This window comes from Gadus macrocephalus, chromosome 19 (genome assembly GCF_031168955.1).
Source record: "Gadus macrocephalus chromosome 19, ASM3116895v1".
NCBI classification, from domain to species: Eukaryota; Metazoa; Chordata; class Actinopteri; order Gadiformes; family Gadidae; genus Gadus; species Gadus macrocephalus.
The window spans coordinates 3,266,112-3,407,319 of NC_082400.1; the positions used below are offsets into that span (position 1 = coordinate 3,266,112).

The following is a 141,208-nucleotide window of genomic DNA, read 5'->3' on the forward strand; positions in this document are numbered from 1 at the left end:
TGGTCTGGGGCCTTAGTGGATCACTGGTCTGGGGCCTCACTGGGTTGGTGTTGCACGAAAAACCATGGATAAAACCAACGAGGCGACACAAGTAGATTTTAAAGTTTCCTTTGGTAATTAACAAAATCTCAAATTATGTCAGTGTACTAAACTACAGTAATGATGTGATGTTCGAATATTTTGGGCTAGCTTATTTTTAAATGTGCAACGGCAGCAAAGGACGCCGTAGCAAGCATGTTGGCCTCAAGACTGACAGCAGCAGATCTTGATAGATACATATTATGACATTGAATTATGTATTATTGTCATTATTATAACTGGTGTTATAAGTGGTACCAGGAGCCCGTGGCCAGCATCTTGGAGTCAGGGCTGAACTGACAGTAGGAGATCGGACGGTCGTCTCCGATCTGAGAGCAGAAGTTGTTCAGATTCTAGAAAGAGAAAACCAGGATGAGACAAAGAAATGCTGTTGTCAAGATGTTATGGCTACCGTTGCCACGGCATAGTCATGATAACCATGTTGTATTCCCATGGTAACTTCGACGTCGTGGCAACAGTGTTGACAAAAGGGGTGTACCTGCAGGTTCTTGTGGAGCTCCTGCTGGCGGATGGTACGGGCGGATTCAGATACTTCCTTCTGGATCCGGGCCTCGTCCAACCTCTTTACAGCTCTACCAGGGGAAGAGATACAGTCACCAACAGAGAGAGACAGGCCTCAGCCAACGTCTTTACAGCTCTACCAGGGGAAGATACAGTCACCAACAGAGAGACAGGCCTCAGCCAACCTCTTTACAGCTCTACCAGGGGTAGAGATACAGTCACCAACAGAGAGACAGGCCTCAGTCAACATCTTTACAGCTCTACCAGGGGAAGAGATACAGTCACCAACAGAGAGAGACATGCCTCAGCCAACCTCTTTACAGCTCTACCAGGGGTAGAGATACAGTCACCAACAGAGAGCAGTGTTTCCCATACGTAGACCAATGTGAGGCGCAGCGCCACAGAAACACTGAGCGCCACAAATTTTTATACGCTATTTTGAAATATAAATATCGTTCCATTCAATCATCTCTGCATACCGATACCGATATTTTTTCATCAGCCTTAGCCGATAACCGATAACGATTTTCTTAGAGCCGATAGTTGGAGCCGATAATACCCTGAAAATCCAGAGTTCTCGCGAGAGCACAATTTGAATTTGCTCAGCGAGTCACTCTGGGAACGAGCAATATACTCGTGTCTATTCTGGGCCTCCCGTGGCCCAGAACATTAATCAATCACATCGATGTACCAATATAGGCGGGCCAAAAGCGTTGCTGTTTTACCGACCGGATACGGCAAGAGTCTTATCTATTGGTTAGCTCCACTGATCTGGATATGTACCCCCTTGTATTCTGCGTGCTTGGTGCGGCCCCTCGAGTTGGGCCATTTTCATTACTCGTTGCCAGATCCTACAGTTCTCTAGATGTGGGTCTGGATTTCCAGGCTAAGCCTCCCTCAATTAACATCATAAAAATGATACAATGTTGATAACACATGTTACAATGTCTCAATTTAAAAAAAAATGAACATTTATTGAAGTCTGTAAATCATGATAATCAAATAAAAAAATAATAATTATAATTTGGCCGATAATATCGGCCGTCGATCACTACTTACATGCATACATATACTTTCATGAATTCACACATCATCCTATATGTACACCTTTACCTATACCACATCTGTATCTTATCCAACCTACAGTGATTTCCTTCAGTTTTAGATATTGTCGTGGTTGGGAGCCATTGTATCAAAATGAGTTGACCATTTTCTCAATTTATTTGTGAATTTGTCCATACATAGGTTTAAGGAGAAAGTCAGCCTTTCCATGCGATACATTTCTTCTACAATGCCAATCCATTCCCCTTTTGTCGGGGGTTCTTTGTTGAGCCACCTTCTCGTAATGGCTTTTTTACTAGCTGCCAACATTATTTTAATCAGATACTTATAGCTAGAATTAATTGTGGACGAGATATTCCCAAGAGATATTGTGCGAAAGTCATGCTTGGTCTCGAAGCCCATTATAATGTTCATTTTTCGTACTATTTCCAACCAGTAGAGATAGTTGAGCAGTCCCAGAATATGTGGAAATGGGTCGCCTGGATGTTTCTACACTCCCGCCAGCAGCGCCCATACTCTGGCAAACCCCTCTGAAATTGCTTTATTCTCGGAGTGACAAAAAATCGAATCATATTTTTCCACACAAATTCCCTCCACTGGCCTGAGCTCGAAGCGCTCTGATGGGTTTCACAAATGTTCAGCCAATCCACTTCTGAAATGGTTCATTTCGATTCTTTCTCCCATTTTGATTTAATATAAAGCATGGAAGTTTCGTCATGTGACTGTAAACATGAATAAATTCTAGCGATAAGTTTTCTGTTGAGTTTAGATTTATATGCATCAATCAAGATGGTAATAGGTCCGTGTTGCAATCTTCTGTTGTTTTTATATTACTGTTAAAGTGAGATCTAACCTGAAGATATCTGAAGAAGTCTTACTTTTCTAGATGGTACCGATCATTAAGTCTTTGAATTTAAGTCAACCAGTACACCAACATCCGAAATGAGACAGTATGTTGTAATGCCTTTAAAAGGACCAGTTTTAATATCTCCCGTTCATGTGGGCAGGGCTACAATCTTTATCGTGTGCAACCAATCTTAGCATTTTGATATGATTTTCCAATTTTAATTTACGACACAAACCAGATGTTTAAGGGTGCTTTTGTCCAGCAATTTAGATTTTCTTTAACAGATGAGTATAAGTTTCTGTCTCCAAGTAATGTCTGGAGGGTAATATCCGATTGACTCAGATCTCGATTTTTCCATTTAGCGCTGTAAAATGGGTTGCACCAATAAATTAAATATCTCAATAGAGCTGACTTGTAATAGTGCTCCATGTTCGGCAGAGATAGTCCCCCCCTTGTCTTTGGGTAATTGCAATGTATTATATCTAACTCTAGGTTTTAGGCCTTTCCAAATAAATACAGAAAACATTCTTCAGAACTTGATAAATTGTTTTGAAGGTACTTCTACTCGCAGGGCCGGCGCTCGGCATAGGCGACTGCCTAGGGCGGCAAATGCGTTGGGGGCGGCAAATGCGTTGGGGGCGCCCTCTGGTGGCGCCCTTAATTAGTCAATTAAAATATACGAAACAAACGGAGAAGGGAGGGGGCGTGGGGGAAATCGCCAGGGCGCCCCGAAACCGTCACCGCAGTATGCAGTACAAGGCAACAAGCCTCATCCAACCACTTCACTCTACCAGAGTGAGAGAGTCACATGTTTAGGGCTTCCTTTATAAGCTGTGCTAGCTGGGACGCACCTGGGTAGGGAGAACTTGGCCAACCAGAGACGAGCTTCTTTGAGGGAGGCGGGGCCTTCGTGGTACCAAGTCTCCTGGCGCTGGAAAACAAATGTTATAGATACATTTAAAAAAACATATACACTATAATGGTAAAATATATATCAGTGGTACGCAGAGGAATTTCAGAAAAAACAACAACATAATATCACAGTACTAGTACGAATGGAAATACATTAACCATGCGATCATCGAAATAGGCTTTAAAATAAGTTCTGCCTTTCCAGTAATATTTTTGTTTCAATGTCAGTCTGCTTCTTATGCGGGTTGTAGCGCGCGGCAACCTCCACAATTACAGGTTAAACTGACGGCAAGATATAAGCGCTAAAATTATGAGTGCGGACAAGAGAAGAATAATTCAAGCAGATCTGTAAAAAGCTGTGACATTGAACCAAGCACAGGTAGTATGTGATGATGTTCTCAGAAATGAATCCATGAAACCATCGCATCTCGAACGACATCTTTTAACCGAATACGCAGTGCTTAAAGAAAAACGATATACTTTTCCAATGACGTGTCGGATTGAAGCAGTCAAAGTCCACGATTCAATAGTCAGGAACACCATTGCACAACGTGTCTCGCTCGGACAACAGTTCCACTGAACCACTGTGTATAGAATACCAAGTATTTTAAGCCAAGTAAAGCGCTCTAACCTCAACAGTCTATGGTGAGGTGAAACGGTCAAATCCAAAATGGAGGCCCCACTGTCAGCGCGCACGTTGGTGAGACAATAGATGACATCATTTAGATATTATTTTCAATTAAATATGTAAGTTCACTGATACGTTTTTGTCCCGGCAGTGGGCATGATCCATGGTGTTGGAAGGGGGATCTAATTCTTGCATTTTGTTGTGCATAATTGCAGCCCTGTGACTGCATGAGGAAAGTAGAATTAGAGCACTCAAATGTTGCTCTAGGCTACCTGAAAAGTTAAATCAGAGATAAAAATGTAACACACACACACACACACACACACACACACCTCATCTTGGGGGCGTGGTCGAGAGCTCTCCGCATCCTTTTTGGACTTGCTGAGGGCGTCGCCCCCGACAACTGAAAGAACAGCCCTCAGCCTAGAAACATACAGAGAGACAGTTATAGAGATTTACAGAGAGACAGTTATAGAGACATACAGAGAGACAGTTATAGAGACATACAGAGAGACAGTTATAGAGACATACAGAGAGACAGTTATAGAGACATACAGAGATACAGTTATAGAGATATACAGAGAGAAAGTTATAGAGATATACAGAGAGACAGTTATAGAGACAGTTATAGAGACATACAGAGAGACAGTTATAGAGACAGTTATAGAGACATACAGAGAGACAGTTATAGAGACATACAGAGAGACAGTTATAGAGATATACAGAGAGACAGTTATAGAAACATACAGAGAGACAGTTATAGAGATATACAGAGAGACAGTAATAGAGACATACAGAGAGACAGATATAGAAACATACAGAGAGACAGTTATAGAGATATACAGAGAGACAGTTATAGAGACATACAGAGAGACAGTTATAGAGACATACAGAGAGACAGTTATAGAGACATACAGAGAGACAGTTATAGAGACATACAGAGAGACAGTTATAGAGACATACAGAGAGACAGTTATAGAGACATACAGAGACAGTTATAGAGACATACAGAGAGACAGTTATAGAGACATACAGAGAGACAGTTATAGAGACATACAGAGAGACAGTTATAGAGACATACAGAGACAGTAATAGAGACATACAGAGAGACAGTTATAGAGATATACAGAGAGACAGTTATAGAGACATACAGAGAGACAGTTATAGAGACATACAGAGAGACAGTTATAGAGACATACAGAGAGACAGTTATAGAGACATACAGAGACAGTTATAGAGACATACAGAGAGACAGTTATAGAGACATACAGAGACAGTTATAGACATACAGAGAGACAGTTATAGAGACATACAGAGAGACAGTTATAGAGACATACAGAGAGACAGTTATAGAGACATACAGAGAGACAGTAATAGAGACATACAGAGAGACAGTTATAGAGATATACAGAGAGACAGTTATAGAGACATACAGAGACAGTTATAGAGATATACAGAGAGACAGTTATAGAGATATACAGAGAGACAGTTATAGAGATATACAGAGAGACAGTTATAGAGATGTACAGAGAGACAGTTATAGAGACGTACAGAGACAGTTACAGAGACGTACAGAGAGACAGTTATAGACATACAGAGACAGTTAGAGATATACAGAGAGACAGTTAGAGATATACAGAGAGACAGTTATAGAGATATACAGAGAGACAGTTATAGAGATATACAGAGAGACAGTTATAGAGATATACAGAGAGACAGTTATAGAGACATACAGAGAGACAGTTATAGAGATATACAGAGAGACAGTTATAGAGATATACAGAGAGACAGTTATAGAGATGTACAGAGAGACAGTTATAGTCAGTAAAAACTGCATTATATACAGTCTGTGCGTTACACTGGAGTGCCACTGGCCCCACTGTTTTCTACTGAGTAAATAGTGCATCCCACTAGCTCTACAGCAGGAGAAAACAGCACGGCCAGTGGCACTCCGGGGTAACGCACATCGACTGTATATAATACAGGTTAAACCGACTTAACAGATTGTATATAGACAGGTTAAACTGACTTAACAGACTGTATATAATACAGGTTAAACTGACTTAACAGACTGTATATAATACAGGTTAACACACTTAACATAGACTGTATATGATACAGGTTAACTCACTTAACATGGACTGTATGATACAGGTTAAACTTGGCTACTACCTACATGTTTTCAAGTCGCACATTTAACCGTCACATGTGACATGTTTGATGACTGACAATGACTGAGTTATCTACAGTCACTTAGGAGTTGTAGAGCCACATATTTGTTCATATGTGTTTAGTTAGAATCTGCGAACATTAAAAGATGCATGTGACGGTAGGATTCTACACCTTTGTACTGATTATGCAAACAAAATAAGCTAACCTCTCCCGGCGGTCGGCTGGCCCCTCCCCAAAGAGGGTGATTGGCTCGCCAAGCCTCCGCAGGCAACCTTTGACCTCGCTGTCATCAGTGGAGATGGCTAGGTGGCGCGCGCGACGGCGGCGCTCAAACTCCACCAACACATCGGACTGCCGCTCCCCACTCGGCCCGCTGGCACTGCGGTCCTCGATCTCCAGAAACTCCCCTAGGGAGAGGGAGCATCAAAGAGATACATTGTTATCATTAGCATACAGAGAGAAACAGCTAACATACACGGCTAGCAGCTAGCCCCTCGCTTTTAATGCAGTGGTCTACATGTGCCTGTAGCTCGCAGCTTTGGAGTGGCTTGTGAAAAACGTCAAACTTCAATTACAAATTGCTGATCCTACCATTGCGACTAACAGCTAGAGTCTAACGCAGAGGTCTCAAACCTCTGCCACCAGAAACATCTGTAGTAGCTCGTAAGTGGTTCAATCATCATATACAACATGATGATCACACATAGTGGTTGACACATAGTGGCTGACACATAGTTGCTAACATAGTGACTAACATAGTGGCTATCTAGCAGCTAACAGCTCGCCACCTGAAGAGATGTTGATGTTTCCAGCCTTGATGCCGGCCTTGATGGCAGCACTTCCTCCTTTAGTCCCGCCTCCAGCCTCTCGGCCCATCCGCTGTCTCTCCTGCCCCTCCAGGCTTCCGTAGAAGATCCGCGTGCGCTTGGCGGTGCGTGGAGCATCTTCATCGTCAGACATCTCGGCTGGCCAACAGGAACGCTAGAGGGGAACAACTCGTCACATTACTGACCAACGCTAGAGGAGAACAACTCGTCACATTACTGACCAACGCTAGAGGAGAACAACTCACCACATTACTGACCAACGCTAGAGAGCACTACTCATCACATTACTACAGAAAGTACTGTAGTGAGAGTCAAAAGGGTCAACCTAGAATGTAAGTCTTTTTAAGAAGTTCTGGATTGTTTCTTTAATTGAATAAGGATGGTATTTGACTTGAATGTAGTATATGTTAACCCCGAGTATACACCTCAGGACCTTTTATGAAATTCTTCTGTTACAGCTGTAAATCCTTTTAGATTGCAAATTACCCTTAGTGTCTGGTAAATTATTCACGGAAAAGTTTTGCATTAAGATACAAATTTAACAAATCAGAGATATGGGAATCAACAGCACACACACACACACACACACACACACACACACACACACACACACACACACACACACACACACACACACACACACACACACACACACACACACACACACACACACTTTAACTAACTATAACAGACTGAAATTCGTTTGGTTAGACCACATCTTGGCCCATTAAAATAATAAATAATTATTAAACTATCTCTTATTTCTATGATTCAGCACCTAAAGCTGTGCATTTCTTGAAATCTTTGTATCCACTAATTCTTGGACTTTTTGGGCAGAATATTCAATGTCGAATGCACTAATTTAAAGTCACTTTGCACGAAAGCGTCGGGTTAAGTAATGTAGGCAACAAATTGTACACAAGAACATATTATAAACAGTGGTGTAACAGTATATAAACAAGACATTCAGGGACATGAGGAACACATGGGTATGGTGGTATAAAATTGATAAACCAACAAATAGTTAAACTGACATGTGTGTCTGTATAAGGGTGTACTTATTCATTATATATAGTATTATAGTGAAAAACAGAGACAGTTTAACTTACCGAACAGATAGATTTATCGGACGGTACAGACGCGTTGTAACCCGGAAACTAAATTCTAAGTAGAATAGTAGTTTCCGTTTCCGGGTGTTCCACGTAAATAAATTAAATAAATTAAACAAATCGACCTTATAATGAATATAAAATGTTTATATTTCACTAGTATTGTTTGTTAAATATGTATCTTTATTTAACATTTTTAAATTAGACCCAGCCGCAAGCGACTAAAAAAACATTGCGACCGCTTACTCCCTCAAATGAAAATATAAATATGAAAGTCTTTAAGGTATATTCAATATGTCATATATTTTCAACAATCTCTATCACGTTAATTTGTTACAGTGCATATTTGATACCCGTGTTGTCGTCTAATACTGACGAGCGGAAGAGCGCCAGGCGGGAGAGGAAGAGGAAGAGGAGGACGGCGACGCCCCCGCTGCTGCACGACACATGCTAACAACATGCTAATGCACATCTGTGACCACCACTGAAAATACCTAAGTACTGTGCAAGTGTAAGTGATGTCATTTATTCCAAATAGATATTTAGAATTACAATATATATGACACAATCATATGTAAACAATAACTATATAGCATTATCCAGTGGTGAATTTCCTAGAGTAGCATCATACCGTAGTAGCATACTGTATTGACTCTGTGTACTCTATCGGCCTGCTAATGCTATCGTTCAGTGTTGTACATGCCAACATGCATTCAGCCATCTATGTACCGTGTGTGTGTGTGTGTGTGTGTGTGTGTGTGTGTGTGTGTGTGTGTGTGTGTGTGTGTGTGTGTGTGTGTGTGTGTGTGTGTGTGTGTGTGTGTGTGTGTGTGTATGTCTTCACAGAGACATTTTTTCGAATTGTATACATGTTTAGTATTGTTTGTGCCACTGCTGACTTGTATATTTAATTAAAACTTGTATTTTTTTAAGTTAAGCACACTCATCATCACAAAGAACCATAAAGAAGGGACAGGACCATGTTGCGTCGCAAGCCCACCCGCTTGGAGCTCAAGATGGATGACACAGAGGAGTTTGAGAGCATCAAGAAAGAGCTGGAGGTCTGTCTTCCCGTCTTGTCTGTCTGTCTGCCTGCCTAGATTGATGGATGGATATGGGTTCGATTCCTGTCATTTTATAGCCGCTCACCCATGTGTCCTCAATATCCAATGTCCAAGGATACATCAGTGTGTCCAACAAAGGAAGTGCTTTGGAAGTTTTCAGATGTCATTCTACCAATCTGAAGGTTATGATTGGTCCTGTTGAACTGCCAGGCAGCAACCTGCAAGAGTCAGTTAATCTCTGGCTACGCCTCCTTGAGTTCCTTGGAACTCCCTGTACTCTCTGCTCTCTCCCATCACACATGTCTTATTCTGCCTCCTATCTGCAGCTAAAAGTTCATTTCAATCTAAAATTTTATCCTCCCAATTTTATCCTCAAAGTTTTATTTCTATCTTCTCCTACCTCCTCAATCCCCCTTACTCCCTTCTACCAAGCTATTTGGTTTACAACTTAAAAAAATGTGATGTATGTTGCTAATTTCCCCGCCCCCCAGCTGTCACCAACTGTCCTACAGTCTTCCTCCTACTATACCTTCCTTTTCACCTCTCTCCCAAAGAGGTATGGTCGCTGGTTACCACCGCCAAACAACCTGCCCTCTGCATCCTATCCCCTGACCTTCTTCAGGCTTTCGGCCCGACCCTCTTCCTTTCTTTCCCATCTCATTCACTCTTTTGACTACTGGTTGCAAACGCTAAGGAGCAAGAGTGAACCCTTCTTTTAAAGAAACCCACACAATTACCAGCCTGTCTCTCCTCAACCACTTATTTCCAAAACACTTGAGCGTGCAGTCTTTTCCCAGCTATCTATACATATCTTCACCAGAATCAACCACACAACCCTCACCAGGGTGGATTCAAGGCAGGCAATTCAACTGAGACTGCCCTCCTGGACCTTCCAGCATTCTCTACACAGTGAACCACCAGATCCTCAACGCTCCAAAAACTTGGAATCGCAGGCTCTGCAATCTTTCAAATCCTACTTCACGGACCGCACTTTCTGGACAAACTGAAAGGAGTCTTAAAGGGGACATATTATACCCCCAGGTGTGAGTGTGATTAGTCCTTACAAGCCGTTTCGAAAATCTGCCCCATATGACATCATTAGTGGGCGTGTCCACCTAGATCTGTGCTGGATAGATCAGTCTACCAGCCAACCAAGTGGACTGAAGTAAACGTTGCTCATCTATCCAGCACAGATCTAGGTGGACACACCCACTAATGATGTCATATGTGGCAGATTTTCTAAACGACTTGTAAGGCTAATAATAATAATAATACATTTAATTTAGAGGCGCCTTTCAAGACACCCAAGGTCACCTTACAGAGCATATAGTCATCATTCAAAACTATGTAAAACAGACTAGGAATAAAAGGAAAACAGAGGTTAAACATGAAGAATAATAATAATTAATAACACTCAAAGACGCCTAAAGTGAAGGGGGGACCTCACTAACCACCACCAATATGTAGCACCCACTCACACCTGGTGGTAGAATATGTCCCCTTTAAAGTCTCACTACTGGGTTCAGGGTTGTGACCTTAGGGCAGCTAAAAAAACATCTAATCTGTTCAGATTGCATTTTGGCCCATGAGGTTACATTTTTATTGTTGATTGCACTCATTTTAAATTGCTGTGGAGGAAAACGTCTGCTAAATTAAGTGCAAGTTTAGCAGTTGTACACATATTTTAAGATGCATTATGGGTACTAAGATTTGTATGCAACATTTTTCACAGTACTAAAAAATATGGAACTATCCCGTTAACGACTTGTAACCGGCCTCATCTCTCAGAACAGGAAGCGTCAGCGTGAGGAGGTGTCCTGCCCCTCGGGGGGCGGGGCGTCAGACGGGGAGCCCCACCCCTTGCGGGCCGACGTCATCAATGAGCGAATAGGTTTCAAGCCGACGCCCAAGATGGCCGCACCGCCCACCTTCTTTGGGAACTTGTAGAAATAAGTGTACATTTTAGGCGTTGATTCTTTGCCAGCTATTTCTGTAAATATTTTTTCTAATAAAATGAACTTCAGAACGAAAAAATAAGTTTTTTATAAAAAGACATTTCAATCTTTATTTTTTGATAAACATTTACATACTCCACAATATTCAGTATTCTTCTAAATCTACATTTTACTTAAACTTTGCTCATACGAGATTTTCATCAACATCAACTACCATTTTATATTAAGAATTATTTTGTACAAAAAGAAAATACATTTTGACTTTTCTAAAGAACAGACATCTGATTTCATTTGTATAACTCAGTGACATTAGTAACCAGAAGCCAGAGTCCGCTGTTGAGTTAGAAAACAAACCAAACGCACCATTTATGTGTTATACTTCATGTTTTACTGGTTGCCTGAATCAGTTCCTGTTTTGACAATTAGCCACCCCTCTCCTTCACTTCAACAATACAACTCTAAATATATATATATGTATATATATATATATAGAGATATACTTAAACAACGGTGTGACACCCTGCTGCGTTTACTTTCTTCATATTTTCTTTAAGACACAATTTGCACATTTGTTAAATGTTATTTTTAATATTATTTAATATTAAGGCGATTTAGTGTTGCATCCTATAAGAAAATAAAGAAAAAAACAACTTGCTACGACTAAGGGATAAACGACAAACTACTATAAAAAAATGCTAGTAGTTTGGTATGGTGTGTGTTGGCAAAACACAGATTGCCATTTTCTGGCTAAATTTGACATCATGATTTGGCGCTAAAATTGGCAAATCATTTTAAGGTGTATATAGGTTTATTGTTATTCCTCAAACCTGTCGACAGCTTTAAATGTAAATGTACCTGCTCTGAAATCTCATTTAAAGGCCTGAATAAGATGTCAGAGCTCGATTACCTACATCGCAGCCAGTTTGTTCAATTACTAGCATGGCAAAGCTTCAGCATTTATAACATCAATATATATATGTGGATTTAAATGTTAGTGTGTTTAAAATGTTAATCAAATCATTCATCAATAGCACCCTGTGCTAACAGAGCAGGTGACTACTACTCCACTAGCCTCCACATGTTTAGTTCATGATTGTCCCTTCAAACTTAATGCTATAAATCATCAGCTGCCATGCTAATGCTAGCTGGCTACATTTGCTAGCTGATTGGTGTAAACAGACAGACAACCAATGTCCCCACTTCTCTTGATTGGCCAACTGTTAATGTAACCATATCAGGCTAACTAGCCTGCTATAACAGTTACCAGCTACATAGAAGTTGATTCTTGCTGAACCAGCTAACAAGTTCAACTACTTTCAGCTTGCTAGCCATAACAGGCCTACAGTAGTTTAAACTAGCTTGCTAGCATAACACACTATAGCTGCTGTGATGGTATTGCACAGGTAACTACTTTTATAATTTTAAAATCAGATGATTAAAAAGAAAATCAACAAAAAATTTAACAAAATAAAACTGCCCTAGCAGCTAGTAAAACCTCTAGTGACAGCTAGCTAGCGGTTATTGACCGCAAGCTGCTAGTTACAGCTAGTTAGCCGCTAGTGACAGCCAGGGGTTAGTGACAGTGCTCCGTGATGTCGACGACCACCGCTTTGCGCCAGCTGAACAGGAAGTAGCCGGCTCCCGCGCCGAGGGCCACGGCGATGCACAGGAAGCCATTGTAGGTCATGAAGATCAGCATGAGCAGGTAGGACACGCTGACCTGGAGCACGTGCAGCAGCGTCTGGACCAGGTGAGGCACACTCAGCATCCGCTGGCTGCCCCGGGGTGGGTGGGGGGGGGAACAGGGAGAAGGACACAGGGAACAGAGGCTTTGTGATTGGCTGAACATTGGAATAGGAGCATAGCAGCAAAGATGCTCTGATAAGAAGAGTCTTGGGTGTAGCTGCTAACTACAGCACTCATGTTCAAGCTACATTCACATGTTTGGCCCTGCTGTCCAATTCATCAGATAACCTTCATGATGGAGTCAAGGATCATTTAATAAACAAGTTAGAACAATTATTGGAGTTTAACTTGCATTTCAATGGAATTATAAATTCCATGGGACTTTCCTCCTTGAACTGAACTACGGTGAAATTCGGTCATCGACTTGTATGGACTTCCTGTAAACATGGACCTACCGGTAAGGCACAGACTTGTAAAACAGTCTTTTTTAATAAACTCCTGGTACCCTAACTAAGTGGTTGTTTTTTCGTTTTATGCCTAGGGATCCTAGTCATGCTACCGCAGATTTTTGGTGCTATTTTGAGCAATATTAGTGGTTAAAATGACGATTTGGAAGCGTTCCGCGCACTGCCCCTAGCCAATGCAATGTAAGCCATTTGGTTTTGCTCCGGGCAAATTCTATACTGTCTGGTTGATCAACCTAAAAAAGTGTCTGGAGGGCTTATTGGGGGTCAAGCAGCGAAGCTGCGAGACAACCATTGTTATCTACGTTTTCCTATTATTATCCTGCCATGGGAGTCTATGGCAGCCCATAGAACGCCTTGGTCAAAAGTTGTGAAATTTGGCACACTGATTCAGGGCTGTCCCATGATCCCTCACAGGGATTAGGGGTCGCTAGCTCAAGAGCTCGAGCGCAGATGCTCTTGGCACAGATGATCTACAAACCATGTTTCACAAAAGTTATCAAATAGATTTTTCTAATTCAAAACAGTTTGGCTGTGACAGCCAATCAAACTTGACGGCAAAGCTGCCAAACCGGAATTAAGCCCATTTCTCTGCAACTCTTAAACATATCATAGCCAAACTTGCCACACAGGAAGTACGACAATTTCTCAGCAGCCCTTTGACATATCATAACCAAACTTCATTCAAAGACCCATGCCAAAACCATTTCGCAGCCAATCAAGCTTGACAGCAAAGCCGCCAAACAGGAAGTAAGCGAATTTCTCAGCAACCCTGACATATCATAGCCAAACTTACTACATATACTCATGACATCATCCTGGGGACACCCAAACAATTTGGTGACATTTAACCTCAGGGGGACGTCAATCAGGATTTGAGATTTTGAAAGTCTCTGCAAGGCTTTCATGTGCATTTCATGCTTTCAAACTTGGCTCATATGCCACCTTAAAGACTGCTCGGAGGTTCGGAAGCTCTTGCGTGTCTTTACGTAAACCTTCCCTTCTCCGGAAATAAGAGTGTTCAGGAAACGCCCCTCAGAACTTCCTAGGCTATGACATTAAACCGGATAGACAGAGACTAGACTTCATAACAAAAACAAGTATGGATGCCCGCAGAGACCTTTTTGCCCTTCTTTAGTGAATGAATCAGTTATTAGAACTGCTTGTGATGATTGAACATGAGCAATAATTTATCAGGTGATGTTTATAATTGTACGCTATAATGTATCGTAATGTAAATGTTAGAATGGGTGTTAATTTGCCTCTTAGTGCTTGCTGCAAGTTCCCTTCAGTCTTTCAGTGAAATGGGCAGCCATTGTTGTGACGTGATCTCGGAGGATTCGGGTGGCTTTACTTTCACACGAAACTCAGAGCGAAAACTCTGACCCAACAGAGTGTTGAAAGCACTTTCCTCCAGGCTTAAGGTTCGAACCTCCCGGAAACTCAGATTGTCTTGAAGGCGGCAATAGTCTTTTGACTCTATCCTGATGATGCCCAAATAATTTGGATACATTTGACCTCTAGTGGGGCATTAAAACCAAAGCGAGTGGGAATATCTGTCTATTTTTATTTTTTTATGTGAATCTTGTTGAAAGTGCTGAAGGCCGTGTGTCTGACGTAAATCTATCTTGTTGCTTTGGCTACTCTGGTCAATTCTGCTTGCGTACGCGTCGTGTTACCTGGCAACGACATGCACGATCAACGCACCAAACGATCACAGAATACGTATGGCAGCCCTGATCCGTAGGCGGATGCATTGTTAGAAGCAGGTCTATTCGAACCCTTAGAAAGCAACTTCAATGTATTTTTTTATTGTGATAACCACATTTGCCAATAGCTTTCATTTTAAGTGAATTTACTGAGACGGTCATCATGTAACCTAACCAATTATGTCTCTCCACAAAAATTTGTTCATGGAGTCATATTCTGACCCCTCATTGCTGTTCGCAGCTATATTTTTATCTGTTTTCATGCCGAAAAATACCCTGGGTTAAACTTTCGCCGGAATTGCATTTACACAACCCAGGTTAATGTTGAATCTGTCTATGTCTAAATGTATACCAACCACAATGTTTGTTCAACTCCATCACTCTGGCGGGGGTACATGAGTTCCCAAACTGGGCAGTTGGCGATTCATTGACATCCAAATATGCACGTGTTTAGCAGCTCCCACAGAAGTCTTGGTTTGTCCAAAACAAATAGGTGCATCCCAACTGCCCTGTCTATGCCTCTTTCTCCAACAGAGCCCACTAAGGAATAAATCCACAGTTCCGATTCAGTGTTTACACGCTACTGCGCACCCTCCCGGACTTAGAGAGCCAAGATGGTGGCTTTTTCCCCTTAGAACCTCTCCCCTTCAATAGACGTTTCACAACCGAAGCTAGCCTCTGATCTCTGACCGGAGCCGGGCCCCCATACCGTGAGCCGGCTCTGCAACCGCCTCAGACCTCTGCTTAAATTGTCCTTTCTTTTCTTGAAGTTTGCCCAGGTGGAACTCTTGCGGGACTTGGATCTTAGTTCGCCTATATACCAAAATAATAGGCTGATACTAACTAGGTAACTTACACAATGCGCTGTTGGATAAAGTCTGACATCAGACTCGCTCCCCGACAGAGACTTATTAGCGTACTGGTGTGGTTTGTTTGTTTGTGGTGTATGCAAATATACATTAATATTTGTGCTTGGTATATCGTTTTTTTTCTGTGCATGATTAATAATTGAGCTACAGAACCAACTCAATTTCCGTGACCGTCCGTTAATTTGTGTTTATTTGAATGGGACATTTTCCAACGGCCCAAATGTACAGAAGGGTCTTGGACCCTTGTGAACGAATAATGTAATACTGAATTGTGGTGACCTAGCCATAGTGTGTTCCATCTTACCCGACAGTCTTGTGGGTCTCCACCAGCACCGTCCCCTCCCCTCCAGGGACCGGCATGGAGTTGTAGCGGACGTTGACCTGACTGCGCCGGAGCAACGCCTCGCGACCGATCTTCAGCCCCTCGTACAGCAGAGCCAATAAGAACACAACCACGCAGGCCCCCGCCATCGCTGATAGGAGGAGAGGGTAACAGAAATGTGATTACAAACTACAAATAAGAACGAATAAGGGGCCACAATAACATCCTTCTTTATTCAAAGTTGACTGCTTATTGTGGTTCATAAAAGGATTATTAAAGATGCATTGAGAATGACCTCCTGCTGAGTTGATGACCAATCCGGAGAAGAGGAGCTCCACGTTGGTGTATTCGAAGTTGAAGGTCATCGCCTAGGCAAACATAACAGTCAGTCAACCAGTCAGTCAGTACAACATCTACAACAAAGTCGCGCTTTCCTTTTAGTTGGGCGCTCCATTGACTGAATGCGAGCCGTCCTCGGACATGGGGTCCGGGGGCGTGTGCCTAATGTGGTACAGCACAGTGGGGCAACCAGCAATACGGGTCAACATTTACATCACTGTGATTCGATAACATAATAATAATAATAATGAACCTAATCAACTATGTTATTTCACCATCATATGGTGACCCATCTTCCCGGTGCTGTGGTCCATCTTGCTGTGGTCCATGGCGCTGTGGTCCATGGCGCTGTGGTCCATCCCACTGTGATCCATCGCCATGCTGCTGTGGTTCATTCCGCTGTGGTGTGCGTGGTCCATTGCATGGGGGAGGGGCTAGAGAGAAAGACACACCACCAGTATTCATTCAGTCATAATACACTCCTTATCCACTCATAACAAACTCCTTGTCTACTCATAAGAATCCTCATATCCTCATTACACTATAATCCATATATGACACTCCTCATCCACTGATAACACACTCCTCATCCATTCATAACACACCCACTTTTTTAATAATAACCCACTCACAGGGCCGTATTCACAGAGGATGTGTGGATATACCTGTTGTTCTTGTAGGGTTTAGGCATTGCTTGGTTTTCACAGGGTACTGGTCGATACCCATTGTCAGTTTATGGGATTCTTAACGCCTACGGCTCAGCCCCTGATTGCGCAAAAGTAAAAGTATGTGCAGACGGAATATCTCCCAAGTGAGCAGGACTCCAAAAAGTGGTAGAGAGAATACAGGTGGTAGAGAGCTATAAATACTTGGGTGTGTGCACATGAACAATAAACTGGACTGGAAGCAACAAACAGGGGCTGTCTATAAGAAGGGTCAGAGCAGACTCTACTTCTTGAGGAAGCTTAGGTCTTTTAATGTGTGTAGCAAAATGTTATGTATGTTTTATCAGTCTGTTGTGGCAAGTGCCCTTTTCTTTGCAGCCATCAGTTGGGGCAGCGGCATCAGGGCTTGTGACTCTAAAAAGCTTAACAAGCTGATTAGGAGGGCTGGCTATGTGCTGGGGACTGCTGTAGTGTCCCTGGAGGTGGTGATGGAGAGAAGGATGGTACAGGAATTGTTGAGTATTATGGACAATAACACGCATCCCTTGCACAATCTAGTGAACAAAATAGTGTTTTTAGTGGGAGGCTACGACAGCTAAGCTGCAGAAAGGACAGATTTAAGAATACTTTTTTACCTACTGCAATTGCACTTTATAATAACTCCCCTTTTTAGTAAGGACAGAAGAATATTCATTTAGACTTAAGCTTGAGCTGCTTATATATGCTCATATATATATGCATTTTTTTTTTTTTGCACCTGTTTATTGCACACCTGTATTTGTACACATTTTGTACTGTTTTTCTCTTTGAGTAACAGCTGCTTATACTTATGTACATGGACCATCAATTCCGCTTTTACTATCCTAGGCTAGGTATTGTGGGCTCATGATTTTTTTTTTGGTGGGATATGTATGTATACATGTGTTGTGTGTATGTATGCTGGCTGCTGGAACACCTAAATTTCTCTGTTGAGATGAATAAAGTATATCTTATCTTATCTCTGCGATGGACTTGTCAAAGGTTTGGTGCCAAAATGTCAATAGAGGGCACTATAACTGGTTTCAGTTAAACGATTGGCATGTGCACCCTAATAAATGACACTTTCGGAAACTTGGTGTACATGCCTTATTTTGAGTATTTTTCAAAATCCACTTTAAGTCAAGAAAGGAGGTCAACAGCGTAAATTACATTTGCCGTCTAAAGATATAGTGTCATTTACTCCTGTAAAATGTACATGTCCATGTAGTGTCGTTTTAAACCACACCCTTTTCTTCGTTGTTGGCTACTGGGGGCTTGATTTTTTTGTGCACAAATTCCCCTTCTCATCGGTATTGGTCCATAGATGGTACCTGCCATAGGATTTGATCCAACTCAACAATCCTCTGCCCCCTTACTTGCAGAACATCACAGGAAGCAAAGTAAGTTCCAAATACCAAGCAGCATCTCTACGTAGCCTACACACCAACAAGGCCGATCACAACATCTTCATAAACAATCCAGACACGCAGTAAAATCAGTTAGACTATTTATTCTATATACACATACAATACAATAATGGATACGTAGTATTGATACTTGCAGAGCATATCACTGGAGAGTGTTACGCTTAATTTATTCAATGCTTCTTTACGTTTAAACTTATAGAAAAGGTCAGAAAACGACGTAGTTCTACTCTTAACTAGTCCAAAAAGCTCTATTTATGCCGTTGTGTCTTTCTTAAAAGGAACACAATGGATTTCAGTCAGCTTATTATTACCAATAACTCTCATATAACGCTAACTAACCAAGAACCCTTATTAAATCAGCACACATTGATTTTCATGAGAAGAATCCTATTAATATATATTTCACTATTTTAAAAAATCTTTAAATCTGTATCAGATTGGCCGATAAAACATTAAAAAGATCGGGGATTTGGATCGGCCTGAAGAACCTGAATAGTGCATCTGCAATGTATTTTTTTGGCCCACCAAGATCCCTATTTTATTATTAAAACAAAACAAAAAAATCTGTAGTTATGCCTTATGCGTTATGTATGCACAGTCCATTTCAACTCAATGATCTGATATTGTATTGTTGTATGAAAGAATCTGAACCAACAATTAGATGTACAAGGACAAGGAGCGTTACAAACTCAAATGTAATCTGAATATCAAAAATAAGGAATGACATTCAAATGAGATTACAGAGGAAGAAGACCGCTCTACTGTGTTCATGATTTACTCATCATGGACACAAATATATTTGAATTTTAATTTGTATGCAATAAATGCACTTTATTCAAGTCACCCTCTCCTTGTGATCACTTTGTCTAAGTCTTTAGACACAGAGTGAACAATAATTTGAAATAAAATATAAATTGCAGAGCAGCTGCTGCATTATCTGACGCTACCAGAACGTAACAATATGCCATCCAGCATGCCTCGTCGGTTTATTGTTATTCTGGTGTGTATCACCAGGCCTGAAAACAAGTCTAGGGGAAACACTCTATTATTATTATTGTTATGATATTAAACTAACAGTGAATACAGCTGTTCCATATTATATTAAACTACAAGTGAAGTTGTGAACATACACCTGTAACATACTGTTATTATATAAAATAAAAGTGATTACACGCCTATAATAAGTTTTTTAACAGTTAGTGACACAGGAATGAGCTTTGAACTATAAGATAAGATAATATCCACCAGCTATATGAATGGTTGAATAATGTTCTAGTTTTGATACAAACCAGACATTGTCTTCTATTATTCTCTGGTTGCTATGGTAACACTACAAAAAGCCAGACACTACCTTTACATTTTGGTTTCCATTTTAAGTGCACTAATAGTATTTTAGTACCCTGGCCTTAATCTATTTTAGCGGCCCTCGGGGTCCATGAAATCACTTCCTGTCACTGTTGGTCAATGGCAGGCAGCATTTAATCCGTTCTGGTCTCACCAAGGGAAGGTCCACTGGCATTAGATTGGCCAGAACTTGATTAGAAATAAGGTCAGCTCCTCTCTTCTGACCAACAAGAGGAGAGGAGGATGAGATGAAGAGGATGAGAGGTGAAGAGAGGAGAGGAGGATGAGATGAGGAGGATAAGAGGGGGAGAGAGTTGAGGAGCTTCATGCCTTTTACAAGAGTAATCTATGATCCTACCAAATATATATACATACATATGCAACTATATATTACACACACATGCACTATAAACATATTGTTGAAGCAACAATCTATCTATCTATCTATCTATCTCATATATATATATATATATACACACACACACACACACACACACACACACACACACACCCGTTCAAAAGTTTGGGGTCACCCAGACAATTTCATGCAAACTTAATAAACTTTATTCAACAGTTTTCAGCTGTTATAACATAATTGCACAAGGGTCTTCTAATCATCAATTAGCCTTTGAACACGATTAGCTAAACAATGTACCATTAGAAGTAGCTGGTTGCTGAAATGGGCCTCTGCACACCTATGTAGATATTCCATAAAAAATCTGCAGTTTCCAGCTAGAATAGTAATTTACCATATTAACCATTTCTAGACTGCATTTCTGATTAATTCAATGTTAAAAAAGAATAAGGCCATTTCTAAGTGACCCCAAACTTTTGAACGGTGGTGTAAATTATACAGACAAACACACTTAACACAATACATAAATCCTGCATGATTTTAAAATGTGTATTTCTTAATAGAGACAAGAGGTTTGGACCATATCTCTATTTAAAGTCAAAGTCCTGCCAGAGATTTTAAGAAAGAGGAGCATATGTTCTTACCCTGATCAGAGAACCAAGAGACTGTCCAGAGATGAGAGGTATAAAGAGAGTGAGAGATAAAGGGCGGGAGGGGGGGAGGAGCTTATGGGAATAAAGCTGTTCTTTGAAGTTTGGAATCAACGTGTGACTGTTTTTCTGTGTGGGGGGGATTATACAAGAACAGAATGTGTTTTACACTTAATGCATAGTTACATACACCTTGTTACCTAGGCTAGGTCCTGCTCCATTCTGACATTGTAGTGTGTTGCTGTGATCCACAAAGACTTTCAAAAGTCAGCATTTATAGTTTTATTGTTTAGTCGGTACCATGGTAACTATGGGTGTAGTTGGTGGTGTATAGCAGGTTACTATGGGTGGAGGTGGTGGTGCATAGCAGGTTACTATGGGTGGAGGTGGTGGTGTATAGCAGGTAACTATGGGTGGAAGTGGTGGTGTATAGCAGGTTACTATGGGTGGAGGTGGTGGTGTAAAGCAGGTTACACCAGGTTAGGACGGAGATCCTACATTCTGGATTTAGTAGTGAAAAAGAAATATGTTGATCTTGGTTAGTACTACTTGAGTACACGCACTTTGAACTTAGATGTGGAGCTACCCCTGCTTACAAGCCACAAAAAGGCCATCCGATTTGCAGACTAAGATAAGATAGGGCTAGGTTATGGTACGCTAATGAGGCTATGGTAAACTACAGTGAGTAGATCGGAGGTCAGCGCTCCGCGGCTAGGCTAGGCTAACAGCTAAAAGGAGCAAGACGCTTACCTGGAAATAAAACCCGTGAATCAAGAGTTTGGCGATGAGAGAAGAATGAGGCAATTTGTCACGGCTGGTTTAGATTTCTCCTTGAATGATAACTTTGCAATGTTAAATGTAATAACTTTATTAGCAGATATCTTTCTGTTGTATAAGAGAGCGGACGAGAGGGGGTCTTGTGACGCCAGCACTCAAGCTGCAGGCAAGGCGGTCCTGGCCAATCAGCGCGTATGACCACGGAAGCCCCGCCCATGACGTCTCTGGCCCTGGAGGACGCCACGTCGCTGTTCACAAATCTATACATTATATATTATGCAATATAATTTACAAGATAATTTACAAGATCCCTATAGTGTGTCAGTCAGACATATCTTTATTATTATATGGTATTCAGCCCGTATCTACTCAACAAAGCCAGTCGATTGGCATGGCATGTCAGACTTCATGGCTACAGTGGCAATGCAAATTACTTTCTTAACTGCTCTCAGTCAGAGAGGTCCAAGAAGCTTGTAAGTTTGTGATTTATTTAAAATGGACTAGTAATTATATAGACAAGGATAATATAATTTTTATATAATTGTATATCATAGTTATATTTCCACGACAGTTGTTGATGACATGCACACATCAGAACAATCTGTGTTCTTCATTGGGCTTCTTGGAGAGCTGCGCATAAGCTTTTGATTTCATGAATGAAACTACCTTCAAATTATGTCCATACAGTCTTGTCACATAGTGTGATTGGTGTAATGCAAAATTATGCAAGCAAGTGATAACCGGTGATAAGATAAGACAGTGAAAACCGCGTGCTGCTGACCATCATGGTCAGAAAAATAGTGTTAAAGTCAAGTTTTTGTAGATTTTGTCACTAACGCCATTCGGCGATGACGTCACATTGGGGAGACGTGGTGGAAGGTAGCCTCAGCCATAAATAACATGTATGATGGCCCACAGCAGTATCATTTCGAACCTGTCAGACGTGAGAGGGCGAATGAGGAATTGCCAAGAACTGATGGCGGTCAAAGCCAATTAAATGCATGGTCAGAGGAGAATGAGTGCAGAGTTGCTATCATTTAGCAACGCAGCAACAAAACGAGCGCTGGAGCTAGTCAATGAACAGCAGTGCATACAATAACGACACATTTATTTATTTTTACTGTCAGTGAATAGCACCGAGTGAAAGTCAACGTTTTCTTTATACCTAGTGACAGCGATTATGTCGTAGCCTAAGTACCGGTAAACTTAGTCAGACGATCTAGAAATAGAAGGCATAATGCTAAGCCTATCGGACAATCAGTGCACTTGCAAATGAGTGCCTGCAAGTATAACCAATCGTGGTGTGACATTATTTAACCATCAATCTACCGCAAATACGACCAGACAGATGTACATTGAACACATAAAGCACACCGTCCAACCCGGTGGATGCTAACAGACAGCCCACAACAAGCCAAACATCACCACGGCGGGTGTGCTCTCTCCCTCACTCTCACACGCCCGTACACAATCACTCCAACTTATCCAACTCCAAGGCTAGGCTGCTTCCCTAAGACCACCACAACTAACCACAAGGCCTTCATAACCATGCAGTATGCCGAAGCCGAAAAGGACACACGCACAGTCGCACACCCTCATCTTATGCAAAACAATCAGTTTTTTATCATCAACATTCAGTCACTGCAAAGATTTAAAGTCTATCATCTTACCATAAGTAAGAATGGACCCAAAGTATGTGATTGATATACAGTCTGGTTCGGCTTTCGATTGCTATCCGTTTTTGAAGTTGTTGAAGTTGTTAAATCGTTAACTAACCATTTGTATGGAACAATCGGTTAAGGTAAGTTAAGTGCTTGAGTCTCGACACTTTAGAGAATGTCTAGCGCGCAACTTGAATAAGCCATGTGCGATATTACCCGGGCTCCAGCGCCACTTTCCTTACCAGGTGAAGCCTCAGGTAGCCTAGGACCATTCATACAGGAGCAAGCAAGAACGTTACCTTTTTCTGTCCTTGGGAAACGAAAAGACGGACAATCCGTTTCCACTGTAAGTGCAGTTTATCATTGCACATTTACGAGGCATTTCTTTTTTAAACTATCTTTATTTTCGAAAAATAGACAATGACAGATTAAATGATATTGAGCGGGATATTGACTGTATTATTTAAGGTGGTCATACCGTACCTACCATGCAGTGCTTAATTTGTAAAGTGGGAGGTCCCGGAACGCAGAGGGGGGGTGGATCCGGCGACTTAGTACGGGGGTAATGGAACAAAGAAAAATACACTGCCTACTAGGGTTGTGCCGATGAACGATGTCATCGTCCGTCGTGATGGCTGACTGACATCAGGATGGAGGGCCACCATCGTGATGGCATGCCCCCCCCCCCCCTTTCAGACGCACACTAATCCTAGTCTCTTATAGAGTTAACCTAAATACTTTGCTGGGATTGCTCTGTAAATTAAATTGAGAATATAACTGATGCATATGCATGCTATTTTAAATACGGCAGTCTTTTCCAGAGATGTGACGTGTTAGTCTTCCGCGATCTGATCGCATTTCTCGAGTCAGATTACGCAGTGCCATGTCGCCAAACTAGGACTGTGCGGCTGGAGAAAATGTACAGCGAAGCAGCAGCCTCCCTCCGTGAGATCCTGTCCTTAGCGGAGAATGTTGCCATCACCACGATGCTTGGAAAGCGTCGGTTACGGAGTCGTGCTTGACCGTGACTTTTTCAACGACTGGGTTGTGCAGAGTGCGATCCTGAAGACCCGCTCAATGCCAGAGAGGCACACTGTGGGAAATTTTAGTTTCCAACTATTTATTTAAAAACTAAAATATCTGTTTTAATGTGTGTATGTTCAATCAAATGTTTTTATATCTTAAACAAATTCCGTTGCAAAGAGGAGGCGCGGAGGTTCAATATCCTAATGAAAAAGAGTTAGTCGGCCAACGCTGGCACATTTTGCCAATTGTAAATTGACAAGAGAAATTGTAAACGTTCACAATCCTGCTCTGTGATATTTAATTTATCGTAATTTCTATTAACTTGTGCGTGGCGCACATGCATGTGTTCATGCATCGTTTTTTCCTCGCTGCTTGCTCCTCAGATGCGGCGAATTTCAAAACTGTCGGGCGTGGTAAATGTTGGCCCGCTCCTTTCAGTGCGTCAACAGATCTCCGACATTTTCAAATGACGTTAAATCTTAATAAACAACATGAAATTCTTAGGATTTGTTCTGTAAATTTATGTATGCATATTATTATTTTAACAAATTTTTATTTTTTATTTTTTATATGAGAGGTACCGGATCTGCCCAAATAAGTACCGGAACACAGGGAGGCCCAAATTAAGAGGTGCCGGATCTTGTTCCGGCAGGATCCGGCTCAAATTAACCACTACCATGTATATAACACATTGAACATTGAACACAAGAAATTGAAGAAATTCCATTTATGGCCATGTACTTTCACCATACCTTTTTTGACTAATGTACGGCCAACAATGTTTCTAATGTGAAGCTTCAGCTTGACGCTCCGTTTTCCCTTCGTCGCATACCTCATCCACTATCCACGATAATGACCACGACGTGATGTTTTTAAAGGGTTTACTTGTCCAACGCAAAATACAAAAAACAATCCTTTTCCACAATGAGGTTCTTATTAGAGGTACGAGAACGAGAGAGAAATTGAGAGAGGTTATCTAAAAAATAAAAGGGCCTGCAGGAAAATATAAATACAGTACGCAAAAATTGAGTTAACACGTTTCTGAATGCTTTTCAGCTTCAGATGCCGTCAAGAGGGGTCTCTGGTCGTAATCAGTCGCAAGTCCGTCCCTGACCAATCAGCGTTCATTAGCAGAATGCTAGCGTGTATGGCCAACAACGGCCCAAACTGTAAGAAATCGAAAGGACTTAAGTACTCACTCATTTGACTTTTGAACCATAATCTATATTGAACTTGCGGAATCTGCAATAAAATTTGCGATATTTCAACGACAAGCAGGTGAAAGAGGCATAATTAGCCGTTTAGCCCCATAGACTCCCAAGCGTCTACTTTGAAAAAATTAGAGTGAACCAGCGCATAACAGTGTTTTTGGCTAGTTTCAAGCAGTGGGGGGAAACATTAGGTTTTGATTAACTGGATGTAAAGGCGTCTCATTTTTTGGAAACGCGATCAATGCATGGTCTTAACAACATGGATAGTAGGGTCACAAGTTGATCTGGCTGCCTTTCGTATTTTCAAGAAGAATTTGTGAATTTTAATATACTACGGCGGATTTTTCCCAAGTGGGTCAACGGCACAATGGAATGGAATTGCGGTTTGTTATATTTTTTCCCCGCAATGGTATGAATTCGAATCCCGTAATGTATCATATTTTAAACATTAATTTTCCATTTATTTCGGCTTAGAACGGTTCTACGTGACAAGTTTCTTCCAATTACACTACAAAAACGAATGAGATTAGAATCTTTTTGACTTTTATTGAATAACAAATCAAAGAGGCATTCGCAAGGACAGCTACGTGTCTGGTCCCGATTTCGAACCTCTGGCGTAGCCACGACAACAAGCGAAGCATTCGGCTGAGGGTCACCAGTTAACCCGGTCACGACTTGAACTGAAACACCGGCTTGGCAGTATAAAAAGGAAGACTTACCGGTATGTTGGGCGGCGGTACCGAAGTGGGAATTTAACCCTTTGTGTACCGGACGAGGCGCTTTTTTTCCCGTTTCAACCTGAATATTGGTGGGGATATTTCATTCGTCATTTGACATTGGTGAGGACTGTACACGTCTTTAGGTCCCCATGCAAATCTACGCCCTTGGTTCCACCTCACCGTTCCTTTCCTGCGATAGCTCAATGTCTTTCAGGCGGGGGAAGCCCACTATCAAGGCAAATCAAATCAACAGTCCAGCCTCTTCAATTCAAAGGGGCTTTGATCAGCTACTCTTCAGTTGCCTCCATTAGCAATCATACTTTACTGATAGCTATTTTAAGGACTGTCAGGACCATTTACCTTTCTCCTGCAGGAGTGGCAGGTAATTTGGTATGGTGAGAATGGCACCGGACTGGTTGGTCTGTTGAGGATCTATTGTTCTGCAAATAAAAATGCCATTTAATACTAATCTAATCCCCCAAAGAGCTTCTGATCAACACCTCAATAACATTGAGAGTTAAGAGTGTGGTCTACAGTGGGAGACGGATCGAGCACTCTGGCAGGGAGGGGGATGAGAACATAATGAAAACCAAATGAACTGTTTATTAATCAATACATCCCTTTTAAAGATCCTCTATACAAAAAAATTGTGGTGGCATGACAGGCTTCCCCTGGACCTGAAGCAGATGAGTTGGAGTGAGGGCTTAAGTAATCAGGATCGCCTGAAAAATATCTGTCTGTAGACACTCGTCATCCAACCATTGCTTTTTGAATCTTTGTTTCATTGGTCACTTTTGTGATTGCTTCATTCAACAGGGCATATTGAGCTCATGTTCAAAGCCCTCTGTGTTCAAACAGTGTGAATTCCTTGATCTGTCTGGATGTTCTTCGCTGAGCACTATCTACAGATGAATCGTCTAAGCAGAATAGGCCCATTTTATAATCTTTGTTGCTAGCAAATGGGATCCAATAATGCTGACCCCGTTCGGAAACCATGTAGTTTTGACCAAAGAATAATAAAAAATATATATATATTTTGAAATTTCTACCACCCCCTAGTGGTAGAAATTTCAAAATTAAATATATATATATATTTTTTATTCCTATGGGCCCCCCTCTGCCTTGGCCCCCCCACAACTCTCCACCTTACACCCGCAGTCCGAAGGCCCTGCATGTAACGAAGCATCTGACGGACCGAAATGCGGAGAATTTCGATAACTTCAGTTTCAGAACAGTGCACAGCAATAGAGATCTTCCTCACAAAATTGTACCTGTACAAACTATACATTATATGAAAGCTGAGTATCCACTGACTCTAACAGTCCAAACCATATCAGTATTTGACTAAAACTCACGTTAACAAAATAAGAACACACTTCCCCTTTTCTTTTTACAACCAAAAATGATGGCTCACCTTTTTCTTTTTGAAGTTGTGTTTGATCGCATAAAACCACCATCCAGTGTCTGGGTCCCAATTTTTAAGTAAACATGCTGTTAACAATCAAGAGAGGGCTTCTGAGGAAATAGGTAAATGGCCTTCAGTGTTATCTGGTGGGCATATGGTGTATTTGCGGGGTTTAGGCTTGGTGTCATTCAATTATATGTGCCCTGACCTTTCAATAGAGGAGTGTCAAAGTGTCAAAATTGTACAATGGGTTCTCAAGATATCTAGCCTACCTATTTGTGTGTCATAGTAGGCCTACTATGAATATCACCAACTGATAATGCATGAGGTGGTATTCGGTATAAAATATTACATTTATTTCCGGTGGAAATTAGATCTTAGATCACTCTCAGTACTATACAGATTGAATATTTCACTTGCACAACCTCTTTCTTTTGGTAGCAAGATGACAGATTATAGCCCTTGCAGTCAGGGTGCACTCACACTAGGCCATCTGGCCGTGGCCGTTTTAGCACCTAACCGTGCTCAAATCTGCCAGTGTGAGTGTGGCCAGTCTGGCCAGGCCGGGCCAATTTGGCCACTTGGGAGAGGTGTGCTGCTACGCCACGGGCCGCTACGGTACAGATGCTAATGAGCCGACACGCGCACACGCACGGCTACGCAACCTGAGCTGGATGACGTAGAGTCAATGCGACGACCACGGACATAATAAAGGCGACGAGCCTTCTTTCCCATTAAACGGTAAACATCGCGTCAAGCGGTTCAACTGTTGGTGTGTTCTCTGTGTTGTTATCCATTGTTGTTATTAAAACTCTGACTGGCGGCAGACTTTATCATGGTCCATGCAGCGGACGCTTGGTGATGACGTGTTACGACGTAATGACGTATGTACAAGAACCTTCCGTGGCCAGGCCGCAGCTGCGACGGCCAACGGCCACGGCCAGATGGCCTAGTGTGAGTGCAGGCCAGAGAACAATGGGGCCATTTGAGCACGGTTAGGTGTGAAAACGGCCACACGGCCACGGCCAGATGGCCTAGTGTGAGTGCACCCTGGGCGATTTTCGGCATAGGCCACCTAGGCTATCGCCTAGGGCGGCAAATGTGTTGGGTGCGCCCTCTGGTGGCGCCCTTAATTAATTTGAATTAAACAAGCGAAATAAAACATGTTTATTAAACATATTCCCAAATGGAACAGACAAGAGGGGGGGGGGTTAAGTGTTAGTGCGGATTGAAACCCTTACAGAAGGTCGCAGGGTAATGCCATAACCCCTTCCCCATGATTGTGAAGCCCACTGAACCAGACCGAGAGACCATTTAAAGGGTCAGGAGACCTTTACAAGTGTTATGCGTTTCTGAGCTGATCAGAGTTTGACACTTTTTAGTCTACAATATTGAATTTTTTCAAAATATTCAGATTTTCTGAGATACTGAATTTTGGGTTTTCCTGCGCTGTAAGCCATAATCAAGATGAATACAAATATAGGCTTGAAATGTTTCAGTCTCCCTGAACGACGAGGTGCGAGCACTTTGAACTTGGGTTGTCGTAACTCTCCCCCTCAATGGATCTGGTGCTCCCATGTTGTATGGGTGAGTTGGGGAGGGAGGGGGTGCGGATTGGCTGTGCAGTAAACATCGACTGCTCTTTGTCTTACGCGGCCACAAATTATAAAAGATGCCGGCTCTCAGAGAAAACAGCTCGGTGGACACGGCCCCAACAAGTTTTTATTGTATGTATTTACATATTCATATTTCACAAACAAATAGATTTTAACTTAAACTAAATAAACTAAATACAATTTTGGGATAAAAAAAGAAAAATGAGTCATACTTATTCATGGATATTTTTGGGATTCATGAAAACATTATTAATGACTAACAGTCCACCAAAATTATAGCCTTGTGATTGAATCACAATTGACATTGAGGTGAATTATGTCAACACAGAGAACAACAGAAATAAAACATTTAACAAAGAATTTGACCATCATCTTCGGAAGAGGTAAAAATGAACGTGTTCTGAGAGCCGATCAGTATTGAAATACATTGTACTTGCAGATCGGTATTTATATCGGTGTACTTGCAGCAGATTGGTATTTAAATATGTTGTAAAGTAGAAACAAACTAAGCCAAACCCAAAGAAGAAGATGGACTTAATTAACGTCCGGGGAAATTAAGAGAGTTGTTAGACGTTTTGTTGGTGCGTGTTACTTCCCAACCAATCACAGGCTGCCAAGGGGTTGGCCGAAGCGGATTGGCTGGCCCGGTCTCAAGGAGAAGGAGAAGTCGGGCGGAGCTTCGAAGAGAAGGACCACGGTGGAGCCAAGGTTAAACTCTCCTAGAGGCTCCCCCTTCCTCAACGCCAAGCCTATCCCCGGCAGCTCCTCCTGGGAGGCGGCCAGCGGGCTGGAGGGGGAGGCGGCCAGTGGGCTGGAGGGGGAGGCGGCCAGCGGGCTGGAGGGGGAGGCAGCCAACGGGCTGGTGTAGCTGCGGTCGTTGTAGGAGCCGGTGGTGTAGCGAGGCGCGTTGGTCTGCAGCTCCTGAGACAGACAGACAGACAGACAGACAGACTTAATTACTCTAAACGCTATTACGTCCCAATGAGACATTGCTGCGGTAGCTACAAGTCTATAAATATCAAATATTAGTAAAATCTTCGCATGACAAAACCGTAGAGCTGCCGAGGCATAGCCGCCGTAGAGCAAAAGGCATCGGCCTCAGGATTCTGGCAGTGGTGACTAGTCTCCACATGCGGTCCTACACCATTCGGGCAGCAATTCATCGGCTGTACCTTTTTTCTTTGAGCTTAAACTTGCTAGCCTCAGCTGCACAGTCACATTTAGAGCAAAGTATTGGCTCTTTATTTTTTGTGATTTGGGACATGGGAGGGACGTACAGGGTGTAAATCCAGCACTGAAAACTGTCAATGAGTGTTCTAGAATGCACCACTGGCTAAGCTAAAGTCAGCATTGGCAGGCTAGCTCTCTCAGCAGAGGAACAACACCAGTAGACGTTTTAGAACTATGTCAGAGTGTTTGAGGCTGAATTATTAGATTGCTTCTTTCCTGATAATGTGATTCTAACCAGCAGCAGTGTGGTGGTCGCAGATCAACCCTGTCCCTGATGACTCTTTTACCATGACCGTAAGCCGACCCCCACCTCAACATGGCCTCTGATCATGTCCTGGGTTACTTCCTGTAGTCCGGCCTAGGCTGCCCCATGCTGGTCGCAGGACAGGATGCAAAACCATTTAACCTAGCCCCGCCCCCTCACCTGGTCAATAAGCCCCTCCTCTTTACTTGGTCTATCAACCCGCCCCCTTATCTGGTCATTAAGCCCCTCCTCCTTACTTGGTGCCTAAACCCCGCCCCCTCACCTGGTCACAGTAGATGCGTATGGAGCCTACGTTGGTGGCTCCCACGGCAACCAATGAGAAGAAGCCGTGCTGCCAGCGGCCGGCTAGCGCCACACGCTCGTTTACACAGAACAGCGAGCGCACACGCCTGGCCACACTGGGACTCACCGACAGCAGTGGACCTAGAGACAGGACATCATCATATAGACAGACATGACGTCATCCTATTGATGTACATGACATCATCATATAGACAGATATTATATCCTCCTATAGATGTACATGACATCATCATATAGACAGACATGACATCCTCCTATAGCTAGACCAGGTCCAATAGATTTACATGACATCATCATATAGACAGACATGATATCCTCCTATAGATGTACATGACATCATCATATAGACAGACATGACATCCTCCTATAGCTAGACCAGGTCCAATAGATTTACATGACATCATCATATAGACAGACATGATATCCTCCTATAGATGTACATGACATCATCATATAGACAGACATGACATCCTCCTATAGCTAGACCAGGTCCAATAGATTTACATGACATCATCATATAGACAGACATGATATCCTCCGATAGATGTACATGACATCGTATAGATAGACATGACATCATCATATAGACAGACATGATATCCTTCTATAGATGTACATGACATCATCATATAGACAGACATGACATCATCATATAGACAGACATGATATCCTTCTATAGATGTACATGACATCATCATATAGACAGACATGACATCATCATATAGACAGACATGATATCCTCCCATAGCTAGACGACGTTCTGTAGATGTACATGACATCATCATATAGATTTACGTGACATTATATAGCTAGACGTTTGATCGATCCCACATGTTGTAAATCGAGTTGAATATTGTACATCGATTAATGGATTGTTGTTATTATAAGTTATTTATCAAGTACAAATATTTACTGCTTCTTGTTGCAGTTCATTTTAAATATTTGGTTCATGGATCATTATAAAATGAATCGCTTTTTTGGCATTTCCTATTATTGATTATTATTCCTATTATATCATTTTATAGACTAAATATTTAATTTAACCGAAAAAACGATCTATAGATTATTTCAATGATAATAATAATCATTATTTGCAGCCCTACATATAGATGTACATTTCATCATCATATAGATGAACATTACATCATCATATAGATGTGCATTACATCATCATATCGATGTACATTACATCATCATATCGATGTACATTTCATCATCATATAGATGTACATTACATCATCATAAAGATGACCATTACATCATCATAAAGATGACCATTTCATCATCATATAGATGAACATTACATCATCATAAAGATGACCATTTCATCATCATATAGATGAACATTACATCATCATATAGATGTACATTTCATCATCATCATATAGGTGAACATTTCATCATCATATAGATGAACATTTCATCATCATATAGATGAACATTTCATCATCATATAGATGACCATTACATCATCATATAGATGCACATTTCATCATCATATAGATGAACATTACATCATCATATAGATGTAAATTTTATCATCATATAGATGACCATTACATCATCATATAGATGTACATTTCATCATCATATAGATGAACATTACATCATCATATAGATGTACATTACATCATCATATAGATGTACATTTCATCATCATATAGTTGTGGTGCTCGATCGCCCAGGGTCTCTGTCAATTCACGTATGGAGAAAGAGAGAGAGAGATACCGGGGAAGTGTCGGCGGTGCTCGATGGTCCAGTCGGCGGGGGAGTGGAAGCGGTGGTAGTCGCCGGGGGCCAGGTACACCACGCAGTGGTACAGCTGGTTGCCAGGGCTACACAGGAGCTGTTCCTCGAATGCCGCCGGGTCTGGCAGAGAGGGGTCGTGGCCTCCTGGAGAGGCGGAGCAAAGACTACTCAGCTCAAACAGTTAGCAACCATGCAAGTTACTCAGCCGTGTGTGACGTCCAAAGCTAGCCCCTAGCTAGCGCTCGTAGCTACCCGTGTTTGGGTTGGAGCCCCAGGTGATTGGTCCAAGGAAGTCATGCAGCTTGTAGGTAACACCCTTCACCTGCTCCAGCTCTCCGTTCACGACGCGCCCACAATGGAGGACACGCCCATCGGCTGGGCTTATCTACCAAGAGAAAGAGATGGCCATTCAAACCCATACTGACTCTACCAAGAGAGAGTCGTTCAATCCCATGCTGACTCTACCAAGAGAGAGTCGTTCAATCCCATGCTGACTCTACCAAGAGAGAGTCGTTCAATCCCATGCTGACTCTACCAAGAGAGAGTCGTTCAATCCCATGCTGACTCTACCAAGAGAGAGTCGTTCAATCCCATACTGACTCTACCAATAGTCAGACATTCAGTTTCTAACAAGAGAGTCAATCAACCCATACTGACTCTACCAAAAGAGAAAGTCATTCTAACTAGAGCTGGACTGATGTATCGGTTTGCCGATCTTATCAGATGATTTTCTTTTATTTGTACAAATGGTGTTGTTTTATTAAGGAAATAACCTCTTAATGAATGCTCTGAAACCTCTAGATAGAGCACCTCCGCCACTCCCAACACTAATAGTTTGACATCATGTTCTGTGTGAAGGTCAGTAGCTCCTCCCCATACTACACGTCATTTGTTCCTTCAGCGCATTTGAATGTTGATGTGGCACAAAGCATTGGATATAGATATAAAGATCCTGGTAGAAATAGATATATAGATCATGGTAGATATAGATAGATGTATAGATCATGGTAGATAGATATACAAATCATAGATATACATCTCTTTATCTATATCATAACATATATATATATATGTACTATATATATGTATATCTAAATCTATATCTATCTATGATAGATATATAAATATAGATATTGCGAAGGATTGTTGAGATGTATGTACGCATAACATGCCTTATATAACGATCCTTCTGAACACTTTTAAAATAACATTTACAGACTGAAGTAATCTTTGTTATTGTCATGTTTCTATGGCAAAATGTTCTTATGGCACTTCGCAAGGAATTGTTTGGCTGCCTCTCTCGTAGAGTTTTGCTCCCTATTCCTCTCCACGGTTTCCCACTAGCCATGTCCTTCTTGCAGTACAGTATGTATGATGCGCCATTGGAATATGATCAATTGATAAGAATTTAGGGGTACACCAAAAGTCAAAGGCCAGGAACCTTAAAGTGCTTATTAGCGAGGTATAGAGTATTGGTCTAACCACACAGGGACAGACCGGTCTAGCTTGCGTACAGCATAATACATATTGTAGATTGTAGTCTCACCACACAGCTAGAGGGACAGACAGGTCTAGCCGGGGTACAGTATAATGCATATTGTAGAGTATAGGACAGTATTGTGTTGTGTATTGTCTCACCACACAGCTAGAGGGACAGACAGGTCTAGTGTGGGGTTTCAGCGGTCGTCTGAAGAACTCTCCCAGGTTACGATAAGAAGCCAGATCCTCCACCTCCGCCTCCTAACACACACGCACACACACACACACACAATATTAGAGCTATATGGACCTTTAGCGTCATGTTGACGCTAAAGGTCCAGATATAGAGCCTATAGACAATATTAGAACTATATATACACCTTCATGTTGGTCCAGTGACTAGCTATAGGTCTATAGGTCCAGATATAGAGCATATAGACAATATTAGAACTATTTATACCTTCATGTTGACGCCAAAGGTCCAGATATAGAGCCTATAGACTGGCTTCCTGAGCCATGCTGGGAGCTCAACACGATTCAGACGACCCCACGCCCGCGACACCAGCCGAGTGGGGATGCTGCGGTACAACGCCACCTAGGGGACGGCCAGAGAAACACACTGGATCTAATGTGGCACAACACCACCTACTGGAACACCAGAGAAAGACCCTGAATATAATGTGTGGTCCAACGCTACCTAGGGGATGTCCAGAGAAACACACTGGATATGATGTGTAAAACTAAACATGATACCTACCTACCTAGGTACTAGAGATGGGCACTGCCATATTTTTCATTATTCGACTACTAAAAACATATTTTAAGTCGAGCTTGCATGTCATTTTCAAAAAGACTGGTTGGTTTAATTGATCGGGTCTTGGTTAGTTAAAACAGGCCAAACAGGGTCAGGATAATATATTGTGTGTTTTTATTTTATTTTATACAATATATTCAACAGTGACACCAATTGTTAAAATGGATACTGCAGTCTTAATGCAGAGCATGTGAGAGCTCTGTGCACCGCCCCCCCCACCGGAGGGCCCCGCGGGACACCAGAGGGCCCTCAACGCACGCTGGAGCCAGACCAGCTGAACGCTACATTTTGTATTTAGATGAGCACAATTGGTATATTTCGACAATGACAAGCGCCGACGAGTCCTATACTATAGGTTGATCAGCTTTGCTATTAATTGATTGTCTTCTTATTATTATAAACCCACTCATAGGGTCTCCGTCATGAAACACTTCTCTAACCCTTCTCCACCTTTCAAACGCATCCTCAAGATGTAGCCGTGTTTGTCGTGGTAATCTATTGATCAGTATTACAGTTAGTAGTTACAAATTGAACTTTGATGCTATGTTTTTATAACAAAATCCTATTTTCAATTAATCTGAAAAGCATTTTTACAATTGCAACTGCTCGGTGAATGTGTGGAAGCACATTCATACATCCATGGTTATTATTCTGCCCATCTAATTAAAACAAGGTTTCAAAATGAAGTCAAGAAGAGATCAAATGACACCAACGGCAGCATGCCTTCCCACAGTGACTGACTGGGCTCGAGAAGGCTGTGGGGAAAGTTGAACCAGAATCGCCTTTGTGTGACTACTGTGTACCGTTACTGTGTGCCGAGCCCGCTTGAAAAGATGATTTTGGCACGGTTTGTGTGTACCCGGGTACGGTTTGTGTGTACCCGGGTACGGTTTGTGTGCACCCGGGTACGGTTTGTGTGCACCCGGGTACGGTTTGTGTGCACCCGGGTACGGTTTGTGTGCACCCGGGTACGGTTTGTGTGCACCCGGGTACGGTTTGTGTGCACCCGGGTACGGTTTGTGTGCACCCGGGTACGGTTTGTGTGCACCCGGGTACGGTTTGTGTGCACCCGGGTACGGTTTGTGTGTACCCGGGTACGGTTTGTGTGAACCCGGGTACGGTTTGTGTGTACCCGGGTGCGGTTTGTGTGTACCCGGGTACGGTTTGTGTACTAGTTTACGCTTTGTGTGTGCCAGGGTACGGTTTGTGTGTACCAGGGTACGGTTTGTGTGTGCCAGGGTACGGTTTGTGCGTGCCAGGGTACGGTTTGTGCGTGCCAGGGTACGGTTTGTGTGTACCAGGGTACGGTTTGGGATTGGACAATTCAGCAAATCAATCAAATAGGCTACCTCCCTCAGCAGCATTCGCGCAACACAACTACAGGTAGAGAAGGGATATATCGCTAACTAGCAGAGTGTTGTAAGCACTTTCCACCCTTTTCAGTGGAGGAATTGGACTCCCCAAGCAATGTTATACTTAAAAGGAGCAAGTAAGTTACATATTAATTTAGTATTTCGGCCTGTGGCATATAAACAAAATGAAGCAACTGTCCCATATTTCTAACTGCATTTGAAGTAGACATTGAGACCCAGAAAAAATGGACGGTATAGGACAGTAATCATGATTTGCCTCAATATCAGAATAACAACATTGGGTCAAATAGCAATGGCTGGTGGAATGGCCATGAAGTAGGTCTGTATATGCAGTGTAAGCTTGTCCAGGCCCTGCAAGTCGGATGTAGGCTATGAATCTGAATGAATAGTAGGTAAATAGGTAGTGGCCATCCCCAAAATGCACCAGAATACAGGAAATGGGGGGGGGGGGAACCCCAGACCCCCTGTCTATTACTGTGCCCCACCAACTTTTTTGATCACCAGCCGCCACTGGTACGGTTTGTGTGTACTAGGGTAGGGTTTGTGTGTACTAGGGTACACTGTGACTTCCGCTGCATACTTTCTGCGTCAGGTCCCGCCTCACGCTCTACTCAAGTAATCTCACGCAAAGCAAATATTGTACTGCGTTACTTGGCCGAGGTTTCCTCCATTCAAAGTTTGCGCCATTCAAGCCAACTGCGCCGCCTTCTGGACCGGCGGAAAATTGACATGCTGCATTCACATCAACAGACGGTAACATGGTAACCCTTTGCCCCCTAGAAGCCATCGAAGCATCAATCAGACACCCGACAGACCTTGGAACATCCCATTAGGACTTAAGTCATAATCAAAGACACAACGCACAAAATTAGTAAGTGCGCCTTACAAAATGAGATATATATATATAGATATATATAATGACAGCCAATCCAGTAAAGACAACTAGCCAAACAAAGAGAGACAACTTGCGAACAGCAACAGACATGATGGCTAAACCGGAATAGACAAGTAGCCAAACTGCTAGTGCCATGATAGCCAAAACAAGTGAAAACTAGCCAAACTGCTAGTGACTAGTAGCCGAACCACTAGCGACCAGTAGCCGAATCGCTAGTGACCGCTAGCCAAACCGCTAGCGACAACTAGCCAAACCGCTAGCGACCGCTAGCTGAACCGCTAGTGACCGCTAGCCGAGCCGCTAGTCACTACTAGCAAAACCGCTAGTGACCACTAGCCAAACCACCGCTAGTCAACACTAGTCAAACCACTAGTAACCACGAGCCAAACCGCTAGTGACCACTAGCCAAACCGCTAGTGACCACGAGCTAAACCGCTAGTCACCCCTAGCCAAACCGCAAGTGACCACTAGCCAAACCACTAGTCACCACTAGCCAAACCGCTAGTGACCACGAGCAAAACCGCTAGTCACCACTAGCCAAAATGCTAGTCACCACTAGCCAAACCGCTAGTCACCACTAGCCAAACCGCTAGTCATCACTAGCCTAACCGCTAGTGACAACTAGCCAAATCGCTAGTCACCACTAGCCAAACCGCTAGTCACCACTAACCAAACCGCTAATGATAACTAGTAAAACCGCTAGTCACCACTAGGGCCCGACCGATATTGATTTTTGAGTGCCGATGCCGATTATTTTCAGAGAAAAATTACGATTACGATTTAAAAAAAAAAGAAAAAACATATAAAACGTAGTTTTTGATAGCTTAAATATACTTTAAACACTTTTGACGAATATGTGAATTGAATGCAGAATCTTTGAGTGTTTTAGAATACATTTACAGTCAAAAATGAGTGCAATGTAAAATGTAAAATAAATAACTAACTCCCAATGTGCTGCGCTCGTGAGCAGTGACTAACACGTGCGTGCTGAGCAGTATGGTCTCACCGTTAGAGTCTACAGTATAAAAAATTAACATGGCCTGGGACCTAAAGAAAAACAGGCACAACATGCTCAAACAACGCGTCTTGTGTACATTGGTGAGGTGAGCGCGCAGCTGCCTGAGCGAGCGTGCTTTCATCTTGTACGGTAAAATTCAATCTCCTCTTTTTTACTCCAGCTAAAGTTGTTAGTTAGCAAGGCGAGTAGGAGCGCAATCTGCAGGATACTAATCGCAATACCATTTATAAAAAAAAATAATAAAAAAATAAATAAAATAAAATCGGTTGTAATCGGCGTCTTTTTGGCCGATGCCGATTATTTTCAAAAAGGCTATAATCGGCCGATTAAATCGGCAGGCCGATAAATCGGTCGGGCCCTAGTCACCACTAGCCAAACCGCTAGTCACCACTTGCAAAACCACTAGTCACCACTAGCCAAACCGCTAGTCACCACTAGCCAAACCACTAGTCACCACTAGCAAAACCGCTAGTCACCACTAGCCAAACCGCTAGTGATAACTAGCCAAATTGCTAGTGACCACGAGCCAAACCGCTAGTCACCACGAGCAAAACCGCTGTTCACCACTAGCCAAACCGCTAGTCACCACGAGCCAAAAGGGAGAGACATGATAGCCAAACCAATTTTGACCACGGCGAGTGACCACTACGTCCCGTCCCCCTGTCGCCTGAGCCTTACCCTGGTTGTCGGGCCCCAGTTGCCGACAGCGCCAGGCTTGCGGAGAGGGGCGTGGCCCAGCGATAAAAAGTAGAGCAGGAATGAGAGGGGCGTGGCACGGCGCCTCAGAGCACCCAGGCGCCTCCTTAAGGCCAGCTGAGGAAACTGCAGCCTGGGGACGAATACATGCGAGTGAGAGAGCGGGAGGAGGAGACGAAGACAAGAAGGGAGGAGGATAGAGACGAAGTGAGAAAGGATGAACGTAAGGCGAGGAACAGTTAACAATAAGCTTCTCTTGGGGTCAGAACACGCGGGTAGCAAATGTAACGGGCAAGCTAGCATAGTATATCAGTTACATTGCTAGTGGGTGGGTTCAGCTAGCTAGACCTGGGGGTAGCTAGTGCTATCGGCTATAGCAGGCAGGCAGGGCAGGCATATTGACGGCGGGGAGAGATCAACGAGCTACATGGATAGGTGTGTTTGCTAAAGGATGACATTTGACGGCCGTCAAGCAGACACGTGCTTGAGGACACATCCATGGAGTAGAACCTACTTGAACATAGCTACCAACACAAAGACACAAGGCCAACTCCTGCATGGGAATAATGAGGCTAACGGGCGGCTAAATATAGGTGAGCCCTGCTAACAGCAGCTAACTAAGTTGGGGCAACCTGACCTACTGAGCACACACCTAATCTGCTTACCTTTATAAACAACACACACTCTAAGTGCCATCAGCATGCTGCACGCCCACCCTGGGCAGCTGATCGGGTCAACAAGCCTCTCTACCACTCTCTAAACACATGCTCTCAGTTTGACTCCCTTCCACTCTCTCTCTCTCTCTCTCAACATTTGCCATCAATGTCCCTCTAGCAACCTCTCTAAACACATTCTTTCACCATGTCTCTCTATCACTCTCTCACTCAACAGTTTCATGACTGTCTCTCTACCAGTGTCTCTTTGCTAACACATTATTTCACTCTCTCAACAAATATAATGCTATCTCTTTATCCATTCTATCACCATGTCTCTACTACTCTCTCTCTTTCTCAACACATTCTATCACCATATCTCTACTCTCTCTCTCTCTCAACACATATCAACATGTCTCACCCACTCTCTCTCAACACATTCTATCACCATATCTCTACTCTCTCTCTCTCAACATGTCTCACCCACTCTCTCTCAACACATTCTATCACCATATCTCTACTCTCTCTCTCTCTCTCTCTCTCTCTCTACACATATCAACATGTCTCACCCACTCTCTCTCAACACATTCTATCACCATATCTCTACTCTCTCACAACACATATCAACATGTCTCACCCACTCTCTCTCAACACATTCTATCACCATATCTCTACTCTCTCACTCTCTTTCTCTCTCTCAACACATATCAACATGTCTCACCCACTCTCTCAACACATTCTATCACCATATCTCTACTCTCTCTCTCTCTCTCTCAACATGTCTCACCCACTCTCTCTCAACACATTCTATCACCATATCTCTACTCTCTCTCTCTCTCTCTCTCTCTCTCTGTCTCTCTCTCTCTCTCAACACATTCCATCACCATATCTCTACTCTCTCTCTCTCAACACATTCTATCACCATATCTCTACTCTCTCTCTCTCTCTCAACACATTCTATCACCATATCTCTACTCTCTCTCTCTCTCAACACATTATATCACCATATCTCTACTCTCTCTCTCTCAACACATTCTATCACCATATCTCTACTCTCTCTCTCAACACATTATATCACCATATCTCTACTCTCTCTCTCTCAACACATTCTATCACCATATCTCTACTCTCTCTCTCGCTCAACACATTATATCACCATATCTCTACTCTCTCTCTCTCAACACATTCCATCACCATATCTCTACTCTCTCTCTCTCAACACATTCTATCACCATATCTCTACTCTCTCTCTCTCAACACATTCTATCACCATATCTCTACTCTCTCTCTCAACACATTCTATCACCATATCTCTACTCTCTCTCTCTCAACACATTCCATCACCATATCTCTACTCTCTCTCTCTCAACACATTCTATCACCATATCTCTACTCTCTCTCTCTCAACACATTCTATCACCATATCTCTACTCTCTCTCTCTCTCTTAACACATTCCATCACCATATCTCTACTCTCTCTCTCTCTCAACACATTCCATCACCATATCTCTACTCTCTCTCTCTCAACACATTCTATCACCATATCTCTACTCTCTCTCTCTCTCAACACATTCTATCACCATATCTCTACTCTCTCTCAACACATTCCATCACCATATCTCTACTCTCTCTCTCAACACATTCTATCACCATATCTCTACTCTCTCTCTCTCTCAACACATATCTCTTTCAGTGTATTCCATTTTCTCTCTACCTGAATCGAGCGGCCCTCCGCTCTCTCTCTCGCTCCGTTTTGCTTGTTCGCTCTCCCTCCCCGCCTGACGCCGTTGCCCCAAGCAACACATGCCGGCTCCGGGGTCGCACGCGGTGGAGGTCTTCCCCATTACCACGACGACCCTGTGGCGACGGCCGACGAAATCTCACCATGACGACGGAGAAGAGGCGGAAGGTAGAGGTAACCTCGGACACATGTTGCCTAAATCCCCTGACTATCAACCTTTAGAAGGTCCAGAGGGTTGAGTCTAAAGGGGGGTTGAGTATACAGGGTTGAGTCTACAGGGTTGAGTCTACAGGGTTGAGTCAAGAGGAGGGTCAAGTCTAGAGGAGGGTCAAGTCTAGAGGGTTGAGTCTACAGGGGGTTGAGTCTAGAGAAGGATTTGAAGCCCATCTCTGTCTGTTATAGGTGATGTGTTGTAACGGTAGGAAGGAGAGGAGGGGCTTAATTTCCTCAGTCTCTCTCCCTAAGCCTCTCTTTCTCTCTGAGAGGGATTAGTAGCTAATGCTACGTCAACCGCACTACAGTTCAGTGTCTGGCCATAATGTAATTATAATGTGATGTATATATATTAATTCAGAATATTACTACCGTAACATTATAATTCTGAATAATATAAAATACTATAAAAAGTTATTATATGTTGTACCACAGCATTATAGGATACAAGATTCAGATTGGTCAACAACGTTCCTGTTCTTTTTGGCAGAAGTGTCCAGCTTTCAATGATGGTGTAAGTAGAATAAACACCCCGTGCTGTGTGTGTGTGTGTGTGTGTGTGTGTGTGTGTGTGTGTGTGTGTGTGTATAAACTTATTATTGAATTAACTATTAAGTAGTATTTATTGTTATTGATTATGTAGAATGTGTGTAATAAGCAGTATTTGTTACATAGTTTTGAAGCTAATTCTGCAGTACTTATTATGTGGTTCATGTGTGCTATGTCTGTATACTCAGGTTTTTGTGATGAATATAAGGCAAAGGTGGCATGAGCATTTCGAACAATCAGATAAGATCTGGGTAAACATATGTAAAGACATATCTGGTGGGTGGACACACACACACACACACACACACACACACACACACACACACACACACACACACACACACACACACACACACACACACACACACACACACACACACACACACACACACACACACACACACACACACACACACTTCTACCGCCAGCCAATCGGAATGTAGATGTCTCTAGCCGGCATGGGTCCCAGTAAACATACACGAGAACTTTACTTCCTAGTTCCTACCACACATTTGTTCCTTCATCATGGTGCGTCAGAGCATAATTGCGGCTATTGCAGGGCATCGTATTTGACCCCGGATTGCATAGCCAACGTGGTCTTATTATAGCCCGATCATTCACTAAAAAACACATAGAAAGAATAAAGCATCCAGCATATGATTTCAACAATGTATGAGGGCATATGCAATCCGCATTACTAAACAGGGATGGTCGCACAGTGGAATGCTGATGGAAACCAGCGGACGAGTGGTGGGTGGAGATGTGCGCGCATTTCAGAAGCCGCATAAAAAAATATTTCCTGTGTGTCTGCCTGGCACAAATGCTCCCGGTGAGCGGATCTTTTCCATAATAAACAATACCACACACACACACACACACACACACACACACACACACACACACACACACACACACACACACACACACACACACACACACACACACACACACACACACACACACACACACACACACACGATCAACTAAGCTATAATCTAGCATTAATTAGTTATTCAGTGTTTCATGTATTTATGCTTATTATACTTTTTCTATTGACCAAACTTATGACTATCTTGTGTTTTTGTGGCTCGGCATCAGCAGCAGCACTTGCCTCAACTACGAGCGTGCAGGCAAAAAGCGCGGCTCCTTTAAATGGAAAGGCAAAATCGCAAGAGCGATGGAGCAGTAAATATTTTGGACAACGTTGCGTTTTGAGCTATTCTGCGATTTTGCATCTTAGCTTTGGTTGTGGAACGTACAGTACCCCAAATCGACAATCATCCTTTTATTGGTCCAGTATTGAGCAAGAACGCTGCTGCCGTTACCTGCTGAACGGGCTTCACTGTAATCCTTTGGGTAATAGCCCCGTCAATGTACCACCTCTTAAAATGAAAAAAACGTCAGACGTCGAAATTGTTCTCTTAAACATACAATTATGGTGTGGATAAAAATACTTCAAATTCAAACCTCTCTTACACTATTTGAGTAGTAGTAACAGAACCAGCAACCACCATACACAGTGTTTCCCCCAGCACTGTATGGTTAAGCCTTAACAACAGTAGGGCCCCGCCTTAACTACCAATGTATAAAAAATATATATATTATAATAATAATAATAAATATTTTTAAATTATGCAATAACAAAGTAAAAAACTCTCGTAGGGAAAGAAAACATACTTCCAACAAGTACAAAAAATAAAGATAAATAATGCATCGGCATCGGTAAAACAATAGTCGTCCCATAAAGCATTTTGAATGGAATCAAAACGGCGGCATCAGGTGGTTTTATATATTATTGCGAACTAAAACCCTGCCAGTGCCCACAGAGCTGTTTAAGTATATTTCCCTCCGTTTATCTGGTTTGTTCCTGTTTTTGATTGACAAGGCTCAGAGCATTCAACAGCATAATAAGTAGCTTGCATGTCTCCCTTACATTAATTCTTTCAAAAAACAAGGGAGGCCTCCTGATCCAAGCGACCAGCATCTCATCCTTGTTAAAGTAAAAGAAAGGAAAGTAGTTGTTTTTCTTGGAGATAGGCAATAGGATCAGTGTCACTATTGAATTTGGTGCCCTGATGGAGCGCACTGAAAGAATCAAAGGACCGGCAATGGACGGCAACGTGGCATATTTCCCTTTTTGGTCAGGAATTGAATGATTCATGTTTTGGCTGGTTAGTGTTCATTGGAGTTTAAACCATGTTTGAAAACATATTGTTGGGATTGAAGCACAGGGATTAGAGGTCTTCGCCCGCAGTATTCTCACAGCATGAACATACGCCGTGCAACAGGCTAATGTTGTTTTCTCAGCCTATTAACAACGTATTGTTGTGTTTTTCATGAGGACTGAGTGGGTACTTTCTATCCATCTGAGACGACATTGGGAACTAGGATCCAAGCGCAGGCGCACAATGTGCCGCATCGTGTTTATAGGATGGTTCAAACTAGGGATGGGCAACGATCGTTGAATAGTCGAATAGTCTGAGTCATGTAGAATATCGAATAATGAATGTGACTATCGCTATTGTCACGACCCTAACGAGGGGAGCTTAACAAGCTCATTGACAACACCTGAGCTGGGCTTATTTAAGTAGACCTGTGAGCCCAGTGTCGGGGTGGTTCTCGTTTGGGAGGCAACACTTATTGTTTGTTCCTTTTGGTTTAGTTTTATCCTAGGTATGTTGTTTACACCTGACAACACTACACCCATACACTTTTACGTACACACACACTTACATCACTGACTAGATTGAATACACACGCCATACCTTATGTTATGTTATGTTATATTCACTTGTTTATAATAAATCTCTTTGTTAAACTCAGTCAATTGTGTGCGTCTCCCCTCTTTGCCACAACCGCCACGGTCGGTTTGTGACACTATTTATTACACGGCTCTTCTCAATGCTGTTGAACGCTCCGTTCACTTGCATAGGCCTTCACAACTTCCGGTGGTGAATAATTTGTTGATAATTCACCGTTGCTAAGCATATAATGACCGCTGTCAAGGAAGTATATTTTTCACTTTCTATCGTATCACTCCGGAAGTAGTCCGGTAACTTATCAACCCCGAGCAACCTCGGTTGCTAAGCGACGTCAACGTCTTTGGCAGACTATCAACACTACGAATGCTGGTAACAAATAAATTGTAAAAAGGCACAGTGTGTGAAGTTATTTTTTTGGCCATAGTTTCCATATGCTAAAGCCGTGTCTAGTTCACCGTCATGCAGGCTGTGTTCAGTAAAATAAATAGCGATCTGTTTTCGGCGCATGTAGGCCTATCTGCCTAAACCCACGTTGAAATAATTTTGATGTTGAATGTTGATGCCGCAGTTGTTGAAATAAACAGATTGATTTCATACAAATCATAAAAGCCTCCCCGTGTCATTGTGTGTGCGTGTATACGAGGTGCGTTAGTGCGTGCAGGGTTCTTGAGCGAATATCGAATAGTATTTTTGCCAGAAATGCATATCCCTAGTTCAAACTGAGCACAGGGGACGATCCGGTCCCTTTCAGTAGCATTGTACGGACAGTTATGTAATTTTTGTTTTTGGTAAGGAATTGTACCATCAAGGTTTTTGTTGTGGTTTGATTGAATAAAGTTTGAAAAGGTCAATTAGCGCGAGTCACGGTTATAAGGCAAAACATACCGAGAACGTCTGAGAACCCTTTCACAGACATACACCTCCTCTCGGCTGGCCGTGTTGCTAGATGCGTGCTCATGTATACGCACGCAAGGATGTACAATAAGAACGATACGTTTAGTCCAGAGGCAGTCTGCTGTCAGAACCTCTGTTTTAACATGCTTGATGAAGGTTTCCATATTGTATCGGCAATAATTGGCTACATGTGTTCTCTAGGTTGGGTGGGGCCATGTTGGCAAGATCAAATATGGGACGTCTGCCCGTCATCGCTATGGAAAAACCACCCATGACCTCCCGGACGAGTCTGAGCCTTCAGTCGAAGGAACGCCTCAACTACACCCTCCAATCCATGCACAGCCTATTGGAGTACAGATGGAGGCAGATATCAAGGCTCCCTACGAAAATCTCCCAACAGATTACCAACAGACCAAGGTTGGGGAACGTTGAGATCCTTGTCTGACATCTAGTGATCAAACACGGAATCAAAATAAGTTAGGTAGTCGAGCGTTAACATAAGACATCATAGATTATTATGTAAGCGCTTTTCATGGTACACAAAGATACTTTACATTTGAGACAAGATATACAGATATATCTTAATGAATTAGAATATTGTGGAAAGGTTCCTTCATTTCAATAATTCAATTTAAAAAGTGAAACTCATTATATAGATTCATCACATCCAAAGTGAAATATTTCAAGCCTTTATCACGTGGGACTGGCGCATGCTCTGCTGCGACATCACTCACTCGTACCTCGTACAAATATAGCTGCCAAATTAATTGGTCTCCCCACACCCACACTGTCAGAGCTCAATATAAAGGCCATCTCACGCATTGCATCCACAATAGCACAGGACAACACACACCCTCTCAACTGCCACTTCACTGTCATGCCCTCTGCACGCAGGTATAGGTCCCTGTTGTGCAGGAGGGCTCGCTACGGCAAAAGCCTGGTGCCTGCAGCCATAACAGCACTCAATAAAAGGCCAAAATAAATCACCCCCAGTCCTACTCCGTGTAGATGTTTATGCAGATCTGTGTAGATGTTTATTTGTTTCTGTTTATTGTCTGTCGGCGTGCGGCCCACATATGTAATGTACTGTGACGTGAAGAAAAAATTCCCCTTGGGGACAATAAAGTCTCAAGTCTAAATTAATTGATTATGGCTTAAACTTCAACAACTCAAAATTCTGTATCTCAGAATCGGCCTTCTGAAAAGTATGTTCTTGTATATGCAGTCAGTACTTGGTTGGGCTCCTTTTGCATGAATTACAGCATCAATGCGGAGTGGCACAGAGTCGAGGTGTTATGGAAGCCTAGGTTGCTTCGATAACGGCCTTCAGCTCGTCTGCATTGTTGGGTCTTGTGTCACTCATCATCCTCTTGACATTACCCCATACATTTTCTATGGGGCTCAGGGTTTGAACCAGGTATTGGTACTTTTGCTGGTGTGGGCAGGTGCCAAGTCCTGCTGTAAAATAAAATCAGCATCTCCATAAAGCTTGAAAGCAGAAGGAAGCGTGAAGTGCTCTTAAACGTCATGGTAGACTGCTGCGTTGGCTTTGGAACACGATGACGTGGCTCCCCAGATCCTCACTGACAGCAACTTGGATTCTGTGCCTCTCCATTCTTCTTTCAGACTCTTGGACCTTGATTTCCAAATGAAATCGGTGAAAGACCACTGAGCGACAGAGACAGTTCTCCTAGCCTAGGTAAGATGCTTTTGACGTCGTCTCTGGTTCAGGAGAGGCTTCACACGAGGAATGAGACAGTTGTTGTAGCCCATGTCCTGAATATGTCTGTGCGTGTGGTTGCTTTTGATGCACTGACTCCTGCCTCAGTCCAGTCCTTGTGAAGCTCCCACACATTTTAGAATGGCCATTGCTTGACAATCCTATCGGGGCACCTGTTGCTTCTGAACCTTTTCCTACAACACTCTCTCCTTCCACTCAGCTTTCTATGAATTTGCTTGGATACAGCTCTCTGTGAACAGCCATGTTCTTTAGCGATGACCTTTTGAGGCTGAGCATCCTTGTGGAGGGTTTCAGTGACGGTGTTCTGCACAGATACTGAACTTAAATACTGAATTTTGGGTTTTCATGAGATGTAAGCCAGAATCATCAAGATGAATACAAATAAAAGGCTTGAAATACCTCACTTTGGATGTAATGAATCTACTTTATAAATTAGTTTCAATCTTATATTGAATTTAAATGAATTAACTTTCCGAAATATTCTATATAGATGCACCTGTATATAGCAAATTAGTAAGCATTTTAGGTTGGATGAAATCACACACACACACACATACACACACGTACACACAAACACGCAAACACACAGGTACATTAATTGTGTCTATATAATATGGTTCTCTGACAAACCTGATTATCGCTGGCAAGAGGGGGCGGAGCCTCTATCCCAAGCTCTGCCAATCGTCGGTCCTGGTAACGGCCATATTGGTCATAACCAAGGTAGCCAGTACCTGAGAAAACCAGCAGGGGGAGGAGTCGGGAGCGGGCCTGCAGGAAGTGGGGAGCAGGGGCTCTTCCTACCAGGAAGAAAAGGATAGTAGAGGACAAGTCCTTCAGGCATTCAGCTCTATGGTGACATGACATCTAGCCCTGTCCTTACCTCACACTCATCTATATCCTTACTTCCTTATCAGCCTATGCTAACATCCCTATCAGCCTCAAGATGACCTCACAATCAGCCTTCTTATGACCTCACAATCAGCCTCATGATGACCTCACAATCAGCCTCACGATGACCTCACAATCAGCCTCATGATGACCTCACAATCAACCCTGTGCAACCCTCGAAGCTCTATGCTAACCTTGATTCTAGCAAACATTGAATTAGGGGTGAGGTTAGAGGGTTAGGGTGCAATGGTTAGTTCAAAGCAGGAGTTTCAAACTGGTAGCCCGTGGGTTGTTGAATCGGACCCTGGGGGCAATATTTAAGAAACATCTACAAAATATGTAGGATATCTATTTTTGCAAAACAAAAGAAAAATAGGCATATGAAATGGATAGATATCCACTCAAGTCATTCCCAAAATATCTTGAGTGGAGCTAGACACCCAATAGGCCCCAAATAAATCAGAAGGTAAGAAAAGCCAACTCCTTACTTCAACTAAGATGTTCCTTTCTAATAGTAGAAAAGCTGATACAAAACCGACCTTTTTTCAAAATGATTGTAAGAATAAATATTTAGTCAGTGAATGGATGCCCAACATGCTTAGTGTGCACACATCAAGTAGCAGTTACAAATGATATATTCACCACCAGAACGATACTATAACGATCTATCCCTCTCGGCCTGTTGTCTATCGGTCCTGTCAGTTGGTTAATCAACCGAAAAGGGTGGGACTGTCAGGTGATATGTTGCACCTGTGATGAAATCTATTTAAAAGGTCCCACATTATACCACCAAAATTGAGTGTGATTAGCCGTTACAAAACCAATCGGTCAGAAGAGGCCGATTTTCAAAACGGCTTGTAATGGCTAATCACACTCACACCTGGTGGTATAATATGACACCATTAAGGTCTGTTGGTTTGTCAGCCACTGTCTGGTGTTCCTGTCTTGGTTTGTGCTTCCTTTGTTCAAGGTGACCTTCAACCAGAGCTTCTGGTAGTTTGACTTTACCTCAACAATAATACGCTTTATTCTCCACACACACATTCTTTGCCTCACTACTGATTAACTACAGTAATGTATATGTGTCGTTGGTTGTGTTTTGGTTATTTAAATTAAGTTGAGTACAAAAATACTAAAGAAAACTTTTTGAAAAGTAGATTTCTATTTGAACTATCTTTTTTGTCACATTTCATTGTTCGGCCAAAACTTAGTAGCATTTGGTCTATTATTGCCCTGCATGCTTATGAGTTTCACACTCCTGGTTTAAAGGGTTAGGGTAGGGGTTATGTTTAATGGTTAGGGTTTAGTTTAAATGGTTAGGGTCGTTAAAAAGTGAAAACACACCGTTTGAAAGAAGACGCTGGGTTCCTTTCCAAATAAGTTGGCTCCTGTTGAGAAATAGATCATATATTAAATGAAAAACATACATAAATATATTGCACGTAATATGACATTAATATCAACATAGGAATGATATTAAATGGCTCAAATGAATATGTACAATTAGAGAGCCAGGCATTTCTAAATACCAAATGGTTCTACGTGTTTAAAAGATATGTTACTGAAAGTGCAAAAACGCAATTAACAATGGTAACAGCTCGAAATAAGCTTTTTATAGAAAAATGACAAATGCAAATTACTTGATTGACATTGACCCGATCACCCTCTTCATTACATGACCTGTCATTCATTCAACTAGGAAATTACATATGCCTCCTCCAACTCAATCCAGGTAAACACAGAAACAACATTCACATTTAGGGCATTTAACAGACACTTTTTTCCAGAGCGACTTACAACATTTGTCAGAAGAAGGAGAAACATCTATTGCTGTCAGTACAGTAAGGATGTTCATAGTGCCTGCCTAGCACTCACAATCGCAAGGTTAACAAATTCCCTGTATACAACAAATATAGCTATGATAAGATGCTAAACAAAGTAGTATTTTTAAGTGCCAGGAAGTACAACAACAATAAGTGCGTACATTAAGTACCAGGAAGTGCAACTACAAAAAGTGTGTACACTATGTACTAAGACGTACAACATACAATGTGCGTATATTAAGTGCCAATTAGTACGCACAGTAAGTGTCAGAACAAGTACTAAGTAGGAAACTCATGACAACGTTGGCTTGGTTCTTGTATTATGGTATTGAGAGCATCGTCCTCTAGACCCAATAGTCAACTAGACCAAGTAGTCCTCTAGACCCAATATTCCTCTAGACCTATTAGTCTTCTAGACCCAATAGTCCTCTAGTCATCTAGACCCAGTAGTCATCTAGACCCAGTAGTCATCTAGACCCAGGGCCAGTAGTCCTCTAGAACCAGTAGTCCTCTGGAGACACAGTAGTCTTCTAGACCCAATAGTCCTGTTGACCCAATAGTGCTCTAAACCCGAGGGTGTTAACGCATTGAGGGCGCAATGTGAGCCTCTACTGAACTGTCAACACATCAATCAGCGATGTATATTCAGATTGGTCGGGGCACGTGTGTATAGATCCAGGGACGACAAATACCTCTGGTTCACAAAAACTATGAGGTATAAACTCTTAATAAACTAGACAACAGACAAACACTGAAAAACCTTTTAAGCAGAATATCCGAAGAACGAGAAAGCTGCCGCACGGGCGCCGCCATGTTGGATTGTGTCAGCGTGAGGTGACCAATCAGAAGCCTGAGTGAAGGTGACCAATCAGAAGCGATGTCAACAATGACCTATATCCGCAGTTACGTATCGCGTTGGAGGTGACACCGTCATAGCAATTGAAAGTAGAAAATATAAATAACACAATATTGAAACATTAACATACTTGGACCGAAGAAGCGTGAAGCAAAAAAAGTAGAATGTTTTTTTCTTTTGTTGTTGAATTTTATACTCTTCGCTTTGAGAATCACTGAAAGACCCGCTTCACATGCTGTCACTCACGCGGCCCCCACACCTCCTTTTCTCACTCAAATTACGCGCTATTTCTCGACTGCGCAAACTTTTTCTCGTATATAACAGAAACGTCCATTGCTTTTCATTAGAGGCTTTTGTAGAGGCGCGTTCAGGGTCCTGTTGATAATGATACGGCTCGCCAAGGATGACGCTCACGCTTACGCACTATATGAAACACACACACACACACACACACACACACACACACACACACACACACACACACACACACACACACACACACACACACACACACACACACACACACACAAACACACACACACACATAGAATATGACGCAACTTGTATTAACAATATCAACAATATAATAAAGACAAAGGTAATAAGATTCAAGAAACGCTCAATTATTGGGTTGTACCATTGCGAAAAGTTCGCAATGTTTTATGAGATGAGTAGTTCCTTAACGCGTTCACAAAATAAATGGACAGTCTTGTACCATTGTCTTTCCTTAATTTTTACAAAAAAAAAATGCCCTGGATCAAACGTTTTATGACGGATGATTGGCTTGGTTCCTGGCTTAAAACTCAATATATAATGATTTAACGAAAAGTCAACCGTGAAAATGAATGATAGTGAATTAGAACGGAAAAGTACATAATGGAAATGCATACTGCATTAACAATAGCACAGACAAACACAGAGTGGTCATCACATCGCATCTGTGGGTTTTCATACACCTATGTTCCAAAAGCAAGATTGTAGAGGTGCGTTTTGAGATTTTCTTTGAATAGCTCCACAGAGTCAGCTTCCCTGATCACCGGTGGCAGCCTATTCCTAGGAAGAGGGCTCGATAGGCAAACGCTCTGTCCAGCCGATTTCTTTTTAACCCTCGGTAGTGAAAGAAGGCCAGCTCCCGAAGACCGGAGGGACCGAGAAGGACTATAATGCTACGGCCACACCAAACGCGTTACTCGCGTTGGATAACGCGTGTAACGTGCCTTGAAGCTTGATCATTGTCACAAAAATGGTTCAACGCGTCCAACACGTCCAAAGCGTCATGAGCCCGCCCATTTTCTCCCGCTCCTTCTCTTTCCAAAGCTCCACAAACATGAAGGTCAACACCATCGCTGCGCTGTATGTGTTGTGGAAGTTGGAAGAGAGAAATGAGATCATCCGTAGGCGCTCAGAGCTGGGTGAGTTTCACCACCTCCTACCTACAGGAACTCCGCCTGGGTGACGGCCGGTTCCAGCGGCATTTGCGCTTGACTGTCGCCATGTTCGATGACCTGCTAGCCCGGGTTGGTGCCAGGATTCTCCCGTCAGGACACCAACTACAGGCGCTCCATATCAGCGGCCGAGCGCCTGTCCATCTGTCTCCGGTAAGTTGCGGTTTCATAGGCATAGATCAAAATCAGCACATTCTGTAGTCATATACTATCGGAAAGTGCATACATCTATTTCCAATGCGCTGTTTATATTTGAGTAGTGACACATTTATTCAAGTATCGTGCACTAGGCTCACCCGTGGCATAGGCCATTGTGACATGACAGGCAATATTCATTGAGTTAAATTCAACACAAGGCAAACGAAAGCGTGCTGACATGACATGGTGATATGAGTTGCTTTCCCCATTGCACCTACCTGCTATTCATTTTTCCTGTCAATGCTCCACCCAGTGTTTCAACCTAAACGCAAATCTTCATACATGCATGTCACCAGAGTTTTATACAAACAAAATAAAGAAATGCATCATGGCTCAACACATTCATTCATATTATACTATGTGAGTAAATTCCACATTGACCTCCTTGTCAAGCTTTTGAAAGTAAAGTAAGCTGATGCAAATCCACTGTAAACACTAGTCAAGACATTTACCTGTGCAGTGAGATATTTGGCCTACAGATTTGCTATACAACTGATATTCTTAATAAGGCTAAAATAAATGATTCATGTGTTGCAGATTCCTGGCTAGTGGTGATTCGTTTCTAACGATCGCCAACAGCTTTCGGGTCGGGGCCTCCACCGTGGCTTCCGTCGTCTCGGATGTGGTCACGGCTATTTGGGACTGCCTGGTGGAGGAGTTCATGGCTGTGCCCACTGCAGAGGAGTGGAGAGTGGTTGCAGAGCGGTTCGAGGAGCGGTGGAACTTCCCTCTCTGCTGTGGTGCCATCGATGGGAAGCATGTAGTTCTGAAGGCCCCTGCGAACTCCGGTTCACAGTTCTTCAACTACAAGGGAACGTTTTCCATCGTTCTCTTGGCAGTTGACGCAGACTACTGCTTCCGGGTCATCGATGTGGGGGGCTACGGGAGAACCAGCGATGGAGGAATTCTGGCCAACTCTGCGTTTGGTCAGGCCCCCCACGCTGGCAATCTCAAGCTCCCTGCTGACAGAGCACTGCCGGGGGCTGAGCACAGAGGACCCCTGCCTCATGTGTTTGTAGCGGATGAGGCCTTTCCACTACGGACCAACCTCATGAGGCCCTTCAACTACCGTCTGTCCCGGGCTCGGTTGGTGGTGGAGGACGCATTTGGCATCCTCTCCTCTCAGTGGCGGATCTACCGGAAGGTCATCGAGGTCCGTCCGGAGCTGGCAGAGAGATGCATCAAGGCCACCTGTGTGCTCCACAATTTCCTCCGCAGAACAGCACCAACAGCAGCAGTGAGGGAGTGCATCCCGGGTGGTGCGGTGGAGCCTCTGCCAAGGCTGGGGAGAGTGGCTGCAAACAACGCCGGGAGAGAGGCCATTCGGATCCGCGAGACCTTCACCTCCTACCTCTCTGAAGAAGGAGCCGTCTCGTGGCAGGATGACATCTAGTGCAGTGCACAAGCAACCCCAAAACGGCTCTTTTAAGAGCCACCCACACAAAACAAAAGCGGCAATTCCTTCATTATTATTAAATTGTTATTAAAATTGTTATATTAAGTAGCGAAATGTATGTGTATTTGTGTCCGTGCATGCTAGATCTTAAAATCATATATTAAGAGAAGTTATTAAAAATATTTTATTTACAAAACGACTAACAAAACAACTAGAACAATATATTATAAATATAAAACAGAACACAAAAACATTAACATCTTCCTAAAAAATAAGCTGTTTGTGAGAAAGGATTTACCTAACCAACTACCTTTCTCACAAACAGCTTATTTTTTAGTCACAGCAGCCCAGTTCTTTCCCTGAAGAGATTGTCACTATCACTCTTGCTAATAAGCAGGAGCAGGATTAGACAGGTTCCAAATTAAGGGTGATTTGGGTGGCGTCAAATATGACTTTGTGAATTTGGAATTTCACATACTCCTTTGCGTCTGGTGGCAATCTCTTCAGGGAAGGAAGTAGGCCGTTAAAAAACTGTGCGTCTGCGCACAACTGTCCATCCCTCTGCAGGGCCTGGAGGATGGCCTCCTGTATCGGGGTGTTCCCACATGGTACCCCACTGGCTCTCTTCCTCTTCATCCCTGTATGAAATGTAAAACACCATAATTTGTAAGTTAGTGCAATACTACCTTCACAATTGAAAAGCTAAAACGTTATCAATACACCTGTTTAACCTGCATGTGTGGTTGGTTGGAAGTGTCAATTACAGTAGTAATCCGTTAACAGTATTCATATCAGTTAAAGCTTAAACGGTTAGCCATAAACATAGTTGAACCCCTGAAATTAGAGCCATACAACTTTGTCCAGTACATACCGCTCGGTGGTCTTGGGGCAGGGCCAGCGGCAGGGACAGGGGCAGGAGTAGCAGCAGCAGCAGGAACATCGTCAGGGTCTGATTCATTCCCTGACAGCTGATCTGTTAGAGAAAGAAGTCTTGTTTTTTTTTTGGCTTGGAAGATATACGAGTGATCTATATTACAGCACATTAAAGATGGAGACAGAATCGTGCAGCACTATTAACCTTTTCTCAATACAGAATGTGGCCACAATGCAGAAGCTGTATACGTGTCTTCACTTCAACAAACCTGTATTGTGCGATGGCCCTGCTGCTGCTGCTGCTGCCTCATCACGCTCCTCATCTGCTTCTCCTACCCCTGAATTCTCGGCAAGCCAGTCATCCTCCATCTTTACCTCTATCTCTGCCCACCGAGGATGGTTGCTGCTGGTCTCCTTCGGTGTGACAAAGGGGTCGAGGAAGGACAGGACCGCAGAGAACTTCCATTTCTTCACTGTCCTTGCCGCTGACCCGATCTTTTTTCCCTCCTCTTTCCTTTTCTCCCTGATGTATCTGTCCCTGAGGGACTTCCATTTCCTGCGACATACGTCCACTGACAAGAACATATACATATTAAGTTGTGTAGCCTGACAAGCGGGACAGTCTGTTGTAGTATCACTTTATATTAGTGCTAACTGGTGCTACCGCTAACCGGCGCGAACTTGTATCATAGTAAACACAACCGATAACTGAAGCCAAGCAAAATACAAATTATTCACTCAACTTACCAGGAATCCCCGTCTCCTCGCCCACGACGACCCACGCCTGCTGCTTTTTAATTCTGTCCCTGTAAAACACCAACGTGTTGTCGTACAGGACAGATTGACCACACACCGCCACTATCAGTGCGTCGTCCATTTCTTCTTTGTTCTTTCTGCTTCTGTCTCCCAGTGACTTCGGGTCGCCCCTAACGCGACGCTTCAACGCGTGTAACGAGTCTACGCGCCTATACCAATGGTTCCCTATGCAAAAATGCAGATTTTTTACTTGTTGAAATTAAAATTGGCGAAAATGGCAAGATATTATTGCAATGTAAAAGGCTTGCAATGTTAATGTTTCTGTAAAGGCTGGCGACCATTATACTGGATTATTTATTTTTTCCAAAATAGTTTTCTTCTCAAACTCGTCGGACACAAATGGCAAACTGGAAGGCTGGAGCAAGGGAAATACGTCACATTCTCGCTGAAGCTGGTCGTTCGTACCAGCCTACCATCAAAATGGATAGCAGCTTCGTGTCTCTGCATCTGCTGCAGATTGGTCTATTTTTTGCAATATTTCTCAGGTGGAAAAAAGCTATTCTAGTTATACTTCTAACATGTTGGTCAAAACACAGAAGTTGCACTTCCTCATTGTGTTTTCTCTACAGCCTGAAAAATTGCCCAATAAACGATCAAAGTCTACACATGAAAAATGATCATTTAAATCCACAAACAACATATGTGTAATCCGGCCCGCATATAAAGACCGAGACCAGAAAACAATTACTTTTTCTGCATTGAAACCCATTCATGTTTTACGATCTCATAGGTCCCATGGGGGTCGACCGGAAAAGGCGGGACTTCGCCACTCTGTTGCCCTTAAGCGCCTCAAACCAGGAAATTACGTCATGTTCGCGCGTAAAACCAACTCGGGCGGGCGGTGTACGAATGCGGCATACAAGCAAAGATGGCTGCGCCCATATTGGACGGCAAGTTATGATGTATTTTCTTTGTATTTTTTACCACTTTGGTCCCTTTAATGTAATTTTAAATGATCTTACACACTTGATTACATTGCTGCTTTAATCCGGTCACCCATGTATGTATTGCACGGTCTTGCTGTGCGTGCAATACAATGTAACGTTTTTACTTCGAGCTGGTTTGCTAAGAGGCTAATGTAGCTAACAATAACAATGCATGGCTTTGTTGAAATGTTAATGGTTCGCGGTGATCCTTCAAGGATGAGGCTTCCGTTGAGATAACCGTTTATTTTCAATGTGAAATTATTATTTCACATTGACCTGACACTGTACCCAAAAAGGGAGAATGATGAACATGTTTTTAGCCTACTTTTGTTGGAAAACTATACTTGAGGTGGGGAATGGTCGAAAATTTGTGTTTTTGGTAGTGGTTTAATAAAAAATGGATAGGCATACAGAGATTGAAAAAGTTATAAATGGTTGTAGATTAGTTTAAGGTGGGTTTCACCTCAGAGCGTTCTGTTTATTCATTCACAGCATACTTCACAAGTTGCAGTCTGTAACATAAATCGTGTTTTTCTTTTTAGTCTTCCTCAACCAGAGCATGGTGGCGTTCCTTGACAAGGACAGAACCGTGCCTTACCAGCCCACAGACGGCTGCATTGGGGATGAGGGCACCGGGATGGCTACCAACCTACACCCTGCAGATTGCTCTTGCACGGGTGAGTTATTAAGAAGCATTACACTGTTGACATGAGCGTACTTCAACAGTCATTTATCCCTGGGAGCTGCAAGTACTGTGCTGACGGGTTTCTTTTTTATGATTCAGATACCTGCAATATCAAGCCAACTGCACCACTGCCGGTGAATGAGGGTTTTACCAAAGCTCAAACACACTTCCTCATCCACCTGATGAAGGTCCACCTTGAGGTAGAGGGCGGGATACCTGTAAAGTCCCTCGATGACCTCAACCGGCGGCTGAGGCTGGGCAAGAAGCCAAAGAAGCTGCTGTGGGAGGAGATGACTGGGAAGCTTGCCGGACAGTTCAAGGAGGACTTCCAGACCGACAAGGTGGCGCGCAAGTGGTTGACGCTGGTGGAGAGATATGAGAAAGTCAAGCAGAAGAACGTGTTGAAAGAAAAGAGGCCTTTCCGCTTCCAATTCTACAGGGAGATGGACGAGCTGCTTGGGGGAGACAATGACGTGGAGCCACCTGGTGTGAAGAGCGATTGTGCTGGGGTGGTGACAGGCATACTCGGTGCACTGAGGCAGTCCAACGGTGCTCCCTCACCAGCGTTATCAGACGGGGCTCCCTCAGCTGGGCCTTCCAGCACCACAGTGTTGCCACCTCCGGGTCGAGCCCCCACCGGACCCTCTGACACCCTGAGGTTGCGGAACCGGAAGAGGATGAATGACCTGAGGGACATGACAGAGGATGACCTCTTGGCCTATCTTGAGAGGTCAGATGCTGCTGCCACGGCTGCTTCCCAGAGGCGGCACGAAGACACCCTGAGCGAGATGAGGGCGCTGAGGGAGGATCAGAGGGAGCTCCTCCAGTTGTTCAGCAGGATGGTGGACAAGATGTGAGACGGGACGACAACGGTCACAAACCTTCAAAGGAGACTTGTCTCCTTTTCTATTTTTTTAAGTCTTTTATTTGCACTCTCAAATCTTATATAAAATTTTACTATTTTTACCGTGTACTTTTTTATTATTGGGTCGAATCTAAACGTCAACATCACTTCTATTGGAATACTTCCGGAACCACACTAAATCCCATTAATTTTCTCCATTAGATTTTGATTAAAAGCCATTATGTCGTAACCATCCAAAGTATACTTACAACGCGCCATTATATTGTGAAACGATGCTCCTGCATAAGCCACAAGTTAAAGACGTTAGGATCTAGGTTTTAGAAAAACACATGGTCATTTGAAACCACTTACTACTACACTACCCACAATCCTAAATTGTAGCATGTCTTTGATTGGAGCTTGCTGTTACCAGGGAAACGTTTACCCTCGAAAGGCAAGTCGTCGGACAGCTACCACTGAATTAGATTGCTTAGCAAAGCAACCATGATTTCCCTTCGATTAATGGAAGGTTAGAGAGTTGCAAGAGCTGTAGAGGAAATTGGCTGTACATGTTAAAATATGTAAATATATGATATAGCACTTTGATAATTTTGGTAGCATAAAAGCAGAATACATAATGTTGAATGAATACAAGACTGAATTCAAATGAGAAACGTTATTACGCTGTGACTGGAGTCGGGAACGTACCATGTCGAAGACAATGCTATACACTTCTATGAAACACTACATAGACCAAACATACATCCACATAGAAAATATGACAATAAAAAAAATAAACAATATAATAACAAAGGTTACGAGATGCAAGAAACGCGCTAAAAGATTGGGTTGTAACCATTGCGAACAATGGTTTATGGGATGAGTAGTTCTTGCACTCATTCCAAAAAATAATGCATTCAGTCTTGTACCTTTTTCTTTTCTGTTTTCCAAATTAATTTTTGCCACAAATCAAACGTTTCATGCTCACGACTAGCTTGATGAAAGATGGCTTGGTTCCAGGCTTAAAAGTCTTTAAAAAACAATTTTACAAAAAGTAAATGGTGAAAATGAATGGGAAATGTACTTCCGGAACCAGAGCTGTTAAAAAAGGGGGCGGTCACCGTTGTGTAAAGTAATTATAACCCCATTCGTTTTTTTCAAAGACAGCCCAAATTGTATGTAAACAACAAATGCCAATTTTACCATGCTAACGTGAAACAAGGGGGTAAAATCAGGTTGAAATCCCCCGTTCGTCACGGCGCGGGCTAGACGTCTTTAGAATAATTTGCATGCTCACAAATGTTATTTTTTTTTTATGAATGGAGGCAACCAAATGCAAGAATGACTTCACAGCTGAGTGTAGACTACAAATGCGATGAACTATTTAGGCTACTGACCACTTGTTTTTTAACCCAACAAAAGCCTCGAAAGAAATGTTCCTCTGCGTCTTTCGTAGATCGTACCATCTTTCCCCGTCTTCGTTTCAAGCGACTGCGTCACCTTCTCTCTCACATTATCAGCAACTTGCGGATTTCACCGTCTTTCCAGTTAGAACTCCTCACTAGTGATATCGCTGCGTTGTCTCTGTTCTAGAGTAGGCTATAGTCACCGTAAGTCAATGAGATCAATGGAAAATATACGAAGCAGTTAAACTGTGATTCTGAAAAAGTATAAATTATATCAATTATCTTTTATGACATATTTTGTGTTGATTTGTTAAACATTTGTACGGAAGTTAATGGTTGAGAATTTACCAGGTTACGAAGTCCGAAGTAGTTGAAGCATCGGAGAATGGTCGGACGGCTTCGCCCTCTGCCAATTGACTTCCATTGTAAAAAACAAAATCTGAAAGGAAGTGCGATTCCAAGCTAATCTGCACATTGAACATTGGAATGGAGTCCATAGGTGAAAAAACGTTGATTTCCCCCGTGTGGACCAACTTAGTTATGTTACATTCTTGTGTGAGACTTGTTTGTTCATGCTTATTAGTACGTTTTGGGTTGTAATTTTGCTTCCCATCAAGATGTTTTCCATCGAGGCCAAGGAAAAGAGGTTAGGAAAGGACATAGGACATCATTTTGTGACTATCCAGTCGCAGCCTTTCTTCCTAGGAGCTCGGTGACAGTCCCAGTACACGGTTCCCGGGGCAAGAAGAAGGGAAGAAGTTGTCGATATTTTCTTAGAAAACTTTTATTGGAGAAAACCCGACAAAATGTTTTTCATCACACAAGACTCACTACATTCCTATCACACTGTAGTATAACATTTTTCTCGATGGAGATCTATGCAAATAGATATTTAGAATCCAGTAACCAGTCATACCAGTTCAAACACCTCGTCTCTAGCAAATGTACAAATGAGTGTTGGTTAACATTCTTAACTAGTTAGTTTTTTTTTTTTTTTAAGTATGGCGACCAGTAAGGTTGTATATTGCGACCAACTGAATACCCCGACCTCTCACAATTTAGGAGATCTATGGTGGACTATGCTGGCATGTCAGGGGCTAGGAGGTAGCCTACTTCCAACACGCGGTCATTGTCAGAGAGTACAGTAGAAACATGGTGTTGCACCATCCTTGGTAGAAGACCAGTTCCCCATGTATAAAGGCTCCTTCTAAGGTTTTGAAAACACAACCATTCAGATTTTCATGGGTTTATACAGTAATTCAACATTCTCTGATATATTATTTTATTTTATAAATGTCGACAAAATCTGGTCACAGAATTGTACTCACTGCATCTTTATGGTTTACTACAACCCCGACTTCAGTAGTGTTCTCAACAGCAACTATAATTCATTGTTAAACAATAAACATTTACAATGAATCAAAATGTGTAATTTTTTTTCAAATCTTTATATACAATTATAAAAAAAAGTATATGCTATTAAAAAATCACAGATCCTTCTTTTAGTTAATTATAAAAATATATTATTTGTTAAAGGAGCTATATGTTACAAATGTACTGTACTCCATCATACAATGACCATGATATGCATCAGAGATAAAGGAAACATGTAAATCCAAGTACTGGCTTTTCCAACTGGATCAACTGAGACTATACTGGAATCTACCACACCTAAAAAGACTCGGCCTCTTTCCAAGAAGCCCCATGACAACAGCTATGAGAAAAACACATTTGACAGATGGAGACAAGACGGATGCCACATAAACTGGTTTATAATTTGCAAACAATAAATAAATGAAACACGTATCCATTAGCGGATCACCTTCCAGTGTAGGACTCGTCGTTGCTTGTCATTGTCAAAGAATAATGTAGCGCTTGGCTCGTCTTGCTCTTGTGTGTTCAGTGTCCCTGAACACACCACCTGGCAATCGGCGTGAGCTCAAATAGGATGAATTGGGACTGTACTTCTAATTGAACGGCTTGATGTTTAGGTTACATATTGTACCTTTAAAAAGGTGCTGTAGGAACGTTTTAAGGGTGCACTCACACTAGGCCATCTGGCCGTGGCCTTGGCCGTTTTCACACCTAACCGTGCTCAAATCTGCCAGTGCCATCTGGCCGTGGCCGTTGACCGTTTTCACACACTATCTGAGCTATAATTTTTGTGCAAATTGTTACAAATGGCCTGGCCTGCTCTGTAAGAATACCTGTTTCGAGTTCATGCGCCTGCACTAGAAAGCTTCCAGGTCATTTCTGATCTATAAGGTCATCCATTTCCTGATTGGTTAAGATAATCCATCCTGCATGTCAATCACAGCTATGTGATTGACATGCAACTAGGAGAAGAGAAGGAGGGGACTTCTTTCGGTATTTTAGTTTCTAAATGATGCTCTCTTCAGCTCTCTTTCGTTACAACTCACTTAATACCTACTGCACCTTCCAAAGAAAACAATTAACAAGATTATGTGAAAACTTGATACCATATTCCAAACTTCGATGTTTAACAACTTAAAATATGAAAAGTCTAGAACAATGCATTTTCTTTCATCATTTAAAATTGGCAAGAACAGAAAACCGTTAGTAATCACATATTCTGTAAAAAGGTAGACACCAATCCAATTATAATAAATAAAACATTTAATTAAATGAATATGTCTTGGAGAGAAATCACAATTTGTAAAATCCCATCTCATCTCATCCAATCACACCTCATCCAATCACAGCTAATCCAATCCGCTGCGAGATAGAAAGTCCTCGAGTGCGCTCAGTCGCTCCACCAGCCTCACATCAGCATCCTCCTCCTCATCGCCAGCCAGGCCCCCGTTGGCACGGCAACGCCTGCGAGTCACTGCTGACGAGCGCATGGATGACGTCAGCAGAGCCGTGGAGATGAGTCCACTTCCAGCTGAGAGAGGGACAGAGAGAGAGCGATAAGGTTGAGAGACCGAGAAGGATTTGAGAGGTCAGCGGCAGAAACATAAATATTAGAGGGAGCTAGAAACAGAGTGATAGAAAGATACAGCTAGAAAGATAGTGATAACGAGATAGAGACAAAGAAAGATAGAAATAGGGAGATAGAGACGCACACTGTCGATAGATAAACTGTGTGAGACAGACTCATCCTGGCGCTTAATGTGTTAAATGCATCAGCGTGTGTTTTCCAGCATACGTTTTATGTGGGTGTCTGTCCAAATTCCCCAACGGCCCGACAATTTGCTGCTAGTCTTGGAGTTACCGCTAATCAAACAATAATTCCAATAATGCGTGCGGCTGAGCGGGTGCCTGTTACGTCCAAAGAGGCATAATTATGCTTTGTAGAACTGGATCGGACGAGGTGCCTTTGCTTTCACATCTCAAGCGAACCGTACCAGGGTTCGTTTGGAAGCAAACCGAGACCAGCTGTTCAGGGAGGTCTCGGGCCGGTTGACAAAATGAGGTTCACTGGTTCGCATCACAGTGAGGTGGTTGCATTCACACCAACGCAAACGTAACGAACCAAGGGACCAAACTAGTGCGCACTAAATGCTGTTGGTGTGAAAGCACAAATAAACTGCAGAAACAGAAGTATCGTCATGTAATCCATTGATTTCAACAATGTAACTGTATTCAAAATACCAATAATTTAAATTGTAACTGTAACGAATACAGTTAGCTATAATTTGTATTCTGAATACGTAACGCCGGTACATGTATTCCGATACTCCCCAACACTGATTACGACCCACGCGACTTTATGACGCGACTATATTTTTATAAACAAAAAGTTCATTGATGAAATTATCCTTTATCTTTCCCTTGTTAACAGTTAACACATTAACATATCTATGGTTTGATATGACTGTAACTGAAAGGTAAGATACTCAAATTTCCAGTTTGTTTATGTGGACATGAAAGGTCACTGTTGAAGGAATACGGCCCTTAATAATGGATACCATTCAGTTTAGTTTCTGTTACCTCATCACGTGTCTTCACTTTTTAAAAAATAAGCCTATAAATAAGTGCAATTTGTGTGTGTAGTTTGAGTTCTTTATTATAAATGTTTAATGAGTAAAACCAAAAATGTTGCCAATAGTAACAGGAGAAGGCACTAATCACACATTTGTAATTACTAGAAGCCTCATGGGTCATGGCAGAGCTTCAGTGTAGCCTAGAAACTTCAGAAGACCATAGGATAAGAGTAGGCTACTCCGATGACTGCAAGGAAAATAAAGTTGCGTGAACATTGTGCAAAGTGTTGAGGAAATTGCACCATAGGACTAATCCCTGTGGGCAACTCACACAGGCGCTATTGTGGATGACGGATAGCCAAGGAAAATACACCACTACCTGTTCTGCTGGTGTTTATCAAATAACAAACCTGTTATTTTAAGAAGGTCGAGCATTTTGGCATCTTTTGGCCATATTTAAACATTGAATTTGCGGCCAAATAGCCAAATCTATGGCTGCAACAGATTATTGGGAGCCATGGAAAACTGAACCCTGGGGAGAACCCCAGAACATTTGATTAATGATTATTATTAGAACCTCCCAGTTTAAAGTCCATCTCTGTCAGGTTCCCACACAGGAAACTAGTGCTACCAAAGGTTTGAATAGGGATTTTATATCCGCGCACAAAACTAACACAGCATAATTTGGTTACTTGACTATTTGGGCCCAGCCCAAAATATGATATAGAGATAGATAGATAAATAGATAGAAGACAGAAAGAAAGACAGAGCGAAAGAGAGGGAGAGGGGTAGGCAGGAGGTTAGGTTGATAGATCACCTGGTCCAAGGCGACGTCTTCTCGGCCTGGGGGCGTGGCTAAAGTCTAAGAGGCGTGGCCTCTTTTGGTGAGCCATGCAGAGGACACGCCCACCTCGCTCCCGTGGCTCCTCGAATATAGTCTCCAAGCTAAGATTCAATAATAATAAATAATAAATGTGTTGCAAATGGTTAATATAATATAAAAGTCTCAAAGCAAGAATACAAATATAATATAAATAATACAAATATTAATAACAGTATATAATTAAATTATATGTAAAAAATATAAATGATTATAATATAGTCTCCAAGCTATGAAAAAATACCAATAATAATATTAAACATAGTTTCACACACTCAGATCACTTCCTATGGACCTGAAGAGGACCTGAAGAGGACCCCACTGGTACTGTGACGTCAACATCCAAACAGAGGAGTCTAAACCTCAACTGTTGTTGATACCACCTTGTTTCTCTCCCACTCTCACCCTCCCTCCCACTCTGTCTCTGGACTATCTCTCCTCTCACCTTTCAGCAAAGTATTCCTATTTGTGCATAATGTAACCAAACTGTCTCTTTTGCAAATATGCCTATGCATTAAGAAAATATGATTATGATTCCTATGAAATATGATTATTTTCATATAATTCCTACCTAGCAAACTAATATCTGAAAATTCGGGCCCAGCCCTAAATAACAATATATCATAAAAATATGAAATTAAAAATACATAATTTTGTCTCCAAGCTCCATCAAATATTAATGATCATAATTTATAGAAATGCGTTGTAATTAAAAGAAAGATAATAATGATAATCATCATACTGCACTAATAATATAATTAGAAAATCATAATAGTATCAAATCGTAATTACGTAATAAAATGTTAAAACAAATAAGATATGATAATACTAAATGTTGCTCTATTAAGGGTGCTGAGCTGTGATGTGAGAGGACAGAGCAGGAGAGGCCTGTGAGAGCTCCTCCCTCTAGAGGCACCTTTGGCGGTTGTGGTGGGTGTAGATGAGTGTGTACCTGTTGTTGCTAGGCGACCGATAGTTCTGATTGGTGTAAATCTCCTCCAGGCTAAACTCTTTCTTCTTTAGTCTGAAGAGGAATAGAAAAATAATCAGTCGCCATTGGCTTGTCAGAAAAGGTCCCTAGGGCAACGACCCCTGACCTCACCATGTTAAACCAACATTTTATAACCTATTTGAAATAATTAGTTAGTCAGGGGCCCCTGTAACCTCTAGGGTCCCCTCACCTCTAACCTCTAGGGTCCTCTCACCCCTAGGGTTTAGGAGGCCCCTGTACCCTCTAGGGTCCTCTCACCCCTAGGGTTTAGGAGGCCCCTATACCCTCTAGGGTCCTCTCACCTTTAGGGTTTAGGAGGCCCCTATACCCTCTAGGGTCCTCTCACCCCTAGGGTTCAGGAGGCCCCTGTACCCTCTAGGGTCCTCTCACCCCTAGGGTTTAGGAGGCCCCTATACCCTCTAGGGTCCTCTCACCTTTAGGGTTTAGGAGGCCCCTATACCCTCTAGGGTCCTCTCACCCCTAGGGTTCAGGAGGCCCTGATATCCTCTAGGGTCCTCTCACCCCTAGGGTTTAGGAGGCCCCTATACCCTCTAGGGTCCTCTCACCCCTAGGGTTCAGGAGGCCCCTATATCCTCTAGGGTCCTCTCACCTCTTGGGTCGGGGGAGGCCCCTGTACCCTCTAGGGCCCTCTCACCCCTAGGGTTTAGGAGGCCCCTGTACCCTCTAGGGTCCTCTCACCCCTAGGGTTTAGGAGGCCCCTGTACCCTCTAGGGTCCTCTCACCCCTATGGTTTAGGAGGCCCCTGTACCCTCTAGGGTCCTCTCACCTCTTGGGTCGGGGGAGGCCCTTATACCCTCTAGGGTCCTCTCACCCCTAGGGTTCAGGAGGCCCCTATATCCTCTAGGGTCCTCTCACCCCTAGGGTTTAGGAGGCCCCTATACCCTCTAGGGTCCTCTCACCTTTAGGGTTTAGGAGGCCCCTATACCCTCTAGGGTCCTCTCACCCCTAGGGTTTAGGAGGCCCCTGTACCCTCTAGGGTCCTCTCACCCCTAGGGTTTAGGAGGCCCCTGTACCCTCTAGGGTCCTCTCACCCCTAGGGTTTAGGAGGCCCCTATACCCTCTAGGGTCCTCTCACCTCTTGGGTCGGGGGAGGCCCCTATACCCTCTAGGGTCCTCTCACCTCTTGGGTCGGGGGAGGCCCCTATACCCTCTAGGGTCCTCTCACCTCTTGGGTCGGGGGAGGCCCCTGTACCCTCTAGGGTCCTCTCACCCCTAGGGTTTAGGAGGCCCCTGTACCCTCTAGGGTCCCCTCACCTCTTGGGTCGGGGGAGGCCCATGGGCGTCAGCTCAGCGTCTCGTTTGGGCATCGACTTCCTGATTGGGATTTCAGATACACGCTTGATCCGGACCTTCAGGTCCAGGTCAAGCGTGACCTGTCCGGTCTTCCGTGGTCCAGTCTTCCGTTGGCGCTCTGCGGCAGCGGGAGCCGGTGATTGGCTTGAAGCCGTGCTGCTGGCCGCTCCGTCGGCCAATGAGCCGTGAGCCCCGAGCCTCTTCAGCCGATGGGAACATCTGGAGAGGGACCTGGAGTCATATCAGCGGTATTGTCACGTTTGACATTTTTACTAAATATTAGGGGTGTGACGAGATCTCGTGCCACGAGATCTCGCGAGATTAAACTCGACGATATTACCCGTCGCGTAAAAAAATCGGTCTCGCAAGATTTTTGATTTATCCAAACTTCTAATTGTCGCCTGTGGGGGCAGTAATGCGCCTTTGCTACATCTAGCCTGCCAGAACCTATAGAAGGAGAAGGAAAAGAAGAGGAGGAGAAGGAGGGGAAGCAAGTGAAGCATCGAAAGCAGCCATAAGCTGTGTTCGAAATCGTTCCCTATCACGGATATAGTGTACTATATAGGGTGCTCGCCATTTTGTAGTGGTGTTCGAATTCTCAGTGGTTAATTTCATGCACTATATAGTGCACTTAAAATACCCAAAATTTGAGTGTACATACGATGTAGCCTACATGTTACTCCCGTATACCACAATGCAATGCGGTCGTGTTTTTCCGGAGGAGAAGAAGAGGCTGAATAACCGCGAAAACTAATACATTTAATCAAAGTACATTTTGGGTACTTTGATTTGGTTTTGCACATAATATTGTTTGCACTTGAAAAAAAGTGAATTACTTAATTAAATTTATTTTTATTTAACTTTTATAAATTTTAGTTTTAGTTTCAATTTCATGCATGCACAGAGTTATAATAAAACATTTCAAAATGCATGCGCGACTTGGTTAAATAAAAGTCTGTTGGTCCAGTCATATACATTGTAGTTTTCTTAAAATCTCGTCTCGTCTCGTTCTCGTGAACCCAATATCGAGTCTTGTCTCGTCTCGTGAGCTGAATGCATCGTCACACCCCTACTAAATATTGAAACTAATTATTCTGTTTGTGAGATACGTGACTGACCTTACAGAGCTGCACTTTGGGGCCAAAGGTTTTCCATAACTAGAAAGATCAGAAATAAATCAAACACATGATGAATACTGACATGAGCATCAATGTCCTTCATAAAGACCGACCGGCAGAGGGAGATGGACAGTACCTGTGGTCGTTACCCAGGCCGGGCGGGGCTGTCCGGTCTCTCAGCGGGCGTTCTGGAGGCCATTGGCCCGCTGTCGCTAGGAGACAAAGTCTGGCTGTCTCTATGGCAACGGGCGAGAGGTGGACAAGCGCATGAAGAGGGCGGAGCCGAAGGCCTGTCGTCATGGAGACATGAGGTGAGTTGATTTGAAGGGCGGTTAGTGATCGGCCCTGTGGTGAGCGGAGGGAAAAGAAGCAGCATCCTGATTGGCCTGCGGTGGAGCCTGACCAGAACAAACAGGAGATGGGAGTCCCTGATTGGCTTGTAGATGGTGTGGAGGTCTCTGATTGGCCGGGAGGTGGCGAAGAGGTCTCAGATTGGCAAGGAGGTGGTGCGGAGTAACTGACTGAATGGCTGCACAAGATGTCTTGTGATTGGTCAGACTGTGCCGTAGGGTCTGTTGGACATGTTTGGCATAGTGGATTGTCTCCAACAAACAGGACGTTATGAGTGGCACCGTTGGGCCACGAACGGCCAGGGACGCGAGAGCTCACTGATTTGTCTAAGCAGTGCGAGAGGGGGAGCCGAGATTGGCCGCATGGCAACAGCATATTACTTGATTGATGGAGAGGTGGAATAGAACACTGTGATTGGACGATGGTCGCATTGGACGTTACCCCTGAAGCAGCGGGACAGGAATTGGGAATGTCCCTGCAGACTCTTCTCTTCTTAAATCCCTTTAGCTCCTTCCGCTGTCCTGAGGACCCGCCTCCTTTTTCTCCTGACATCGGCTTGCTGCCGCCACCAGCAGTCTTTTTCAATTGAAAATGTCCCCCGTTCAAAGACCACCTCCTCTTCCCTTTAGCGGGCACCTCCCCTTCCAGCGCAGTGGACTTAAGCTCCTCCCCCATGGTGCTGGAACCTGCTCTCTGAGTCGTCACAGCACCCGTTGCTAGCGGCGACCTGCAGACCAGGATGGAGGGACACCCCACTGCTAGGTGGGGCCTCCCCGTCGCTATTGAAGGCGTTCCTGTTGTTAGGGAGGGCAATCTAGGTGCTAAAAGGGGCACTTCTGTTGCTATGGGCGACTTACAGTTCAGGTGAGAAGGCGTTACCGTTGCTAGGGAGGGTGTTCTTGTGCTAAGGGGCAATGGACAAGTCATGTGGGAGGGCATTCCCATTGATAGGGTTTGAGTTCCTGTTGCTAGGGACAATGCCCGGGTCAGGTGGGAAGGTGCTCCTGTAGCTAAGGAGGGCGTTACTGTTGCCGGGGGCAAAATAGAGGTCAGGTTGGAGGGCCCTCCCGTTGTGAGGCAGGGCGTTGCCGTTTCTCGGCGTGTCCTGCAGGTCAGGCGGGAGGGCGTTGGTTTCAATAGAGGCGACACACAGGTCCTGGTGGAGGAGACGGGGGCCGTGGTCTCCGTGCATGGTGCCGCCCCTTTGGACAGAACACACAGAAGAGGACATCAGTGTTACAGTGCTAGTGAACATGAAGTCACGCTTTAAACATTTAATACGTCTCCGATGATCTTTTGTCACTGTTAGTGACAAAAGATCACACAGTGATCTTTTCACTGTTAGTAAAATAACAGCGTAATGCAGAACAGTGCTTTTTTGTCGATGCACCTTGACATCACAAAAAGGTATGGCAACACTTATGCCGCTTTTCCACTGCATGGTACCAGCTCGACACGACTCGACTCAGCTCGCATTTTTTGCGTTTCCACCGCGGTACCATGGTATCTGGTACCTGAAGTGGCTGCTTTTTCTAGTACCTACTCGCTCTAGGTTCCAAGCGAGCTGAGCCGATGCTAAAAGGTGACGTCGGCAGACGGCCGGCGACTGATTGGCCAGAGAGTGTGACGAAGTCACGAGAGCGACATGGCAACCATGCTGGTAACATCCATAGCAGCGCCGCAGCCAACATGTTCCACTTCTCCAACTTCTTCAACATGCCAGCTAATAATAGTAATGCGATCGATGTCCTCCATTGTTGTTATGTGGGTTCTGTCCATGTGTGGGTTGCGTATGTGTTGTTTGCGTCGCGTACACAAATACGTCACGGCCCTTTCGCGCAGCCGACCCCGCCCACGTCCAGGAGGTACTATTTGCGGTGGAAAAGCACCCGTGCTGCTACCGTGTCGAGTCGTGTCGTGTCGAGTCGAGCTACATGTGCGGTGGAAAAGCGTCATTAGAGGGTACTCCAACGCCACGGTGCGTGGGGGTGAGGGGAGGTCGGTCTGAGCAGGTGAGCCTCTCAGAAATGTATGCAGAACACATAGTATAACATCAGGGTGTGTGGCAAATCTTATAATGCTCATACTCAATGACGCAAACTAGCCAAAATGAAAATATCCTTAAAGGGGACATATTATACCACCAGGTGTGGGATTAGTGTGCGATTAGCCTTGCAAGCAGTTTCCAAAAATCTGCCCCATGACATCACTAGTGGGCGTGTCCACCTAGATCTGTGCTGGACAGATGAGCAACATTTACTTCACCCCTCCTGACACGCCCACTCGTGATGTCATATGGGGCAGATTTCCGAAACGGCTTGTAAGGCTAATCACACTCTCACCTGAAGGTATAATATGTCCCCTTTAAGTTGCTGTGAGCGATAACCATGTGGATGATACATGGTTGTGTTATCACAACCATGACAACAAAACAACACGGACAAAGATGTCATGTCAAAACTACATCTGCAGCGCTACATCCGTAGCCACTGTGCAATTAATCTCCGATCCCTCACACGCCGGTGAAACAGAGAGGAGATAACCTTATGCTCCATCCTTTTCCCAAACGTTAGTTGATTCAATTCTACTGGAGTTTTACGTTTTAATCCAGGTGTAAAATAGTGGAGCGATGGCGGTTTGAGGAGGAGGGGGATCATGACGTACAAGTACTTGTCTCCATGTTTTGGAGACATTGTTTTTTTAGAATAGCCAACCACTCTTTGGGAGGAAGTTGGTAAACAAATCACAATTGTTGCGATACAACTGCACACCTTCATGTTGAAAGCAACCTATATTCCCGCAGTGCAAGTAAACATTGGCTTGGAGTAGGGCTGAACGATTAATCGAATTAAAACTGAAATTGCGATGTAATAGAGAGCAATTTGTAAATCGCAACGGCTGTGATAAAAAAAATAATAATTAGGCTTCAATAGTTGGTTAAAGATTTTATATTATCAACTCATGCATCAATTCATCTCAACACATAGGCCTGGCCTAAAGGAAAAAGCAGTAATATGTTGACTGCTTACAATGTTGTGTTGGTCATATTATATAATGATTTATTGCTTGTTTAGTGAATGAACAAACTTTTATCCGTCTCGCTGCGCCCCTTTTACTTGCCCCGCGAGTTTCCACAACTTTTCATAACCACAGTATACATTCACCCCAAGGCAAACGCTGCGTCAGCTTGCAGCACTATTTTTGATTCGGTGCAGAAACTGCAGTCCATCTCACCCGATAATTATCATGGGAGATTTTAATCAAGTGTCGCTTAAAAAGACCTTGCCAAATTTCTACCAGTATGTTTCCTGCCCAACCAGACGGGACAAGATACTGGATCTCTGCTACGGGTCAATTAAAAATGCATACAAATCCGTCTCACTCCCCCCGCTGGGCTCAGCGGATCATAACTGTGTGCATATATTGCCAATTTATAAAACTGTTTTAAAGAAGGAGAGAGTGCAAACTAGGGATGTTAAAGTGTGGACTGAAGACTCCACACTTTGCCTTCAGGAATGCTTTGACTGCACGGACTGGGACACTTTTAAGAACACTTGTGACGATCTTGATGAACTGACAGATGTGTGTTGCTCTTATGCTGTGTTCTGTAAAGACATGATAATTCCTAGCAAAACTGTTAAAATGTATCCAAACAATAAGCCATGGGTAACCAGTGCAGTTAAAGGTGGTCTGGTAAAAAAGAGGCTGGCCTTCCAACAAGGAAGTTTAGCAGATCAGCATGCAGCCAGCAGGGAGCTGAAAACGGAGATCTCAAAAGCAAAAAATGCTTATAAATCTAAAATGGAAGACAATATGGCATCAAACAATCTGGGTTCTGTATGGTCTAGCATGAGGACCAGTAGGCCACCAGAATCCAAAAAGCAGCAGCCGTATTAGTCTGAATGGTTTTAACTCTGACATTGAGTTGTCAAACGCTTTTAATGTTTTTTATAATCGTTTTGACACAGTGGATTTTAGCAACACAACTCAGGAACTGGAGGAACAAAAAGAAGTAGAAAAGGCATTTCTCAAAATCAAAGTGAATAAAAGTCATGGGCCAGACAAAATCTGTGGGCGTCTGCTTAAGTCATGTGCAGTTCAACTCAGTCATGTCTTCAATTACATTTTTAACATGTCTCTTAAAGAACAGCATGTGCCAGAAATATGGAAAGATGCGGTCATTGTCCCTGTTCCCAAATCCAGCTGTCCAAAAACTGATTTTAGACCAGTTGCGCTTACCTCTATTTTAATGAAAACCTTTGAAAAGATGGTGAGAACAGAGCTTTTAAGGAAAACTGAGCGTGTGCTTGACCCCTTGCAATTTGCATATAGGCCACACAGGGGAGTAGAGGATGCCACAGTCACTTTATTTAATTCAATTCTCAGTCATTTGGAGGGACCCGGATCTCACGCCAGGCTTTTATTTGTTGACTTCAGTTCAGCTTTTAACACCATCCAGCCCCATATTTTAACTAACCGGCTTTTAGAACAATTTGATGTGAGTAAGAATCTTGCAGGGTGGATTCTTAACTTTTTAACATGTAGGACACAGAGTGAGAATAAACGGGGCTTTGTCAGACCCTGTCTGCTCATCCACTGGCTCCCCACAGGGCTGTGTGCTATCGCCTTTGCTTTTTATTCTTTATACCAACATGTGTCGGAGCCAGTACGAAAATAGATTGATTTTAAAGTATGCGGATGACTCGGTAGTAGTTCTTAGATGGTGTGATGACTCTTATCTTCAGATAAATGTGTCCAAAACAAAGGATATGTTCATTGATTTTAGAAGGCAGGCTCACAGTCAGGCCCTCACAATAAAAGGTCAGACCATTGAACAGGTAACCTCATAAATATCTTGGGACAGTAATAGATTCTACCCTCAATTTTGATTTAAATTGTGAAGCTGTGTGCAAGGGTCACCAGCGCCTGCACTGTCTGAGGAAGCTTTCCTCTTTTAACATAGACAAGACCATGATGTCTTTGTTTTATTGTGCTTTTATTGAGTCAATTTTAACATTTTCCTTAGCATCATGGTTTGGAAACATATCTTTAAAAAATAAGAATTCCCTCAACAAGATTGTAAAATGGTCCGGTAAGTTCATTGGTGAGCCACAGCCGAACATGGAAGCCCTGTACACCAAACAGTTACAGAGGTTATCGAAATCCGTTCAAAATGATAGCACCCACCCTTTAAACAGTGCATTTCAGCTGCTTCCCTCCAGACAGAGGCTCAAAGTTCCCAAAAGCAGAACAAACCGCTACAGGAACAGTTTTGTTCCTACAGCCATTATCTATACGAATAAATTGTTGCAGCGCCACTAGTGGTGCATAACTTTGTTGCACTTTCTGATGTACTGAGCACCTCTGTGATTTTTGTCTGCGTGTCTGTCTTGTCTTCTGTATTTTTGTTGTGTCCTTTTTTTTTTTATACTGTGTATGCTAAGTGTGTGAACGCCCTTTTCTTGCCCTGCAAACCAAATTTACCCACGGGTATGAATAAAGCAACCTTGAACCTTGAACCTTGATACAGAACATGAGGAACTTTAAAAACAAAAATCGCAGACTAAATCGCAATCGCAATATTGGTCGAAATAATCCAATTCGATGATTTGCCCAAACCGTTCAGCCCTAGATTGTAGCCAAGATTCCTTTGATGTGAGCTACACACAAAGCTCTCACGGAGACGGTGAACCGGGTGAAGGTTTTATTCTGTGCTGGCCACTGAACAATGTGCACGGTGGATCAAGCCTCTCAGCGGATCAGGAGCGGCACAGCTTGTTTAATCAAAGGATTGGCAAAAATGGCCAATTAGACTATTAGCCATTTTTCAAACTGCAGTGATTCTTGCGCAAAGGTAACATGTAATTTCATCTAAATTACAACAGAGGCGTGTAACAATGCTACCATTCTGCTACAAAGGCGTGAGCAGTTTCTGTTGTTTACAGAAATTTATCCGGCAACTTGACAGCATTCATGAGTGAAAGGGGCTCATATCCCTCTCCCTATATCAACCCCCATATGCCTCTATCATTCCCTCCATATCGCTGTCACTGTGGCCCTTCCTCAAAGCTCCATTCATATCTCAATGTGCGTTTATCCATCCCTCCATATCTTTGTCCCCTCAATATCTCTCTCCCTTGATACATCTCTATATGACCTCCCATATACGTCTAAATCTGTCCCTCCATATTTCTCCCCTCATCTATCTCCATCCAGCTATATTCTTTGATACATACGTATCAAAGACGTATATAGATACTACGTATCTATATAACCCTCCCGCCAAGTTTCTATCAACTCCTCCATCTCTCTATTCCACTATTTATCTGATCGCTAAACCTGTCAATCCCTCTCAACTGTGTTTATTCCACCAATTTCATACTTCCTGATGAAAGCACATTGACAAAAGTTTACATTTTCATCTCTATAAATGTAAAGCTCTACGAGCTTTGTGCACAAACTACCTTCTAGGTTACCCAACACGGAACCTGTGGGCACCACCTGGTCTCGCCCCCCCGGCACCACCTGGTCCCCTCCCGGCACCACCTGGTCAGGGACCACCTGCCCCCCCCCCCCCCCCCCCGGCACCACCTGGTCGGCACCACCTGGTCAGGGACCACCTGCCCCCCCCCCCCCCCCCCCGGCACCACCTGGTCAGGGACCACCTGGTCGCCCCCCGGCACCACCTGGTCAGGGACCACCTGCCCCCCCCCCCCGGCACCACCTGGTCGCCCCCCGGCACCACCTGGTCAGGGACCACCTGCCCCCCCCCGGCACCACCTGGTCAGTGACCACCTGGTCGCCCCCCGGCACCACCTGGTCAGGGACCACCTGGTCGCCTCAGGGACCACCTGGTCAGGGACCACCCGGTCAGGGACCACCTGGTCGCCTCAGGGACCACGCGAGTCACACGTGGGGCATGTTCTAAAGATGGCACTAGTCACCATGGAGCTCTGACTAGACTTTGTATTTAATTGTGTTGATGTACTTTTTTGCATCGTAACCCGTGCATTGATGTAGATTTAATGGCAATGTCAATATTGCGCACCGCACAAACGCCCAAATGACTTATATTACGGTTAATATTCCAAAAACAAGTTGGGCTGCTTCAAAATATCAATAACACGTAAATGCCGCATGGACCTGTCGCTTTCGGCTCCACTTATTGGTTCATGTCCGAAATAGTTAGGACAGAGCTTGAGTGTAAAAGACACGGTTACCGCAGAGCTTCAGTGAAAAAGATAAAGCTCGGGGCTACTTAAAGTGATGATAAAATGTTAAGGATGGTTCTATAAAACTGCACACAGAGAGTAAACACACAGGTGCTATTCTATGACGACCATCGCAAAGGGGAAAAACATTTTAACTTTCTAAAATAATTTGGAGTTCTCTCAGATAACACATTTCATTCTGCTCACCTTTGGTTCTATTCTTCCTGGCCATGCCCCCTGACATGGCCCCGCCCTCATCCAGCATAATCCCACCCCTTTGCATGACTAGCAGAGGCAGGTGGAGCCACAAGCGTTCGAGCCCGGCCTCCACAGCAGCCAGACGGAGACAGAGGGGCGCCAGCGCCTCCTTAAGGAGACTGAGGGGGAGGAGCTGCTGCTCCTCCGACAGGCCAGGCCGCCTGTCCTGGAGGGGTGGTCTGGTGGAGTTTGGGGGCGTAACTCCTAGATTGTTTTCATGTTGCTGACTGACATCGTCACAGTGATGACGCAAATCGTTGTCAGCGTGATGACCGACATTGTTGTCACGGTGATGACCCACGTCGATGTCACGGTGATGACCCACGTCGTTCTCATGGTGATGACCCACAACGTCAAGGTGACGACCGACACAGTCCTGGCGTTGATGAATGACTTCCTCAACGTAAAGGTGATGACTGGCCTCATCATGGTCACGTTGAGTGATATTATGGTCCCTGACCACCCAGGTTGCTCCGAGGTCCCATCCACGACCCGGAGAGGAGAGGGTAGGGGCGGGGAGGGGGGGAACCCCGTCCATCTGGGAGGTTGGTGGAGTGAGCATGACAGACACTGGAGAGAGAGAATAGATTACTATAATACGAAAACTCTACTAAATACAAACATATATACTATAACCTCTGTTGCTCATTCAGTATTCACTGTAGCTAACCTAAAATAACAGTCTATCAGTATTTACTGTAAATATCATAATAACCGTCACGCTCAGTTTTACTTGAAGTAAGTTGAATAATACGTTAGTATTTACTGTTCTTAGATTAATAATTCAGTACTTACTTTAAATAACTGATGGTAAACTGAATTACTTTGTCTTTTCACCGTTAAAAACGTAATAACTGTCTCTCTCAGATTGCATTGGTCATAACCCTCCTTCAGTTTGTATTGTACTGGTAATTAACTAATCACTCCCTCTCAGAATGTATTCAATGTAATGGTAATAACTTAATAACTGTCTCTCTCAGAATATACTGGTAATAACCTTATAACAGTCTCTCTCAGGATTTCCTGGTAATAACTTAATAACCGTCTCTGAGAATGTACTGGTAATAACTTAATCACTGTCTCTCTCAGAATGTACCGGTATTAAAGTAACTGTCATTCTCAGAATGTCCTGGTAATAACTTAATAACTGCCTCAAAATGTACTGGTAATAACCCAATAACTGTCTCTCTCAGGATGAACTGGTAATAACTTAATAAATGTCTCTCAGGATGTACTGGTATTCAATTAACTGTCCCTCCATATTTACTGTACAAAGCATAACTTAAGTTAGTAAATCAGTATTTGTTAAAAACGTAATAAGTTTGCCTAGGTATTAACTGTAACTACATGAGGCATCGTTACATGTTTTGATATTAGAAGTTAGTATCTCACTATGATGAACTATACAAATTACGATGTAGCTCCAGATAGCATAATGCTAGTACCCTGTATGAATATGGTAAGCAAGCTAGCTAGCCGACCGGCTAATCCAAACTAAAGACTTACCGCGATTTCTTCCTGGTTTTACGGAGACATCCATCTACTCGGGCACATGCTCATGTTTGTTTTTAAGCAATAAGTCAACAACAAGCTACGGTTTGGTCCCAAGACAACGAGCCACCTCTCCGGCTATCCGACTAGCTGCGCATGGTGCATTCGAGTCGTGTTGGATGGAAGTAATGCTTCAGTTTGGCCACATTAGGCACGATTTCCCAGCCAATCTGGCAACACTGGCCCGATACGTACCTCAGCCGGTGTTGCCAGACTGGGCTGGAAATCTGGCAATACTGACAGCGGAAGAACCATGAAGGAGTTCGCATGGTGCGTTCGAGTCTTGTGGGATTGAAGCGATGCAGCGGCCGAACCACGAAGGAGGTCCGTCAAACCAGTGGAGTGTCCACGACTTCAAAACGATCGACGTTCGTTCAATGACACTAACTTTTTCTTTATTTTAGGATTGTGGGAACTGGGAAGAGAGTGGATTATTGATTTGTATTGAACGGAATGCTTCGGTTGACCGGAGTCGTCTATAAAGTTGGTGTGCTCTTTATAATTGCTGTATTATCCGTGTAGTCGGATACATCCATGGATTAATAATGAAATATCTTATAATAAATATCGGCGCTTTGGTCAAGAAACCAGAAAACGAGTTTTTAATAATTTGAATGTTGGCGTGCCGTGGACAGAATATTAAAGTCTGAAGAGTGATTAAGGTAACACCTGCTGTTACTGTATAACGTGTACATCAGAGGGGGGCGGGCGTATAATGTGGGCGTTCTAGCATCAAGAATAAAATACTAATTTAACCTCGCCATCTGGCTTCTACTGAAGCAATGAGTTCTCTGGAGAAAATAAATGTTGCAGTTTTCCTGAGTTAACTACCTCAAACTTCTGAGATAAGACGGTGCTATAGAAAATAAAGTTGGCGTGGGCCGTAACCATGGCGATAACACGTCCCCCGCTTTCCTAAAACTAAACGCAGAATCTCTTGGCATTTTAAGGTTTCTCGTTCATTCAGAAAAACAGCAGAAATCTTCCATGAAAACTTCTCAGAATTCTGAGAGTTTAGTCGTTAATTCAGAATAACAGCTGAATTTATGTTCTTCCTAAAAGATTTTCTCTCTGAGCTGGGGGTGAAAAAAGTAAAGAGAACTCTTGGATCACACAATACACCTTCATTATTTATGGATATACAGGGGGTTCAAAAAGACGATGTATCCACTCATTAGATTGAAATGTAGAATTTCCTTTCTTTAGTCAAGGTCATTTTACACACCAGAGGAATACAAACCCAAGCCCAGGACTTTTGTAAAACTTTAATCAGAGAGCTCATTTTTACACCTTAACAAAATAATCGTTCAGACAGTAAAACATTAAAATGAGCCTCGATTTCCTCCACAACATCCAAACTTAAAAAATTATATTAAAAAATTAACTTTCAAAGTCTAAACGAGTCGTAGTGGGCGGAGGAAATGGTTGAAATACAACTAAAAGGTAGTTATCAGAACAGTCCAGTGGACGATGTTCTCCATCAGAACAGTCCAATGCAGGATGTTCTCCATCAGAACTCCAAAAGGAAGTCAGGGGACCTTGATTTCTACATGGCACAGATTCTGTTTATTTTTTTTAAACAATCACTTTAATCGTTTTCAGGAACATTTGTATGTGTACGGACAAAAAGAGAAAACTAACCGGGATCAAAAACATTGTTAATATATACAGAGTTCTACATAGAACTGTATATATACATAGAGTATATACAGAGTTCTGTTTCACAGGGGGCACTGGTAGTTGTTCTTCATTTCAATATGCGCCATGTTAAACAACTACATGTTGGACACATTGATGCCCTTGCTCTTTGATAGGAAAACAAAAAGGTGGGGCATGAAGCTTGGGGTGCTTCAGGTAAAAAACCTCAAACCAAACGAATACTATGAGAATATCCTGATATTAATAACACATCAATATTAATATCTCTGGATAAGATAAACATGTGGATGTTACGATCTCTAGATAATATTAAAATCAGGATATTCTTTTGATAACTACAATATTATTTGTCATAGCATATTGTGAAGCATTCCGTCCAGATGGAACAGACCAACCGACCGGCTGTCTAACCGCCTTTGGATGTTGCTTGTTACCGTCGGTAACGGCTGCTGGCTCCACCCCGCTCCTTGTCGCGCTCACGCTCACGAGGTCGTTCACGATCACGTGAACGCTCACCGCGGCGTGCGGAGGGGGCTGAAGCCCCGCCCTCCCCGCCCCCACTACGAGGTACCCGGTCCGACCGCTGTCGTCGGCTGCTCACCACGGCCTGCGTCCTACGCAGGAAGTCATCCACACGCATGTCATAGTCGTGCTGAGGGAGAGAGGCATAGGGTTAGAGTAAGAGAGAGAGAGACATAGGGTTAGAGTTAGAGAAAGAGACATAGGGTTATAGTTAGAAAGAAAGACATAGGGTTAGTTAGAGAAAGACATAGGGTTAGAGTTAGAGAGAGAAATAGGGTTAGGGTTAGAGAGAGACATAGGGTTCGAGTTAGAGAGACAGGGTTAGTTAGAGAGAGACAGAGTTAGAGAGAGAGACATAGGGTTAGAGGTAGCGAGAGAGAAATAGGTTTAGAGTTAGAGAGAGAGACATAGGGTTAGAGTTAGAGAGAGAGAGACATAGTTAGAGAGAGCGATAGGGTTAGAGTTAGAGAGAGAGACATAGGGCTAGAGTTAGAGAGAGACATGGGGTTAGAGTTAGAGAGACATAGTGTTAGAGTAAGAGAGAGAGACATAGGGTAAGAGTTAGAGAGATACATAGTTAGAGAGACATAGGTTTAGAGTTAGCGAGACATAGGGTTAGAGCTGGAGAGACAAATGGTTAGTTAGAGAGACATAGGGTTAGAGCTGGAGATAGACATAGGGTTAGAGTTAGAGAGACAGAGGGTAGAGTGAGAGATATAGGGTAGAGTGAGAGACATAGAGTTAGAGTTAGCGAGAGACACATAGGCTTAGAAATAAATAGAAACATAGGATTAGTTAGAGAGACATATGGTTAGAGTTAGAGAGACAAATTGTGGCTAGTCTGCCCTTTCGAGATATGGTTTGAGCCTATATTTTGGTCTTGGCCTAGTCTAGCTCCTGATGTTAGCCTACCATAGCTACTGGTCTTGGCTTAGTCTAGCTACTAGTCTGAGTCTAGCTCTTTGTCCTCGTCTTGCCTAGCTCCTGGGCTAGCCTAGCTCCTGGTCTAAGCCTAGCCTAGCTTCTGGTCTTAGCCTAGCTCATTGCTCACCGGGCTAGGTGCAAAGGGGCGCGGCAGACGCTTTTCTCTGAATCGTGTGTCGTGGTGTGGAGGTGGGGCAAGGGGGGGTCCCTGGTGGTGGTGGGCAGAGTAGGAGGAAGAGGCAGGATGGTGGTGCATGGCGGGGGCATGGTGGTAGTACGGAGGCCCCTGGTGGTGGTGGTGGTGGGGAGGGGGCGGGGCCTGCTCCACACTGGGATATGGTGCCTGGAGACACAGATACATATTATAGATGGATTAATACACAAAACAATATAGCACAGGTATAATAGCACAGATGTTAGCTACCTAGCTGTAGAAAGAAAAGGTAAATTGAGACGCTAGCTAGCTATAGATTGAACAGGTAGAAAGAGATCTTAGCTGTAGATACAAGGGGTAAACAGAAGCTAGCTAGCAATGGATAGAAGAGGTACCATCGTCTGCCATGTTGGTGGGGGTCCCAGATGATAGTCCCTCATGTAGTCATTATAAGACTAGAGAGGGAGAGACAACAACAGTTGACTCAATGTAAACATCGTCTATAAGTCTATTATAGACCATTCTGAGGAGATTGAATTTCTTTTTTCATTATTACTGACTGAGATATATATTAATATACTTTGACATTTTACTGGTAGGTGTGTATATGGTATTATCTTCATTTTTAGGTCCATCACTAAGAACCTCTTCCAGTATGCAGCAGAATACAACAATCCAGATAAATGAAGTGGTTTGAAAAAACGAATAAAAACATGTAATCTTACCCCGTTCAGAAACACATCTCTTCGTACACCAGAGAATCGTCTGTAAGAAGTTCCCATTACGTGTTTATACATTACATAAGACATTACATATTTAACATTAAATGTATATACAGTACATAGCAAATTACATGTATATACAGTACATACTCTACATTGATGTATATAGAGTACATAACACTCTACATTACAAGTGTATAAAATTAGAGCTGTCAGTTAAACGCGTTATTAACGGCGTTAACGCAAACCAATTTTAACGCCGTTAAAAAAATTATCTTGCGATTAACGCAATTATTTTATTTACAAAAAAAAAAAAATTCAAAACAAAGAAGCAGTAGCCTGACTGCTATGTTCAAATGACATTTGTTCAAAGCAGTCGTTTAATTGCACTATAGGCTCTTTTTTTGTATCGTCCTGTTTTGATCAGTATATGCCAATGTTGTTATCAATAAAAAATCATTTGCACAAGACAAGCCGATGCACTTCACCATGTTGATAAGAGAATTAAAATAAGAATTATGGGACAAAAAAATCAAGGGATATTTAGCATAGAAAAAGAATTTGCGATTAATCGCGATTAATCGTGAGTCAACTATGACATTAATGCGATTAATCACGATTAAATATTTTAATCGCTTGACAGCTCTATATAAAATACATAGGACCGTACATACTCTACGTTAAACATGACATACTCTACATTACATGTGTAGACAGTAGATACAATTGTATATACTCTACGTTAAACATGACCTACTCTACATTAAATACTTTACAGTGTATATTAGGGTGGGTCAGAATAATGAGGTCTTGGTTGGAGATCTGTGTTCTAGACCTTTGTTTTAAAGGGGCACGGTGGCGCTATAACAGAGCCTGATGATGCAGCACCACTGAACCCTGCATCCCGCTGGCCATCACTTAAATCTTACTATTAAAGTAAGTACACGTTCATCATTAATATTTTTTTATATTCATAGTTAAGTGAGTACACCTTCAATATTCAAATAATAATATTAGGAGAGTAATATTAAAGTACATATGAATATGTAAACAAATGTTTACCTGTCAATGGGTGCGTTGCGTAGATCTTGAATGGAACCTGTTTTTCATTAAATCAATTACTAGGAAGCAGCATGAATAAATAATGCAACATTATAAAACAGCATGGATATACATAGAACTATTTTAAAACTGATGAATATTAAATATAAAAAAGGTATTAAACTGTATGACTTATAAGTTATAATACAAAAGTATGAATATATAATTATTATTATTATAAGAGCGTATGAATACATAATGATTATAAAGCCCTATGAATATATAATGATTAATGGTTAGGAGTGGGGTTATGGAATTCTTTCCTCAACCTTTCACCGTCACACTCTGGGGAGCCTACGGGGGGGCATGGGATGGGAACTTATTGCTCTTCCAAAGGTCATGCATGATCGCAGTGATTGAAGGTAGGTGGAGGAAAGAAGAGGGACAGCTAGAGCCTGGATCCTGGGCTATAAAGCATGGTTTGGGCCAAAACCATGTCCTTCCTAATTCCTAAAGGTCCAGTGTGTAAGATTGAGGCAGTTAGGTATCAGATTGCAACTTTGTTAAACTATGTCTGTGCAGCGGTGGATGTCCATGATAGACTGTTAAGCTGCTAGGACACCTCTAGCTCCACTGTGTGTGCAGATGTGTGGAGCTGTACAGCGTTTATGTCCAAGCCAGAGGAAGGGTTAAAAGCGTTTAAAACGCATTCTCTTTAGAGGACTGGGCTATTGTAGAACCATGGCAGTGCAACATGGCTGGCTCCTTTGTAGAGGACCCTCTCTCAATGTAGATATTAAAGGGCTCAAACTAAGGCAACTAACAACAATTAATATGTTCAAGGGATTATACACTGATTAAAACATACTTATGAAGGTTATTATTCATTTCTGCTATTTCAAGTCCATTTCACTCAATGCCACTTATTTCAACCCAGTGGACCGTTAATGTTGTCAAGTAAGTCTAATCACTATGTGAAGGGGAGTTTGAACAGTAGTATGCCTTTACCCTCACCAGAGGCCTATTGTCATGCATCTGTGGGAGGTGGCGTGAGGCCGAGGGGAGCAGAAGGATAATAAGGTTTCAACCATTGATTCCTCCTTCATCTCTTCAGAGGACACGATGGTAGCAAACCATTCACCCAGAGGGGTAATGGGTCGCTAGGCGCTATGGTAAAGGTATATATATATATATATATAGTGGAAGGTTGGGAGCTAGCAGTGGAAGGTTGGGAGCTAGCAGTGGAAGGTTGGGAGCTAGCAGTGGAAGGTTGGGAGCTAGCAGTGGAAGGTTGGGAGCTAGCAGTGGAAGGTTGGGAGCTAGCAGTGGAAGGTTGGGAGCTAGCAGTGGAAGGTTGGGAGCTAGCAGTGGAAGGTTGGGAGCTAGCAGTGGAAGGTTGGGAGCTAGCAGTGGAAGGTTGGGAGCTAGCAGTGGAAGGTTGGGAGCTAGCAGTGGAAGGTTGGGAGCTAGCAGTGGAAGGTTGGAGTTAGGAGTGGAAGGCTGGGAGTTAGGAGTGGAAGGTTGGGAGAAGGCTAGAGGTGAGGAGGGGTAGGTCAGTGGAGGTGGTTAGGGGTGAGGAGGGGTAGGGGTGGTAGGGTAGGGGTTAGGAGTGGTAGGATAAGGGTGAGGAGGGGTAAGTTAGGCGTTATGTTGACCTGGCCGCTGGTTCATCTCCTGTTCTGCCCGTGGTCGCTTCCGGCCGTGTACCTCATACTCATCCGAGCGACGCCTAGATCACACACACACACACACACACACACCATGTCAACAAAAACACACACCAAGAGTCAAAACACACACACACACACACACAAAATTCCCACAAACACACACACACAAAGCGAGATCACACAAACACATCAGATGCATACTTGTAAATACATTTCTGTAAGGCTGTAGAAGTATATATACATCAATAGGGCATAATGTTTAACGTGACATTAGCCTGCAGGTATTTCACATTTATCAATGGTAAAATAATTACATTAATTATAACTATATTAAATTGGCAATCTCGAGGAATTCTGTTTTATTCTCTTTAGTGAGAAGCGTCATTCCCCAGAGATGCAAACAGTTTGGCCACTGATTCATAACATTGATAATACTGCAAACACAAGGGCCATATGACCAACCACCATTTTGTTACCTCATTTGGTGATAGTGACTTTACATACAATTATTTACAATAAAATCTTTGATTGCCACTTTAACAACTTCTAATTTATCATTTGATGATTTTCGATAAGATTGTATTTACGTTGTCTAGTAATTGTGAGAGCTAAATATATGGTATGGTCTTCGAGTGCATGAATACTATTAATTAATCAGATATCTCAAGTGTAAGAACACTACCCTGAATATGCTATTCAATACTCCCCACACACACACACACACACACACACACACACACACACACACACACACACACACACACACACACACACACACACACACACACACACACACACACACACACACACACACACACACACACACACACACACACACCCCTGTCTTATAGAACATTGCGTCCATTCCATGTTCTCTCTGGGCATGTGTGTGTGACATACCGGTCTCGCAGTGTGGAATTGTGGGAAAGAGGGGGATGGTAGTGGGGTTTAATAGTTCATAGCATAGCACCAAAGGTCATCAGGTCCTTATGGGCGGGGGGGGGGGTCGTTATGGGCGGAGCTTGCCCTGGCCAGAGGAGAGGCTTTCATGGGAAGAGGCGGACTCTATTATTAGAGTTGGGTGGAGTGGGGGGGAATGATGACAGTCCCAAAAACGTAACAAAACCAAGCCCGGCCCCTTACTCACAAGGCCACGCCCCCCCAGGCAAGCTCCGCTCACAGGAAACTCAGTCCTTGAACAGTCCAAACCCTCGCCGCCTGACGCGGCCCCCAACAGTGACCCTCATCCTAGCAACCAACCCAAGTCCAAGGTGGGGAGTGGTCTCCCCCCTCCCTCAGCCAGAGTTCATTTTGGAACAACCAATCAGATCCCCACAGTCCACAGACCTCGCCCCCATTACGTCCACACTCTGCCCTCTACCCAATGGGATACGACCTTGAATAGAAATAGAGCAGAAGTGGCGGAGGCAGGCAGAGGGTCCTTCTTTCTCTTATTTATACGCTCTCTCCATTTCCACTTCTTTTTTTATGTTGTTCGGAAAAAACCCAGTCCACTCTGGGCTATCATCCCTCTCCTCCAGACTGATGCTCTCTTATATAAAGTCTTTAGTATAGGAGGAATCTATTTATTCTAACGTCCTGAAGGAGCCTGTCGGGTCACACCTCACTCCTGTGAAGAGAAGATGGTTTTAACACACAGCATTCACCTGGAGAACCTGGCCACAGTAGTACATTTGTAGCTGTCTTTAGTACACAACACCTGTGCTACAGATTAGGAACTGTTCAAAACTTAAGTTACATTTCCAGTTATAAATTCTATCACTTATTGATGATTTGAAAATGTTATGTTGTTAAATATATATTTGGTCGATAATTGGTTAATTGTCAAAACACAACCAATGAATGCTTATTTCAATCTGCAAACAAAGAAAAAATCTTAAAATCTAGATAAATCCATATTACTCTAGGTAACATTTCCTATTAAGAATGTCAAACCATTTTTGACAAAGAGAGCCATGTACCTTCAGTACTGCATGCAGTTAGGTTTGTTTGTCCAGTAACAATGTGAGTATCTATATCATATCAAATATTATATATCATATACTAGTTGAGATCAGACTGATACCTTGTTTTCTAACTAAAGCAAGACTGAAGGAAACTTGTTCACTAGCTGAAGAAAGAATGAAGGTACCTTGTTCACTAGCCGAGGATAGATTTATGGAACCATGTCCACTATCTGAAGAGAGACTGAAGAAACCTTGTTCACTCACTGAGGACAGACTGAAGGAACCTTGTTGGCTCTCTGAGGACAGACTGAAGGAACCTTGTTCACTCACTTGAGGACAGACTGAAGGAACCTTGTTCACTCACTTAGGACAGACTGAAGGAACCTTGTTCACTCACTGAGGGCAGACTGAAGGAACCTTGTTCACTCACTGAGGACAGACTGAAGGAACCTTGTTCACTCACTTAGGACAGACTGAAGGAACCTTGTTCACTCACTTAGGACAGACTGAAGGAACCTTGTTCACTCACTTAGGACAGACTGAAGGAACCTTGTTCACTAGCCGAGGAGAGACTGAAGGAACCTTGTTCACTAGCTGAGGAGAGACTGAAGGAACCTTGTTCACTTTGCTGAGGAGAGACGGTAGGAGAGACGGTAGGGGAGGGTCTGCAGGACCCCCTCCCCCCCACCCCTGCACAGGATGACATCCCGCCTGCGAGCCAATCAGAGGCCAGCGGTGCTGAGTGGCGGTCAGAAGGGGGAGGGGGTGGTGGGCGGGTCCCCCACCTCCTACCCCGTACTGACCAGCTGATGGTAAACAAGAGGGCTGGGCCTAGCCCCGGGGCATAGCAAGCCCCCGCCGCTAGCCCCCGCTGCTAGCCCCCGGGGCTAGGTGGGTGTGTCCCGCGCTGTCCACTGCCTGGGGGTTGTTTAGCTAACCTTCCCAGGACGCCACCGACATCGCGGTGGGGGGGGCGGCCCCTCTCTGCCGGGCCGCCGGGCATCCCGGCCGCTGTGGATGAGTGATGGTGGTGGTGGTGGGCGGGGCCAGCGTGGTGGTGGGCGGGGCCTGCGTGGGCAGGGGGCAGGGAGGGGGGAGGGGCCATCAGGCGGTTGCGCCGGATCTTGCGGGCCACGGGGCCGGCGTCTACGCTCTCGTCGGCAGGGAAGAGAGAGCAGAGCTGGGCTCCGACGTCGGGCTGGATCTCCTGGAATATACAACGTATGATGATCAATACATGTAACAGATAGAGATAATTAAAGGTCTATGAAGGTACCACGATGGAAGCAATACGAGTACTGGGATTGAGAAATAATGGCGAGTATAGCAGAGTGTTGTGTTTACCTGTCCGTCTCGTCCGATCTTAACCGGCTTGTGCTCGTTCCAAGGGTTACTCAGGTGGGCGGTTTTGGTGAATGGCAGCTCCCGTCTGGTGGACACAAACAGGCGTTAGACATTTAAACCCCCCCCCCCCCCCATACTGGGGCCATACTGTAGTTCACGGTGTATGAGGCTGATGGTATTCTTAGTCAATATACCTGCACAGCCAGTCGATGTGGAAAACCCCCCCCAGCATCTTGGCGTTCATCCCAGCTGGGAGGACCCAGTGGATGGGCGAGCCACCATGCTGGGACTCTGAGGATAGACGAGCAAAACCTACACACACACACACACACACACACACACACACACACCACTACTTTAAAGACAAGATATATCTTGGGTCTTTGAAAGTTTTAATTAGTCTAGACTTAATGTAGTGCACACAGCCAGAGTTAATGGATTTTCAGTTCTTTAACGCAAAAAACATCAAAGTAGCAAATTACCCAATGGGAAAAACTACATGTGTGTGCGAGAACACATGTGTGTGTGAGTTTGTGCTTGTGTGAAGATGTGCGTGTGTGTTTGGGTACCTTGGAACTTGCCGCTCTCCCGTACAGAAAACACCAACATAACACTTCGAGCGGAGCGGAAAGCAGTGTTCAGCTTCTTCTCGTTCACTGGTAGAGTGGACCACACTCCCTATAACATCATGTATAAATTAATACAGTAGAGTGGACCACACTCCCTATAACATCATGTATAAATTAATACAGTAGAGTGGACCACACTCCCTATAACATGCATATATTAATACTGTAGAGTGGACCAGACTCCCTATAATATGTATATATTAATTCTGTAGAGTTGACCACACTCCCTATAACATCATGTATAGATTAATACTGTAGAGTGGACCAGACTCCCTATAACATGTATATATTAATTCTGTAGTTGACCACACTCCCTATAACATCATGTAATACTGTAGAGTGGACCACACCCCCTATAACATCATGCATATATTAATACTGTAGATAGACAACACTCCCTATAACGTAATGTATATATTAATACTGTAGAGTAGACAACACTTCCTATAACGTAATATATATATTAATACTCTCATACATGAACTACTGGTAGAGTCGACCACACTCCCCATTACGTAATGTATATATTAAATCTGTAGAGTGGACAACACTCCTTATAACGTAATGTACATATTAATACTGTTATATATATGAACTGCTGGTAGAGTGGACAACATTCCCTATAATTTAATGTATATATTGATACTGTTTTAAATGAACTACTGGTAGAGTGGACCACAATAAATACAATAAATAATAAGGATAAGAATAAAAAATAAAGTGCAATAAAGATTATGCAGCGTTATCTTAATCGTATCTCATGTGAGTGCCATGGCTAAAAAGTCCCTTTAGATGACTGGAGCGAGAGCGTTTCAAAGAGAAAGAGGTCTAGCGCGGCATACTATGCTAAGGTTATATAAAGTCTCCCCCAAGGTATGCAACAAATCTTCCATGAAGATCTCCTTCACACCCAGGACAAAAGAACCACATAAAGGGTTACACACACATTATTACCAACACATACACACCTTGGCCTTGGCGAGGGAGACGTTCTCATGGTTGTTGCTTTTAATTAGAAAGTAGCGCGCGTCCCGTAGGATGTAGCGGAGCTTGCTGCTCTGGTCTGGAAGAAGAAGAAGAAGAAAAAGGACATTAATTACTGCTCCAGGGTTTCCCACATGGTTAAGTAAGACTATGGTGGCTGGACCTTGGAGTGCTTGTTTGAACTATTTAGTGCTCTAGTAAAAATGTAAATCCTAAACATGCTTTTGGACTTGCCCCTTGGAGCAGAGTTACAAGGTGTAGTGGATGTATTCCTTCCCTATGAAATGGGACAACCCTACAAGACCCTGATAAGTAGTCACCGATGGGAGCACGCAGACAGATGCAACAGGTTTGCTGCCGGACATATGCAGCGTTCGATTCCATCTAACCGATTATTCCCAAGGCATTGTTGGAGATTTCTTATAACATTTCGTTTTTGAGTGTGCCTCTGAAAGCCCTACCCCTCTGTCCACACAAGAATGGGGACATCCAACCCTTACGTGTGAACTGACTTTTTAAGTATTGGTTCTGGAAGGGAGTATGGTTACAATCTGTTGGGAACCCTTGATAACCCTGGTATGTCTAATATACTAGCAAAGTACTGTGGTATGAGGGGGAGTATAAATAGTATACATAGTAGTATACGTAGTACTACTAGTAGTTTGGTGTCAGACTCACTCTCCATCCCTTTACGGACGGCCTGGACGGAAGACGACAGCTTCTCTCGTTTCCTGTTGGAACCTGTTTTCAAAGTAAGAGAACCGGTCTTAAAAAAACATGTTTAACAAACTTAGCACTAGTTGGCTTAGCACATGTTAACTTAGCATCAGCTAGTTTAACATCAGCTAGTTTAGCACCAGGTAGCTCAGCAATGGCTGCTTTAGTAACTGTTAGCTTAGCACCAAGAGTAAAAATGTAAATCCTAAAATCAGTGCGCCGCCACACTAACTCACCCCCATCGGAGAACTCTCCGCCCCTCCTCCTGGCTCCGCCCCTCCTGGCCGCGCCCTCTCGATCGGTGGAGGCGGAGTGCGATGAGGCAGGTGAGCGAGACGAGGAGCGGGATGAGGAGTGCGTCTCGCTGCGGGAGTCTCCTGCCTCGCTGCGTGTGTCATAGGCCTCACCACGACTCCTCCCATAGCCGCCTTCCTCCTCCTCCTCCTCTTCCTCCTCCTGTTCACCCTCTTCTTCCTCTTCCTCTTCTTCCTCCTCCTCCCCTTCCTCCTCCTCCCTCTCTTCCTGGTCTTCCTCTTCCTCCTCCAGGCCCTCCTCCTCCACCGCCTCCTCCTCCTCCAGGCCCTCCTCCTCCTCAACCTCTAGCCCCTCCTCCTCCTCCTCCTCCTCCTGTTCTGCCGTCTCCTCTTCTCCTTCCTCTCCCGGTTGCTCTACCTCCTTGTGGATGGGGACGGGCCGGCGCTCTTCTCGCCGAGGCTTCTGGGTAAAGTAGTGAAAAGAGCACAGAGGAATGAATTTTAGAATTGTACTGTACATACTGTATAAACTGTATACATTATAACGCATATATTAACTATTTTTTTTATTGAAAGCTTTTGGTAGCTAGACGTATGTGACAACCCTCTCCCAGACTAAGCTCCGTAGACCCTCAAACTAACTCGATAACTTTACATTTTTCATTAAAAATTATAGATCAATGAGGGTAGGACCACCAGAAACCACAAAAAACACGCTGTTACTGTTATGCCAGGGGCGGACAGTTTTTTACTCATCAACTATGACACAATCCCTGATTGGCCAGGATATGTCATCCATTATAGGGCAGTCCCTGGTTGGTATATTTTATCTTCTGGGAATAGATGTGGAATGCAATGCAGTCATCTACTTCCAAATATCCTGGCAACCCCACTGAGGTGGTCCAGACTGATCCGTCTGGACCTCCTCAGACAGGTTTCCAGGATGTTTGGAAATAGATTCATGCATGGCTTATGTGACTTAATTGTGTAGAACTTGTTATGCTAACATTAGAGGCCTTTTGTCAGTGTCATGCCACCTTCATAGATTAACGGTGGGGCTATCACAGGTATCAAATGGTAGATTTGTGAGTTTTGCACACTGCACTTGTTTTGTCCAAAGTTCAAAGCCAGGTTGTGTTGAAGTCTGTGGCTGCCGATTGGTAAGTTGTGTCCGACATTTAGTTGGCGTGTAAAGCCCTGGGAAGTAGGCTCAGTGTTGTCGGAGGGGTCTGGCTCAGAGACGGTTGAAGAGGAGACGATGTGGGGGTCACTAACACAGAAACATGCTCAAGAGGCACATGAGAAGACGACTTGAAAAATGCTCCAAAATGGTGCAGGCTATGTCGCTGTCTTGTGGTTGTATCTCCCAGAAATGTATTCAGATCTATGCTTTTTAATGTATTCAGTGGTATTTCGGACGCCGATCGCCAATGGGGATTTTACTGGTTAATCTCTCTCCACAGGCCTAGTATAAACGGTGAACTGTAAGTCGTTGAATGCTTGGAGGCTCACCTGTTCAGCAACAACGATGTCCGCTCGCCGGGTCTTGCGCTCCTCATAGTATCCCGCCCTGTAGGCTGCGGAGGCCGGAGCCTTTTTGGAGGATGAGGGGGGGGTGCGCTTGGCTCCAGTGTTGGGTCTGTGGGTGTGGCCCGAGGGGCGGGGTCTCTTGGTCCCCTGGCTGTCTGGACGACCCGCCTTTCTCTTGGTCCCTGAAATGAAAGTTTGAAGTTTCCTCAGAACGATGCCTCCCTACCCTCATCATCCTCATCGTCATCCGCTTATCCGGGGTCGGGTCGCGGGGGGAGCAGCTCAAGCAGGGGGCCCCAGACTTCCCTTTCCCGGGCCACATTGACCAGCTCTGACGGGGGGATCCCGAGGCGTTCCCAGGCCAGTGTTGAGATATAATCTCTCCACCTAGTCCTGGGTCTTCCCCGAGGTCTCCTCCCCACTGGACGTGCCTGAAACACCTCCCAAGGAAGGCGCCCAGTGGGCATCCTTACCAGATGCCCGAACCACCTCAACTGACTCCTTTCTAAGTAAAGGAGCAGCGGCTCTAATCCGAGTTCCTCACGGATGGCTGAGCTTCTCACCCTATCCCTAAGGGAGACGCCAGCCACCCTTCTGAGAAAACTCATCTCGGCCGCTTGTACCCGCGATCTCGTCCTTTCGGTCATCACCCAGCCCTCATGACCATAGGTGAGGATAGGAACGAAGATCGACCGGTAGATCGAGAGCTTTGCCTTGCGGCTCAGCTCTCTTTTCGTTACAACGGTGCGGTAAAGCGAACGCAATACCGCCCCCGCTGCTCCGATTCTCCGGCCAATCTCACGCTCCATAGTACCCTCACTCGCGAACAAGACCCCGAGGTACTTGAACTCCTTCACTTGGGCTAAGGACTCATTTCCTACCCGGAGTAAGCAATCCACCGGTTTCCTGCTAAGAGTCATGGCCTCAGATTTAGCGGTGCTGATCCTCATCCCAGCCGATTCACACTCGGCCGCCAGCCGATCAAGTGAGTGCTGAAGGTCACAGGCCGATGATCCAATGAGGACCACATCATCTGCAAAAAGCAGTGACGAGATCCTCAGACCACCGAACTGCAACCCCTCCCCACCATGACTACGCCTCGATATCCTGTCCATGTATATCACAAACAGGATTGGTGACAAGGCGCAGCCCTGGCGGAGACCAGCACCCACTGAGAACGAAACTGACTGGCTGCCGAGAACACGAACACAGCTCTCGCTTTGGGAGTACAAAGATTGGATGGCCCTGAGGATAGACCCCCTTACCCCATACTCCCGCAGCACCTCCCACAGTTTCTCCCGGGGGACCCGGTCATACGCCTTCTCCAGATCCACAAAACACATGTAGACCGGATGGGCATACTCCCAGGCCCCCTCCAGGATCCTTGCGAGAGTGAAGAGCTGGTCCGTAGTTCCACGTCCGGGGCGAAAACCGCATTGTTCCTCTTCAATCTGAGGTTCGACGATCGGCCGAACCCTCCTTTCCAGCACCTTGGAGTAGACTTTACCAGGGAGGCTGAGAAGTGTGATACCCCGGTAATTGGCACACACTCTCTGGTCCCCCTTTTTGAACAGGGGAACCACCACCCCGGTTTGCCACTCCTTTGGCACTGTACCCGACTCCCACGCGATGTTGAATAGGCGTGTCAACCATGACAGCCCCTCAACACCCAGAGCCTTTAGCATTTCTGGCTGGATCTCATCAATCCCTGGGGCTTTGCCACTGCGGAGATGTTTGACTACCTCAGTGACCTCCACCAGGGAAATTGACGACGAAACACCATCAACCTCGAGCTCTGCCTCCAACATAGAGGGCGTGTTATTCGGATTCAGGAGTTCCTCAAAGTGTTCCTTCCAACGTCCGACGACCTCCTCAGTTGAGGTCAACAGAGTCCCATCCTTACTGTACACAGCTTGGATGGTTCCCCGTTTCCCCCTCCTGAGGTGCCGGATAGTCTTCCAGAAACACTTTGGTGCCGACCGAAAGTCCTTCTCCATGGCCTCTCCGAACTTCTCCCACACCCGCTGCTTAGCCTCCGACACGGCAGCCGCTGCAGCCCTTCGAGCCTGTCGGTACCCTGCAACCGAGTCAGGAGTCCTCCAGGATATCATATCCCGGAAGGCCTCCTTCTTCAGTCGGACGGCTTCCCTGACCACCGTAGTCCACCACGGTGTCCGAGGGTTACCGCCCCTTGAGGAGCCTAAGACCCTGAGGCCACAGCTAGCCACCGCAGCTTCAGCAATGGAGGCTTTGAACACCGCCCACTCCGGCTCAATGCCCCCAACCTCCACAGGAATGCCAGAAAAGCTCCGCCGGAGGTGTGAGTTGAAGATACCTAGGACGGGGGCCTCCTCCAGACGTTCCCAGTTCACCCGCACTACTCGTTTGGGCTTACCAGGTCTATCCGGAAATTTCCCCCATTCCCTGATCCAACTCACAACCAGATGGTGGTCGGTTGACAGTTCCGCCCCTCTCTTTACCCGAGTGTCCAAAACATGCGGCCTCAGATCAGATGACACGATCACGAAATCGATCATCGATCTTCGGCCTAGGGTACTCTGGTACCAGGTACACTTATGAGCACCCTTATGTTCGAACATGGTGTTTGTTATGGATAATCCATGACTAGCACAGAAGTCCAATAACAAACGACCGCTCGGGTTTAGATCAGGGAGGCCGTTCCTCCCCACCACGCCTCTCCAGGTGTCTCCATCGTTGCCCACGTGGGCGTTGAAGTCTCCCAGCAGAACTACGGAGTCCCCTACTGGAGCCCCATACAGGACTCCATTCAGGGTCTCCAAGAAGGCCGAGTACTCTGAGCTGCTGTTTGGTGCATACGCACAAACAACAGTCAGAGTTTTCCCCCCTACAACCCTTAGGCGCAGGGAGGCGACCCTCTCGTCTACCGGGGTAAACTCCAACACCGCGGCGCTCAGCCGGGGATTTATGAGTATCCCCACACCCGCCCGGCGCCTCACCCCTTGGCAACTCCGGAGAAGAATAGAGTCCAACCCTTGTCCAGGAGTACGGTACCAGAGCTGAGACTGTGCGTGGAGGTAAGCCCCACCAGATCTAACTGATAGCGCTCCACCTCCCTCACAAGCTCCGGTTCCTTTCCCCACAGCGAGGTGACGTTCCACGTCCCCAGAGCCAGCTTCTGCCGCCCGGGTCTGGTCCGTCGAGACCCCTGACCTTCGCTGCCACCCATGTGGCTGCGCACCCGACCCCAACGGGTCTTCCCACAGGTGGTGGGCCCATGGGATGAAGAGAGGGGGGCCCACCACCTGTGAAAATTAATGTTTGCTTTGCTAAAGTCACCATTAAAGCCTATTTATGGTTGTAGGTTACATTTTCACAAACCCATGATCATCACCATCTGTTATATGTATTTATCATCTCGATAGCAGTTAGTGGTACAAGCAGATATTTATTCACACTGCGGTACGTATGGGTTGCTTTTGATAACATCAAGGTGTGCAGTTGCATTGCTAAAGTTCAGTTTTGGATACCACTTTTCTTCAAAAGAGTAAACTTTATTTGTCGAACAGGGAAACAATCTTAGAAACAAACGTCTCCAAAGCATGGATGCATTAAAGATTGAACACCCGCTTCCATAATCCCCCTCATCCACAGACTGCCATTCGCTATATTCATGTACATGCATAAGATCGAATCGCGCGATTATTATTGGAAAAGTATGCATATTTGCGTCACAGCTTTTTTTCCCCATTTTATATTTGCTACGCGTCTGGTGTCAAAGGACCTTAAGAAAGTCTGGAGTAGCAGACCGCTTCCCCTCAGGATCCAAATGAACCTTAAAAAATGATTTATTCCACTTCTCAGATTTAACCAAACAATAATAACTTTTACAAGGATAGGATAGTACGGATTAGAAATTACAGATTATTTTGGATTATATTTTTCCGTTCCTCAGGAGGTTCACAAAAGGACTTTAACAAGTCTTTATTTCTCACCCTTCTTGTCGGCCAGATCATGTTCGGCCTCTGGATTGTAGAGCTCATCATCCTGGTCAGGGGCGTCGGTTAGGATGTCTTCCAGAACACTGAGCTCCCCCTCTTGGGGAGGACAGAGGAGACATGGAAGGGAGGGAGTAGGTTGAAAGGCCAGTGTGCAAAATCCAGTTTGAGATTCCCATGTGTGATGTCTGAAATAGCACAGCCTCCAACTGAGTAGTGAAAAGGATTCACACTAGAGCCGGGGAGGCACTACCCAAGTACCTACCCTACGGAGTGGCCAAGGTATTTAGGTAGACCCTTTGACAGTAGGGTAGGTGGTAGGGCAGTGACTATAACCACTCCAGGTATTTAGGTAGACCCTTTGACAGTAGGATAGGTGGTGGGGCAGTGACTATAACCACTCCAGGTATTTAGGTAGACCCTTTGACAGTAGGGTAGGTGGTAGGGCAGTGACTATAACCACTCCAGGTATTTAGGTAGACCCTTTGACAGTAGGATAGGTGGTAGGGCAGTGACTATAACCACTCCAGGTATTTAGGTAGACCCTTTGACAGTAGGGTAGGTGGTAGGGCAGTGACTATAACCACTCCAGCGCAGCAACGTGATCCTTACAGCGGGGGTTGTGCTCACAACTAGTGATCGACCGATATTTTTTTAAGCATCAGCCAATTTATTGATTTATTTCTTTGGGCATGATCTAAAGACAGTTCAATAAATGTTTATTATTTTAAATTGAGACATTGTAACATTTGTTATCATCATTGTGCCATTGTTATGATGTAAATTGAGGGAGGCTTAGCCTGGAAATCCGTCTAGAAAGCTGTAGGGTCCATAGCAGTAAACTACTTTCATAGACTTAAAATGATCACTATATGTATGGACCTCCTTCACAGTTAATGCATTATAAAACAAAAAATTAAATCACAAAAGCATGGGGATTACCCACACCCTCCCCTCCTTCACTCAACTTTTGGCACAAAATTAGTTGTCGACCAACATGTGCCCGGAAACCGTCATCAGCCGAATAACTTGAATTGGCTAGTATTGAATCCAAACACGTGAATCAAAAACGATTGTGCAGTCATACGGTACAGTCGTACTGAGACAGTGACTTGATCCTGCTTTAACACAATTCATCTTGACTCGTTAAAGGCAGGCTCACTCAAGATAGAAATAGCTTTTTGATGATCTATGTTGCAGGAGGCAATAACCAGCCTGCATTTCACAGGCTTCATTGTCCCTGGGTTTTTGGTTTTGTTTTCTAGGTTTGTGCCAAAGGTTGTAAACCCAGACTTGGCGTTATTCACACATTCCCATTTGTAAGTGCTTAGGCTCTATCTATGTTTAAGTATTATCCGCATTGAATATTTCAGTTGCACAACCATCTTTCTTCTCATACCAAGATTACATATTATAGCCCTTGCAGTTGTGGAGACATACTATATTTACTTTGGGTAGGTTATTTTCTGGAGAAAACTGAACTGTATCGAAAATCGATATTTTTCAAGCATTACATCACAAATAATACAATTTAAGAAAAGTAATTGTATTACTAATTAACAATATATCGCATTATATTACAGCTATGCTATCATATGCTAGCAGGCTGTGGGACCAACGGCTAGTCGTGGCTAGCAGGTTGGAGTCCTAGGATAGCCGTGGCTAGCAGGTTCGAGTCCTAGGATAGCCGTTGCTAGCCGGTTCGAGTCCTAGGCTAGCCATGGCTAGCCGGTTCGAGTCCTAGGCTGGACATGGTTTGCAGGTTCGAGTCCTAGGATGGCCGGCTACAGCACCAGAGGCTAGCCGTCCATGTTACCAGAGGCTAGTCATCCATGCTATCAGAGGCTCGCTCACCTTTTTCGTCTCTCCGCTCCGCCGACATCATGAGAGGAACCTGCCTATTGTATCGCGGTCTTCTGCTTCCCACAGTTCAAAAGACACTTAAACGTATCTCCAGTATTAATTGATGAATTATTTTTTATTCAGTCGCTATTTTGTAATAATTGTGAGATTACATCTAGAACAAAAAGGTTTCCCGATGTGCGACTCCAAAATCCCCCATAATGCAGTGCAAGGATGGAAGGCAGAACACTTCCTGTTGTCATTCTCTCCGGTTCCTGTGCGACGTCACGGTGCGAGAGTACACACGTCGTCTTTTATTTCTCCCGTTGTCAATGACTTCTCTATAAAACGGAAAACTAATAATAGAAACGATCAAATGTCGGACGAGGCGACGCGGCGCACGGTGTCGGACATCCCGCTGCTGAAGACCAACTCCGGCCCGCGGGACCGCGAGCTGTGGGTGCAGCGGCTCCGGGAGGAGTACGTGTCCCTCATCAAGTACGTTGAGAACAACAAGGCGGCGGACAACGACTGGTTTCGCCTCGAGTCCAACCGGGAAGGCACCCGCTGGTTCGGCAAGTGTTGGTACGTGCACGAGCTGCTTCGCTACGAGTTTGACGTGGAGTTTGACGTGCCCGCGACCTACCCTGCCACCGCGCCCGAGGTGGCGTTGCCGGAGCTGGAGGGCAAGACGGCCAAGATGTACCGTGGGGGCCGCATCTGCCTCACCGACCACTTTAAGCCGTTGTGGGCACGCAATGTGCCCCGCTTCGGCCTAGCCCACCTGATGGCGCTCGGCCTGGGCCCCTGGCTGGCTGTGGAGATCCCCGACCTGGTGTCCCGGGGCCTCGTCACTCACAAGGAGAACCAGCAGGCCCCCTCAGCCTCGTGAAGACACACAAACAGACTGTTAGATAATGTCAAGCGGACTATTGTTTACTATAGAGATAAAGTCATGAAGGACACTGACTGTGTTCACTATATAAAGTCCTGAAACAAACTGCTTATATTGACTATATAAAGTAATGAACAGACTGCATATGTTCACTAGTGATCGTCATTAAACAGACTGCATATGTTCACTAGTGATGGTCATGAAACAGACTGCTTGTGTTCACTATATAAAGTCATGAAACAGCCTGCGTGCGTATGTTCACTAGTGATGGTGATTAAACAGACTGCTTGTGTTCACTGTATATAGTAGTGAACATACTGCATATGTTCACTAGTGATGGTCATGAAACACTGCTTACTGTCAGTTCACTAGTGATGGTCATTAAACATACTGAATATGTTCAATAGTGATGGTCATTAAACAGACTGCTCACTATTATAGGGATGAGGTCATGAAACAAACCACTTATGTTCACTAAACAAGGTCATGTTTCATTCGTATTTATTATTATTTTTTTACATGTTGGGCAGTCGTCTTCGTAGTGCGGTAGGACTAGGGTCTTACTCATGGTGTATATAAAGGGGCTACTGATCGTGGTATGTATAAGTACAACCTGTATTTCTATAAGATGTGGACCAGTTAGCTTGAGGCTACAACATGTTGGTTTAACAGTGACTGATGAGTTAACCTAAAGAGTGGTTACATGTTGTCTGATTTAAATATTGACCAGTCCAGAACATCTGAGATCACACCAAGATGTAAAATATTTTTTTGATCTAGGCAGAAAGTAATTTTGAAGTTGGGAGATTAACTTTATTATAAAAAAAAATGTCATTACTATAAAATAATGTGTGCAATCCTTGAGTGGAACTGGTGTGCCGTGTAATAAAACACGCTTGGCTGGGAACAATGAGTCAATATGAGATGAGAACACAGGCAACAACACAGATTCACCAGCCCTGTGTAGACAGAACATCACATCTAACCATTAGTGACGTCACAAGTAGAATGGATCAATCTTTGAAGCCAGCCGGTCTTCAACGGATGCATGTTATCAGAGTAGTGTCTCATGAGTGGTAGAGGGGAATGGGGTTATAGAGGGGTGTGTCAACAGAGAAGGGGGGCGTGTTGTCAGAGGGGTGAGAGTCCTCATATAGGCGGGTCTTCATGGGGGATGTGTCCTCAGAAAAAGCCGTAGTGCTCCAGTGTGGTGGTGGCCTCAAGCAGCAGGGCCTTGCAGTAGATGCGTGCAGTGTGCAGCAGGGTGAGGGGGTCCAGGGTGCTGAACATGGTGTCTGCCAGAGCGAAACCCAGCGTGGAGGGGATGACGCCCCGGCCATACTCCACCATCCAGGTCCCTGAAGACCACTGCACCGCCGCCGCCTCGCCCACCCCGTGCACCAGGGTGTCACCTGACAGGAAGAACGGCCAATCACATCAGAGTGTGTGTGTGTGTGTGTGTGTGTGTGTGTGTGTGTGTGTGTGTGTGTGTGTGTGTGTGTGTGTGTGTGTGTGTGTGTGTGTGTGTGTGTGTGTGTGTGTGAGAGAGACCTGGGTAATATAGCTGACTCTTGGTGGTCCCCTCCTTCCACTGGTGGAATGTTCCAGAGATGATGGTGTCAGAGATCTCAGCCCAGTAGCGACCTGAGAAGTCCCACAGGAATCAGTGTTATATGGTCCCTCCTGAACATCCCTTCCTCCCTCTCCTTTATCCACTAGTGCAGAAGAGAACATCTCCTACTCCTATATCCACTATTACAGAAGAGGAGAACATCACCTCTCCTCTAACTACTAGTCGAGAAGAGAACATCTCTCTCCTCCATCCACTAGTACCGAAGAGGAGGACATCTCTCTCTCCCCTTTCAACTAGTACCGAAGAGGAGGACATCTCTCTCTCTCCTCTTTCAACTAGTATCGAAGAGGAGGACATCTCTCTCCCCTTTCAACTAGTACCGAAGAGGAGGACATCTCTCTCTCCTCTATCAACTAGTACCGAAGAGGACATCTCTCTCTCCTCTATCAACTAGTACCGAAGAGGAGGACATCTCTCTCTCCTCTATCAACTAGTACCGAAGAGGAGGACATCTCTCTCTCCTCTATCAACTAGTACCGAAGAGGAGGACATCTCTCTCTCCTCTAACAACTAGTACCGAAGAGGAGGACATCTCTCTCTCCTCTATCAACTAGTACCGAAGAGGAGGACATCTCTCTCTCCTCTATCAACTAGTACCGAAGAGGAGGACATCTCTCTCTCCTCTATCAACTAATACCGAAGAGGAGGACATCTCTCTCTCCTCTATCAACTAATACCGAAGAGGATAGTGTTTAGTGATGATTTCATGGCTGGTGACAGGTGGGTGTAGTGATGAAGTGGACCTGAGTGTCCTCCGGTGTCCAGGGCTGTGCCGAACAGCAGGACGTACTCGGTGAGGGAGCCGTGGAGGAGACACATGGAGCCCATCCACCCGCCAGCGTTCACAAAAACCCACTGGAGGTCCTCGTCTGGCAGGATGTGACCAGGATATCTGGGGAAGACACACACTCAGCACCTCCATCCCCGGTCTGCTCTCACCCCTTTGACTAACTGGACAGTGTCATATTTAATAGCCCCCCATTGTTTGATGGACTTATATCTGTTGTGGGAGAAAAGGGTGCCCATCAGAAATGAGGATCAAACATTCTATAATTAATTGATATGCAATTATTAACCATAAAAAAGAACCAACGCAATAGCCAGTGTCTCAGCTTCTGCAACACTCCCATCCCTATTGCTGACCAATAGCTGGGAACTCCAGGTGTAGCATTTATGTACCTAGAGTAGTCATTGTTAAATACGTTTGAGTAGCTATTGTTAATTGTTTATATAGTTTTAAAAGAAAACGATGAAAGGATTGGATTGGTGTCCTGCAATATTTGACCTTTTCCTGAGTTCCACCACGATCTTGGCAAAGGCTTGTTCATGGTCCTGCCCTGTAGGGAAGGCACGGATTACAAGGCAGTTATCGCCATATGTTTTAATATATTTAAATAAAGTTTGTTACTGTTGGTAACAAACTTACCTGCATACTGTGTGGCTATCTTAGCGACGTCTTCCTTAGTAAACACGTATTGTTTGGTGGCCAACCAGTGTTTCACTAAAAGCACGGCCAGGATCGTAAACCCCAAGAACACACAGAGTTTACATATTTTGGTAACTAAAGACATGCTGATATTTGACTGACTAAATACATTTATTCACGGTTAAAGCAGACGAGGTTGGACGACATGTGGAACCTGGGGGTGGATTGTAAACGCCGGAAAAAATTGACTCAGATGACTGCTGTTAGGGGTGGGACATGGGGAACTAACCAATCCGAAGCTCGGAAAACACAGGATGGATCACATGACGTATGATGCGTTCTTAACCATTTGAGTTTAGACAGAACGGTTGTAGAAGAAACAAAGGTCAACTGGGATTGAAAATAAATCAATGAGACAACATATCTATACAAGACACCCTTTAGATTTGAACAATGGCAAGTTAGTTCTCCAGGGGCCATCCACTTGTGTTGCCGGTATCTGCGGAACCTTCTTCGCTTAGTATTGTAAGATTACGTTCCAATTTACTTTAATATAAACACTAATCGGGAGTTAGTGTTAATGGATTATCAACTCTTATAACAATCCCAATATGTTATGTTATACCCTCTGCTATGGGGTACTCCCCTGCTCTCTCAGTCTGTAGAGAAATCCTCCTATACAGGGACAAGACGTGTCTGAAGTCCTCCAAACATACACCTAATGTCAGCTGAAGCCCGCTATTCAATACAAATACAACGTCATTGGTATGGGTTATGATCAATCACAAGCTCGGATAGGTGGTGGTGGTCTACTTCTGGCTAGTTTTAAAGAAGAACATCTTCCCGCCGCTCGGAATCTCTCCGGATCCCCATGCAGGAACATACCATGGTATGTTGGAGACGGGGCAAAGTGTACGAACCAATCAGTAGCTCGATACAACGCGTCGCTAGTTTTGTCAACGCAAGGGTTGCCAGTACAAACGAAATCCCCCATTCGATGTATTTTCGTATTTGCATATTTTATTCTAAAAACAACAACTGTATACCCCCCTGCTGTTGTCACTTAGTAATTAATATGACATATTTTGCAAACTACAAAAAATAAAGATGGTGGTTGGTTATCTTGTATGTATGTATTTGCTGTTTTTAGTTGCTGGTTTTACTGAAACATGCCGTGGTGCTGGCTGCCAGTCATGAGTTCAGGGACACGAAACAAGCAAATAAGGATGTGCAGAATAATGAACTAGAACAGTGAGCTTGTGATCACTTATTAGTTCAACTTATACATTTAGTAGCGATTAGACATTTGTTATTTAAACAGATCTTTTCAAGATCATTTGAATGCTCTCAATATGAGCGGCCAGGACGGCGTCAAGTTTGATCCAAAAGGTAATATTAGTGCTGCAAGTTAAGTTATAGGCCGCCTATCAATTATTTTTCAAAGTTGACTCTGTGATGGACCGATCTGTAGGCTGCAACCAACTATAACCCGAACGCATGTTATTTATTCTCATAAAATGTGTCATACTTTACTGTAATCCCTTAAAACGGCGGTCAATATAGTATTTTCTGTTCTACAACTGTCTGTCTGTCTGTCTGTCTGTCTGTGTCTCTGTCTGTCTGTCTGTCTGTCTGTCTGTCTGTCTGTCTGTCTGTCTGTCTGTCTGTCTGTCTGTCTGTCTCTCTCTCTCTCTCTCTCTCTCTCTCTCTCTGTTTGTTTGTCTGTATGTCTGTCGGTCTCTTGTCTCTCTGTCGTGCTCTCTCTCTTGTCTCTGTCTCTCTGTAACGCTCTGGGGCCTTGTGTTGAGGGAGAGTGTTGCTTTCACTTCTTCAGACCACATTCCTTAATGGGGTTTTACAATTTCAGCGCTCTCTTCTGGATTTGAATAATGATTGGATATTGTTTTTTCTTGTCAATACCCATTTTTTGATGCCTTGAGTTGGTTATAATGATGTAAAATATTAAATCAACAGAACTTTACCAGCTAGGCTAATTGTCAATATGTTCGGACATGCCTCTCATGAGAAACTCTGTGGCAGTTTCAAACACAACAATGTCTCCCCATAATGACGAATAGTTTCATGATAATAACTAAACAATGACCCAAACACAAAATTATTAGTATGATGGGTATGAATTGATGGGCCATTTTGGTTCGGTGAGAGGGATGAGGGATGTTTAGACAGACTGGTGTTTAGTGAGAGGGCTGATTAAACAGACCGTTTTTTATTGAGAGGGCTGTTTAAACAGACTGGTGTTCAGTGAGAGGGCTGTTTAAACAGACTGGTGTTCAGTGAGAGGGCTGTTTAAATAGACTGGTGTTCAGTGAGAGGGCTGTTTATACATGCGTTCAGTGGGCTGTTTATACATGCGTTCAGTGAGAAGGCTGTTTAAACAGACTTTAACCTGGCTCCGTCCCCCTCCCAGAGCACCAGCACCAGCGTTACAACCCCCTGACGGATCGCTGGGTGCTGGTCTCCGCTCACCGCATGACGAGGCCCTGGGCCGGCCAGAAGGAGAGCGTATCCGAGCAGCAAGTGGTCCGGAGCGATCCTCAAAACCCCCTCTGTCCCGGGAACACACGCGCCAACGGACAGGTGAACACACACACCTGCCGCCTTCTTACGGCCGGAGATACACTTTAATATCTACAAGTTTGCATTTGCATAATGACATTACACTACACTGCAAGATGCAATAAGCACATTAGAGATAGGGTCAGTGACAGGGTGAGGGGTCAGTGACAGGGTCAGGGTTCAGTGACAGGGTGAGGGGTCAGTGACAGGGTCAGGGTTCAGTGACAGAGTGAGGGCGCAGTGACAGGGTGAGGGGTCAGTGACAGGGTCAGGGTTCAGTGACAGGGTCAGGGTTCAGTGACAGGGTCAGGGTTCAGTGACAGGGTGAGGAGTCAGTGACAGGGTGAGGGCGCAGTGACAGGGTGAGGGGGCAGTGACAGGGTCAGGGTTCAGTGACAGGGTCAGGGTTCAGTGACAGGGTGAGGGTTCAGTGACAGGGTCAGGGTTCAGTGACAGGGTCAGGGGTCAGTGACAGGGTGAGGGCGCAGTGACAGGGTCAGGGGTCAGTGACAGGGTGAGGGCGCAGTGACAGGGTCAGGGTTCAGTACGCAAGTCAGCAGCGACAACAATGCACTCTTGTAAAAATGACTTGCTGTAGAGTGGGATACTTACATCTGACCACTAGGGAGCAGTAGTTTCATTGCTGTGTATACCTATCTCTCTCCTAAAATACACACCTGTCACTCTCTCTCTCTCCTGAAACACACGTGTCTCTCTCTCTTTCTCTCTCTCTCTCTCATGAAACACACACATGTCTCTCTCTCTCCTAGAGGCTCCTGCCCAATAGGCCACATTTAAACTCGGGACTAAGGGCAGATTCAGACCAAATCAGCACATTTATCTTTTGATTTGAATGGGGTTGTGCGTTTAAGCTGTGAGTTTATCGGCCCCAGGGGTTGCTGAAAAAAATGCAGCTGCCTGTATCGAAAATTTGAAACTGAATAAACGTTGGTGGAAATGCGACCCAACGTCACACTACCACGGCCAATCACGTAAGCCTGCCATCAGACCAGAAGACGCCCCGAACGGGAAGGAGAACGTTTTGTCAGATTGATCCAGATCCAGATGAATCCAGATATCCGAGTTATCCGTTAAGGGGAGCAGGCCTTGCTTTTCTTTCAATTAGCTGTTACAGTCGTTATGACCCAATTAAGTCCGACCCCCTGCACTACGAGATTCGGGCAGATAATATCAAACCAGTTTGAAATACTTTTCCGGGAGGAAAATTGTAGTGTCCGCTCCCCCCTCTACCCTGACGCCCTCATCTCTCCCGTCTCCCTCCTCTCTCCCCTGTCTCCCTCGTTTCTCTTCCTCTCCCTCTTCTCCCTCCTCTCCCCTTCTCACTCCTCATCTCCTCACAGCTGTTTCTATCTCTAACACACCCCTTTTCCCTTCCCCAGCTTCCTCCACCTTTGACTTACAGTTTTTCTTATCTATGTCGAGAGCTATTCTCTGGATCTCTGAGGCCTTTGATCATCACATCCACTCTGCTTCGCTATGCTTATTAACTGTCGAGTTCTCCAGGCTATTTAGCCTCAATGTCTGCCTAAAACTTGAAAATGGACAAGATTTCAACAGTTTCAAGATGGTTTTCCATTGAAGGACTTTTTGTCAGAAGTTTGCCAGGTGTTTGCAGCAGGTCGTTATAATAATAAATATAAGAAAAGAGAAAAAAGATTACCCTACAGTCAAAATGATCAGCATTTTCATGCTATAATTGTTCTCCTCACAACATTTGCCACCTTTTACCTCCCAACTAATCAAATCAAATATACCCACACAAGGGGAACATATTAACAAACCAATAGCGTCAATGCATTCTTCTTTAAGTTGATGTGCCCCCAGTTGTAGTTTTCGTTTCCTATTTTCTCCTTTTTTTCGTCTTCTTCAACGTGTGGATGTGTCAGACAAAGGAAGCATTAAAGGGGTAGTTCGGAATTTTGGACATATGGCCTGACTCCCAAGTTAGCCTTGGTGTTTTCAACACATTTCATTCAGGTTAAAATGTGTTGGTTAGTTTTATTTCTACAATTATTCTATCCACACAGACATTTACATCTATAGTCTGGTGTTTTAATTGATTTACCTCGGGTGTACTGTGGAGTGGGTACGACAGTTTTATTAGCAGGCTAGTATTGCCCGTTGCCGTACGCTAGCCTAGCACGAGCAAACTGCAACTAGAAGGACTGAATGAAATGTGTTGAAAACTGTCTCCAATGATTAAGAACACCAAGGCTCACTTGGGAATCAGGCCCTATGTCCAAAATTCCGAACTACCCCTTTAATAGATTAAATCACCCTCATCTAGCGTGACCTCCACCGCTCAGTGCTGCCCTCTGGTGGGACATTAAAAAAATAAAAATCAATTAATTAAATTCATTTTAATTGTAACTTTTGATCTCTGACGGAACAAATATCTTTCTCTGTCTCTGGCTCTTAACACACACACACACACACACACACACACACACACACACACACACACACACACACCTGTAACAGGTGAAACCAGACTAGAAGTATTTGTATGGTATATATTTACACATAATTACAGTATGCAGTAGTTTACATAGAGTATTGCAGTATATATTCATACATTATTATAGAATATCTTTATGCAGAATATATATATTATAAAGTGATGAATATGAGTTAGTGTTCATCTATACAGTTGACATTTATACAGTATTTCAATATATATTCTCATTTGAACAGGTGAACCCAGACTATGAGAGCACATTTGTGTTTGAAAATGACTTCCCCGCCTTGCAGCCAGACGCACCTGACCCCCCCCAGGGTAAGCATATTAGTACAATATGAACACTATCATTATTACAATATCATTATTATTATTACTAGGCCTGACTAGGCCTAGGCCTAGGCTCAAACTGGATCATTTTTAGTTTAGCAATTTGTTTGACTCTCAAGTCTTGTCTGGATAAAACCCGTTCCAGGATCAGATGGTGATTCGTTGTTCCAGTCTAAAGCAGCGAGGGGCAAGTGGTGAGAAATATTGTTATTATTATGTTGTAGTTTAAAACAGTATTGATATATGATAGAGAATTATGTTATTATAATCTATGCAGTATATGCGTGATGTATTATAATCTATAAATAATATACGTGTATATTAGGTGACCTTGGGTGTCTTGAAAGGCGCCTCTAAATTAAATGTATTATTATTATTATTATATATATTATTGTTATTATTATCTATTATCAATTTTTTTGTTGTTTTCAGTTGATTTAATCAAGCCGTGTTATTATGTATGTATGTATGTATGTATGTATGTATGTATGTATGTATGTATGTATGTGTATGTATGTATGTATGTATGTATGTATGCATGTATGTATACGTATATATGTATGTTTGTATGTAAAAAAATTAAATAATAATGTATAGCCCCAACCAAGTACTGAGTGCATATACAAGAACATACTTTTCAGAAGGCCAACATTTCCGTATTAATATATATAATTTTTAATGATCTTAGGTAAAATTAAATTGTGTGTTTGTTATGTTATTGTAATATATATATGATATTCTACAGTCAGGTGATGTGTTTCCACCCCTGGTCTGATATCACCCTCCCCCTCATGAGACAGGATGAGGTCATCAAGGTGATCGACAAGTGGGCGGAACTTGTGGAGGAATTAGGCGCCACCTACCCCTGGGTTCAGGTAGGAACATACACACGCACTAACACACACGCACACAGGCGGAAGGTTTGACTCTTGTTTGGTTTGTTTTCAGATCTTTGAGAATAAAGGAGCTACGATGGGATGTTCTAATCCCCACCCACACTGTCAGGTAACAGACAGACAGACAGCCAGACAGACAGACAGAACGACAGACAGACAGACAGACAGACAGACAGACAGACAGACTTCCCAGATTTCCCAGATTTCCCATGGCATCACGAAAGGCCAAAAATCGCAGGCAAAAGTAACTCTGCAACAAAAAACAAAGAGATAAAATTGGCACAGCAAAACGATTCACAGAAAAAACGAATCAGCTCCATTATTTGTAAATATTTTATTGACAACGGAAAAATGTTCAGCGTCAAAAACCTTCTGATTTATATCCCGAGTAGCCCAGTCTGCTGTGAGTGTCAGCACGCCCACTCTGTGACTCTAGTGACATACGTTCTAGAACCCTGAACGTTTATGCAGTGCTTTTGGGAGATTGGCATAAACATAGGATTGCTCATCGGTTTTCTCGAAATGACGTTATTTTAGTAACGGTAACAAAATGGCATAGATTACGGTCTGTTCCAGAGTTGCAGTATGGCTTTGTGTCATTTTGATAATGTTGAATTTGACTACAGATAGCAGTCGGACAACGGATCCTCCATGTCCATTCGTCACGGCTCACAAGTCACTGCTAGACTTGGCTGTTTCAGCTGGAGGAGTACCCAGAGGCTGTCCAACCAATGCTAAATAGTTTTTTTGAGACACCATGTTGTATCCCATAATTTCCAAAGAGTTAAGTATTACTTTAATAAAGGGTCTGTTCCAATACTGCTTCTTATGTTCAAGCTAGGGCTGAGTTCCCGGTGGTGGGAGCCCCAGTGGTAGATAAAGGGTCCAGGAGGAATTGGGAAAACTTTATATTTTCAGACCAATCACAACGTTCAGACTTGGTAGCCGATCCAGTGTTTATCTGTGGCCATACATTGGTGTGGTACGTAAATGTCAGCAATAAAGAATCTCAAACACCTCCTGTTTGGAAAGAGTCCCAAAGACAATTCAGCCGCCTCTTGAGCTTCTGGGGGAGATTCAGCAGGGACCCTGAGGTGAACCCTGAGGGGAGGCAGGAGGCCAGAGCTACCATCTGGACATTGTGCTGGAAGCACAAAGAAAGCAACATATTTAGCAGGCCGCACTAGTCGGAATGGTGATAGACCATCAAATTCTAGCTGAAATCCTATCAGTCCTATCAGTCCTTTCACGTTGTCTGAAAGCTTTGTATTAATTTTCATGTCTCTGTACGTTTCTATTTCAACTCCTTGCTTCCTGTGGTGTTAGTTATCAAAAAATTTGAACATATTACACCAATTCTTAAATCGTTACATTGGCTTCCTGTAGGTCAGAGAATTGATTTTAAAATCATGTTGCTAACCTATAAATCCCTACATGGTTTAGGCCCAAAATATTTAACTGATATGCTTCCACTACATAAGCCTTCTAGACCACTAAGATCCTCTGAGACCAATCTGTTAATTATCCCCAGAGTAAACACGAAACATGGGAAAGCACGATTTAGTTACTATGCAACAAATAGCTGGAATAAACTCCCTGAGGATTTAAGACTTGCCCCAACTCTGAGCACCTTTAAAACAAGACTGAAGACTTTTATGTTTGCTTTAGCTTTCTGCTAAATCTTAAATACATTTCACTTTCTAAAATGCTTTTTTAACTTTGCCTTTATTTTCTATTTTAATACAAATTTTTTTAACTTTCTATTTTACCCATTTCTTTGCATATGTTTTCTTTTACTTATCTATTATTTTATTTTATTGTCTGACAATGTTTATATGTGGAGCACTTTGAGTCTGCCTTGTGTATGAAATGTGCTATATAAATAAAGTTGCCTTGCCTTGCCTTGCCTTATAGGTGTGGGCCAGTAGCTTCCTGCCTAATGAGGCAGTGGTGTCGGACCGCAGTCAGAAAGCCTACTATCAACAACATCAGCAACAGCTGCTGCTACGCTACGCTGAACAGGAAGCTAACCGACAGGTAACACACACACACACACACACACACACACACACACACACACACACACACACACACACACACACACACACACACACACACACACACACTGGCAACACTCGCAACCTCCAGCATAAACAATACAGTACGCATGGTTCTACTCTATTGAGTACCCATGGTGGTTCTACCCACCATCACAAAAATTCTGTGTTAACCACGTGACTGTTCATTTTAACTGAGGTTAATCTCTCCTCTCTCCTCTCTCCACTCCTCTCCTTTCCTCTTCCCTCAGGAACGTGTGGTGGTTCAGTCGTCTGATTGGCTGGCTGTGGTTCCGTATTGGGCCACATGGCCGTACCAGACGATGCTGTTACCACGACGACGACACATTCTCAGACTCACTGACCTCACCACTGAAGAGAGAAGGGGTAAAGAGAGAGAGATGTTATTCTCTTTGGGTTGTGTTAACCCAGGTCTCCCCTCTAGGCAGTCTAGGCAGTCATGTCCCAGCGTAGTGTAGACCCAACCGGACCAGACCCCCTCTGACAACACCACGGCCCTTAAAGAGCTGGTGAACCCACTGCTTCACATTGACCTTAACACAATGGGATAAAAAAAAGTGTTTTTGGCTGACCGCATGGTTACGACCGAAGCCAACTTTACGATACTTTTTTAGTACCTTCGTTGTGTGAGGGTTATAATAAGCAATGTTGTATATGAAATTTGCCGCACACTGTAGACAATTCTTTAGCTACATTAGGTACTTATTTCAGTAACAGTGATAATATGCCATAGATTACATTTTTGCAGATTAAATGACCCTTTTAAACCAAAAAGGTGATCTTCGTGTTCAGTGGATCTTGTGTGTGGAGCTCATGCATCTTGGTTTACATCATATTGCCGTTGAAAAGAGGCTTTAGTTTGGGCATCAAAATTCTCGGACCAAAGGTGCAAGTGGAAAAGGATAACATTAGGTAAATAAAATAAGTAATTTTCACAATAAATAAATTCTAAATAGTGCAAAATAATTCTGAATAGTGCAAAAGTAGGCAAAACAAAACCGTGTATATTCATTTAAGTTAAATAAAGGAAAATGGAGAGAGTTGACAGCCTCGTAGAAAGGCTGTCAACTTTCTCCCTTCCCTCCCCTCGAAACGTTTTTCATTTTCAAGGTTATTTCTTACTCTTGAATCCACAGTTTTAGTTAAATGGCCGCTTTGTATATTTTCTCTCCATCTCATTGTCCTCCATGGAGCCCAACCGCTCATATCATAGTACTTCTATAACTAGTAATACGCCTATCATACTACTACTAGTTATCATAGTACTTATATTACTGGTACATATCCTAGTAATAAGCCTATCATACCAGTAGTAGTTTTCATGCTGCTTTTATTAGTAGTAGTTCTATTACTAGTAATTCTTATAATACTAGTCATACTACTACCACACACGCACACGCTACATTCTCGTTAACGTCAAGATTGCGTGCAAACCAACTTCAGCTGCTAGCGTGCACGGATAAATGGCTTAAATACCCCCGGAATGAAGTTAAGGGGATTCCAGTAAAAAAGAAAAGAACAGGTTGTGTGTGTGTGTGTGTGTGTGTGTGTGTGTGTGTGTGTGTGGGGTGGGTTTTATGCTTATACTACTACGTCTACTACTTACCATACTAATACTACTAGGCCTAGGTTCAAACTGAATAGCGTGAACACATACAGTGTATGTGGATGTGTGGAGCTTGTTCTGGGCAGTGATGTATCGTGACGGTTAAACTTCTCAGTGTAACACCACAGTGCATGGTCATTATAAGCAATTTACATAACAACTTTACTGAAAGAGTATAAAAAGTACATTATATAATATATACTCATAGATTTTTGTTATTAACTGATACGCTTTATTTTCAGACCTGTAAACACTGGGTGATAGTGTGTGTGTGTGTGTGTGTGTGTGTGTGTGTGGTGATAATGAGTTTCCAGTGATGATAAGGTTATTTTGTGATTATGAGTGTGTGTTTAAATAGGATGTGTGTGTGTTTATATAGGGTGTGTGTGTGGTTACATTGAGTGTGGATGTATCTGTGCGTAATGCATTATAAGTGTTAATACAGGAGTATTACTGATGTGTTTCAGACCTGGCTGACGTCATGCGGCGGCTGCTCACCAAGTACGACAACCTGTTCCAGGTGTCCTTCCCCTACTCCATGGGCTGGCACGGTGAGCCGCTGTGTTTGTTGTGATGAGTGTGTACGTGTTGTGAATTGTGTGTGTGTGTGTGGGGATAACGAATGTGTGTTGTGATGATAGTAAGTAAGAACGTACAGCTATGTTTATATAGCACTTTTTAAAACAAACGGTAACAAAGAGCTTGAGTGAATGTGCGTGTGTTGAGATAATGGGTGTGTGGTAATAGTTTGTATGTAAGGGGATAATGACTGTGGTATAAGAGTGTCTGTGTGGCGATAATGTTTATTTGTTTATTCGTTTTTTATTTCACACAATACATCCCAGGTTGCTTTAAAATCGATCTGCAAAGTGCGCTCGTGAACGACACAGTAGATTGAAATTAAAAAGGGTTCCTGCTTCCTCTCAAGAGTGAGCGCACAATAGTACCACAAACAGACCTAAAACATTAGCAGAGCTGCCTTAGCATTGTTAACAGTTAGGAGAGCTGTAGAATTTAATTAGAACAGGGGTTGGAAATAGGCAGAACATGGACCGAAACAGGCACCAAGACACATGTTTCGACCCACAAGATGATTTTATAATAACATTCTTTTTTTTGTTGACCATTCTTGGATAAACTATGAGGTCCCCAATATAATGTCCAAATGAAGAATGACCTCAAGTTCCTCAAGTTATATTTTCATTTAGGCCCCAGTGAGGCGTTATGAAGGCTGGGTTTCTCCACACTCAATCAATGCATACATTTTGCGGTGGCTCTAATATTGTATTAATTGCACACAGTCACAGCTGCTTTGGTACAAAGTAGACACACGTGCTTGGCATTGGAGAAACTGGATATATAAAACGATGCTATTGTTTCCAGTCTTAATTTAATGCGCTGTATTCATAGATGACCGGGGCTATCAGAATTTTGGCAAGCAGGCTAAATGTCGCGGTAACGTGCCAACATACAGTACGTGCACATGTAGGCCTGTGTGATATACTGTAGGCCATCAAAATTAGATTTGTATCTATTGTTTCATGGGTAGGCTCGTCTAAATGTCTTGAAAACTGGGTCTCTTCCGCTGCAAACCAATACAATGTGGACTGAATCAAACTAGCTCAAATTCAAATTCAGCCTATTATACGTGGATTAAGCCTATTATACGTGGATTTTTCCAAGATTAATACGAGTCGTGGCCAGACCTGGGACGTTCAGGTGGTGCATCACACGATCAACATTAGGCTCTTTCTTCTGTTAGTCTCTTCTGAGTTATGCAACGTTAAGGTAAAACACAGGGCAATTTAACACAAACTGCACTTGAGTTTAATAATAGTGTGTAAAGTTTTGTGAGTATATCAATCAATTTGTGTCATTCATTATGAGCATTATTTACTCAATTCTTTATCCAACTTTAAAGTAATTGATATGTGATATAACGTCATCTCTGATGGAATTGCTGTATTTTTATCATCAAAATATACATGTAAAGAACAAAAGTATTGCAATTCCATTTTTTTGCAATACTATGTGGCCTTAGAGGTGATAGTGAGTGTTTGTCTCCTCCAGGTGCTCCCACAGGTCCTCACCTGTCTGGAGGGGTGGACCACTGGCAGCTCCACGCCCACTACTACCCCCCCCTCCTGCGCTCCGCCTCCGTCAGGAAGTTCATGGTGGGATACGAGATGTTGGCCCAGGAGCAGAGGGACCTAACCCCTGAACAGGTACTGGCTCACCCTTGGTACCACTTAACCCCAAACAGGTAGCCACTAAGCCCTGGTCCTGACTAACCCTAATTACCAACTAACCCAGACAGGAACAGACTAACCAATGGTCCTGACTAACCCTAAGTACCAACTAGCCCCGACAGGAACAGACTAACCAATAGTACGGACTAACCCTAAGTACAAACTAACCCCGACAGGAACAGACTAACCAATAGTACGGACTAACCCTAAGTACAAACTAACCCCGACAGGAACAGACTAACCAATGGTACGGACTAACCCTAAGTACAAACTAACCCCGACAGGAACAGACTAACCAATGGTACGGACTTACCCTTGGTACCAACTAGCCCCGACAGGTACAGACTTACCAATGGTCCTGACTAACCCTTCAACCAGGACTGACTATCCGGGTGCTGGCTAACTCCAAACCAGGGCTGGGTGATTCGTCCTAAAAATAGAGCATTGATTTTTTCAAACTAATAAAAAAGTTTTTCTCTGAACAAACTAAAAAGACCAAAAATATGTGGGGCTGTGATTTTTTGCGATATCTTAATGAACCCCATTTTGTACCATATCACTGCTTCCGTGGTCACTGCCCTCTGGGCCCTTTCTTGTCTTAAGGAATGTCTTTAGTCCTAAAAGTCCTAAATGTAGGTATTTTATAAGTCCTCAATTTAGTGAAAACAGTCCCCAAAACACCAGGTGGATGTTCCACTCTGCTAAATGCCCGTTAGTAAACTCTTCGTTGTCAGGACTAAGGAATACTGGAGCAGAGGTGTGTGAGGACGTGTAGCGCTCTGTCCGGGCAGCAGTTAAAGTTAAAAACACTTATCGTACTATAACTCTACTGTGTGTGTGGAGCTAGTTCTGGAAAGCCGTTGATTTTGATGATCGTGTTCAAGAGAGAGTAAGGTATAACGCTACGGTGTATGTGGATGTCTGGAGCTTGTTCTGAGCAGTGATTTATGTGATGTCACATAAATCAAAAACGTTACTAAAAAAGTATCAAAAAGTTTCCGTGAGCTACTTTACCGTAAGCTCTGGTATTGACTAACCCCTGATACTAAATAAACCCTGCACCGTTATTGACCAACCCCTGGTACTGACCTATCCCAGACAGGTACTTACTAATCCGCTTCCAGTACGGACTTAACCCAGCAGGCACTGACCTACTTACTTACCCCTGAATAGTTACTGCCTTACCCTCAACATGTACTAACTAACCCCCAAAAGGTAGTTACTAACCCTTGATGCCAACTTACCCTGCATACTAACTAACCCTCAACAGGTACCAAGTGACCCTTCAACAGGTACGAGGGGTTTAACAGTTCGGGTGTGTCCTGGTTTGGATCACTACATGGTTTATTGTTCAGTACTATATGGGAAGTATTGTGCCTTTTAGGGACACCGCTGTCAAGAGCAAAGGGTTTGGACAAATAGCCAAGTCACATTTAATCAGTTATTAGTTATTATATCAGTTATGTTTGACCTTCATCCTGCGTCCACATGACTTCATCCAGCTCCTGCTCCTGTGTTACAGTGGGATTGTGTGTTTGTGTGTGTGTTTGTCTAGGCAGCAGAGAGGTTGAGGAATGTCCCTGATGAACACTACAGGAACCGGAAGAAGAGCGAGGAGAAAGAGTGAGATCTGGTGGACGAAGAGGAGGAGGGGGTTTACCCATGATAAACCGAGTTATTGTCTGATTAAATTGTTACTTCATCTCATAACTATAAAGGATATTGCTTCCTCAAAGAACTGAACAGATAATTCAATTATTGAAATCAATGAATATTAAATAAGGGTTGATACCACTGCAATAAAAACATGAACACTGGTAATGTTCTAATTTATTTAGTTTTTCTACATACACACAATTTCCCTGGAACTGCCTAACCCCAACCTTCCAACCATGGTACCCCTTTAACCCTAGTAACCCTCGTAACCGTTCAATACTAGTAGGCTCAATTGCAGAGTATATTTAGTCGTTTCTCAACAATCTATCCAAGGAGGATAGATTATCCAGGTCAGGGAATAGGGGAGGCAGATACCCGTAGGCGCACTGAAAGGGAGAGAGGCCGGTGGATGAGCAGGTAAGGGTGTTATGCGCATACTCTACCCATACCAGTAAGTCGGACCAGGAATCCGGAATGCGGTTCTCCAGGCATCGGAGGGTGGTCTCCAGATCTTGATTGACCCTCTCGGTCTGTCCATTGGACTGCGGGTGGAAGCCGGAAGATAGGCTGGTGGTAGCTCAGACTAGGCTGCAGAATTCCCTACAGAAGACCGAGGTGAATTTGGGCCCCCGGTCAGAGACGACATCCGTAGGTAACCAATGGAGGCGGAAGACGAGTAATGGGCATGGGGTGCTGAGGAGCAGTTCCGCAGTCTCCCTGGCAGAGGGGAGTTTAGTAAGGGGGATGAAATGGGCCAACTTACTAAATTGATCTACTATGGTAAGGATGACGGTGTGGCCCTTGGATGCAGGCAAACCAGTCACAAAGTCCAGAGAGATATGCGACCAGGGACAATGGGGAATGGGCAAAGGGTTTAGGAAGCCGGCAGGTGGGCGGCGAGAGGTCTTATTCTGGTTACAAACAGGACAGGCATTGACGAAGCCCCGGACATCCTCTTCCAGTGACGGCCACCAGAAGCGCCGTCGCAGGAAGTCCCGGGTCCGCTGGATGCCGGGGTGACAGGTGAGCCGGGAAGCATGGCCCAACTGGAGCACGTCAGAACGGAGGTGTGACGGGGCAAACAGGCGGTCATGGGGACAGGGACTCGGAGCTGGCTGGTCCACAGTGGCAGTTCGTACCTTCTCCTCTATCTCCCAGGTGATGTAAGCGACGAGGCAGGAAGCTAGGACGATGGTGGAAGGCTTGAACGTCTCATCGGGACACTCGGGGAACTGTCGGGAGAGAGCCTGAGGTTTTAGGTTACGTGAACCGGGTAGATAGGACAAGGTGAAGTTGAACCGGTCGAAGAACAGTGACCAGCGGGCCTGTCTGGAGTTCAACCTCTTGGCGGACCGGATATACTCTAGGTTCTGGTGATCGGTCCAGACCAAAAACTGAACATTGGTTCCTTCTAGCCAGTGCTGCCGATATCATATCATAGTCCCTGTTGCCGATATCATAGTTTCTCTCCGAGGGGGTTAGACGGCGAGAGAAGAAGGCTCCGGGGTGGATTTTCTGGTCGGTGGAAGAACGCTGGGAGAGGATCGCCCTTACTCCCACACCGGATGCGTCCACCTCCACAATGAACTGCCGGTCGGGCTCGGGGATCTGAAGGATGGGGGCGGTGGTGAAGCTGGTCTTGAGAACCTTGGGCGAGGTGAGGGCCGAGAGGGGGGGACGTGATGGAGCTGAAGCCTCTGATGAAGCGCCGGTAGAAGTTGGCGAACCCCAAGAAACGCTGCAGCTGCATGCGTGTTTCCGGGGGGGCCCAGGAGGTGACAGCAGAGACCTTGGCAGGATCCATCCGCAGGTTGTCCCTTGCTATAATGTATCCCAGGAAGGAGACAGAGGGTGCATGGAACACGCACTTCTCCGCCTTGACGTACAGGGAGTTGTCTAGGAGGCGGCGGAGAACCGACCGGACGTGGGTGACGTGTTCCTCTAGGTTGCGGGAGAAGATCAGGATGTCGTCCAGATGACGAAAACAAACTTATTGAACATGTCCCGCAGAAGGTCATTGACGAGCGCTTGGAAGACTGCCGGGGCGTTGGTCAAACCGAAGGGCATCACCAGGTACTCGTAATGACCTGTAGGGGTGTTGAAGGCCGTCTTCCACTGGTCTCCGTCTCGGATGTGAACCAGATGGCAAGCATTCCTAAGGTCGAGCTTGGAGAACAACGTTGCCCCCTGCCTGGAGCATCTCGAAGGCAGAGGAGAGTAGTGGAAGAGGGTAACGGTTCTTTACTGTGATGTTGTTCAGACCTCGGTAATCGATGCAGGGCCTTAGGGACTTGTCCTTCTTGCCCACAAAGAAGAAACCTGCCCCAGCGGGTGACGAAGAGGGTCGGATGATCCCCGCTGCTAAGGAGGACCGGATGTACTCCTCCATGGTTTGTCGCTCGGGGGCGGAAAGGGAGTACAAACGCCCCATGACCTGACGTCCCTCAGGTCATGGTAGACTGCAGGGACCCCGGAGATGTCTGAGGCTGGAGCAGGAGCGAGGGGGGAAGGCGACGGTGATTGCGTCTTAAGGCAGGAATGCAAACAGGTCACTCCCCAATCCCGGATGGAACAGGTAGACCAGTCATTATTGGGGTTGTGCCTACGAAGCCAGGAGTGACCCAGGATGACAGGTTGGCTGGGGGTAGGCAGAAGCATGAACCGGATGGTCTCCCTGTGATCCCCCGGTAGGAGCATTGGAAAAGCGGGGAACATAGGACCCTTTTTAAAAAAAAAGGGTCCTATGTTCCCCAGTCTCATACAAAGAGGGGAAAATAGGACCTGGGGAACATAGGACCCGGGGAACATAGACATGTTTCCAAACGCAGTTAGCGGTCTGCTAGCTCAGTGCTAAAGTGACAGCTTGTGACATTGACAGCTGGCACGACAGTGGAGACAGCGGACGCGACGATGATGCAGATCAACACATTTCTGCTTAGTTTGTTTGTGTATTGAGAAACCTCACAGTGTCCTTCCATTGAAGCAAGGCCATTGCTCTAACTGTGTCTAACTGAGTTATTGTAGGCTAACCACAATGTAGTCACAGTGTTGCCACAGAGGACAAGAACAGACCTGGCTGGTTGAGTAATGTTGACTCATTACTTAAAACCCAGAATTCTGTCTGGGTTCCTACTAACACTGCCTGCTCTGGGTTCATACTGACACTGCCTGCTTTGGGATCATGATTTCATTTGCTCGTTTGCATTATAAATTAAAGTTAATTGAACTGATTGTCTATATAGACGTATATATAGAGGTAGGCGGGCAGGTAAGAGAGGCCACGGGGAAGGGTCGTGTTTTTTCACCAGCTGTACCAGAGAGACAAAGGAGTTCACACTGTCATTTGTTTTGTTTGCTTGTAACACCGGAAAATAAACCTCCAGAAACTCAATATCCCGACTGGACAGTTGACTCTTTGCCCACACTTCATAAAATTCCTGCCTCTGGTGCCTCAGTGGCTATTTTTATTACGTTGCTTGGTTTGATTTCTTTATATTCCAGTTATTGTTTTATTGAGGACAAATCGCCACTACACTGGTCTGCCTGGTCTGGGTTCATACTTACACTGGCACTTCAGGTTCATACTGACACTGTCTCTAAGTTTCATACTCACACTGCCTGGACTGGTTAATGAGACCCAGCAGATCTACCGCCTTATAGCAGAACTTCTGGGGGCACAAGGGACAGAGCCAGGGCCTGAATCCACTAACCGCAAGGGAGGATTAGAGCTCGTTTCCTGTTTTGTTGTGAGATATTCTGCATATGCTGAAGAAGGGTGTGCTTTAGCATCTCATGCTGCCATGAGCACGTTTGTGGTGATACTCTCCAGTGAAGTAACCTCAGCATGATGTAGGGACAGTCATACCAATCTCATGACACCCTCTCTGGGTTTGAGGTAACACTGGTTTGGGCAGAGAGGAAGGTCCAACCCTGAACATCCCAGTCCCACCTCTCAGCCCCCACAGTATATATATCTGGTGAGAGATCTGCTCCCCCTCCGACTACGACCTCCCCAGTGATTAGAGAAACACAACCTCCAGCAATCTTATCTCCTTCTGTCTCCAAAGGTAGGACCATGGTTGTCTTTACTTTTTGTAGGATAGAGACAGATAATCAAGTTGATTTCCTGAATCTGTTTTTATTTGTGGATTTCCCTCCCTCCGTCAGGCACAGTGACCAATCAGGGCAAAGAGATGGAATCCCTGTCCCTCGTCCTGCTTCTCCTCTCCCCAGCGTTCGCTATGCCAGTAAGCTAACTAGCTCCGGTTTACCTTTTTTTTCTTTCATACCCTCACAAATAATGGATTTCATTGAAATGCCTTGATTGATTGATTATTATTCTCTCTCACACACACACACACACACACACACACATAAACACACACAGAACCCATGCAGATGCAGTTTAATTCCAGTAGTCTGAACTGAAATCGTCTCTTTTTTCCCCAACACTTCCTGCAAAGATGAGGCGGTTGGTGTCCTCCTCAGAGTCGTCCTCTGAGTCTGAGTCCCATGAGTCCTCCTCCTCCTCCTCCGTTGAGTCCTATGACTCAGCTTCCTCCTCCTCAGAAGAAGAAGAGGAGCGTTCCACCCCTGGTACACTGGCCCCACCCACTGTTGCCGTAACAACTATCACAGCGGCGGACGTGGACACGACTGCAATGGGACCAATCACGGAGGGGAGCACGCCCACTGCGGCCACTCCCAGCATGGTGACGGACGCGGTGACAGGCTGGGTTACTGTGGAGATTCCAACTCCTCCCCCCTTCACAGAGGTCAGAGGAGACGCCTAACAGACTGAGGTCCTGGGAACATCCTGTTGACTTAAAGGTCTCATGTTGTCCTGGTTCTATCCCAGGGGAGGTCTGTCTTTTCAGCATTTATATTTTATATATTTATATGTACACACCCAGGGGAAAAGTATTATATTTCAACTATACTTTTGAAAGAATGTACACTTTCTTTTTTTTTTTATATACTGAAAAATCCTTTAGACTTCAATTGATAGTATTGTAGAGGTGTATTTTGTAAACATTTGGAAACTACTCTTTACTATTATTCTAGCATGCCTGTAATATTTCAAAATTAATTATAATGCACTTTCTGATTGTATTTAGGACTTTTAAAGTGTGCTGTTATGTTATACAAATGTGTGTACAACAGTCAGTTCCGACCAAGTGGCATTCCATTTGCTGATATAGTGTTGATATAAGCACTGGGACTTAACTAAACATGTATCACTCCGCTTAACAGCTGTTTTAAAAACCGTTAATGTTGTTAACAGACTTTATTTATCTTAGATTGCTAGTATGTTTATGTGTTGCTTGGCAACAGTTCAGTCCCAGTCCAGTTGCGGATCTATTTGTGTTGGCGGAGCCAAATAAATCATTAAATAAACAAACAAATCATAATCTCTTGTTGCTTGTTACTGTTAACTAATAAATGGTGCCTTTAGAACTGTTGCATAAAAGCAATATCACATTTGAGGTCGTGCTGGTGTACTGAATATCAGCACGGCTGGGATTATCTTCGGCGCTCGGCCTACGGCCTCGTACCTACGACCGAATCACAGCCGTGCTGATATTCAGTACAACAGCACTCCCTCTCGTGTGATATCGCTTAAATATTGATAAAGTTCTATCACAATTTAAGCATCATAAAGGCATGTACTTTCAGTACAATATTATTATACTATAATTTAGAGTAGAAGTCAAAATGAAGTGTATTTTATCACTGCTTTCTATACTACAGTCAACAAAATATAATTATTTTAGGTACAATACTGTTATACTGAATAATACTTACAAAACATTATGCTGATAGAAATGGGGAACCAGATAATACTTACAAATCCTAAATAAATGTACCGGTAAAGAACACAGTACCATTGGGCTGGGTATCGCTGGGTACCGATACCGATACCGATTGAGTGCTACGTATAATTCAACACTATTTTTTTTATACTTCACTAGAAACAATTAAGTGAAGGGAAGGGATCAGTTCTATTTCATCCTTACTGACCGCCAGAGGCGGTGCATTAAGCACTGGATTTATCCGTCTCGCGCATGCTCAGTTCGAGTACCTATACCAACAAGGTCACATGTGACCCTCGTGACACCGGATTGGCTATATAGCCCGGTGTCGACAGAGGATCTGTTCCTTTCATCTTCTCGCAAAGACGCATGTAGTAGTACCGCTTGCGGATAGCGTATTCGCTTTTTGAAAAGGATCGCGCTCTAGACTGTGTGCAGCCTCGCGACCAAGGGTCGGAGCAACGGGTGAACTCGTCCTCCAGGGGCTGTTTGTCTGTACAGCGCTGAAAGGCTTCCTTTGAGTAGAAGCTTCCAAGTTTTTGTTTAGTAACACTTTTGTTGGAAGAATATATATATATAATCGTTCAGTCACTTACCGGTGAAGGCAGCACTCTCGCGTCCTCTCCCGGCAACACTGCTGGGATTATTTTCACTACTGGGATTATTTTCACTACTGGCTACATTGTACAGTTCGCTCCCCCCAGCGCTTGTAGCTGCTACTTGATAGCTCCCTGATAGAAACAGCTCGGCTGTGTTCTGGGTTACCAAATTTGTTTGGTAATTTTTTTTTTTTTCGGTCAGTCACTTACCGGTGAAGGCAGCGTACTCGCGCCCTCTCCCTGTAACACTGTTGCGTATTTCTTTCGGTCACTTACCGGTGAAGGCAGCGCTCTCGCGCCCTCTCCCTGTAACACTGTTGCGTATTTCTTTTCAGTCACTTACCGGTGAAGGCAGCGCTCTCGCGCCCTCTCCCTGTAACACTTGTGTGTTTCTTTTCAGTCACTTACCGGTGAAGGCAGCGCTCTCGCGTCCTCTCCCGAGAACACTGCTGTATATTTGAGTGTGTAATTATTTTCAGTCACTTGCTGGTGAAGACTGCGCTCTCGCGTCCTCTCCCGGTAACACTTTCTTGGCTTTTCTTGAATTAGTAGCTTACTGGTGAAGGCAGTGCTCCCTCTCCCAGTGTTCTGCTGATGGCTCATGTGTGCGGCGCCTGTGTGGCCCTCCTTGAGCCTGACGATGGCCATGATCGCTGCCCCTCTTGCCTCGGCTTCGAGCATTTGAGGGAGGGCCTTACAGAGAGGGCCTGTATGAACTGCGGCTCCATGCCCTTGGCACTCAGGCTGGCTAGGCTCGCAGTGGTGGAACAACCAACAGCCGTCGACCGTCCATCAATAGCGCCACTTCCTCCGGCTCAGCCCGTCCGTTCTTGGCGTCGGGGTAGAGCAGGCCCCCCCCCCCAGGAAAAGGGCTAGGGACGAGCTAGCATCCAAGGTGGATCACTTGTCGTCCGACATGGTGAGGATACAGGAACTCCTCCTGACCCTGCAACCTGGGGCAGGTGGCGCGGTGGCTGACATCCGGCCTGACCCTTCCTTGGGGGATGTGCCGGGGACGGACGATGTCCTGTCGCTGGCGGCATCAGCCAACCTCTTCAGTGAGGGTGTCACGGGGGAGGAAGCCTCAAACGCTTTTGGGGAGGCCTCCCGCTCCTCTGCTCAGAGCTCTGGGCACAGCACAGAGGGTAACCCCATCGGGGCCGTCATCCGTACGGCCCTGGCTCGCCTGGGGCTCGATGCTCCTCAGGCAGACTTGGCTCAGACTAGCGCCTTTTTCAGGCGCAGCCCTGCCACAGCCCCTTTCTCTGTCCCTCCTTCGGAGGAGTATTTAAAGGAGCTACACGTCTGCTGGAAGGATGCCAAGGCTCTCCCCCGTCCTTCTTCCAGTGCTCGGGCCTTGGCTGCCATGCGGGATCCAGCGCAGTATGGTTTGGGTCGCATGCCACCCGTTGAGCCCGCCATTGCCTCCCTCATTTTAACCCCCGATCAGGCCTTACGGCCGGATGCCAGGTGTCCTCGGCCCCAGTGCAGGGTCACAGACGACCTGCTCTCGAAGGCCTACGACGCAGCAGCACGTATGGGGCGGATTGGCAACTCCCTCTCCCACCTAATGCTGGCACTCTCGACCTCGCTGCAACAAGCTGCAGTTGAGCCGTCTACGCAGGACCTGAGCGACGCGTCCCTACAGGCCTTTGCCCTCATGTCCAGGGAATTGGGGCGTGTTATGTCCACCCTGGTCCAGACTCGCCGCCAGGTTTGGTTGGCTCAGTCGCCCCTGACGGAGGCGTGCAGGAAGGCCCTCAGAGCCGTGCCAGTGGTACCGGGGGAGCTGTTTGGATCAGCTGCCCTGGAGACGCTGGAGCGAGCTGCCCAAGCTAGGCAAACCAACCTGCAGCTGTCGGGTCTTCACAGGAGTGTGTCCGCTCCTGGCAGGCCTAGAGCCCCCCCGTCTGCCCCCCGGGGCCGCTACCAGCCACCACGCTCTTACCCAGCGAGGGATGAGGGCCTACGCAGGTCTCGGCGGCCCGCCCAGCAGCCCGCTGATAGCTTTCGCGCCCCCGCCCGCCCATCGCCCGGGCAGCCTCGGGCCGCGGAGCCTCACCGGTACCCCTCCAGAGCCGACAGAGGCCGGGGGGCCAGGCGCTAGGACCACGGGGCTGGTCGTCGGCTGTTTTTCCCAGCAGCAGATCAGTTACTGGGCTGCCTGTACTATAGACCCCTGGGTGGTTTCCACCTTAACCCGGGGGTACGAATTACAGTTCCGACGCCGGCCCCAGGCCTTCGGCCGGGTCAGGATGACAGTCGTCCGCGATCCGACGAAGGCCGCAGCTCTGGCCCAGGAGCTATCCGCCCTCCTGGCCAAGGGTGCGATCGAGCCAGTGGACCCTCAGTTACAACCCGGGGGGTTCTACTCGGCTTACTTTCTGGTAACCAAGAAAGACGGCGGATTCAGGCCCATTCTAGACCTAAGGGGCCTGAACACGTTTTTAAAAATTTTACCATTCCACATGCTCACCTCGGCGGATACCCTGAGGGTAGTTGCCAGGGGGGAGTGGTTCACGACCATAGACCTGAAGGACGCCTATTTTCATGTGCCGGTTGCGGCACACCACAGGCGGTTCCTGAGGTTTGCCTATCGGGGCAGGCATTACCAGTTCAGGGTACTTCCCTTCGGGCTTTCCCTCTCCCCGAGGGTTTTCACCAGGGTTGTGGCGGCAGCCCTCGCACCCCTGCAGACGCAGGGCATGAAGGTCCTGCCGTATCTGGACGACTGGCTGGCGACTGGCTGTGCGCCCTCCAGGTCCCAGGTGGCCCAGGACACGGCCCACCTGCTGTCGCACGTCGCCCGGCTGGGCTTGACGGTGAACCAATCAAAGAGTTGCCTGGACCCTTCCCAACGGGTTACCTATCTGGGGTTGGTCCTGGACTCGGTCGCCATGAAGGCCTACCTTTGACCTCGACGGGTGAACGACATCCTCCGCCTCCTTCCCCTCTTCAGAGCCGGCAGGAGGCTGCTTTTTATTCAGTTTCTTCAGCTTCTGGGCAAGCTGGCAGCTGCTTCAGCTGTGGTGCCTCTGGGCTTACTGTCCCTGCGCCCACTCCAAATGTGGCTGAACAGCCTGCACCTAGATGCCAAGTGGCACAGGCAGAGGAGGGTCAAGGTGACCCTGCAGTGTCTTGTCTCTCTGGCTCCATGGAGAAAGAGAGCGTATCTGGAGGCAGGCGTGCCCATGGGCGCAATCCCGGCACGCCGGGAGTTGGTGACAACCGACGCCTGCCTCTCGGGATGGGGCGCAGTGTGGCAGGGCAGGACTGCGCAGGCACGGTGGTCTGGCCGGGACGTGGCACAACACATTAATGTGCTGGAACTCCGGGCTGTGCAGCTGGCACTAGCCAGCTTTCTGCCCCATTTGTCAGGCCGGCATGTCCTGGTCCGGTCGGACAACATGGCCACGGTTTCCCAGGTGAACCACCAGGGGGGCACCAGGTCGGCACGGCTTCTCCGGGTATCCCAGAGCCTGTGGACTTGGGCTTCTCCCCGTCTGGCCAGCCTACGGGCAGTCTATTTGCCGGGGGCCCAGAATCGGGCGGCAGACTTCCTCTCCCGACGGAAGCCTCCACCGGGGGAATGGCGGCTTCACCCCGAGGTGGTGGAGTCAATGTGGGGCCTCTTCGGCAGGGCAGAGGTGGACCTCTTTGCCTCGGAGGAGTCGGCGCATTGCCCCCTCTGGTTCTCCTGGGCAGAAGCGTCCAGCCCTTTAGGGCAGGACGCGCTGGCGCACGATTGGCCGGACAGGCCTCTTTATGCGTACCCACCATTGCCTCTGGTTCTGCCGACACTCCAGAGGGTCCTTTTGCAGGGCCACCGGCTCCTTCTGGTGGCCCCCTTTTGGCCGGGGAGGCTCTGGTATCCACTGCTGCTCAAGCTCTGCTGCAGCTCGCCATGGCGCCTCCCCGACAGGAGGGATCTCCTGTCCCAGCTGGGGGGTCAGATCTGGCATCCCGACCCCTCTCGCCTACAGCTCTGGGCTTGGCCACTGCAGGGCCCGACCCACTGCTGAGGGAGTGCACTGCGGCTGTCAGGGGTACGGTCATGAGTGCCAGGGCACCGTCGACCAGGTTGCAGTACGGAAACAAGTGGAAGCTGTTCTCCAACTGGTGTGCGGCTAGGGCCGTGGATCCAGTGCACTGCGCTGTGACCACGGTGCTGGAATTTCTGCAGTCCCTCCTGGATAGTGGCCGGTCGCACTCTACCTTGAGGGTCTATGTCGCTGCCATCTCCTCCCTACATGATAGGGTTGACAGCGCCACGGTAGGGTGCCACAGATTAGTGTCCCTCTTTCTTAGAGGGGCTTTGAGGCTGCGTCCCCCTACAGCCATGCGGTCTCCAGCATGGGACCTGCCGCTGGTGCTGGAAGCCTTGTCATCGCCTCCCTTCGAGCCTTTGGGTCAAGGGGGGTTGAAGTGGCTGTCCATGAAGGCTGCCTTTTTACTCGCCATAACATCTGCCAAGCGGGTCGGGGAGTTGCATGCCCTATCAGTGAGTGATACATGCCTGAGGTGGAACTCTGATGGCTCGGGTGTCACTCTATGGCCGAATGTTGCGTTCCTGCCAAAGATGCTGCCACGCAATCACCATAACCAGCCCATCCAGTTAGCACGCTTTGACCCCCCTTCTGGGGATGGTGGGTCTGAGCTGCTGTGCCCGGTGCGGGCCCTTAGGGCTTATATTTCTGCTACCGCCGGTATTCGGCAGTCGGAGCAGCTTTTTGTTTGCCATGGTGGCCCTAACAGGGGTCGTGCTTTAACAAAGCAGAGGCTGTCCCACTGGATTGTGGAGACCATAACGCACGCCTACGGGGCCAGTGGCCGCCCCCCGCCATCCAGGGTGAGGTGTCACTCAACCAGGAGCGTCTCAACATCATGGGCTGCCCTGAGAGGGGTGCCCCTGGGGACCATCTGTGCCGCAGCGTCATGGGCGTCGCCTAGCACATTCTCCAGGTTCTACCGGGTCAACGTTGCCACTCCCCATCCAATGGGCGTGGCCCTGATGCCAAGCTCTGCTGTCTCTGGTCAGTAGGTGAGCGCCTTGATTCTTCGTGACGTTGTTGGTATTGGCCATCCAGTGCTTAATGCACCGCCTCTGGCGGTCAGTAAGGATGAAATAGAACGCAGAGTTACGTATGTAACTCCGGTTCTATGAATCCTGGATGACCGCCAGAGTTACAGGTCACTCAGAAGTCTCGTGGTTCGCGAGAAGATTCTGGGAACAGATCCTCTGTCGACACCGGGCTATATAGCCAATCCGGTGTCACGAGGGTCACATGTGACCTTGTTGGTATAGGTACTCGAACTGCGCATGCGCGAGACGGATAAATCCAGTGCTTAATGCACCGGTCATCCAGGATTCATAGAACCGGAGTTACATACGTAACTCTGCGTTGCGTGTATAAGGACACCACTCCTTCCCATCCAAATTATGTTTACACCAGTGGCGGCTGGTAGTTTTTAAAGTGAGGGAGGAAGGACTGCGCGCTTGGTTGCCATTGGCCTGCTTGCACTGTCGGCGTATGGTGGCATAAGAATGTGAGACTCAAGTTGTTTCAGGGTGTTTTGGTGAACTACAAAATAGTATGGAGGGATAGTTATGTGAATAAACGCCTAGTAACGGAGAGCTGGCGAGTCTAACGCCGCGCTGTATGGCTGGTTTTTATTCAGTATTTTCAATATTTCTCACGATTGCATTGAACATTTTGTCGTTTTTTTTGGTCTTCAGTAGTTTAGCTAAGTTTACTAGTTATATATAGTCACTTTTCGCTATTGTAAGTGCGCCAGTTTTCTTTATTTTTATGTGTTTTATACGTGGAGTCGTACAGTTGGTGTCATGGCCACTGTTGTGGTGCTGTGTATTCTGCCCCTGTGTTGGCCATGCCCCCTGTCTGTCTCTGCCTTGCCTGCCACTCAACTGCTCACACCTGGCCTGCATCGTCTCATCAACTCCCCTACAAATACACCTGGTTTCCCTGCAGTCATCGCCAGATCGTATTTCGTGTTACCGTGGTAGTTACTCGTTCCTGGCTCCAGTGTATCTCTCTAGTGTTCTCTCTTGTGGAATTCTCGTGCCTCACCTTTGTTTTCTCTCACCTATAGTTTTTGGATCGTCACCTCCAGCCTGCAGTCTTCACTCCCTCCAGCCCGATACGCCCCACTCCAACCAACCTCCTGCTTCACTCCTAGCTGAACTAAATAAACCTGTTCACCGTCACTCCAACTCCTGTCCTGTCTCTGTGTTCTGCTCTTGGGTCCAGCAGCTAACGCTACCCTAACAGTTGGTGGACGCTGTTGCCTTTTGAACGCTGCTGCTGCTCACCGGAACGTCATTCTGAACATTATTTTTTCACGATTTTCTTTTTCTTTTTCTTACTAGTCTTTTAACTTTTTATCAGTTTTCTTTTGCTTACTTTCAACACCTTCTGTCTGAAACCCTTCTGGACCTCGGATCGGACTACAAAGTTAAGTTAAGTAACTGCGTAAATTTTCTTGATTTATTTATTTCTGAACGTTAAACGTCTGCGTGTTTTGTTTTGTGTTTTGTGCGTGGAGTCGTGCAGCTGTTGGTGGATGACACCTGCTGGCCGGCTAGACTGCTGCTAACCCCCGGCGCCGTCCAACTGGCTTCCCCGTCTCCAGCGTAGCTACAACCGGCTTGCTCCACTCCTCTGCCTCCGCTGTGCTGGCTCTGTGGCTTCACCATAATCGCCTGGATCTACCGCTGGCTTCTTCCGACTTCACAACCTGTGGATTTTTAACCTGTTCCTCTGGATTGCGCTATGTTTGACTCTCACGTAACGAGCGCATCTCTACTGCTCCGTTACTCGGTAACTGAGATGTTACGTCTATGGATCTTCTCAAGGACCCCCCCCACCTCAGCTTGCATCCCACCACGACATTCTCAAACGACCAAAATACATCCACCGAGGCTCTGGACGGAATTTTCAGTACACTCACACCAGCAACAAAAACATCCGCTCCTTCTGGTCCACTGGGCCCCGCCCCCCTCCTCGCACAGCCCGTACGGTCAGTCCCGTCAATCACAGTGTACTGTCCCCTCTGCTCAAAGCAACCTGCTACACTCCACTCACCTGTCTGAAACTCTGTCTGCTGAACACCAGATCCCTCAGTAATAAGGCCCTTTTGATAAATGACTTCATTGTTGACCAGAGCCTAGACATTCTCTGCCTCACTGAGACCTGGCAACAACCAAATGACTTCTCCCATCTAAATGAGGCTGTCCCACCAGGTTTTTCTTTTATTAGTAAACCCCGGGTTAATGGGAGGGGGGGTGGCCTCGCTCTCCTCCATCGTGATAACATCAAAGTCACCACTGTCACAGTCCCCCTTCACTCCTCCTTTGAATGTCTAGCTGTAAAACTCTCAGGCCCCAAACCCACTATCATTGTCACCATTTACAGACCACCAAAACCCTCCGCCGTTTTCCTCAATGAATTCTCATCACTACTTACATCTGTATGTGCAATGTCCCCCACTGTTATCCTCCTTGGTGATTTCAACATCCACATTGACAACCCATCCTGTACTTTTGCTAATGACTTCACATCACTTCTGGACTGTCTTGGCATCACACAACATGTCAACCTCCCAACCCATAACAAAGGTCACATTCTGGATTTAATCTGCTGCACTGACATCACTCCCACTAACCTTGATGTCATTGATTTCCCCATCTCCGACCACAAAGCTGTACTTTTTGACATTCATACCCAACTACACAAAACCAAGGAACAACGGACCATCTCCTTCAGAAACATCAAACTTATCAACACCACAGACCTCTCCACCCTGATCAGCTCCTACCCCAACCCTCCCCCAGCTTCCTCCCTGACTGACCTGGTGACTGACCTGACTGACCTGACTGACCACTACAATAACTGCCTCTCCTCCTCCCTCACCACCCTGGCCCCCCTGAAAACCCGCTCAGTCTCATTCACCCACACTGGTTCACTCCTCATCTGCGCCAGCTCAAAGCCACTGGTCGTCGACTGGAGCGACTCTACAATAAGACTCAACTCACTGTACAACGCCAAATGTATTCGGACCACCTCCATCACTACAAGAATGCCCTCACCACTGCCAAAACCTCATACTACTCCAACCACATCAACACTGGTACAGGCAACAGCAGAGTCCTCTTCTCAACAGTCAGCCACTTACTTCAGCCTCCTAAATCCCTCCCTCCAGACATTTCCACCACCCAATGCACTGCGTTCCTGGACTTCTTCAGCTCTAAAATCAACACCATTCACCAACAACTGGCCTCATCTCGCACCCCCTCTGATGATCACCTCTGGCCAACCTCTCATCAGCTCCCTCTCTGACTTCACCCCAGTAACAGAACAGACCGTTTCAGAACTCATCCGCAAAGCCAAAACCACCACCTGTCAGCTCGATCCTCTTCCCACCTCCCTTGTCAAAGCATGTCTTCCGTCCATCTCCCCCATGATCACCAACATAATTAACTCCTCCCTCACTACTGGTACTGTACCCCCCACTCTCAAGCTGGCTGCCATCACTCCCATCCTGAAAAAACCTGGTGCTGACCCAACTGACCTTAACCATTACCGGCCCATCTCCAATCTCCCTTTCATCTCCAAAACACTTGAAAGGGTGGTTGCCGCACAACTACAGTCCCACCTCGACACAAACAATCTCCACGAACCGTTCCAATCTGGCTTCCGTCCAAAACACAGCACTGAAACAGCCCTAGTTAAAATCACCAACGACCTCCTCCTTGCAGCTAACTCTGGATTACTCACCATTCTCATCCTCCTCGATCTCAGCGCAGCATTCGACACCATCTCCCACCCTCTGCTCCTGGACCGCCTGGCTGGCATTGGGATCACTGGTGCTGCACTCTCCTGGTTTACATCCTACCTCACCGGCCGTCAACAATTTGTTCAACTAAGCAACCACAAGTCTGGTTGTTCAGGTGTCTCACTGGGTGTCCCCCAGGGGTCAGTCTTGGGTCCACTCCTGTTCACCACTTACCTCCTCCCGCTGGGCACACTCCTCCGTCACCATGGGGTCCATTTTCACTGCTACGCTGACGACACACAGGTCTACATCTCCACCAAACCCACCACTGCCATCCCCCCCACCTCCCTCATCACGTGCCTGGAGATCCGGAGCTGGTTGAGCAGGAACTTCCTGAAACTCAATGGAAACAAGACCGAGGCCCTGCTCATCGGATCCAAATCCACCCTCACTAAATCACAACACACCCCAGCTCCACTCATAATCATCGATGGATTCCCAGTACCCTTCTCCTCCAAAGTCAAGAGCCTCGGCGTCATCCTGGACAACACCCTCTCATTCGCACCCCATATTCACAACATCACCCGGACTGCATTCTTCCACCTCCGCAACATCGCCAGACTCCGCCCATCACTGACCCAATCCAGCACTGAAATCCTAGTTCACTCATTTGTCACATCACGCATAGACTACTGCAACGCCCTCCTCACCGGACTCCCCACCAAACTCATCAACAGACTGCAGATCATTCAGAACTCAGCCGCCCGGATCATCACCCGCACCAAATCATCTGACCACATCACCCCTGTCCTCATCCAACTTCACTGGCTCCCAGTACACTAACGCATCCAATACAAAACCCTACTCCTCACCTACAAAGCTCTCCACAACCTAGCCCCCAGTTACCCCTGCGACCTCCTCCAAGAATACACTCCCTCCCGCTCCCTCCGCTCAACCTCTGCTGGACTACTATGTATCCCCACATCACGACTCACTACAATGGGTGCCCGGTCATTCAGCTGTTCAGCACCCAGACTCTGGAACTCCCTCCCCCCACACATAAAACAGTCAGACACCATTACAACCTGCAAGTCACAACTCAAAACTCACCTGTTCAAACTCGCACACAACGTCTAACTGATCACTGTTTTGATTGTTGTTTGTTTTGTTTTGTCTTGTTTTTGTTTTATTTATTTTTTATTTATTATGTTTATTTATTTATTTTTTTCCCACAATGTCTTTTTTTAAACGATTTAAGATGACTATAGGCTCTGTAAGGTGACCTTGGGTGTCTTGAAAGGCGCCTCTAAATTAAATGTATTATTATAAATTTGATACAAAGCCACCAGTGGCATCACTGTAATTTGAAAGCTGGAGGGCAGCATGTCTTTGAAATGGACTACAAGGGCAGAAGGAAAGGATGCAAAGCCCAATTTTCAAATCAGGCCTACTCTTGATTTGTAAAAGTAAATAAAAAAATCTGGGCCTATTTTTGCTAAATTACTCTATCAGCACTCATGGATTGCCGTCAATGACTGAAGTTATTGGTTGTAATTTAGCTATGTTTATTTTCAGTAACAATTGTTTTAAGAAAAGACTGACCAAAATTGATGCCATTTAAAATGCATCATGCTCTGAATCATTCACCCTTTCCACACAATTTCCACAATATCAAACAGAACGGTCAGAGTAACAAACTAGTAAATAACGAGAACATTATTCTAGATTCAATAGGGGAGCAGATTAGTAAAAAAATCGTTCACTTTGGTATACAAGCATGAAATTTAGCACAGATACTCTCTAATGGCGCGTTTCCACTGCAGGGTGCGGAACGGATCGGATCGCAAAGGTGCGGATCGGGTCGCGTTTCCACCGCCAAAAGTGGGCGTGACCCGGACTTAGCCGTACCCGTTTTGGCCTCGTTTTCAGGACTCCTCCGTTGGGGTACTGAAAACGAGACGAGACGCCTGAAAGGGTCCCGGGAAATTCTAGCTACACACCCCCTCCGTTGATTGGTCGACAGAATCATCACTTCCGGCGTGGGGATAAAAACAAACAAACAGTAGCCTCGAGGTATTATTCTTTACAATTAACATTTTCAAGATGGCCACCATTTCTGTCAAATAGTCATATGTCTGCTTTGTCTGCCTCCTCTCCTTTGACCTGTCCGGCCTAGTTAAACTTGCCAGGTATATAAAATCCCCGCCGGCATAGCTCTCAGGTTCATTGGAGTACACAAGCCTCTCCACCACGGCAAGGTGCAGTCCACAGAGAGGAAGGGCCACTGGGAAGTGGCCAGTAAAAATTCAGGATGGAAACCATTTTTCAAGATGACTGCCATTCCTGTCCTATGTTCATTGCCACTGTTTCCAAATAGTGATACAGAAAATATGCCTCTATTAAGGCCACTATTATTATTATTACTACTATTACAATTGTAGGGCCAATAAAAAATTCAAGATGGAGACTTTTCCATTTTGATAGTATGTACACTGATGCACACATGCATGTTAGCAAAATAACGGCCACACTTTTAGAAAAGGGCAATCGCAAAAATTCAAGATTCATTTTTCATGGTGGGTGTTGCTTTAATAGTGTACTTTGTTGGGACTGAGTTAAAAGGAAGGATAAAAAAAAAAGTTGTATTCACATTTTGACCAGCTCAAAGACCTTCTGGTTAGACTGTCGAACCTGAGATTGAGAGGTTGTGCCCTGTCGAGTCATAATAAAGACTGTTAAAAATGGTAGCCAATGCCTCCCCTACTTATTTTTTTATTCACATTTGCAATTGCACAGTTCTGTGCAAGTGAACCCCAATCTAAAACATTTGCATCTTCCACGGCACTCTGATTTGCAGCCACACTTGGCTAGTTGTTCACAACTTTGTGCAACTGGTACATTTGCTGTCCAAAATAACCCCCATTGTTCACCAATCTTTTTCCATCCCCAGTCAGCAGGAAACTCTGCTTCTGGCTGACACTGGGTTGCTTGACCCCATATGCAGCCTGCCTGATATGCAGCACGTTTAGTGTGTTGAAGCAGAGCTGCTCTTGTTGGAGGAATGGCCTCATATGGCCTCTGCTTTCGGGCAAACATGCCAAGTCTAGCCTCATCTACACTAACAGCTGTGCTTGATCGATCACACAGCAGGACCACAAACTGCTCAAGGATCTCCAGGTCACAATCAGTCAGAACAGGAGGGTATTGACTTAGTTTGCTGAAGATGAGAGAGGCCTCAGGGAAAATGTCCCAGGTTTGCCAGGCAGTCTTTTTGCCTTTGTTGCGAAAGGCTGATACAGTATCACAACCTGTGAAGGCGTGAAAGAATTGAATGCCTTTGGTCTTAACTGGCCCAATAACATGGTATAGGTCATGAACACCAATCCACCGTAGGCTCACACCATGCCCAAATGCAACCCACAGCTGCTGGAGACCAAGATCCTGGAGGGATGGGAAGATGCTCAATGCTATCACAAGAATGGGAGGTATATTTTGGTATACTTTTAGTATGTTATTCAGCACACCAAATACTACTAGAATCCATTGAAAAACCTTTTGTATACATTTTTTGGGGGTTAAGCCCTTTTTTTCATAGATTGACTCACCTATTCCTTAACACATTACATTGACCTCTGACAGAAATGGTGGCCAGCTTGAAAATGGTCGCCATCTTTACATTTTTGAGTGGCACACACCTTTTTCCATGAGAATGTTCCTTGAAGAATATTTGTACCAAATGTGATGATAGCATCACCATTTGAAGAATTAATGTAAGGATTCAAGAGAAATGGCAGCCATCTTGAAAAATGGTTGCCTTCTTGAAAAATGGTTGCCATCTAGAATTTTTGAGGGACAAGCACCGTTTTTAAAAAAAAACATTCTTAAGAGTATTTTCACTAAATGTTATGCCTACATCACTGTTTGAACGATTGACATAACGAGCATTTGACAGAAATAGCAGCCATATTGAAAAAATGGCCGCCATGTTGAATTTTTGGTGGCCAACGCCTTTTTCCCAAAAAGTGACCCTTAGAGAGTATCTGTGCCAAATTTCATGCTTGTATACCAATTTGAACGATTCTCTTGAAATATGCCATTAATCTGCTCCACTACAACCTGATCTATAGGCATGGTGCCTAGCAAGGAAAGTCGCATAGCAGCACCAACGTGAACTTGACACTAGTCGTGGCGTTTGATTGCCCTATCAAGATTTTCCACATCAGGGAAACCATGAACAGCCCACGCTGGAGATGTGCCATTATTCATTAGCAAACAGGGACAGCAATACAGTCGATTGCTAGTAATGCTACCAGTAAGTACCTAGCAAACCATGTAGCACCCACAACACTGACGTTGCCATTACTTTTGGTGATCTCGATTTTGCGAAGTGGTCTGCTTTTTTCTTTGGTCGCTAACTTAGCACTGTAGTTCAATGAATGGAATGCTTTGTGTAATTAAACATGAACAATTTCCTGTTTCCAAAGTTTCCATTGTACACTTTATTCGCAAATGTTAGAATTTCGTTATCCTTCAGATGATTTCACCTGCTTTGCGTCTCATGATGAGCGGCTATGCAGGCAGAGCGGGTTTGTTATCGACAGCGTTGCCAGATTGGGCAAATATCCCGCCCAATGATAATTTTCCCAGCCTAACGTGGTTAAAAGTAGCCCAATTGAGTGGGAAATCTGCCCAATCTGGCAACACTGCTCACCAGCCAGGGATCATGCTTATTGGTTCATAGCGCAGCGCAACTAGATTTTTGCGCGAATCAGACGCCTGTAAGGTCACACCCAACCATTGAAACACATGTTATTCACCGACAGCTGTCACGTTAAAATTGTACCGGGGGCGAAAATTGTACCGGCCTACGTCATCAGTTGTCATTAAGATGACAACTGTCCTCGGCAACATGAGCGCGATTGAAACCTGCCCAGCAACGGACAACCCTCACGTAATCAATTGTCAATTAATATATATATATATATATATATATATATATATATTAGTGGTGGGCCGTTATCGGCGTTAACGGCTGCGTTAACGCGAAACTTTTATCGCGCGATAAAAGAAATATCGCCGTTAATCTATTTTCAAACACTTCCTTGTTCGGACCCATCACGTGACTGAACTAACCAATCAGAAGCTAGAATTTAGACTGAGGTAAACGTGAGGGAATCAGAGAGGCAGATTCAACAGAATATCCTGACTGTGTTAAATATGTAAACATGTAAATATGTAAGTAATAATTGTGTAACATAAATATGTAAATGATGAACTGACTAAACATTGGCAGTACATTTCTAGCAAATTAACTCCAATATCAATTATATGAATTTATTCAAATTTATTCTTTCAAATATTTAAATTCTAAACCTTACATTATTATGGATTATTACACGGCTCTTCTCAATGCTGTAGACTGCTCCGTTCACTTGCATGGGCACTTCACAACTTCCGGCAGTGAATTATATTTGATAATTCACCGTTGCCAAGTATAATTGACAGTTGTCAAGGTAAACGAAAGGAATTTTTTGCTGCTTGCCATTTTAATCTAGATTAATTCCAAAATTAATCTAGATTAAAAAAATTTATCTATGCCCACCACTAATATATATATATATATATATAATATATATATATATAATATATATATATATAATATATATATATTATTAATGTTTGGTGTATCACCATCCAAAAGAATACTAATGTGTCTCTATATATCAGAGGGGAAAATAATAAACATTAAAAGGCACAGCATCACTTAAACCCCTGCTAAAACATAACTTTTACCATCTGAAATTGACACTGACATTTTGATATTTTTTACCACATTGACGTCTTCAGGGATGGCTTCAGGAAGAGGAAGTAAATCAGCCTGAGCTTGGAGAGCATGAGAGGCCTCCAGCCCAGAATGTGGGGCTCCATGTAGCGGGGGGTACCGCAGTGGGACACCTGTCACGCACATACACACACACACACGCACGCACATGTACGAAGGCAACACAAGGTCAATCAAAGTAGCTGACAGACAGACAGACAGACAGACAGACAGACAGACAGACAGACAGACAGACAGACAGACAGACAGACAGACAGGAGTTCTTAAAAGAACTGTTGGTTTTGTAATGTGTGTGTTATGTGGTGCAATGTCGTGGTGCAGTGTGCGTGTGCGAGCTGTGATAGGATGTACATAAAATATACAGGCAAATCTGGAGGGGAAAAGCAACATTTAAATCTGAAACATTACGAAACATATTTTACCAATGTGGTTTAGAGAATATTACCATGATAAGCCCAAAATATTGGAGTTTATTTAATCGTCTTCATATGTTGACGCCATGCACGAAAGGGTTAAAAAAAACTGAAAAACACTGCCTAAATGCTATTATTTAAACGACCTCATGACATAAACATGAGGCCTATGCATGTTACTTGCATGAATATTTTAATGATCAACTTGTTGGTCTGTCCATACATTAGTTTATAATGTACACGAACAGAGAGCGGCAACTTACCTCTAGGCAGAAAAGTGCGCAGTATTATGGACTCAGAAGCAAATACGTTCTCCCGCTTTCTGCTTAAACGTTTAACATTTTGGGAAAATTTAAGCCCCTCCTCGATCTGCGAGCTGCAGTCAGGGGTTACTCATGCCATCGACCTGTTCAGGGCCGGCCCTGATCTGGACGACGACGACGGCATCATCAACGCCGACGACGACGCCTCCATGGACGACGTCTTCGGTGACCGTCGTCCAACGTGGGAAACCGCGCCGGATGGCCGATCTCTTCGGGGAGATCCTGGGTGAGGCGGCGGCCATCAAGGGGATTCCCATGCCGGCCCCGCCTCTCGTCCCCGTATCTGATGATATGCAGGGCGAGTGCTTTCGCACCCCATCTTCCCGGCGGGCTACCCAGTGCCCCCTGTTCCCGCCTGTGCAGCACCTGCTCACTGCTGCCGGTGGGGACCCTTCGACCCTGAAGGCCCCGGTGAAAATCCTTCACGGATTTCACCAACGTGGAGGGGTGGGCCTCCCCTGGCAGCGCTTTTCTGTCCGGGCGCCGGATGGCGCCCTAACGAAAAGCCGCTGTCCCCCGACCGCCTCCAGAGACAGATTGTCGGCGGTGCGTTCTGCCATCGTGGTTGGACACCACGTTGAGATGGGGCCATCCCATACAGTTCAAGCGTCGTCCCCCACCCTTTATGGGGTTGGTGGAGACCACGCTACGGGACCCGGCTGCGAGCACGGCTCTGGCAGCAGAGGTGGCCCGTCTCTTGGTGAAGGGGGCCATCACTGTCGTTCCCCCCCACGAGTCTCACCTAGGGTTTTATTCCCACTACTTCCTGGTTTCCAAGAAGTCAGGGGAAAAGAGACCTATTCTGGATCTTCGCGTGTTCAACAGATTCGTTGCCGCGAGGAAATTCAGAATGCTCACTGTTGGAGCGTTGCTCCGGTGTGTGAGAGAGGCCGATTGGTTCACATCCCTGGATCTCAAGGATGCTTACTTCCACGTCCCTGTTCGGCGTTTTGATCATGGATGCGGCCCCCTTGAACGCTGGGACCGGCCTGGACCCCGCTTCCTCCCGGCCTGCTGGTGGGAGGAGCCCGTGAGAATCGCCCCGAACCGGGAACGATTCTCACGGACAGACTGCTATTCCTTAGGCCACTTGCGTCCTACGCTTGTGGTGCGTTCCTCCATGTTGCCTCTTTCTCCCCCTTCACCCGCTCCCACTGCTCCCACCTAGCGAATTCAACAGGATCGTGTGTTTTGAGACGCACCTCATCAAAACAGCAGTTGGTGCACTGCCTGTGCATACATTCTTGTTCCTCTGTGTTACAAGTAATGGAAGAAAGAAGATTAGACAGACTTTTGATTGAAATCATGCCTTTAAAAACCAAAGAGTCAATCAGCAGGCGCATGTTGTCATGCTGGTAGCATGCACAGGTATTTATATCTGTTGGCCTGGCCTCTGTTATGTGCTTGGGCCTGTAGCGAGCAAACTGCCGGTAAGACATTTGCTGTGTGACGCTAGATGCTTGGTTGTATTTGGAGTGTAGCTCACTCAAGGTTTTGGTTAAAACCCGCCGCTGCATTTTGTTATTTTTCCGGCCTACAGTATCCCTTTTTCCTGCCAAGAGCCTGTTGTTTTCATCCCTGATAAGAAAGTTGGTGACTTGCTGTTTTTTTTGTGTCGCGGCTTTCATGCCATCGAGCATTGCTTTTAGCTCCTTGTTTTCTCTTTCAAGCCTCTTCATTTTTGCTGTCTACTTGGATTGAAAAATCTTTTTGGGGGACTTGGAATTGGGGTAAGATGAGCAGGAGAAAGATGAAATGGACTAAAGGACTCATCATGTTTTTCATGTGATGGGGGAGTAATGTCCAAAATGGCTGCCAGATCCTTCTTCTTCTTCCTGTTCATTGTCTTTGCATTCTTCCATTCCTCACGAAGCTTTGCTCTCTTTTGTTTTGGGAGGCTGGTTATGTTTCGTGGTTGGATTTCTTTCTTTTGTTGATATCTGTTGATGGAACAGAGACAGCTTTTACATGTTTTCTACACAAGTGTACGTCTTAGAGAATGTTTAACCAACTTAATTTCCCTATTATAAAAGTATTTACTTTCTTCTTCTCTCCCTAAGGATCTCCTCATGTTTGGCTTCATCCTGCGCTAACCTTTCCCGGTACCTCTTTGTCCTTTCTTTGCTCATGCCTAAAAACGGACAAAAATCACAGATTAATGATCAGTGACCGTTAACATACCACATACAACAAGCAATGACTTCAGATATATTTTATATTTATTTATGTTTAATATATGTTTAATATTTGTATAATATGTATAATATTTATAATATGTGTTTAATATATATAGCGACACAGATATATTTATATTTATGTTTAATATTTCAAAAATAACAGACGAGAATCTAGCTAGACATCTGACTTAATTATGTCACACCACAGGACAGGGCTGTCACACCACAGGACTCTTTCACCTTTGCAGCCATTTTGAGTCATTGCTACACAAGACTGACCTTGGGCATTACAGTAACTGAATAAGTTCATTGTTTTAAACCTAAATATGATTCATTTTGAAAAATATTTCGATTTTTTCTCGAACTAAAGCCGTCACACCACAGGAATATCAAAAATGGACACGTTCATGTTCTGACAGAAACTATGAAATTGATCAAATTGATAAGAGATTAACACTCACCTTTGACCTTCTTAGCACATCCAAACTTCTGGGGGATATCCCAGGCCCCCAGTGCATACTTCCGCAATCCACCAGTGCTCAGAGGCCAAGCCTGGTATTGCAGCTGTTAAAGCTGGCTGTGGACGGGGGTCCGTCATTTCATGTGGCCCAGAAGTAGATATCGCCGTCCACTCCAATACAAGTGGGGAACAGGATTGTGTCTCCGCAAAAAATGTCTGGATATCAATCAAAGGCTCATAATTATATTTCTACCATGTTCTAAAAAAATTTACGTTTTTTCTTTTCAAAACGCCTCCTCAAGCGTTTTATTAGCAGTTTTATGTATTTATTTTTTGCTGGGTGGGCAGCTGAAAGGAGTCGTACTGAAACAAACGGCTCCTTGCTATGGACCTATTTTGAAGTGCACGGCTCCATTAAAGGCCCAGGCTGTTTCCCAAAGTGAAGGCTGCAGCCTTGCTAGGACGCGTCCTTGCTAGTCGCGTCCTATGGAGATGAGACTAGAGTGCTAGCTCGAGTGCTTCCTAGCGTTTGTAACGTCGGACTTTGGGAACGACTTGGTAGTGTGGAAGCGCTTCCGCTTCCGCTTTTTAATACTGCGTGTCCGCTCATGAATAAAACATGGCAGCAATCAAGCTGATCGATATTTATTTGACTTTTGTCTGTTATGAATGCGGTCATGTCTCCTTTGCATGGAGCCTCTTTGGGGAAGTCACAAAAGCTTTGTTGTGGTTGATCGAATTGTCTTTATTAAAAGGAAAATCCATTCAATTTTTATAAAACTAAGTGAAATTGTCTGAGAACTTAATTCATGCATCACATTTACAGTAAGGTTGATTACTATTATGCAGGGGGAAAAAGACAAAGAAATTATTTAACTGATCTGATTCATTCATTCATATATGCCTACAATCTACCAGTGCTTTGAACACATAAGTATATCATATAAAATACAATTATATACGTTCATTAAAAATTACAAACATTGCAAATGATCGGTTGTGCATTAATTTTACAACATTGGATAGTGGCACTATCCCTTCCACCGGTAAACAAATGTTTGTGCGCCACCCTAAGGCGCACAAAAGCCTCCGTTTGCTGGGCTGACCCTAAAAAAAACGATTCAACACAAACATAAATAAGGTATACATAAATAATGTAATCTTGTGAGCGAGTAAATTGACATTGGTGACAGTGGTGTTTAACACCAGCTACGTCCATGCAAAATATAGCAACGTATCATTAAGTTGCAAAAACGTTTGAAAAGTGGCACAGGTCTTTAGGCTTGATTATTTGCATTAACATGATGAATCTATAAAAAGCAATACGGCACAAAATATTTCTGAAAACTAATATAACTTCACTTCATTTGAACGTGTACTGCTCTGCCATTTTCAAGAACCCGCCCAGTGAACGCAGAGGATTGTGGGTAGTTTTG

General features: G+C 44.7%; 12 protein-coding genes, 3 long non-coding RNA genes and 1 pseudogene across 22 annotated transcripts in view; 9 read left to right on the forward strand and 7 right to left on the reverse strand.

Annotated features, from left to right (window-relative positions):
- prpf4 (PRP4 pre-mRNA processing factor 4 homolog (yeast)) overlaps window positions 1–7,181 on the reverse strand; it is a 15,576-nt gene extending 8,395 nt beyond the window's left edge. The window contains exons 1-6 of the mRNA XM_060039046.1: window positions 7,010–7,181; window positions 6,427–6,628; window positions 4,382–4,472; window positions 3,361–3,440; window positions 578–671; window positions 337–431 (exon numbers count right to left, since the gene is read on the reverse strand). Coding sequence (XP_059895029.1) covers window positions 337–431; window positions 578–671; window positions 3,361–3,440; window positions 4,382–4,472; window positions 6,427–6,628; window positions 7,010–7,181 — 734 coding nt within the window. The remainder of the gene's footprint in view (window positions 1–336; window positions 432–577; window positions 672–3,360; window positions 3,441–4,381; window positions 4,473–6,426; window positions 6,629–7,009) is intronic.
- A 1,420-nt stretch (window positions 7,182–8,601) lies between these two features.
- Window positions 8,602–11,258, forward strand: cdc26 (cell division cycle 26 homolog). Its single transcript, XM_060039050.1, has 3 exons — window positions 8,602–8,668; window positions 9,091–9,218; window positions 11,010–11,258. The coding sequence occupies exons 2-3, from the start codon at window positions 9,138–9,140 to the stop codon at window positions 11,166–11,168; spliced, it is 240 nt and encodes a 79-aa protein (XP_059895033.1). The 5' UTR covers window positions 8,602–8,668; window positions 9,091–9,137; the 3' UTR covers window positions 11,169–11,258.
- Window positions 11,256–21,992, reverse strand: slc31a1 (solute carrier family 31 member 1). 2 transcript variants are annotated; one of them, XM_060039048.1, is made up of 5 exons: window positions 21,775–21,992; window positions 16,841–16,999; window positions 16,522–16,594; window positions 16,209–16,377; window positions 11,256–12,951 (listed from the first exon to the last, which is right to left on the reverse strand). In XM_060039048.1, the coding sequence occupies exons 2-5, from the start codon at window positions 16,982–16,984 to the stop codon at window positions 12,750–12,752; spliced, it is 588 nt and encodes a 195-aa protein (XP_059895031.1). In that variant the 5' UTR covers window positions 16,985–16,999; window positions 21,775–21,992; the 3' UTR covers window positions 11,256–12,749. The 2 variants fall into 2 exon arrangements, with proteins under 2 accessions (XP_059895031.1, XP_059895032.1); XM_060039049.1 differs by lacking the exon at window positions 21,775–21,992 and adding an exon at window positions 21,019–21,101.
- A 7,535-nt stretch (window positions 21,993–29,527) lies between these two features.
- Window positions 29,528–51,675, reverse strand: pisd (phosphatidylserine decarboxylase). Of its 4 annotated transcripts, XM_060038299.1 has the most exons (10): window positions 51,512–51,675; window positions 51,286–51,375; window positions 50,047–50,090; window positions 48,445–48,611; window positions 34,926–35,060; window positions 34,625–34,726; window positions 33,239–33,371; window positions 32,966–33,130; window positions 31,197–31,357; window positions 29,528–30,360 (listed from the first exon to the last, which is right to left on the reverse strand). In XM_060038299.1, the coding sequence occupies exons 2-10, from the start codon at window positions 51,336–51,338 to the stop codon at window positions 30,043–30,045; spliced, it is 1,278 nt and encodes a 425-aa protein (XP_059894282.1). In that variant the 5' UTR covers window positions 51,339–51,375; window positions 51,512–51,675; the 3' UTR covers window positions 29,528–30,042. The 4 variants fall into 4 exon arrangements, with proteins under 4 accessions (XP_059894282.1, XP_059894285.1, XP_059894281.1 ...); XM_060038302.1 differs by lacking the exons at window positions 48,445–48,611; window positions 50,047–50,090; window positions 51,286–51,375; window positions 51,512–51,675 and adding exons at window positions 39,244–39,394; window positions 41,799–41,970; window positions 42,019–42,062; XM_060038298.1 differs by lacking the exons at window positions 48,445–48,611; window positions 50,047–50,090; window positions 51,286–51,375; window positions 51,512–51,675 and adding exons at window positions 39,244–39,394; window positions 41,629–42,179.
- Window positions 34,552–35,057, forward strand: LOC132447505 (uncharacterized). Its single transcript, XR_009523097.1, has 2 exons — window positions 34,552–34,800; window positions 34,883–35,057. It is a non-coding gene; the product is annotated as an uncharacterized LOC132447505 (long non-coding RNA).
- Window positions 51,676–52,769: 1,094 nt separating the features above from the next.
- On the forward strand, window positions 52,770–54,417 carry LOC132447999 (uncharacterized). The gene is made up of 2 exons (XM_060039061.1): window positions 52,770–52,979; window positions 53,562–54,417. The coding sequence occupies exon 2, from the start codon at window positions 53,686–53,688 to the stop codon at window positions 54,415–54,417; it is 732 nt and encodes a 243-aa protein (XP_059895044.1). The 5' UTR covers window positions 52,770–52,979; window positions 53,562–53,685.
- Window positions 54,418–54,590: 173 nt separating this feature from the next.
- Window positions 54,591–56,315, reverse strand: LOC132447509 (uncharacterized). The gene is made up of 4 exons (XM_060038311.1): window positions 56,041–56,315; window positions 55,563–55,865; window positions 55,292–55,393; window positions 54,591–55,058 (listed from the first exon to the last, which is right to left on the reverse strand). The coding sequence occupies exons 1-4, from the start codon at window positions 56,168–56,170 to the stop codon at window positions 54,826–54,828; spliced, it is 768 nt and encodes a 255-aa protein (XP_059894294.1). The 5' UTR covers window positions 56,171–56,315; the 3' UTR covers window positions 54,591–54,825.
- Window positions 56,316–56,832: 517 nt separating this feature from the next.
- On the forward strand, window positions 56,833–58,691 carry LOC132447508 (uncharacterized). Of its 2 annotated transcripts, none has more exons than XM_060038309.1 (3): window positions 56,833–56,999; window positions 57,578–57,712; window positions 57,820–58,691. In XM_060038309.1, exons 1-3 carry the CDS (start codon window positions 56,978–56,980, stop codon window positions 58,575–58,577), a joined length of 915 nt encoding a protein of 304 aa, XP_059894292.1. In that variant the 5' UTR covers window positions 56,833–56,977; the 3' UTR covers window positions 58,578–58,691. The 2 variants fall into 2 exon arrangements, with proteins under 2 accessions (XP_059894292.1, XP_059894293.1); XM_060038310.1 differs by having other exon boundaries at window positions 56,842–57,011.
- A 3,035-nt stretch (window positions 58,692–61,726) lies between these two features.
- Window positions 61,727–77,820, reverse strand: wu:fi75a02 (uncharacterized). The gene is made up of 8 exons (XM_060038308.1): window positions 77,547–77,820; window positions 75,990–76,610; window positions 68,357–69,773; window positions 68,221–68,259; window positions 67,064–67,333; window positions 65,750–65,821; window positions 64,735–64,862; window positions 61,727–62,875 (listed from the first exon to the last, which is right to left on the reverse strand). Exons 1-8 carry the CDS (start codon window positions 77,578–77,580, stop codon window positions 62,694–62,696), a joined length of 2,763 nt encoding a protein of 920 aa, XP_059894291.1. The 5' UTR covers window positions 77,581–77,820; the 3' UTR covers window positions 61,727–62,693.
- A 1,021-nt stretch (window positions 77,821–78,841) lies between these two features.
- On the reverse strand, window positions 78,842–97,681 carry ythdc1 (YTH N6-methyladenosine RNA binding protein C1). 2 transcript variants are annotated; one of them, XM_060038825.1, is made up of 16 exons: window positions 97,540–97,681; window positions 95,683–95,784; window positions 91,691–91,890; window positions 90,161–90,638; window positions 89,886–89,948; window positions 89,192–89,286; window positions 88,164–88,272; window positions 87,789–87,906; window positions 87,595–87,679; window positions 87,189–87,457; window positions 84,269–84,342; window positions 82,635–82,671; window positions 81,576–81,615; window positions 81,246–81,305; window positions 80,824–81,039; window positions 78,842–79,902 (listed from the first exon to the last, which is right to left on the reverse strand). In XM_060038825.1, the coding sequence occupies exons 1-16, from the start codon at window positions 97,568–97,570 to the stop codon at window positions 79,681–79,683; spliced, it is 2,199 nt and encodes a 732-aa protein (XP_059894808.1). In that variant the 5' UTR covers window positions 97,571–97,681; the 3' UTR covers window positions 78,842–79,680. The 2 variants fall into 2 exon arrangements, with proteins under 2 accessions (XP_059894808.1, XP_059894807.1); XM_060038824.1 differs by having other exon boundaries at window positions 90,161–90,641.
- LOC132447837 (uncharacterized) lies at window positions 83,818–84,420 on the forward strand. The gene is made up of 2 exons (XR_009523222.1): window positions 83,818–84,092; window positions 84,145–84,420. It is a non-coding gene; the product is annotated as an uncharacterized LOC132447837 (long non-coding RNA).
- On the forward strand, window positions 97,652–98,669 carry ufc1 (ubiquitin-fold modifier conjugating enzyme 1). Its single transcript, XM_060038826.1, has one exon. It carries the CDS (start codon window positions 97,652–97,654, stop codon window positions 98,417–98,419), a length of 768 nt encoding a protein of 255 aa, XP_059894809.1. The 3' UTR covers window positions 98,420–98,669.
- A 188-nt stretch (window positions 98,670–98,857) lies between these two features.
- Window positions 98,858–101,741, reverse strand: sigmar1 (sigma non-opioid intracellular receptor 1). Its single transcript, XM_060038828.1, has 5 exons — window positions 101,482–101,741; window positions 101,341–101,392; window positions 100,799–100,947; window positions 99,974–100,066; window positions 98,858–99,834 (listed from the first exon to the last, which is right to left on the reverse strand). The coding sequence occupies exons 1-5, from the start codon at window positions 101,624–101,626 to the stop codon at window positions 99,605–99,607; spliced, it is 669 nt and encodes a 222-aa protein (XP_059894811.1). The 5' UTR covers window positions 101,627–101,741; the 3' UTR covers window positions 98,858–99,604.
- Window positions 101,742–102,665: 924 nt separating this feature from the next.
- On the forward strand, window positions 102,666–115,513 carry galt (galactose-1-phosphate uridylyltransferase). Of its 2 annotated transcripts, none has more exons than XM_060038254.1 (11): window positions 102,666–102,870; window positions 103,910–104,079; window positions 106,774–106,855; window positions 107,013–107,061; window positions 107,613–107,742; window positions 107,816–107,872; window positions 109,678–109,800; window positions 110,072–110,207; window positions 111,915–111,998; window positions 113,518–113,672; window positions 115,252–115,513. In XM_060038254.1, exons 1-11 carry the CDS (start codon window positions 102,834–102,836, stop codon window positions 115,321–115,323), a joined length of 1,095 nt encoding a protein of 364 aa, XP_059894237.1. In that variant the 5' UTR covers window positions 102,666–102,833; the 3' UTR covers window positions 115,324–115,513. The 2 variants fall into 2 exon arrangements, with proteins under 2 accessions (XP_059894237.1, XP_059894238.1); XM_060038255.1 differs by having other exon boundaries at window positions 107,019–107,061.
- A 3,749-nt stretch (window positions 115,514–119,262) lies between these two features.
- Window positions 119,263–120,084, forward strand: LOC132447540 (uncharacterized). Its single transcript, XR_009523102.1, has 3 exons — window positions 119,263–119,419; window positions 119,520–119,599; window positions 119,816–120,084. It is a non-coding gene; the product is annotated as an uncharacterized LOC132447540 (long non-coding RNA).
- Window positions 120,085–122,680: 2,596 nt separating this feature from the next.
- LOC132448000 (uncharacterized) lies at window positions 122,681–126,334 on the forward strand (annotated as a pseudogene).
- The last annotated feature ends 14,874 nt before the right edge of the window (window positions 126,335–141,208 follow it).

Excerpts from the sequence above, each read along its gene's own strand:
- cdc26 (XM_060039050.1), top strand. The coding sequence starts at position 9,138 with ATGTTGCGTCGCAAGCCCACCCGCTTGGAGCTCAAGATGGATGACACA. Across the intron at positions 9,219-11,009 it reads GCATCAAGAAAGAGCTGGAG|AACAGGAAGCGTCAGCGTGA; the intron begins GTCTGTCTTCCC and ends CTCATCTCTCAG.
- slc31a1 (XM_060039048.1), bottom strand. The coding sequence starts at position 16,984 with ATGGACCACGCACACCACAGCGGAATGAACCACAGCAGCATGGCGATG. Across the intron at positions 16,595-16,840 it reads AGATGGGTCACCATATGATG|GCGATGACCTTCAACTTCGA; the intron begins GTGAAATAACAT and ends ATGTTTGCCTAG. Across the intron at positions 16,378-16,521 it reads GGTCATCAACTCAGCAGGAG|CGATGGCGGGGGCCTGCGTG; the intron begins GTCATTCTCAAT and ends TCCTCCTATCAG.
- pisd (XM_060038298.1), bottom strand. The coding sequence starts at position 41,801 with ATGGTGAGATTTCGTCGGCCGTCGCCACAGGGTCGTCGTGGTAATGGG. Across the intron at positions 34,727-34,925 it reads CCTTTGGCGTCAACATGAAG|GAGGCGGAGGTGGAGGATCT; the intron begins GTATAAATAGTT and ends CGTGTGTGTTAG. Across the intron at positions 33,372-34,624 it reads TCTGTCCCTCTAGCTGTGTG|ATAAGCCCAGCCGATGGGCG; the intron begins GTGAGACAATAC and ends TTCTCTTGGTAG.
- LOC132447999 (XM_060039061.1), top strand. The coding sequence starts at position 53,686 with ATGGCTGTGCCCACTGCAGAGGAGTGGAGAGTGGTTGCAGAGCGGTTC.
- LOC132447509 (XM_060038311.1), bottom strand. The coding sequence starts at position 56,170 with ATGGACGACGCACTGATAGTGGCGGTGTGTGGTCAATCTGTCCTGTAC. Across the intron at positions 55,866-56,040 it reads CGAGGAGACGGGGATTCCTG|TGGACGTATGTCGCAGGAAA; the intron begins GTAAGTTGAGTG and ends TGTTCTTGTCAG. Across the intron at positions 55,394-55,562 it reads AGGGCCATCGCACAATACAG|ATCAGCTGTCAGGGAATGAA; the intron begins GTTTGTTGAAGT and ends TTTCTCTAACAG.
- LOC132447508 (XM_060038309.1), top strand. The coding sequence starts at position 56,978 with ATGGCTGCGCCCATATTGGACG. Across the intron at positions 57,000-57,577 it reads GGCTGCGCCCATATTGGACG|TCTTCCTCAACCAGAGCATG; the intron begins GCAAGTTATGAT and ends TTTTCTTTTTAG. Across the intron at positions 57,713-57,819 it reads TGCAGATTGCTCTTGCACGG|ATACCTGCAATATCAAGCCA; the intron begins GTGAGTTATTAA and ends TTTATGATTCAG.
- wu:fi75a02 (XM_060038308.1), bottom strand. The coding sequence starts at position 77,580 with ATGGATGTCTCCGTAAAACCAGGAAGAAATCGCG. Across the intron at positions 67,334-68,220 it reads CCAAAGTGCAGCTCTGTAAG|GTCCCTCTCCAGATGTTCCC; the intron begins GTCAGTCACGTA and ends ATATGACTCCAG. Across the intron at positions 65,822-67,063 it reads GGCCTCCCCCGACCCAAGAG|ACTAAAGAAGAAAGAGTTTA; the intron begins GTGAGGGGACCC and ends ATTCCTCTTCAG.
- ythdc1 (XM_060038824.1), bottom strand. The coding sequence starts at position 97,570 with ATGATGTCGGCGGAGCGGAGAGACGAAAAAG. Across the intron at positions 91,891-95,682 it reads TGATCTGGCCGACAAGAAGG|GGACCAAGAGAAAGGCGGGT; the intron begins GTGAGAAATAAA and ends CTTTCATTTCAG. Across the intron at positions 81,616-82,634 it reads CGCAACGCACCCATTGACAG|ACGATTCTCTGGTGTACGAA; the intron begins GTAAACATTTGT and ends AACTTCTTACAG.
- ufc1 (XM_060038826.1), top strand. The coding sequence starts at position 97,652 with ATGAATTATTTTTTATTCAGTCGCTATTTTGTAATAATTGTGAGATTA.
- sigmar1 (XM_060038828.1), bottom strand. The coding sequence starts at position 101,626 with ATGTCTTTAGTTACCAAAATATGTAAACTCTGTGTGTTCTTGGGGTTT. Across the intron at positions 100,067-100,798 it reads GGACACCGGAGGACACTCAG|GTCGCTACTGGGCTGAGATC; the intron begins GTCCACTTCATC and ends GGGACTTCTCAG. Across the intron at positions 99,835-99,973 it reads GAGTCAGCTATATTACCCAG|GTGACACCCTGGTGCACGGG; the intron begins GTCTCTCTCACA and ends TCTTCCTGTCAG.
- galt (XM_060038254.1), top strand. The coding sequence starts at position 102,834 with ATGAGCGGCCAGGACGGCGTCAAGTTTGATCCAAAAG. Across the intron at positions 102,871-103,909 it reads CGTCAAGTTTGATCCAAAAG|AGCACCAGCACCAGCGTTAC; the intron begins GTAATATTAGTG and ends TCCCCCTCCCAG. Across the intron at positions 107,743-107,815 it reads CCACCTACCCCTGGGTTCAG|ATCTTTGAGAATAAAGGAGC; the intron begins GTAGGAACATAC and ends GTTTGTTTTCAG.